Below are 144,179 nucleotides of genomic sequence, written 5' to 3'. Positions count from 1 at the left end.
TTGACTATAACAGTCTACCATAATACTGCTGTTTGCTTCTGATTGTGAAAATTCATGTTAAATGCATGTAAATCATCCCTTACACCACTGATAGCTGATGAGACACACACTGGACTAACTGAGAGCCATTAGGCATAGATCCCCTAGTGAGAATGGGCAAGTGATAAATGCGGTGACTTCTAAAGTCCTACTTTCTGTTGTTAAAGACAGCTGAACAAAGTGAATAGATTTGGTTGCATGCACATGCTCTGCAAAAAGGTCTTGTGCATTTTTTCCCCCTTCTGGGGCTAGTTTTTCCTGTGGTACTGTAATGGATTCTTTTGCTTGACTTGGCCTGTGTTTTTGTCATACATGACAACCTTAATAGTTTACTCAATATTTCTGTTCATCTGAGGATTCGTGTAGAATATATTTGGCCCTTTTTCTGGGTCTACAAATAACCTCTGTATCCTTTATAACATGTTCCTCTGTAACATCTAAGGAGTCGACATTCCTTTGGCATTAAACAAAATCCTCTCTTGTCCCCAGAACTGCTTTTTAAATTGATAATACTGCCGAGGTATTTTCTTCCCTGACCACCCTATGCTTACAGAAGGAATTAGATTCCTCAGACTCTGCTTTTCAGCAAGGACTCTGGCAATCGTAATTCACACACTCTTTGAGACCAGACATTCGTCTGCTGGTTTCCTTTAATACAGCAGAAGGTGTATTGATCACATTTATTGAATGCTTCAGAGAATGTGTGCATGTAATCATTTAAATTCTCTCTGTTTGGGTTTTCCTATTACAGATTTGTAACTGAAAATGCAATTCCTTTGTTCTCGGGGCAGGGCGGAGTGTTTGCTCTGCCCTTGTATCTCTGAGTGCTTTCATGTGTCTGGTGGGGTACTTAACTGCTCTGCCCTTCCTCTAAGGATAGTCCAGTCTGGTTAAATCCAGGTCTCCAGCATTCTTCAATAATCACTTGGAGCCAAGCTGCCTGGAAGAGTTTGAGCTCATTGAGTGCCTGACTGTCCAGTACTGCATGGTGCAAACTGCTGCAGAGCAGTGTCCAATTACAAACTGCTTTCATCCTGGAGCTGCCCATATCCATGGCTCCTTTTCTGAAGGTGATATATTTTAGCTTAATATTTCTTCTGTCAAAACACAGAGGAACAGAGATTCTCTCTGCTTTTCTGAAAATTAGGTCAGTCAGCCTTGCTGGTAGGAAATCTACTCATATTCCTCAATCAGGCAAAGTAAGGCTGATGAGATGATGAGATAAGCATCAACAGAGACACCAGAATATATTTTGGGAGAATAATATGTCCCTGCATAGAAATTTTTCTTCTTAACTGTATTTTCCTTCCTATAATATTATTCTGTTTGGTGTCCTTAACTAAATGCATTCTTAGTTAAGTGCCTGTGTTTTAGCTATCTTTATGCTTGCATTGGTAGCACTTTGTGTCCTCTCTCTTATGCAGACATAAAAGCTTGCTGTCGTTTAGTTAAAACCTTGAACATATATGTGTACATTTCAGTACTTACCCTTTGAACATTTTTAACTTTTGCCTAAGTTGGTCACATAAATGCAGATCCAGGAAACATATCAAACTGAAAAATGTGTAGTACTACAACAAGAACTTTAAAAAAGGCCTTTATTATGGTAAGTAGAACAAAAGATTATTGTCTCTAAGGACATAAAACACACTGATAAGCAGCAACTGCAGAACAATATATTTTGGTAAGAAAATGAGAGCTCTCTATAATGTTCACTTTCGACAGCCTCAAGAGAGTAAAATCTAGTATAACACAATGATAAATTTCTGAGAGTTTCCTAGCCCAGCTTTTGGCTTGCTAAAGAAGGAATGTAATATGCAGTGTGTTGTATAGATTTATCATAATGAAATAAAATGTTTTCTCTGTTTTCTGGTAAAAAACTCAAAACATTTTTTAACTGACGAGTTTTAAAGGATGACTTTTCGGTTTTGTTGTCAGCATTCCTGATATTTGCAATATTTCCTTGAATGTATGGTTGATTTCTTTGGCAACCTAGTTTCTTGTTTTGTGTGTGAAAATCTTAACTGTCATAAGAAATGTTAAAAGGAAATATTTTTTAAAAAACCCAAACACTAATCAAATAAAAACAAAAGCCACTCGGGCCAGTCATTACTGTTGTGACATCAAAGGTCACTTATCAAGCTTTTGAAAAAACTTGGGTCACTGGTCTTTTGGAAAATGTTCATAGCAGCAGTTCATCAAAGTTGTTTTAGTCTTGGGACATATATTCCTAGAATTTCCACTTCTGTGAATTTTACAAAGAAATGCACCTTTAATGCTGCTTAGTGTTATCATCAAATCAGTGTTCACAGGAGACAAATATTGTTTATCTGGCACTGAAAACTGAAGAAATCTCAGGGAAACTAATGAAAATATCTGGCCTTAGTGGTATCTCAGGATAGTAGTCAACAAAACATACTTCAGATGAAGGTGTTTAAAAGTTTAAATTCTACTATGCAAAATAATGAAGTAATTTTCTCAACAGGAGAGAATGTTATTTCATAGCTTCAGAATGTTTTGATCTTGATATTTATAAGCCTTTCTACATTTTTTCCCTATAAAGAATGCCTTATGTTATAAAATACTTTGTGTAAATATTCATTATTATTAAGTTTTTAATTTTATGCAGAGTTACCTTTCTGTATTCTGACAAGGTGTATGGATGACTGCATTTAAATTGTTCTGAAAGTCTCCTCATCCTGCCCCCTGCATGCAGTTTATATAGGCCTTTATTTCATTTTTCCCTTTGCTGGAAATCTTTCCATTTTTTTTTTCCTTTCTTTTTACGTATTTTGGGATTATCTCCTTTTTAAAACAGGCCTGACAAATTATATGAAGTAGTCAGTGTGCAGTGCTGGCTTCTTACTAGCAAGAAAGACTGGAATCGGTGCCAGTAGCCACTGTTAGTTCAAGTTCCATTTCCACAGGTGAACATCTTTCTTTGTTCTTGCTGCCACTTTGTGCTGACAGCATGGTCTTGCTTCACTGCCCACTGTGGAACTTGGGTCTTCTTGAGTGGATACAGATGACAGATGAATCACACGTGAGCAGCACAAATTGCTGTTTCCCCATGTTCTCAGTCTGAGTTCCTAAAGCAGAAATTTGTCTTCTGTCATGCTGTTCGGTGTAAGAGTCCTTTCCATCATCCATGTATGAAGTTAAATGTCTCTGTGCAGATCATGTGTTCTTTATTCCTCAGATGGTTTTGAACTCTGATATAGTCCTGCCTGTTATTCTGTTCCCCTGAAAAATTTTGTTCATACAGCACCTTGTCTCATCAATTCCCTTGACAAAGAACTGGGCCAAAACCTGAAACAAAAATGAACTAAACAAATGAAGAAAACTTTGGGGATGAACTTAGTTTAATCTCTGCTTTCCAAGTTTCAGAATACTTTTCCAAATATAGTTTTCCATTTAAGGAGTGAAAGGAAGAGAATTTCTCAGACATTTAGATCACGAGGATAGTAATTTTGCTGCAGATAACATTTGTCAGAAAGAAGAGGAGGTAATGGAAAACAAGATAAAATATCAGAGAAAAACAGGAATAAATCAAGAAAAAAACTGTGGAAAATGATGAAAAATTACAGAGATTGCGTATTATACCATCCTGTTTGTCAAGAGAATGTACATACTCAAAGGGCACAAGATTTATAATTTTTGAAGCATCTGATGCTATTTAAAAATATTGAGCTATAGTATTGTCTCTACACAGAAATGGATTGTTTAACCTTCATCAGCTCATGTGAGATAAGCATGTGTTTAAGTGTACTTCTGAATTAAATACTTCAGTTGATGTTTCTACAGCTCTTCTGGTATTATTCTGAACAGGACTTGATGCTATCCTGTTCCATGACCCTCTCTGGTCCCTCTTGAGCCCATTTTTACACATGCAGAGACTGCTGTGCACAGAACTGAACCCACATTTCCTGGCAGAAATGAGACTTCTTGTTGTGGATTGCTGCAATCCTTGGGTCAGAGGTGCCTCTGCACACTTTGCTGATGTGAGACAGAAGGGAGGGTAATCCAGTGAAGAGTACAGGATGGTGTTTCAGGCTGAGTCTTGGCCACCATGTTTTTAATAAAAGTCTTGCCTAGGAAATCCATCAGTTCACACTGCTGAGTGAGCACACAGCACTGTGACTTTAATGTGTTTGTTTTGGGCTGTGTTTACAGTGCCATGGTGAATACTCTGTGCCTCAAATCTCTACCACTAACATGCAGAATAATTTTTGATGTACATAAGGTACTCTAGTTCAAACAGCCTATGGAGGGAGTGCCCAATGACAGCTATTGAGAAGTGTGCCCTTTTTAAAATCTGACCCCATAGGAGACTGAGCTGGGGACTGTGCCATGTGTGGGTAAAACAGATTGCTCAGTGCAAACACAGAGGATGATGGTTCAGTGAGAATCTGAAGGCAATTGTTGATACGGGAGCCTGATCTGGCACATTTCACTTCCATTACAAGGAATTAATCCTCTGTTCAACTGAACCAAAATAAATCAAAGCTCTTTTGCCTGTCTGATAATTTACCTCTTGCATATTTGCATCTCATTGTTTTTTTTTAATCTACACTTAATGGCACAGCTGCCTTTCGCACAGGATAAAGGAGAATGGGTACCAGCAAAACACGTCAATTTGAAGGCAATGGAATGTCTAATAAACTTGTTACTTCTTGTTTGTATTGGTAAACTCCTATTAGTTCCAGGAATGCTCTGCTTCTTTCCTTCCTCCTTGTCTTCCCTATTAGTTGAAATAGAAGTTTGTTATATCAAATTTCGACATCAGCCTTCTTCAACTGAAATATCACCTCTTATTGAAAAGTTCCTACATCCCATGAGACATTTGGAATTGGTGTCTACACAAATCATTAAACATTAGGAAGGGGAAAGACAAGCAAGGTAGGGAGCAAATAGCTAGTACAATTTAGCAAGAAACATTTTTTGCTCCATTGCTGTTCACCTAAAATCTTCCTAACACCAAATTAATAATTTCAAGATCTGTTGCTTCCATGCAATGACCATAAACTTTCCTTTCACATTGTGATTTGTATGTCCTGAAAATCCTGCTTTAGCCAACAGGAAAACCAGGCAGACCCTGCTACTTAAAAATGTGCTGTTTCTCTCAGCCTTCAATGAAAATAATTAGTACAGTGGGAGAACTAATATAAACAAATTACTAACTCTTTCATTTGGATAGCTGATAAAAATTAAAGATCTTAATTAGGAAGAAATATCAGTGTTAGTGCATTGATTCACAGCAGAACTCTGTTGACTTACTCTGCCCTCAATGAAGTTGCTTCATTGAGGGCAGAGAGCCAAATACCTGGAGACAGGTTTCTTGGTCATAAAGCAAAGGAAAATTAAGCCAACTTGAGCTGTATAAAATTTGAATTAAAGGATGGAATCCAAACTTGTTCTGCACTGGATTGTGTTGTGAGAAAACACTGCAGGAGAGCAGGGCCTGCAAGAACAGCTCTCTCACTGAAGCATTACCAAGGAATATCAGGGTTGTTTTTTCTCTGTAGTATTCCTGGGCAGCCTCAGTAGGCTCAGTATCAACACTGGACTCACTGGAACTTAGTGGTAAATGGAAGTTTTTCTTAGGTAGATTATCTTGAAGTTTATATTTTCTATATTGATTTTTTCTCTAGATTCAAAGTATTCATGTGCCCAGTTTTGGTTTTAATATCAATGTTTCTCGTATTCTGTTCCAGTTTTCTCCTCTGACACGAAACTACTTTTTGTGACTACTTTGCTCTTATCAGATTGTAGCCTTTGTGATCAATTTCTTTGCAGAAACAGTAAACTGAACTGCATGTTTTGATCCCTGTTTTTTCCAGCCTTAAAATTACATTACTAGTTCTTTTACTCACACCAGTCAAGAAGTATTGAAAATGTCTTGACATTTCTGCTTTTTTGCTTTGACATTCATTAATCTAAATCAAATGACAAATATGTGGGTACAACCAGTGGCTTAATTAATTTAACCTTTCACCTTCTCAGAATTTGTTACCATAAAAAAAAAAAATTATATGCTGTAGATGGTGAGTTTGTTATAAAACCTGAAAACCATTAAAGCCAAATTAACAATTTGTTGTTTATTAATGGAAATAAAAAGGAAGCATAGAAAGGTGGTGGTGTAGAAAGGAAGAGTAATCCAGCCCAAATTCTCACTGTTGTCACTGGTGCATTGAAGTCTCTGAAGTCTCCATAGCTCATGAGCAGAAGAACTGAAAAAAGGCCAACCATAAATACCTAAAAGCACAGAGATAACATAGCCAGAAGCTGTGTTGAGGGGGAAAACGAAACCTGGAGGCAGTCATGAGAAAAACTGTTGCAAATTTAGGTGAAGAGCTAACTAGTTGAACATATGTACACAATTGGAATGGGTTTTAATATGAGTTTAGGATGAGATTTTTATGTGCTATGAAAATTTTAAAGTGACTTTTTCTTTCCAAGCCTTCTAAGGTTGCTGAGCACCTTTCCTGGATAAAAAGGCAGAGGAAAGGGATGACTCTGGAAAAAAAACAAAAGAAAAAAAAAACACCTTGACAAATCTGCAGACACCACTGAATTTTAAAAATGCAAGAGATGTGGAGAAGCCATAAATAAATTGTTTAGATTCACTGGTTTTGTTAGCCAATAGCTGTTTGCCCTTACTTCAGAAAAGATATCCACCAGGATTTAGCTGGAAGGGATCATGTAGTCCAAGAAAGAGCAAAAGAGAACTGCAGTGTCGAAGATGCCCTGGGCTTTCTCTGGCAGGTACTTGTAACATTTATCATTGGTGTGAAAATGATAAGAGTCAGTTGCTTGCTTGCTTCTAAATTATAAAGATTAGTCTTTCGATGTTGGTGAACAGTGGTTTGAAATAATAATATATTTCATGTGCAACTCTTATTTCTCTACTGAAAAGGAGGAAATTTCTTGTGTCAGAAGAGAGAAGGAAAGAGATCAGATCTCAGCAGATCTCTCCCTCCTCTTGCTAATTGCCAGAAGAGGAAGATCTTCATTCCTACTGCCTTCATCTCAAGTAACCCTGTGCTGTGGGCTCCACCCATGTTATGTCATAGACATTTGCATATTTTTCAAATTCCTGACTTTAGAAAAACGTGGGAACAAAGTCTGGTGGACACATAAGTAGTATTTTGTTGTTTTGGGATTGTGTCTTTGCTAATTTTCAGGTGGCTCCTTGTGGTTGGGCAAAGGGAATTTTTTTTCTCATTGCACACTGGGAGCATAAATAAGGATGATTTTCTTTGAAGGCCAGGTAAGAAATTAAGAACATAGATAAAAGGGATGCAAAGGATGATAGTGCACAGTGGGTGAGATAAATGTTTCTCAAATACATCAATTGATCCACCTCACTAGCTATTAATATACCTCTTGTAGAACTATTGCAAAACTAGAAAATTCCCCCTGCTGTAACAACCATGAGAAACCTCTTCTATTCAAAGATCCCAGTTTAAGAGACACTAAGAAGTTTTGGCTAAAATAGTGTGGGTTCTTCTCCTATAAAGTTTGTCATCTTGTTTAAAAAAAAAAACTTAAAAAAATAAAAAAGGAGGGGCAGGAGGGGTTAGAAAGTGATGTCTTGCCTAGTGAGGCTGTGGAAACTCCATATATGGAGGTTTGCAAAACCTGATGGGACAAGGCCATGGGCAACCTGCTCTAGCAGATGCTGCTTTGAGCAGGGAAGGTTAGCTATAAATCTTGAGAGGTCCTGTTCAGCCTTATCTATTCTGTGATTCCTTCGTGACATTTGCTGCTATGTGAATGCACCAGTTGTGCTGGATAAAAGGAAGCCCCATGGAGAAGACTGTTCTAGATTAAACCAATAGAGATGATGTCAGCCTACATTACTTGCCACCAGACCTTATCTCTGAGAACTCACATAATTTGTTGTAATAAAGTGGCTGCTCTAAGTGCATTTGCAACTCTAAAAATAGCATTTCTTTTCAAAATTAGCATATTTTCAATAAAGGCTCTCTTGCCTAATAAGAAACAGGAAACATGTACAAAACTACTATTGTTCTGAAATGGAGCAATATATTAATTAACCTGAGAAAGGCAGGAATAGATCTCTCTGTAAGTATAGGAGTTTTGTGTGTGAAAGCTGTGAAACAAAACATGAAGAAGATCAAAAATTGGTTAAACATAAGCTGGAGGAAGGTGGAAAAATGAAGGAGGTGAGATGTAGTCCTCAAGGAGCAATACTGCCTATGGTGTTGGTTATCTTTCCAAATGTTAAGAAATTCTGAAGATTTCTGAAGGTAATCTGTGGAGAAATCATCTCTGTCACTGTTCAAAGATGCAGAAGCTGCTTGGAAATAGATGAAGTTGTGCTGTACATGAATTGATGATGTGCATACAGCTGGTGTACAAAATGACCAAATTTATTATGAGGGGAGGAGTACTATGTTCCTTCTCCCTAAATACGGATTTATTAATTCTAATCACTTTTCTTAAGCTACAGCAAACCACTTTGGGCTATTCTTATTCATGTAGATACTGTTCTTTTTTGCAGGGGATGCTCAATGCCAGCCTGCCTGGTTGAGCCCTGAGACAATCTGTGCAGAACACCAGACCCTCAGGAGGTGACAACTCCCCAGGCCGGGCCAAGCTTGGACCCCCAATTCCATTACCCATCTCCAGGCACAGAGAAGAGTGATGAGGATGCTGGTAATTTACTAAGCCATGCTGTCACTTGCAGCTGTGCCTCGAAATTTCCAGCTTGAAAATTGCTAGAAATAAATAAACGCTTGCAAGACCTGACTTGCAGCTTGTAAAGGAATTTTATCTGTGGAACAGTGTGAAAAATGAACCCACTAGTAAACAAGTTATGCATCTTATCTTGACAAGTGGAACCAAGCAAACATCAATTATGGATGAATTTTGTAAAACAGGAAAAATAGACACTTTGGGAGGGAAAAAGATAATCTAATAATTATTTATATCTTTAGATTTGCAATTCTACAGGTTATAGCTGTTATTTGAAGAGAAACAAACACAGACGAGTTTTTTATTTAATATTTTTGTTTAGGGTGTTTTATTTTTGCTTGATAGTTTCTGGACTTTGAGATGCTGTCTGTTAGTATTTATTCAACCTGTTACACAGTTGCCTTGATCACTGTGTGGTGGGCTGGGTGTGGTTGGGAGGTTTTTTTGGTTTTTTTTTTGTCTGAAATGTTGCATATCTCCAAGAAACAAAGCCTCAATGTTTGGAACTAAGCTTTCAAAGCTGGAGATAAGATTACAGGAGCTTCTTCAACTTCTTAGGCTTAGCAGCACTGTATACTTTATTTGTTGCAAATTATTTGCTCAGTTGTCATAATGAAAAAAACCTTCCTGATCTCCTTCTATGCAGATCTGATCAGGACAGATGGTGACATCACCAAGAAACTTTTCTGTGAAAGATTAATCAGTTTCATAACTAGGAAACCTCATTAGCCAAGGGTTGTCATTCTACTTCCAAAGCTTGCACCTGTAGCAGGGCAGATGCTAAGTTGCACCCAGACTTACAGACTTTAATCACGTTTCAGCAATATTACTTCTTTCCAATAGGTTCTTGCATTGCCTTTCCCTATCTGCTCCTAAGAACTCATATTTTAATGTTCTCTCTTTGCAACAAAACTAATTAATCTAAATTAACTTTAACACATTTAGACAAAGTCTGGGCTCTGAAATTTGATCTACCTGTGCAAATAGTTATTTTTCTGCAGCTAAATTGAGACACACAGAAGCACACATACTATTCCACTGAGAGACCAGCAAATTAAACTGCAGTGGCGTAGGAAGATATGAGTGACCCTTACTGGGACTTGCTTTATTTAAGCAACTTTAGTACCATAGATAATGTTACATAATGCATTCAGGCTGGGTGATACATTGCACTGATGCTTGTGTCAAAATCCCAGATGTACATTTTGCAAGAATTTGGATCTAATGGTTGTCTGTTGTTGTTTGTTTACTCTGATAGATAAATCTATAACAGTTTCTCCTTTCTCATTTAGCTTTCAGACTGTTCAAAAGATGATACCCTCACCACCATTTCTTTTATTACAGGAGGCATGTTCACAGGTAGTGTCAAGATAGAAGAACTGTAGAAACCAGGTGGGTGGATGGGCTGCCAGCCAGCCTAATCAAGCTGAGATCATAGGCACAAGACACTGCCCTCCTCCAGTGTTCTCTCACCACGCTATCCCTCACAAAGAACTTCTCAAAATACACCGCATTATGGCAAAGAGCTCTGAACTCTCAGAGGCCAGCTTTAACTTGCTTGATGAGCAAGTAAAATCATCAGTGAAGGCTATTTCTAGGGGTGAAATATCTGCACCTAAATAGGTTGATGAAGTGCCAAATTTATGGGTACACACACACACACACACACACACACACACATACACACACATATATATATATACATATATATATATAAAACGGTAACCCTATTGATCCATTCCAGTTTTAGTCTTTAATGAAAACTGGATACACAACTTCATGTTTGCACTATCAGGTTATTTGCGGGGAAGTTTATCCATCATCTTTTTACTCTTTGCCTGATAGCAATCTCTGTGTTAGCCCATCCATCAACCCAATGTGTATTTGAATTATTAGCCCAGCTCTACAGTAACCTTTTTTTTAAAGAGGGTTTTATAAGATACTTTAATTATCATTTGAGACTATTAATTCCTGTCTTCTCTTTAGAAATCCACCTTAAGAGAATGCTCCAGTTTCAAAACTACTTTTCTTATTTTAAATTTATTTGATATTTCCAGCCAAACTCTCCATAAGAAAAGCTCCCTGATCTGAACATGAACATTCAAGGTGAATTATCACAAAGTGTATGTCTCGTACTTTAAATGTTGCTGCTGAAAATATTCTTGCTATTGCTTTAATTAGTAGCAGTTTATTTAATTGCCTTAAAGGATTGAATGTTTCAAGGTGGGTTGGCCCTCTGAGTGGTACTGCTTTTTCCTCCCACCACTTTCCAGGTAAGAGGCAGGGCTCCAGCCCAGCTGTTATATGAGTGATCTACTAAAATGGGAATGGCAAAGGCCAGGATTGCTTCCAAGTGGAGCAGAAAGCAAGTAAAGTTTGGCTGGTTGGACTGGGTTTTGTTTTCCTCATCTTCTTAAGACAAAATCCAGAAAGACCTGATGAGAAAACAGAGTTGAGAGGAGTTGAAGCAAGTGTGTGAATTTAAAACAAAATAGATAAGAAAAATCCCTTTTTCATGAAAAGCAGGGCTTCTGCTGGCTGTTCTTTTTCTTCCTAGCAGAGATTGGGAGATTCTGGTTTTTTGTCTAAATGTTATTTTCTGTTACTAAATTGAATCACAAGAAAGGAAGACCAGAGGAAATTATCTTCTGTTGTGGTCTGATGGATGCAATATGAAAATGTCAGCTATTGCTCTTTTAAGAAATTTCAGTTGGGAAAAGATTGTGAGGAATGGTTTTCTTTCACACAACACACAAAGGAGGTAGACTCAAGCATACTTCAACGTAGTAGGAGGGCTGTTTATGAAGGTTGGTAGACAGGTGGCATGACTATTATGAGTCAATGTAGGCAAATAAACTTCTGGATTGATCAAGAAGAAAAGAAAGATTTTATTAGGTAAATAATGTAAACTTGGCTATTTGTAAAGGGAGATTTTTTTTTTAAAAAACAGGGGTTATTGGAGAGGGTTTTAGTGGAATGAGGGATGCATCTTTTTTTGGTTCTTTGCCACACGAGATTGAATCAAGTTCTCACGTACCACTTGGCCTCATTTTTCTGCTTATGAAAACTCCTAGTAAACCTTGCCCTATACTCTAATTGCCAAGCTGCAACTAAAACAACATGATTTCTCCTCAGAACTAGGAGATCACATTGAATTGTGCTAGAATTGTGAATATTTAAGCTTTCTAAACATTGTCATTTGTTTCCAGCTTGAGATTGCATGGCACAACATAATAATCAGTGGGTTTGTGTATGTTTGTGGTTGGTTTTTCTGAATGGTTACCTTGATCCTGATTGAATGTCCATGAATGTTAGTGGAAAGCTGTTTTTCCCTTCTGTGACTCTTTCTTTCCTTCCTTCCTTCCTTCCTTCCTTCCTTCCTTCCTTCCTTTCTTTCTTTCTTCTTTCTTTCTTTCTTTCTTTCTTTCTTTCTTTCTTTTCTTTCTTTCTTTCTTTCTTTCTTTCTTTCTTTCTTTCTTTCTTTCTTTCTTTCTTTCTTTCTTTCTTTCTTTCTTTCTTTCTTTCTTTCTTTCTTTCTTTCTTTCTTTCTTTCTTTCTCTTTCTTCTTTCTTTCTTTCTTTCTCTTTCTTTCTTTCTTTCTTCTCTTTCTTCTTTCTTTCTTTCTTTCTTTCTTTCTTTCTTTCTTTCTTTCTTTCTCTCTTTCTTTCTCTTTCTTTCTTTCTTTCTTTCTTTCTTCTTTCTTTCTTTCTTTCTTTCTTTCTTTCTCTTTCTTTCTTTTCTTTCTTTCTTTCTTTCTTTCTTTCTTCTTTCTTTCTTTCTTTCTTTCTTTCTTTCTTTCTTTCTTCTTCTTCTTCTTTCTTCTCTTCCTTCTTCCTTTCTTCCTTCCGTTCTTCTTGCCACTTCCTTCCTTCCGCCACTTCCTTCCTTCCGCCACTTCCTTCCGCCACTTCCTTCCGCCACTTCCTTCCGCCACTTCCTTCCTTCCTTCCGCCACTTCCTTCCTTCCGCCACTTCCTTCCTTTCCTTCCGCCACTTCCTTCCGCCACTTCCTTCCTTCCGCCACTTCCTTCCTTCCTTCCTTCCGCCACTTCCTTCCGCCACTTCCTTCCTTCCTTTCTCTCCTTCTCTCTTTCTCTCTCTCTCTCTCTCTCTCTCTCTCCCTCCCTCTCTCTCCAGGCTGCCTCACTTAAAAATACTTATTTAAAATAAAGAATTTTCCCCACTGGTTCATCAGGAGAGGTAAGTGTCTCAAGCAACATTGTTTTGGCTAAATGTCTTACATTTTCTTTTGATTAGAATTGATTATAATTTTGGATATGCTTAAAATCTTACATCCTGATACTTAGGATTATGGCAGAAGTTTATCTGTTCTCCAGCCCCAGCACTGAAGTAAGCAATTGTCATAGAAGCAAATCATTTGCTGAGAGGAGTAACAGGTTGACCCTAAAAGATTTTTAAGAATACTGGACTGATTTTTTAACTACTAATTCTTAAAGAAAACAAGTCTTCCACACCTTCCCGTTGCCCAAAAAATAATTTTTGCTTTATGGACGCTTTAGTTTCACAGTGATTTCTTAGTGCTTGGATGATGCAGACATGTAATCCTCACACACTGCTCTCTCATTGTAATTTTCTTTATAACATATCCCTTTTTTTACTGCCATTTATGATAATCTTGAAAACCACATTTTGCATTATTTCAAAATTGCTAATTTCTCAAAATGGTGACTACTATCTAACCCTGCTCATTTAGGGAGCCATGTTCATGTGATCAATTTGGACAGCCTCATACTAGCTCTGTCCAGGTCCAAAATCAATTCTCACCCTAGTCTTGCCCATGCTGTTATCTCCAAGTGGACTTCTCATAGATGGAGGCTGATAAAGTTGCAGAGTCTAAACATGAAACTGGAAAAGGGTCAGGGGTGTTATTTTTTGCCTTACGTCAAGTTGTGAATAACACAGACTTGTTGCAATCTAAGTTTCTGCAGCTACAGTCAATGTAAGTATTTTGGGTTGGTTAGAGGGAATTGACAATTATACACCAATATTTGCATTTCAGTTCAGTGACTGATAGCACTTTTCTTTAGTTCTGCATGTCATTAGCTGTCCAAGTGAATGGAAACCTGAGCCTAAATAACTATGAATGGATAAAGTCAAGTAGAGAGACACAAATATCATCATTTATAGAGCTGCAGAGCATAAGAGCTAGAGTTACCTATAGCATGTGGCAAAAAGTTGTTAAAGCTGGTAAGAATTTCACTAGATAGAAAATCCTAGTTCTCTCATAACCTTAAACCATAGGTAAAAGCAGAAATGTTTTCATTAGGATGTTATAGACCACCTGTGCAGTGATATTTTGTCATGATGCAGTGCCATGTGGAGCATTCAAGGATGTCTTATACAGCAAGGAAAATAATTTTTAACAACCTTTAACATCTTTGATTCATGGAAGTACTATTGCTATAAGGAGTCCTCAGAGAGGAGGGTTTGCCTTGTACCAATGATTTCTCAGTATTATTGATCATTAAAATAATTTTAGGTCCTGAAACCTCTAAATCCATTACAGGAAAATTTAACTTTTCTCTGTGTGTTGTGTGCTTGATGTGTTCCACATCTTCCTTGCCCTTGTTCCTTTGAAAAAAAATGTCACAGTTGGACAGTAGGATTTCGTGGCTAGTAAAAATTATGTTAAGAAACAGTCACTGCACTGCAGTGTAAGATGCCTCATTTCTGAATAGGTGTTACAAAAAAATAGCTTAAAATAGTGTTACATCTAGGGGTCTGAACACCACTGCAGGCATATTTTCCCCCATCCCAGAAAAAAACATTTGCCAAAAGATGAAATAGCACACAGTACCAAGTAGACTTAGTGGTGCTGAAAGAAAAATGAGATGGGCAGTAGGCTTGACATCTCTGAGTTTACAGATCATCTTTGTCAGGAAAATGAGCCACAATGATACATATAGGTTGTCCAATTTGTGAAGCAGGCAATTTGAGCAGCTGCCCAGACAAGAACCTATTCTGTGGTGCTGATCAGGTATCATGACATCAAGAGAGATGATTGAAGGACTGGGCCTGACACCACTGATTAAACTCAGGCATGTCCAGAGGGGATTGATTACATATTGCCCAGCAGTCTGATGCAGTGAGAGAAAAGGGCAAGGCTGCTCTGTAAGGCCTTGTAGCACTCCAGTAACACCTATGAGTAAGAGACACAGAATTGTCTGAAATGTTCTAGCCTCACATTGAAGTGGGCCTTATTTTCCAGGAGAAACTAGTCACTGTCACAGGCCATTTCTACCCTGGGACCAAAACAAGATGGTATTTGAGGTGCTGTATGTACAATATATTTATTTTGCATACGCAGCTTTATCATCTCTCTTGAGGTCTTCTGGGCTGTGCTAGTGAGGGTTGTGCTAATGTTTCCTTGGCTTCTCACTTGTTTTCTTCACAAGCTGAACTATTTGACTCCCTGGACAGAAAAGTGCAGAATTTGTGCAAGCCATGTGCTTTACCCTATCCCTACTTTCTTTGTCTACAACATTGATTAGAAAATGAATCAGCACATTGAGTTGTCCCTTTTGCATGACCTCTTCCTCTTAATATAAGGAAAGAATTCCCAAAACAAAGGTGGCACTTGGATTTCTTGCAGATCTGGATGATACTGCAGATCTAATGGGACCAAGTGAGATAAGATACTCTGAATATAAATGTGGATTCCTGCCTTCTCATTTCTTGCTGTGCTGAACTTTGTCTAAAGCAATGTGCTTTAAAATATTTGAATTGCATCTCAGAAACCTCCTGTGAAGCCTGAAATAATACAGTGCAGTGTGTGTGTAGCAAGATCCATATACATAATATAGTTCAGCAATACATGGGACAGGTTCAGCATGAATTTTCTGCCCCATGGAGTGATCTCTGCCTTTTTCTACTTTATACCTTTCAGTATGCATATAAGGTGCATGAAATGTCATTTTGTTTTCCTTGTTTCCTTTTATTTTTCACTTGAAAACCTGAGGTACCTGGGGTTACAGCAGTAGGCACAAAATGGCACTTAATTTGTATTCTGCAAGGGCTAGAAGAGATTTAATCTTGTAATTCATAATTAGATATAAGACATTTACAAAACTATGCTCATATTGATGGAATAATTTTTATTTTAACTCTTCACACTGCTTTTACTTTGAATTCTCCTGCTTCAATCTGGGCTGTGGATCTCATACTGTTTTCCCACAAACCATTGGGCAGTTTAGGGCCCTAATAAAGCTGTGCTCTCCTCTTTGTAGGAGGATTTGCAAAAGCCCATATTCAAGAGCTGGTTAAGAAAGCACATCTTACTCCACATTCCAGTGGTCTGGGAATGTATGTTGGCTGTTAGACTTCAGTATTTTAGTAAATTCTTAACAGCATAAGGAGACACTACAATGTATTATACAAAATTGTGCTCTTTCTATCAGTGGGAATTCCTGTGTTTATTAGACCTGTGAGTTGTTAAGCTGCTTTATTTTTGCCTTGGTTTTGCCTGTTGTTTCTTTGCCTTATACCGATCAGTCAGTCCCAAGCACACTTGTAGCTGTATCTGCATAAAAATTTTGTAACCCTGCATCCTATGCTACAGATATGGTATTGATAAACAGACTTAGAACAATATGGTATATGGGCAAGACTTGTATTTTACTTCCAATGACAAGTAGAGAGAAGCAGATTTTAAAGTGTTTCCTCAGAATCTTACTGCTATTCTCTCATTTGTATCACCTTACGCAACCAGATAAAACAATCAGATTACCTTCCAGGAGAGCTAGGTTCTTCCTCCATCCAGGGCTTGTGAATACATGGTAAAACATGAAATTATCTTCTTGAATAACTCTCTATTCTAATCACAATATGAAGAAGAAATTGTTGGGTGACTTATTTTGTTTTTCAATTAACCAAGAAGCTTAACATTCTGCTTTGTATTTTGCAGCATACTTTCTATTATACCTGCCAGATGGGCTCAGATGTCTGTAGGGAGCTTTGGGCAAACTAAAACACTTGGCAATGTGGAGACATCCAGGGAACAATGTAATGAATTCCTATCTTCTATGTTTATTTAGACTTGTGAGGTTTTTTCCAGAATTTTCTCTTGGTTTTTGATATTCCAGCACACAAAAATTTCCATTGTATTTTTCAGAAAGCACTCTGAGTCATGTTCTGTAAATGCTGCTTGCGTAAATCCTGTATTTCAATTGATTAACAGTTTACAGCCTTCTTACCTTCAAGCAGTTGCTAAAATTAGTAACACCACATAAAGACTCTGTCTGTAAGCTAGGGTATGTGTTTGAAATAAAAGATTAGGTTATTCACTTGGAGATAAAGTTTATGCAAGCTCTTCTGGTTTTGTTCGGAGTACATTCTCAAGAAGATGAGATTGATTTAGTCTGTAATTAATGAACATATGGTGCTTTGAGACCTATCAAGGAAAAATAGCTGTAACAACCTCTCACTATTACATTTGTTGACAATTAGAAAATCCAGCATCTTAGAATTACGCTGGATGATTTCATTAGCTCTAATCTTGATGTGGAACATTATGAATGAGAGCTCCAATATTAACACTTTCAGAGTACCTACTATAGAAACTATTAAGGAAAGCCTGTTTTGTAAGGACACTTAAAAAGCATTTCTCCTTGGTTATTTTGCAGGCATCAGTATGAAACACTTCTTAAAATTATGTAAAAAGTCTTCTGATATCTGGTGTTTCTCTTGTTTTTTCCTCCTTCCTCTTCCCATCACTGCATATACTAAAAATTAAGATAATAAAATAAACCCCAAAAGCAAACAACTAAAATTGCAAACTGTCTGAAACGGTACAAATTTTGAAAATTATTAAGAAAGTAATAAAAATTATGTCATGGTTGGTAGTAAGAAGAGAGAATTATTTGTATTCATAATGCAGTTCTTTTTCTCTGCCACAGTTCCTGGTCACATTTCATCTTTGGAGAACTTTTTTCTCTTCAGTAACTTCTAACATTTTCTATCATGTTTAGTTCTGTATTGATAGGAGGAAATTCCTTTTCCTCTAGAACACAATTAGACTTTCCAAACACTTGCCAATTCTTCTTTGAGTTAAATACCAGGTGGTCACACGGCTTATGGTTATTTTAGCTAGTCACGCATTTTAATGATTCTGAACTTCCAGGAAAGAACTCCAGTTTCACGTAATGCCCATCAGGTCTATGTAGCTAGAGAAAAAAAAAAAAAAAAACCACACTTTGGCATACAAAAATATGCCAAGAATGTTCCTCAAGTTTCCAATGTCTTCTTGACTCTATCAATCCATATAACCCATGGTCAGTATCTTCACTGCTTCTTCATGTGGATGAGTATGTCAGATAATGTCTTCCTTGTCTTTACCTCAGAGATACTGATTTTTCATTATGTTTATTTCACAGCTTTATTAGAAGGTGTCAGGCACAGATGAACCAATGTAGGGAAAAAAGAGAATGGGAATGGGAACATGTTACTTCTTATGTCCTTCTGGGATTGAAAACGCTGGTCATGCAGAAGTCAAGATTTCATCCTCTTGAGAAAAACTCTAAAATTCTTAATAGAATTATTTCTGAGTCTTCCATTGGTCTAAGTCAGTACAGTTTTCTTTTTTCCTTCTAATACCTTTTGAAAAGAGTGGAAGGAAATGGCTGTCTCTGGTACTTTTCATTATATAGTTTATATCACTGGGCTATGTACCATGGTTTCCAGATCTGTATATGCTGAAGTGTTTGGAGCTCTAAATGTTATAAATATTTAATTAGGAAACAAAAGACTCACAGCCACTGCATGCATATTTATGGAATTTTTCATCCTGTGAACTCATCTCAGAAGACTTTGAAGAACAAAGATGGACTTTAGTATTGTGACAACAAACTGTAATACGGTTTATAAAATGGAGGGTGATTTTTACTAGTTCAAAGCCTCTGTTAAACAAATGTGCCTCTTAAGTTTCAAAGTAGAGTAGGAAATGCTTTTCTCCTTTCTATAAAGGTAGACTGAGTTAATACAGTGAAGATGAAAACAGACCTGTTCTAATCAAACCAGAGGAAACTTAATACACATTTTCTGTTCTTTTATTCATCATTCTTGTCAATTCAAATTGAGTGTAGCCCAAATATCCTGAACCTTAAATATTAATTAATTAATTAATTGATAAAAGGCTCTACTTTTTATTGGCCTTTGAGTTTCAAGAGAGAAGATAAAACATGTAGTCTAGGTTTTCCCTGTGCATTATGCATAAACCCCTTTTGTTCTGAGTCAAGCTTTTTGCAAACCACGTATATCTGAAATCTGGACCTCTGAAGATGATTTAGCAATAAAGGATCTTCCCAACCGTTTTGTTGCAGAGCAGAAAAGGGAAAGGGTGTCGACGAACATTTCCCTTCTCTGATATGGATTAGATATCTTTAGAATATACTGTAAATATACTGAAGATGAGCAGTTGAAGTTGCAGTGCAACACCCATTCAGAATTTTCAAAATTAATCTGCATCTTTAAGCAGAAATGCCTTTATAAAATGTGTAAGTTCTCCATTTCTTAAATGATTTTGATTTCTCTACAGTAAAACAGTCTTTCTTCAGAGGTTAAACAAGAAGTTTAGAGTGCCACAACACCAGTTTTCATTAGGTCCTAGAATGACCAGCCCTGTGGTACATTGAACTTTGTCAGTGGAACTTCAGCCTATCATTAAAGTCATTCTCCCTTGCAATTCAGCAAGACAGGTAACTGTTCACTCAGAGACTTGTGCCATGCAAGCCACAGTTAATCCCTGTTTAGCCTACTGTCCTGAAGGACATTCCAGTAGAAGCATGCAGCCATTTTGTGCCCTTGGCTCTTGGGAACTGTAGGTACCTTCACCAAGGACAAAGTTCATTTCTGTTTAAACCAGAGACTTGAAATATCAGCATGGATTTCTTTTGCTCTCTTTTTAACTCTACCGTCTATGCAATTTACTGAATGATTTCATCGGGTCATTGGAATATGGCCTTTTCTCCCAGGGCATCTGTGACATCCATAGTAAATGCTGGCTTACAAGCTTTGTAATTTCTCTCATTTCCACCATTCCACAGACTGGATACAGCACGGCAAATTATTCCTAGGTGGGGATAAGCATAAAAGTGGGAACTTTAGGAAGTCCAAGGAATTAACATAAATATATGCTGTGATTCTGCAGTGTAGCAGCCAGTTTGCATTAGCATTGCAGTTGTCCTATGTTACCAATAAGTAAGGCTTTATAAAAGAGAGGCCTTGTAAAATCATGTCTCAGACTGTTACTTCAGCTAAGAAAAGGACTATGAGAAAGAGACTTAGCTGAGTTAAGGATAGAAAAATGTTGCACAACCATTGTGTGTTCACATCGTGGTATATGGTGGTTGGTTAAATTATGTTTGATATGATTTAGAAGTATGTAACTGATAAGCAGCTAATGGCTTTAAAAGGCCAAGTTTTTTGAATAAAGGGGCTCTCCTTTTCACCTGCTTAGGGACCCTGCATCCCTTTGGACCCTCACCTCACAGTCCTGTAATGTTCCAGTACTCTAAAATGCCATTAGTAATCAGTAAGTGGCATTCAGGCTTCTACGCAATTGTAAAGCTGCAATACAAAACATCTTCATTTGAAAAGGAGGGCCAAATATGCCTTTACAGTTACACTGGTGGTCAGTCTCTTCTTTCCTATCAGAGTCATTTTCCTAGAACGTGTCCAGGAAAGCAGTCCCCGAAGCAAAGATTCAGCTAGATCTTTGGCAATGCTGAGAAGCTGTTCCTTAGGGAGGTATGGTTGATGAGCGGAAACATATCATGCTGTTTCTCTCAAAGATTCTCTCAGATTTCAAATAATCTGGGCCTCTGCCACAAAGCTGTTTGGTTTTTTAGTGAAGATGGTATCTTTTTAATTGCTTCAAATTGGTTCTAGTTTCATGAACATATTCAATCAATCCTTGAGACTGTGCCAGCTTTCAGTACCTACAATATGATGCAGCAAGAAATGTCATTCTTGTGATCTGAGGAATTAATTTTTTCTTTGTCTTCTGCCTGATGCCTGTTAGTATTAGTCAGTGTCTCTGCTTTTGAGAACACTTGATGATCACTCACGTTTTCTCTTCCAGTCCATCTCATTTGGCCAGAAGAGCTTGGTGGCAGTCTCTTCCTTCCCTACCTTTGCCCACGTCCCTGCAGTGATTTCCCAGGTTGAGAAAATCAGCTTCAGAAAAATAGTAATGTTTAGTCCTGTAACTAAAATACTCACTCTGTCACAATCAATACTTTTTTTCAGGTAGAATGTTCATCATAAATGTACATAGGGTGTAGAGGTTTAAGAGTGTTAATTAGGAAAGGTGGCTTGGGACCCCTAACTCATCATCACCTTCTTAAATTTTCACATCAACCGCTCCGTGTTTGTCATCTAATGTCACATTATGTGTGACAGAGTGTCACTTTGCATGATCATCACTGTACAAAACAAGCCTCTATCCTTCACTTTTCATATTCCATACACTGAATCAAATGTCTCCCAAGGTTTTCTGCATAGTCTTACTCTTTGGACTGTTTTGGTAATGAAGCTGGGTCATAGTATTTGATCAGAGTGACTGGTGTCTTATGGTTTATGACTGGAAGGAGGGAAATGAATCAAATAAAGAGAGAATTCAGAAGAAATACCTTGGGCAGGGGGAGGGGGGCAGCTCGATTCCTCGTCCATTTAGAGATGAGCTCTGTCTCCCATGCAGGAGCTGTGGAATAGCTCCTTTATCAAAGGGACAGCAGCATCCATTATCATTGCATTAGAGGGTACCTTTCTGATTGTCCCCTATGGTTTATGGTCCTGCTGAGTTTGAGCGTACAGAGAAACTCCTTTGGTAATGAATTTTGCAATTACCCAATTGTTGTCATTCTAGAGACCTCCTGTTCCTTTACAAATCTTAAGGGAACTAATTTGGCAGCAAAGAAGAGGGGGAAGAGAGTGAGGAGGGACAAAGAGTCACATTATTGCATGGCCAAGCAAAGGCTGAATAACTTGTTAGTTGTAGATATTTTCTTATTCCAGTTAATTTTCTTTCTGACACTATTCTGGCAAAAAAATTTCATTTATATTGCAATATACCTAAGAGAGAGATCTCCATGGACAGGGAGCATGCTGCTAGGAGCAGAGAGCTGATACACTGCTAATAGGCTGTGTGTCAAGAAGAGGATCTTAGTAGTATTGTGTTAAAATCTTTATAGTTTTGTGGGAGGGGAAGGCAGGAGTGAGAGAGAGATTAAGCAAAAGATACCACCACCACATGGATCCCTGCAGTGTCTTGCTAGTCCTTCGTCACCCTGGTCTTCTTATTGTTGGGGGCCTCAGAGTTGTTCTTTGGAGCTATCACTTTTATACAGTCCAAGTCTCAAGTATCCACAGGGTATAGAGGCCATGGTGGGAATTTTTGTTTAGATAGTAACCAAATCTTCACCTCTATTAGGCCTGGAGTTAGCTCCTTCCTGCTGTGCCCTCTGCACTTATCTCAAGCTCCTGTTGTGGTGGCTTATCTTATGGGAAATTCCTTCTTGTGGCTTTGACAGTGTTTTGAAACAGTTCAGCTGTATTCCTTAAGTCCTTACAACTAGGAAGAAGCTTCTTTGCAAACCACTTCCATATTTTATTTTCCAGAGTTGCTTTGCAATGCCACGTTCTTTCTCCAAATTCCTTTCAGCATAGAGTGTACAAGCTTTGAGGAAGAAAGACACATTTCATAAGGTTTTGCATTCTTTAATTGGCTGGATTTCCACTATGCAATCAGTAATATCTTTCTTCCTGAGATAAAGAGTAAGATGAAAGGCAAGGAAAGCTCTTGCTCTGATTTTATATCTCAATTGATAACAAATTTTATTTACTCTTTATTGATATCAAATTTTTTTTTCCTCTTTATTGGTATCTCAATAAAGACTTAAAATATAGAGAAATACCCTCAGCACTACAATGCCATTCCCTCCTTCATTTTATGTTTCCCACTTTTAATTAATAAGTCTCTGTGCAACCCAATGTCACTTTGACATTGACCAAGACTGTACAGTGGGTTTGAACCAGATTACCTCCAAAGGTTCCTATCAATCTAAATTGTTCCAATATTCTAAAAACAAACAAAAATATTCTATTACTCTAAAAATAAATAAAGAAAACTCAACCCAAATGGCCTAGTCTTAATCCTGTGTAGTAGTGTAAAACAGATACTTTTTGCTTTATGTCACTATGAAAAATTAATGCTAAGCCTAAAATTCTGTGTAATTTTAGAGTGTTTCCAAGGACCAAGAGGAACCAGATATTAATCACAGAATCATAGAATAATCTGAGTTGTAAGGGACCCATAAGGATTATTGAGTCTGATGCCTGGCCCTGCACAGGACACCCCAAGGGTCTGCCCACGAGCACGTGCCCAAGAGCATTGTCCATATGGTTCTCGGACTATGTCAGTCTTTGTGCTGTGACCACTTCCCTGGGAAGCCTGTTCCAGTGCCTGACCACCCTGTGGCGGAGAACCTTTTACTAATATCCAATCCAAACCTCCCCTGACACAGGGGAATTACCTCAAGTCATTCCCTCAGGTCCTGCCACTGTTCACCACAGAGCAGATGCCCTTCCCTCCTCTTCCCTCACAAGGAAGTTGCAGACTGCCATGAGGTGTCTCCTCAGTCTCCTCTTCTCCAGGCTGAACAGACCAAGAGACCTCAGCCACTCCTCATACTGCTTGCTCTCCAGAGTCTTCAGCCTCTCTGTTGCCCCACCCTGGGAGCTATATGATAGTTTAATAACTTTCTTGTATTGTGGTGCCCAAAACTGCACCCAATATTCAAGACGAGGCTGTACCAGGGATTCTGCAAAACAATCTAAATCCAGAGTTAGGGTCTCTTGAAATCTGGTATTGCCATGTGGTATCTCGTCAAGGACAAGATTCTAGGAAAAGTAGATTGTTGTTTGTAACGTATAAAAGCTGTTTATCCTAGCTCCTCATGAAATACCCATACTCTGCAAAGGGTTGGCAAGCAAACAGGCAACTTGAATTGCAAGCCTGCTACATCTTCTCAATGACCATTTTGTGAGCTGATATGAGTGTCAGAGGAAGAGGTGAATCTGTATGTGTATCTTTCAGTGTGGGGGGCCTGAATCACAAGCAGACTTTAGAGTACATTTCTCTAGAGTGTACTATTAGTTTATCTGACAGATGGAGAGCAGCTGGATTAAAACACTGGGGATGTTCCAGTGGATATAATTAGATTTAATGGGCCATAATGAAGACAAAGGAAATATGGGGAAAATACTGGGGAAGGCTAATTCTTTATTTAGTACTTTGTGGCCTCCTAGAGAACTTCAAACTTACATTGGTACTTGAAGAAACTACAAGACAGAGAGGTGAGGACTGAAGCAGAATGACAGCCAATCATTGAGAAACATGCAAGTTAGAAAGGTGGGTGAAAAGTGCACATAATAAATTAAAACTGCCTTGGTTGAGTCACTCTTTTGTTGGCTACTAGTAAGAAGTGGGACTTTAGAGGTGTTTGAAATCCTGCTCAGAAGTACTGGAATTCAGTCTTCCAAATAACTCCAAGTTATCATCTGCCTAACACTTCCCAAGTTAAACCTACTTCTACATCAACATCTTACCTGAAATGAGCTGCAATACACAGCAACAGAAGAGCAGTGTTAAAAACTAGGTGATTCTTAACCAGATTGTAGTTTGAAACAGATGAAAAGGAAAGTGTTCATCAAGCTTTCCAATGGCTGCTTTCATTACCAATTTCACCACTGTGTCTTCTGCTTGCTTCTCAGCAGAATAAATGCAACCTAAGTATGTACTTTTTAATGAAAGTCTTACAAACTCCTGGTATACTTTCCTTACTTTATTTCCTGCAGAGGTTAGGCAGCACAGTGTACCTCTGGCATCTACTATATTTGCTGTGAAATCGGTTTTTGAAAATATTTTTAAAACTGTTCATCTGGAGTAAGTTGCAGAAGAAGAGAGGAATGGGGAAAAGCAGAACTTAAATGTGTTTCTAACACCATAAATTACTTACCTACAATTGTCCATTGCTAGGACCTGGTGCCCTAATTTCAGAAGGCAAACATGACAATGCCACTCTGCAAGAACAATAGTACTTAAATCCACTTTGCAGAAAGGTGACTGAATGTGTGAGATGAAGCCAAATATAGCCAGAGCCTCTGAATGTACAGATTTTCTTTTTACCCTACCAAAGAAAATCTAATCTGGCAGTGAATAGACCAGTGCTTTGTGTTTCTAATTCCTTAGTTTACTTTCCTGTAATGTATACTTCTTTTGGAAGTTTGTCTGAACTTCTCTTCTGCTTGTGATCCTCATGATGATGGATGATGACAAAACCATATAAAATATTGCCCAAACTTTTTAATACATAGTACATCATCTATCATCTAGGGTTTATATGTTCTAAAGTCATCATTGCCCTTCTTTATTTAACCATAATGTGAAATCATAGCTTTTTGAAAGCTACAAAATACTACCCATGCCTTTTTCAATATCAAAGATGTAGTATGAGTCACTGTTTCATTTAATTCAGCCAGTGACAGCTGTATTCGTGCAGCCTTAAAGCAGGCAGAGCAATGTTATGCAGCCCTCCAAAAAAGCACATTGTGAGAAGAATGACAAAGCCTCCACAGAATGACCAGTCAGTTGCCTTGGAGGGCTTTGCTTAGGAAAATAAGCATCACTTGAAGGAGAGGGCTTGCTCAGCTTTGCTATTGCAGCCTGTTGATTTGGTGGAGTAATCAGAGATTAAATTCTGAAAAGGAATTACAAAAATGAAGTTGTAGGGAGATGTTCTGTTTAAATCCACTTTGCCTTGAAAGTTTTGTAGCACAACACTTTCCCAGAACCACTTGTATTTCGTTTCAGTCATTACTACTGGATGAGAGTGGACATGGCGACATTACAAAGACATCTGGAAAATAAGGAAAAGCAGGGACTGCTTTTTGTTCCTTTGTAATTTGGTGAGTCAGTGCTGCTCACAAGCAGGTAGTGCTTGAGCATGTTGTTCTGTCTCACACTCTCCTCCTGCTGTAACCAAGATGCTTAAAAATATTAACTTCAAACTCAGAGAAATTCATTCATCACATGTGAAAGCTCTGGGACTAAGACTGAAGAGACTGAGGAAGAAGAGACCAAGTGTATCTCTATGCATGGGACTCTGAGGCAGCTGCAGATTTATCCCAAATGTGTAGTCTTGAGCAAGTGTGAGGACACATGTGCACTTGTAGCCTCAGCAGACAAGAGCAGTGAAAATATCCTGTGTTACTGACCAGGCCCCCAAAAGAGAGAATTGAAAAAGAGGGATGCAGATGTAACCTTTGCCAGCAGGAATGAGGCTGCTCAAACACAGCCCACCAGACTCGCTGTGCTGACAAGCCATGGGGTGGTCAGGGAACACAGGATTAAACCTGAACTACCTTCAGGAAATACAGCTGTCACAAACCTTTCAGCAATGCAGGACATGGGAAGCCATAACTGTGGCTATCCTAGACTGTGCCATGCATCCATTTCTCTAAACAACCCTTCTCCTAGAAAATGAGGGTCTCCTGGGAAAAAATTTTCCTGGAGAAGAGATACCAGCATTTGGGAGGGGGAAAACTTCAGATAGCACAGGTAACCAGCCGTACAACAACTTTTTTCTTGTTTAATTTTTCTTTTTTTAATTTGTTCAGTTAAGGAAGGGGTGGAGGGGAAGGTATGTGTTGTCACCCATCGGTAGGGGCCATGATGTTTGTTATAAATTCTCATCACTGAGCAAAGACACCAGACCACAGGTCAGGGAATTCCTGTGCCTGCAATATACAGTTGCCTTTACTCTGGCAACCAGCCCACTATTTAGACTCAGAAGGTGTTGGCTAACAAGCTCTCAGATTTGTACAATAGACCTCCACGAGTGACTGGTAACAAGCCCTTAATTCTGTACAGTACCCTTCAGTAAGCTCTCAGCTCCTCACAATAAATTTCTCGAAGATGCTGGCTCAGAAGCAGAAACACTCTTCCACAAGCTCCCTAGTCCCACAATAAGCTTCAGCACAGAGTATGGAGTAGAATATGAGAGCTGTGCTTTGCCCAGGCAAAGCAAGGGAGGGGAAAAATAAACGTGGAGAAGAGAGAGAAAGAGAACAGAGAATACAGTCTATAATCCATAGGTCCCATGTTGCTCCTGCTGAGTCAATGATGGCTGAAATTCCTTGGAATGTGCACGTGTTATTTATACCCAAGACTTTTTAAACCCCACAAACTGACATATTTGGCTGCATTAAGGATGATTCTGCTGAAAACACAGATTGTGTGATACAAAGATTTGCCTCATCGAATTTATGAATACCAAGTGTAGGAAAATCTGCTTTGCTCAGAATTTTTTAATAAATCAGCATATGTTATTTTGTCACAGACTTTCATTTGAGAAAAGGAAATTGCTCTTAAACTGTTAGCATGGAGGCCTTATATATAAGTGGATATCTGTTTGAGAGGGATTTTCTCTTCTTGTATGAAATTTCTTTTGGCAATATCTAGGCTTATCTCTTTGGGGTTTCTATTTCTACTACAGAGAATTCTGAAAGAATATAATTCTATTATAGCTGAATGTATTACACCTTTCTTGTCAACTTTTTTTTTTTTCAGTGAAACAAATGGCTGAAGTTAAGCCTGTTTCATTTTATTCTTTTTTAAGGGAAGCTGAATGTCAGCTGCCCTTACACTGTCTAAGTGTTCACCTACTGGTTTTAAGATTGTGTGGCCAATCAAGATTAAGAAACACTCCAGATGAACTTTCCTGAATGACCTAACATAGATTAACTCTGATGTCTAAGATATTTTTTTTCCCCATTTTGCAGTTTGTGCTAATTGTTTGCTTTTGCTGGCTGAGCCCGTAGCTGTTGGTTGTGTACCTCAGAGTCCTGCTGCCTGAGCTCTCCATGTAGTTGCTTTCTGGTCTCTTCCAATTCTAAGTTCTCACAGGCCTACTAACTCTGTCTCACCAGGCTGTCTGTATTCTCACCAGGCTGTCTGTCTCAAGAGGATATATCTGCAAAGGCCTATGGCACAAGAATTACAGAATTATATTGATGATGTGTGGCACACAGCATTGTGTGTATAGACTGGCAGACTCTCACAAAGCTGCATATGGACCAGAACTGGATTAATTGTGGTTTCTTCTTCCAGCACTTTTTGCAGAGCTTTTATATAAATCTTTCCTCCTCTTTTCTCACCCCCCAAAAATTCAGAATTTTTTCACTCCACAAATATTCCTTCCCACCTCCACTTTCCTCCCCTCCCCAGCTCCCAGTGCTGTGGATGGAGCTGAAATTATCTCTGCTATTTTTATTTGATAACTTGAATCTGCAGTACATAGCACCTTACTTGACAAAACATCACATTTGTGCACAAGCATCCAGTGATACCAGCAGGGAGCTGCACACAGTGTTTGCTCACTGATGTTTCTATTAATTGTTAAAAATTTTCCCATTACTTTCTCCCAACACCCATGGTATTTGTTGAGAAAAAATCTTCTTAAGTCAGAAACTCAGAAGTAATCCCTTAATAATTTTACTGCTGGCTTCTTGTGCCAGTTTTAAATGGAGGACAAAGAAAAAAAATAGAAAAGAGTGCTTTATTACAGGTCAAGGTAGCAGCCTAACTTTAGACCTCAGTCACTTTGTTTTTCTCTCCTTACTTAGATGTAGAAAGTTCTGAGTTCTGGCTCGTGTGCAATTTGACAGATCCTTTTTGTGGTGCAGCTTTGTCATTCAGAATGTCTTGCACCCCCTACTCATCCCAGCTTAAACTTTGGCACTGCCTAATTAAACCAGCAGCCCAAGAAGGGGTTGCACTGCTCCATCCCTGGCTCAGGGAAGAGGAGAAAGAGAGAGAAATTTTAGAAAGTTATGTCAAGGCCAGCCCTGGCTCATAGAGGACTCAAAGCTGCTCCTAGTTTGTATTAATTCCTGCTGTAGAGACACAGACCCAGCTGATCTTGGTGCAGGTGAAGATGGGATGAAATCCTCTGCAACAGTGAGCCTGATGCAGGTCATCCAGTGGGAAGAGCAGAGGGAGTCTCTGATACAGGTTTCCTTTGTTCCTCGTGTTTTCCCTGCTAGCTGTTTCTTGAATGCTTACAGACCTCTTCTGAAAATGTATTCTGCCTCAGCAGCATGCTTTGAATCCCAAATGAAAACTGGAAAATATTGTGCAGTTTGATTGAATGATAAGAAATTGAGAACTAGGTCCAAATAGCCCTGATTTTTTTAGGGTCTTGTTTACAGAAAGCTGAGCCATTTGCAATGGCTTTAATGTCAAAAGTCTTTTCAATTTCCAGACTACTCTGCAGCCTGTTGATTAATTCATGGGGAAAGAAATGAAAGTGAAAACACAATAAACCTGTTGAGTTTTTTATAAGTATTCAAATAAAAAAGAGCATCCAAAATCTTGTGCTTGGCATTGCAACAATCCATTTCTTGACTCACAGTGACAAAATCCAGCCCTAATAAAGTACTGCCAAGCAATTAGAGTAATCTCATGAAGATTAAACTCTTCTTCCCCCTGAAAAACACTGCATTTATCTCATCAAGGGTTCTTACCACTTTAAAAATATTAAAAGGCAAAAGCTTCACCTCTCTTGCTGGTGGAAAATGAAATGAAAGGAACATATGCAGTTGTGTTGGGAGACAAATGCTCACCTGCATTCACAGCATTGCTAGTTGCACTGAGCTAGACACAAGGAATTATGTCAGTGTGCCTTCCAACAGAGAATTTTAAATATTTTGGCAGGACTGAAATGACAGCAACTATAAAAAAAAGAGTTTGTTCTTTTCTATCAAGAGTTGTAATTTAGAAATGTATTTTGTGGCTATTTTATTTAAAGCACTCCCTATCTTCTTTTCATATTTTAACTTGCTTTGTGAATGAAAAACTTTTTTCTTTTAAAAGATAGAACATGAAAACTAAAATGCTCCAGAAACTTTCAGGAGTGAATATGAACTCTGAGACTATGTTCCTTTACTCAGTCAACTGCTGATATTTCTCCCTTTTCTTCCTTGGATGCTGTAACACAAAGCAAGTCTTCACTCATGGGGATTTCACCACTGGTTTTTGCTGCACTTTGGTAATGAGTTGCAGCAAAATGTTGGACTTGACCTCTGCTACTGAATCTACAGAAAGTTGGACCAAGACACTAAATCTTGTCTTCAGCTTATTTGCTAATGAAGGGAAGAAAATCAACCCAAATACAGAGTGGTGAAAAACCACTTTTGAACTGGTAGCACCTGTTACAAAACAAGAGCTTACTCATGTTAGATGCAGAAAGATGCCTCTGAGGCTGAGGATGTTGTGGTGCAATATGTGGTGTGTAGTAAACCCTGGGAAGAAAGGAGAAAATTAGGTCTAGAATTGAAAATCCATGTGGTTTACATAGGCTGCTCTGATCTAGAACTCATTAATGCAATTGATGTACAGATGAGAATTCAACTATACACTAGATAGCTTTTGAATTATTTAAACTAAAAAGGTAGCCTTAAAATTAATATTAGTGTATCTGTGTCTCATAGTATTGTAGTTTTGCAAGAGACTTACCCTATTGTTCAAACGCTCTTAAAAATTTGGTAAAGAGCACATGCATCACACAGCAGATAATATTGTACAAAAATTTTTATTAGCTCTTATTTAATTCTTTGCAACTACACATTGAACAACAGTCAAGTGTCTGAATATTTGTCAACTGGTATAAAGACCTAGGAGCAAACACAGGGATAAAATTTTTATGTTTTAATATGATTTCAAGTATGTATAGTTCCCTTCTTGTTCCATTTGACCTATCATGCTGGTCCTTTCTTAATTTGTTACTAAAACTTGAATTAGACCACAGGGACAATTTCTTGAAGTTTTAAAAATGGAAATGAATGATGCAAACAGGGCAATGCTGTCCCTAGATGTCCTTGTAAATATGTATCTTCTTTCTGGAGATGAGATGTGAAATGTTGCCTGACACCATCAGTGTGTGTGTGTGTTTGTGTCTGTGTACACTGCAAAGAAGGAGAAATTATCATCCATCCTCCATGAGGGAATTTGAGGTGTTTTAACAGGGTTTAGTTATAATAATTGCAAAAAGAACCTGAACAAACAAACAAATTCCCACTGAACTGGTGATTTGTTGTGGTTCTAAATCCTGATTTATTTATTTTAATAAAGCCAAAGAATTTTGCAAAAAAATACTGAAATGTCCTCTGAGAAATACATTCATTAGAAAAATTAATGATATGACAAATACTTGAAAGAAGAAATGCTTATGTTTGCAACCTTTCATTGTTTGTCAATTCACATGTATCCTTATCTTAGAGGTCTCATTTCATTACAGTACTAAAGGTATAAAAACAATTAGCATTTTTGCAAAGGCTCTTAGGCCTTGTGGTTACATACTGACTTAGAGGCTGGTTTGTTTTCATGGCCATCATGCTGCTATCTTTACATGAAGAAATATGGTTATTTTTAAGTGAAAAGTGGGACTTTCTAAGGAAAATAGTTCCATATTTTTCACCATATGCATGGTTAAAACATGCTCTAGCCTTTGATTTTGAAGCCGTAGCAATGCTTATTCTCAAGTACCAAGTCTGTGGAAGAGCCATGGCTGACAATCAACACGGTTTTGCATAGTGCCAAGGAACAATTAGATCAGCTACCTTGGGCGTTCCTCTGGGCTGAGCTACTCTGCAATCTGTTTCCCTCAGTTCTATTCCAGGTATGGGAGAGGTGGTTCTTTCTCTTGAATACCATCTTCTCTGACCTTTCTGCAAGTCTGGATCCCACAGGAAACTTTCATAGTTTCATCACAGCTACATAAGAAAACTCATATTGTAGCTGTGGTGAAAACATAAAATGTTTCACTGTTGTTATACTTGTCTGTGAAGATGGATGTAAGTAAAAAGCTGACCCTTTAATTGCTCTTTTGCTTCCCTTAAGATAAGTAAAGTCAATGACTGAAGGATTTTGACAATTTTGCTTCCAAATTTGCTCTCCATAGAAGCAGAAATTTTTAGAAGTTCCTATTCCTGGGTTGATTATTTCAGTGCATTCTTACAGCAGCTTCAAGGAGAGTTTTAGCTCATAAAAACAGAGTTTTATGATTTTAAAGTTACTTTGTGCCTCCTTCTTTTTTTAATCTTAACCACTTCTGCTAATTGCTGGAAGTAGTTATTTTAAAGAAAACTCATGTCTTGTGTTTGATCCTTTAATGATGATGTAATAATGTTGTAACATCATTATGGATGACAATAACCATTGAGAAAGAACAGTTTTTATGTCCTCTCTGTGTATTTGCTACTTTTTCACTATTCTGCTACTCCTATACTCATTCTGTATCAGTCTGGGCTAGCTGCAGCAACCTTGTACCATAGCCTCAGTTTTTGAGAACTTGTGAATGCCCCCATCTTAAATGTAAACTGTTCTAAAGTGTTCACAGCAAGCTTTTCAAAAGAATTTTTTATTCACATCTATAAATAAGGGCTATGCTTCTAGGCTGATTCAGTATCCACCATGATAAACTCACTTGAAAAGCTTGCCATCTTTTCTGCCATCTAAATGAACACTAAAACCTTGAAGAAATTCATCCCCAGTTATTTCTACTAAAATATTTCCAATTCAGGTGATCAATTTTGCAAAGTATCATAAAGAATTAACAAAATCTGCATGTGTTTCACTTCAGTATTGAAATTAAAATGGGAAATCTTTAAATGAGAGAAGATGCATGGCTGAGTTCTGTTCATAAAGAGTATCTCCCAGAGGTATCCATGAGTTAGTGTGGGAGCAAGCTGAAGGAGTTAACAGCAAGTTGTCACCAAAAATGTGTACACCCTACGGTATAATCTCATACTTTATCACTTTTGCTATAACAGGTACACTTATTAGCTTTTGTGTTTTGCCATTTTTTCATTATGTAGGATGCTGTTGAATACCTGTGAAATACATGGAAAGCCCAGATTTCAAATGCTTTAAGCACTGTGTAAAAGAGGTTGTTGCAGTTGTTGCTATTTTAAGTGTGGGAAGAGATTTCATGGTCAGAGGACATTACGTATAACTCAGTGGTTAGAATCTCAAGGCATGGTTTAGGATCACCTTATTTTGTATGCTATATAAATAGTTAGAAAGATTTTTTTCCCCCCTGGAATTTAGAATAGAAAAGCAAGACAGATAAAGACAATTTTAAAGATGCAAAGAAATACTTGGATGATGATGGGTGCATTTAACATATCTGTGGTCTAATTGTCAAGATTAGTTGTGAATTTGTAGGAAACAGGAGAGGAATCGATGCCTTTTTGTAACCTTTGAAGTAAGAGTTTTAGGGAAGTCAGTTGATGTAGATAAGAATGTAATACTGCAGTTATTAATAGGTTGCTCTTCCCCAACCCTCAGATGTAGAATAGCAGAAAGCACACAGTAAGATCATTTTCATATTTACCAGGGGAGCAGTGAAAAGCAGCAATGCAGGCTAAGTTAAATCTTTCCTCTTGTATAAAATTTGAGATAAAGGCTTGTGCAGGCATAAGCTGGGAAAGAGCTGACTGAAAATAGGAGAAATTATATTTCCAGTTGTCACAAGACAAACCATAATGGAGTATCACAAAGACATAGAAGATGACAAAGTAAAATAAATAAGCTAGGAAAAAAAATAAAGGCATTATTTGGGTATTCTCACTAGGAACACATCAAGATTGTTCTTCTCTGGGCAAGCAATGTGGATATTTGAATTGCCAACTTAACTGATCATGATTTTGGGGCTTTGTTCTGGCAGCAGGAATTTCATTTCCTAACAGTCTATTACTCTAAGTAGAGTTAATTTGAAGTAGAATAAATGTGTGTCTCTACCCTATAATAAAACTTTGTTTTTATTTTATTATTTCCTAAAAATAAGCTCTCTTGCTTACACACAAAATTTTCAGTTCAGCCCACTTAGAAAATGTCATGGAAACTAGGTAGCAGCTAGGTCATCTTGATAATAAATCTCGTATCTCAGTAGACTTGAAACTCCAGCAAAATCTCATTAGCGTGCAAAATAACATTTATATTCCATATTTCCCCAGAAAACATAATGATTTCCAGTATACAGATGCCCATTCAGAGCTCTTTTGCTGTAGTTTCTCCAGTGCATATATTGTATTAACATGCAGGAACAAACTGCAGTCTTTAAGAGTGGCACTTACTGTGGGCAGTAAGAGTTTGAGAGACAATTAAAGGAATTACATAAGGCACTATGTGTGACCCTAGGGAAGAGTATCTCAGGATAAGGTTTAGGGATTGTATCAGCTACATCAGGACAATTACTTTTAAAAAAATCAATAGTGTTCTCCTTGACTGCTATGGCTTATTCTACATTGATGGCATAAGCCTGAAATATTTTTGTTTATCTATTACTTTACACCATTATTTAAGTAACCTGTGCAGTCTGATTTGTATTACAGTTTTATGTATTATGTATTACAGATACTGTTAAAGTATCTGATGCATAATAGATTTTTAATCTGTAAACTATTTTAAATAATGAAATCAGCCTCCAGGTACATTTCTGCCCTCTTTCTTCATTTTCTCACCACAACTTCCCCTCTACAATTGTTTGGTGGTTTGGGTTTATTTGGGGTTTTTTTTTTGTTTTTTAGTTACTCGAGTCAGTTCCTCTGGCATGACCCAAATATCCTCTGTCAACAAATACAAAAGCAACAGAGGAGCTGCTGACAGCTCTGTAATTCTCTTCTTGGCTAGAGACTGACCCTGCCACAGCATAGGCCAACTTCAAGACTTTTCTAAAACTTTTTGTCCAAAATCTGCAATAAAAAATTTGACAGGGATGCAGGGACGGATACAGTGTTCCTCTTATATCCATCTGCCCATGCTCAGCGTATTCAAAGTCCAGACACACAGTAAATCAGTCCCAAAGAACCTATACAATCAAACCACCAAACCCTGGGAAAACCAGGAGAAATATTCTGATCATATTTCAGTCACTGCTTTATGGACACTTTACGTTTTATGGGGTTTTTTAACATTTCTGGCAATATTTCTTTTTGTCTTTTTTTTTAATCTCTAAGCTACATTGTAAATGACTAGTGAAATAGCTATCTTTGGGAAATTTCTTGGTTTAATAATTAAGAAAAATGTCATTTCTTAATAACTTATTCAATAATTATTAAGTATATCTTCCTGCAAGTGCCCTCTACGCTTTATCATTTAATTTATATTAATTTCTGCTAACTTTTTGAGCCACCTATTCAGTGAGACACCACAACTTGATGACAAGCATGCATGGTAGTTTTTCATGTATTGAGGCCATCAGGAGGGGCAGTTCAATGGCTAAAAGCATAGTATTGAAATTAGACACAAAGACCACTTTCCAGAAATGTTCTTTGAGATTTTGAACAAGTCTTCTCACCTTTTTCTCATGAACACTCAAGTGAAAAAAAAAAGATAACATTGAGAGATTTATTGCTCCCTTCTTTCAATTTATGTCAAGTGCAATTTCGATGTATGGTTATTTATAAAGAGTGAGATTTTTGTTGACTTGGGTATCTAGCAGGAGACCATAGAGAGCAGTAGGTTTTGGAAAAGCTGTATGTCCAAGCTTTTTATAAAGTGTTGCAAATTAGGTGTGAAAAATGGCTCATTTTAAAAATTTTTTTACCAAGTCTGAGCTGGTTCTGTGAAGGCTGTTAAAGAGTAATTGCAAAGTATCATTATTTACATACCCAGACTGGCTTTGTACAGACTATTTGTATTATATCCATGCTCATGTCTGGCTTATATTTCCTTTAATAGAAGGACATAGGTCCTCAGGATGTAGAAATGGAAACCCCTACATTATGCTCAATACACATATTTTAGAGCCATTATGTTATACAATGAAATTGCATAGCATATAAGACCTCAAGCAGAGAAGGGATTTCTCAGGAGTATTGGTAGCAAATGGCACTGGTTTAATGTGGGGTATAGAGGAAATATGGTGCTTCACAGAAGCTCCCTGTTCAGTGTTTTACTAACAGTCCCCAAGCAATCCTAGCTTTGGGATCCTGTCCCCTAAATGCCCTATCTTAATTGGATTGTGCTTTAGGTAATTAGTTTTCCTAATGCAATATAGTCAGTTCTCTCTGAAATTTTCTTTTAATGCCTAGGGACACACCATGTCAAAACCTGATGAGCTTATATATGCAAAGGATGATTTATAGTCAAGCTTACTCCTCCTCTATACCAACATAGTGAAGAAAGGAAGGACTAGAAGTATAATCCTTTCGACATCCCCAGCAGGAATCTAAACTTATTCCTCTGCCATTATAAGATTAATGTCTTGCCATAGTATGAACTAGGGACAATTATCCAGCATCCCTGAGTATGGCAAGTGTTTTCCATTTCTATCTTTCATTTTTGCTGGTGAATCATCAACATCTGTCTTTGGGACTGGATGCATCAGCCATGTGCACTGATGGCCAAATAGTAGCTGGAGTAGAAAAGGGGAAAAAAAGCCCTAAATTATGTTACACCCCAAAAAATTTATACTTTTGACTTGACCAAATTCATTTTCCAAATGAAAACCTGTTTATTTTGCTGTACTGCTAAGAAAAGCAAAATGAGATTTAAATCTTTCGTTTGAGGCTTCTTGGAGTGACATTTTCCAAACTGATAGTGCCTCACATTAAATATATTTTTCTGTGACTAACATTTTGAAAACAATTAACTTTGATGAAATCTGAGATTATTTTTTAATGTCTTTGCTTGCTAGAGATCTTTCTATACCCCCTAAAACGTTGGAAAGGTCTAAATAATCAAAATAGAACTGAAGTGTTGAGTCCAACCCTTGAATACGATAAACTGCTTTAAATTATTTCAGTTGCAGCTTATATTGTTATACTCCTTGAGTATTTATCTAACTTTAAAAAAAATACACAAAGGTTTATAAGGTATTTCTCTATATGACATCTGATGATACTGAAATGAACATCCAAAGGTTTCCTGTCTCATAGAAAAGTATAGGATATTTTGTCAGTTGGTGAAAGTGGTAAAATCAGAATAGCTTTCAAAAGTCATTCAATTTAGGAATGTTTCAGCTGTTCCAATTAAAATTCTCAAAGGATGATTCCTTTGAAATCATATAATACTTTGGAGTAACTTATCACAGTACATTTTCCTCATCAGTGTGAATTTTAAAAAAGAGGGGAAAAAAAACCCTTTGAATTTTTCATCTTTCAGCATCTCCCTCCAAACAGAGCATCCTTCCCATGGGATGCATCTCCTACAACCCCACCTTCTGATTCATGACCCTTATGTTTATGAATCAGGAGCTAGATGGATGGCTGCAGGGGCATTGCACAGGAATAGCCTGAGGGTGTGCTGCACTTAGGACTAAAGCCAGACTGAGATGTTCTGGCACTCATCTCCTCTTCCCACACCTCTGTGTTTGGGAAGGTTTTGGGGGCCACAGTGTAAATCAGATTAAGAACAGGGCTCCAGTACAAAATCTTACCCAGTCCAATGACCAAGGTTAGAGTGTAATCTCTGAGTGAATGGCATTGGAGGTGGAGGACAGAAACAGGCAGATGTGGAATATCTTCTATCATTTTTGCTGTAGAAGGAAAAGTACAATATAACCTTTCCCTGAAAGAATTACACTTCCCGGAAATGCACCACCATGGGGAAAAAGTCAGACCTTACACTCATTTTTCTCAAGTCTGTGCTGTAGTGTGAGGAACAGCATAATGTTTTATCAAATATTATATGTGCTTAATGCTTCTTGATGAACTGGATAAACTGAAATATTCTTAGTTGAACAGCCACAAGCCTCAATAGTTTCTTTTCTGAATGTAAAATGACTTTTTTTCATATTGGAAAACCCTTGATTCCCCTCCTGCTAAAATTCCTGACAAAAATGTATTCAAGTCAAAATTTCCCCACTGGTTCTTATTAAGTAATATAAATAATAAATAAAATGGACACATTAAATGAAGTGGTGTTTGTGGTGTCTTAGCCAGATCCAGAGAGTGTGCTACATTTTAAGAGGAGAGATGGTGCTGCAGCTCATAATACCCCTAAAATGGGAATGAACTAAAATGAACTCATTTCAACATTGTTTGTAGCAGGCTGTAAAGAACAAGCCTCAAGTAAGTCAGTCAAAATGTTGATTTTTCTTATTTTTTCTTTCTCGTGACACATTAAGGAAAAGGCAGACAAAGAAGAAAAGACCAGCTGTTTTTTCACTTGTGGACAACATATAACACTGAGCCTGAAAAACAAAAACCCAAGCAGCACATTTCCTGAAACTGGGAAAATGAGACCTCAGTACTTAAAAGAGCCCATGAAAAGGGAATATTAAAGCAATTTCTCATTTGATTTGCATAGCACACTGCTGCAGCTGTAGCTCAGCTCTTTTAGGCTGGGGTGAATGTGATACAGAAAAGGAAGGCTCAGCACTTGGGCTATGGCTATTTGACAAGGGAGGGACTGGTGCTCTGCAGTCTGGCTGTGACCCACATGCCCAGCTCCCATTTCTGTGAAAAGCTCAGCAAGGGGATGGAAGACAGAAAAATATCTTCTTCTTGTCTAAAGTTAAAATGCCACCAGGTTGAGTTCTCAGCTTTGGGAAGTGACTCACACAGTTTATCTGCAAGTTTCTAGCCTCAGCATGCATTCTACACAGAAGCAGGGCAAACCCTTGGCACCCTCTCCATGCAGTATGTGGATGTATGCTGAGGATTTTAAGGCAATCTTCCTTATCTTCATAGCACACAACAAGGTTTCTCGAGTCTATGTGGGTACTTTAAGTTGGCATTTTTGTCGTGGGTGGTGTTCTCCCACATATTTTATATTCATTGGCTCTCCTGCTTAGGGATATTTTCTCATGCAGATTTCAAAGGCGAGGCAGCCTGGGAATGGGACATTTAGTCTGAGAGGCTGATGAGATGTTTAGTTTAACTTACTGCATTCAAGTAGCCAATAGAGCCCTTGAGCACATTAGTATGGCATTTAAAGACTGTTACACAACATGGCAGAAACCCCTGCTATAATTTTCACCTTCATTCTGTAGGAAAAAGTATGGGTTTGGAACATCTCCACACAGGTCTAAGTGATCCTTTGTGCCCTGTGTAGTGGTAAACAAGGGGTGACCATTTTGCATTGCAAAAATCTTCTGTCTTTATTCAGGACCAAAGTTCGAAATCAAAGCTCTCTACCTGGGCACAAAAAGGGGGAGGTTTCCTTAGGCAGCTTTTCAATGCTTAAGCAACAAATAAATTGCCAGGTTTTGGGCAGAGCTAAAAGAACCAAAGTTTCACACCAAAGATAAAGCACATAAAAGGTTCACTTAAACCTTCGGCTGGAAATAATGGTTATTATAACTCATATTAATTGTTAACTGAACTAATTAAAACTTTTGCATTTATAGCATTTTAGGCTTAGGGGAAAAAAAGAGCTTTTCCTCTTATTTCCTAGCGCTTAAAAATTTGCTCAAAACTTGGAAAAAAAATATGAACAGCTTAACCTCCTAAATTAATAAGGGCTCTGAGAGGAACACTTTGATGTAAACCCATTCAGCCCTCTCACTACCAACACTGTGATCTCTTTAATTACAGGAACAGTATGTTTTATAAATATTAGTTTACAGCCTCCTACATGACAGCAAGGGGAAAATATTGAAAGAAATTTTTATAATTACAGTTCAAGGATCTGCATTTTAATTGAGATTTTTTTTTACCAAATAATTTCATAGGAAGACAGGAATGTTCCAATAAAACTGATTCATGGTTAGTCATTTAGGATTTAAATTGTCCTACTTTGTTATATTTGGACCTAAAATGACACGGAGACAGAGACACCAAAATATTTCTAAGGGTTAGGGGGTTTTTTCCTCACTTCTATTTGCAAAATTCTAGAAAAACATATAGAAATATAGAAAAATATTCTTATGTCTGCCTACTTCTGAACAGTCAAATGCATTATACAGTGTTTTGAAGAAGCACTGTAATTAAAGTTGATAGTGGGGTCTCAAACATACTTGCAAAACACTTGACTCTGCTGCTGTTATTCTCTGAGATGCCCTCTCTGTAATTCCACTTTGCTGAAAAACCATACTTTCTTTATTTTGCATTTGCCAACTTATCCAGTTTCTACCCTATTTTCTCATCTAATGCTTACTTGACAGGTATTGTTACTTACCAAACAGAGAGTTAATAATGAGATAGTAGAGCTGACAGAACTTCTTCCAAAACAATTTCTCTTGGTGTGAGAGCTCCTGTGTTGGCTAAGCAAGCAGAATAGGATCAAGATGTCTAATGGCCTGTGATACTGCTATTGAATCCTTATTTGGAGCTGTAGCAAACTCCTTTCTGCCGTCACTCTGGTCCAAAGGATAAACACAGCCCCAGTAATGCTAAACTTAATGCTTAACTCCATTAAATAGTGTTGGAGAACAATTTCTCAGAGTTCTTTTTTGTTTTGTTTTTTTTTTTTTTTTCTGTATTTCCTAGGTCAAGAAAGTGTTGAAAAAAAATTCTGACTACCAATCCTCTCCTTCACTTATCTGTGATACCATTAGCCAGTCTTAAGCAAACTTGCCAGAAACCCGGAACTTCTTTTCATGCCAACAAGCTGTGTGAGAGAGGGAGGCTCAAGATTGTGTCACTCTGGTAGAGGTGGTGAACTTGCACTCTGTTACCCCATTTAACACACTTCAGATGCAGATCTGCTAGAAATCAGGTCTCAACAGGTGAGGTATGGCAGAGCAATTACCAGTCCATTTTTTGCTCACTTTTATTGTAACTTTTTGTGTGTGTGTGTTCATATTTCAGATTAAACTCAGAGTAAAATACCAGATGAATGCAGCTCACTGTTTTCAAAGTAGTCTAATAATTCTTGTTTCCCTACTGCTGTGTTCAGAGTTCTCAGCTTAAATGTATTTATTTTCTTTGTGATTTTTCCTTGCTGTCAACTGCTTAGGGACTTAACACTTCCTTCAAACATGTTTTGTGATTGTTCATTTACCACAGGTGTGGGAATTTTTTTTTTCTTAGTATAGACATAGCAAATCCAAATGTTCTTGGTAAGTGCATCAAATAAAAATGCAGTTCTACCTTCATGTATGAAACCATTCAAATACATCTCTCTGGGTATGGTCCTTTTCCAGATGTGCAAAGGGATTAGTACTCTTTTGGATTGAAAAGATCACAACTGGGACAGACACATTGAGAATGCATTGGAAATTGTGTTTCAGTTTGGTTCTTGTAGAGATAAGGTTTTAATGTTGTATCTTTTTATGTTCCACTTTCAGTTTTCCCAGAAATCTTTTGAATATTTCACCTTCAATATCTAGCCTTGCCTTTTCTCTTGTGAGCTTTCATCCATTTAAATTAGTAATCTTGGTCTACAGTGACATAAACAGGAAATCAGAGTATTGTCCTTTCTGGGCATGGAGATTTGCAATTTGTGAATATTAACTGATTTCTGCCAAGCCTCCTAAGTTATAGAAGACTCTTTATTTGAGTGCACACTTGAGTTTCCAGCATGCACTCTTCCCATGAAAAGTTAGATTTGGAAGAACCACCTGAGTCACATGAAGTACGTGATGAGCAGAAAGCTCTTGCTCATTTTACTTCAGGTACTTTTCCAGCTGTGTGCATGTGTAAAAATAGGTTATGTGCATACACTATGCATAAAAGTTATCAATAAATAACCTTCTCATTTGGCTAAGAAAGAACCCTCATATAACACATCTCTCTCTCTTTTGCATGTAGCTTTTGTAATCCATGCCTTGGATATTATCCTAGATCTGATTTTAATGAGTATCTTTCAAATTAAATATCTCTTTTCCTTGATCATCTTCCTCCTTTCTTTTTGTAAGATAAGTTTTCTCTTCCAGGCATGATGTATAGCTGTCTCAAGTTATATTACAGCTGAGTGTCTCTGACTTTCATTTCCTGTGATTATCTTTGGTATCTGTGTTTAGAGAGTATATTACATGCTTTGTCCTATGCTAAGCAGCCAATCTGGTGAAAAAACATGAAATCACCAAATAAACTGATACTTAAAACCAGGAAAATAAATATTGCACTTAATTATCTGTACTCTCATTTAACCCTAGGTGATACTCTGTTAGGTTCTGATTGAAGCTTCCAGCAAGTGCGTATGCACCCCAGGAAACAATTAGTGGAGAGTAATGCTGCAACTCTTCTCCAGAATGAAAACACAATCTCATCACTGCAAATTAATGCTATTTATTATTGATGTTCCATCTCAGCTGATAACAAGAATGCTCAGTTGGATTAGATAAATATCAATATGCCATGAAGGCTCTAAAATTCAGTACCTTAGAAAGACATTTTTCAAAAGCCATAATAATAATTTTTGTCTTTTCTTACATCAAACTACTGACCAGTGGTGGAAAAAAAGATAATGGCATAAAGTTAATATCACTGTGGTATCACTGTGGTATCCTAAAGATAATTCATGTTTGATCAAATTTAGATGTAACAAGTTGAAATGTTCTTCCTGTACTAAAATCAGCAGCAGAATTTCCAGTGGGATTGGGGCAAAGCAGCTGAGTCACTTACTGAAAGCTGTAATTTTTAGGAAAAAAAAGACAGCTCAGACTATGATATTGTCCCATGACTAAATATAGGGGAAAACCAAGCCTTTCTGTCTTTTTTTTTTGTATGATTGCAGCGTGGTGAAATTCTCAGAGGATGAAAGGACAGATCTGAATGTGATATTTCCTGAGAGAAGAATATTAGTTTTATGAGTCTAAATATAGAGAGGGGACAGACTGCATGAGAGTTACAAACTCCTAAACTCAGTGTGAGAGAATTATAATCACCAGAAATATAAAACTGCTATTTGTGTAACGTCAAAAGAGTCCTGACCCATGCCAGAAAGAAAGAAACCAGAAAGAATCCATTTTCAGAAAGACACGTTATTCACTTACAGGAGCTCCTAATGTAGGCAGAAGGATGTGCCCTTCCACGTGAGAATGGATGTCCTACACAAAAGGTAGATATGCATAGAAAATGAGATTATGAGAAAATGCAACTTTTTGAGAATCCAAGATTCAAAAGATTAACTGCAGAAACTGAATCTAAACAAAAACCACTCCACTTCAAAACTGTTTTTATAAAGAGAGCCAGATTGTATTCATGAGCCTTTCAAACTTTTCTCACTTGACATGTGTTTGCTTATTACCAGGAAACATAGAGCAAATTCATCTTATTTTATTCTTCCTCCTCTTCAGAGCAAGAATTAGTCTTCATGAGGTTTTTCTGGTTTGAGCTGTCTCCTGCATGTCCTTAGTTGGTGTTGGCTCACACTCAGAGTTACAGTAATGCTCAGGTAGGTTACTTGAGGAGAGTTTTGTGGGGAGGCATTGTCCTTTTGATTGCAAAGCAGCCTGTGAAGAAAGTACTGTAACTTTGCACAGCTTTATCCCAGGGGTAAAAAAACCTATCAAGAGGGCTCTAAAACCAAGTTATGAGGGTGAGACACTTCCTTTCAGTCTAGAGAGAGGGTGGTTGCTTCACAAACTGGTGTTCTTCCCTTTTCTGCTGCCAATAGCTATTTCTCTTCTAATGACAAGACAGAGAAACCAGGACTACTCCTACACTTACTGCTGTCCCCATTCATTTTTTCATACTGTGGGGATTTGGGCAAGAAGCTCGTGCCCCTCGTTAAATGCAGAATTTGTCTGCCTGAGGCTGAGTGGAGTGGTGTTGCATTGAACATACTCCACTGCACTGATCCACTGCACCCAGGGAGGGCTGTTGAGTTGTACCCCTTTGAAATAAAAAGGTTGCTCCCTCTCCACTGACAGGGCTTTTTCCCTCTCTACTGACAGGGCTTTTCTTCCAAGTCCAACAGCATGGATCACTAGTGGGTTTTATGTGAGTTGCTAGTTAGGGAACAGTTCGAAAGAATTATTTACCTTGAGGGAAACACAATCAAAAATCCTTTCAAATCAAAAAGCCATGTCTCTTCTCTAACGTTCTTTATTTTTTTCTTTAAACTTTAGTCACAAAATAAAAAAAAAAAAGTTGAAAATATAATGGGGAAATATTGAGGTGGTGAAGAAAACAATTTGGTGGCCTTAATGACTCATGTCACTGCTTTGCTTACCACCTTATTCAGTTTCTTATTAGCAGATAAATGGACATACAAACAGGAGCACTTCCTCCTACTGGCTGCTTATGATCCCTCAGCCAGCCATCTCCTCTGCCTTTGGATAAGTAACTCCTCAGGAAGCTACTGCAATGCTTGGATATTTGGCCATTTCCAAAAATAATTCCTTGTGCATGTCCCTGAGTTTGTAAATGAATCATTTCAAACGATGAATCACTGAGATGTGCTACAATGGGAAAACAATAGCCCCAGTCACAGTTAAATTTACGGCTCAAAAGCTATAAACCCAAGGCTTGTAGAAACAGAATTCTAATTTGAGTAAATACTCCAAACTCAAGACGGAGAGCGAGGACAAGAGCTGCCCCTGAGCAGCTTCTCTTCAAGCAGCTGAAGCTGTTGGCTGTGGATTGGGGTGCTGAGCTGCAAAGCTCCCCTGTGCTGCTCCCAGGAAAGGCAAGCCCTCAGCCTGCTCTGCCTCCCAGGGTATAGCAGAGCAAAGATGGGACATTCACACCTCCTGGGAAGCATTCAGATCTTCCTTCATTCCCAGCAGATGCAACCAGCCCTGCTGCTGATGACCACGACCTGGGTGTGTGTTTCAGGCATGGTCTCATTGGCATCTTCTCTTGCATTGCCTGATATATCTGCAGCATGCAAGTTGTCATAATTAGGGCAAATAAGAAATTGCCTCTCCAAACAAGATTCTTCTGCACTGCCTCCATGAGCTGGTAATATCAGCCACAACCTTGTCAGTTTTAATGAGATTGTTGACACCTTCAAATGGACAAATAGAACAAAATAGCTCTCCTGGCTACAGAAACTGCTGTGATTTACATCAAAAAAGCTCAATAGGCCCCAAGACTATGGTAGAGCATTTGAATTTCTGCTACACACCATTGTTCTTCAGCTTCATCAGTGAGTTTCAGGTAAAGGCAAGGAAATGTCATCCTATTTAATTATCTGTTTATATGTGTAGGTGTTTTTCTCAGGAGAAACATATTATGGTGTACCTACCATAGAGCTCAGAGCCAGGACATAAAGTTTTATAATCCTTTTATCCTCTCTTCTTTAGACCCCCCAAAATATATTCTTACAAATTACTTCTCCATTTTGTCTTCCTAATGTGTTTTCCTTCTCGCCCAGCCATAGTGGGACTATCTACCTAATTTTTTCATTAACCAGCTGCATTTTTGTACATTGTTGCATACAGGTAGTTTTTAATCTTTTCCAGCACTGCACTTTTGTAGATGCAAATATTTTTTTGCGTCCTGGTATTCTTCTTAAAATGTCCCTAACTGACATCACCACACGTTTAAAGTGCACAGAATGCTAAGTGTGGGCATCAGTCTGTAAGCATATTTTATAAATACATTACTGTGCATGGAGAAATGTTTTTTTCTTCCATGATTGTACATTTTTCATATATGAAAATATATGAAATGTAATATGATTACATTTAGAGGGACCCAGTGTGTTAACTCCTTGGGGATGATAGGGAATTCTAGGGAATGTGCAATAAGAAAAGACCAAAGCTTTTAATATACTTCATAAAAATGTGTGGTTACTGAAAAACATATGATTTAGTTGAATGTGCAATTACTACTTGATTGAATGGCATACCTGATTTTATCTATCTTTAAGTAAATGTTAGGGGATCTGCAAAGTAACCTATGAAATGAGGTTAGGATTGCTGAACTGTTTGAGATAAAACTGGATGGAATATTAGATTAAAGCAAAACTTTTCAGTCACATTGTTCACTAGATGGAAAATCAATTTTTGCATGACCTAAACAATCTCCCAGTGGGGAACTAAGTTCAGAAAAAAATAATTCCTTCAGGAAAAATGAGGATCTTATAATATTCTTTTTCATATTTCTTGCAGGATTTTCAAAGTGAAAACATTTCTTCTTCAAATCCTCATTTTAGATCATGATAAACAAAATTAAAATTTAAGAAAGGGATACCAGCACTAATAGAAAAGTGTAGCTTTAAATTCTAAAACAAAAATGGTTATGCTTTTTCTTTAATTTAGTGATGAGTTGGAGGAGGATAGCACCTTATGCAAACTACATTTTATTTGTTGCTGGTTAGTTTATGGTTTTAGTTACTAGCCCAAAATAATAAATTATTTCTGAAATTCCATCTTTCCAAGAGCTGTGATGAAAAATACTTAACATATTTAAGACTTTCATTAATTATTCGTGCAACTATGGACTCCAGTGTTCAGTGTTCATACAGAATTTGGAAAACAGCAGGAGAAAAGCCTACTGTCTTGCTTTTAAGTATGGAATTAGAAGGATGTGTCTAAGAAACTCATGTGAGATGACCTGTTTTTACTGGACACAGAGGAGAACTTGTCAAAATTGACGAAAATTTAAAAAAACCAAAACCAACCCCTCCCCCCCCCAAAAATACATAAAAACCCCACCCCCCCAACCCCAAAATATTGCAAGACCTTCAGAGTAGTATTCAAAAGGCTCATCCTGCTATAACTGATTCCTGAGTTTCCCAACCACAAAGATTCTGCCACCTTTGATGAACCTGTTCATTTAAGTCAAAAGAATCTCCTCCTGTCTACCTCTTCCAAGAAGAATGAACTGTAGGAATAATATAAAGTGTTAGGTTGTTTTATGTTGGGTTTTTTTTTGCAGGATGTCCAGGATGTTAATTATTCTATGTGTTTTATCACATACCTCAGGAAAAGAGAAGCCATTTTAAAAAGTTTTCTTGATTCTGAAGTGATAAAAAAATGCTATAATAGGAAGTCTGTTTCTTTAATCTTCTTTTCCTGTTTTTCTCTAAATATGTTGTTTTGGCTACTGAAAAGAAGAGAGAGAAAAAAATCAATAACAGGAGTTCATCATATAATTTCCTTGTCAGCCTATTCAGAAATTAGCTGTCAGATTAAAAACAAAAGAAACTAACAAAACAAAACCATAGAAAACAAAAACAAACCACAAACAAACAAATTCCAACCGACCAACAGATAAAACCCAATGTGCTGTTAAAAAAAAAAAAAAAAAAAGAAAAAGAGTTTAGAAAAGAGTTCTGGGAGTTATAAAAGAGTAGAAAAGAGAAAAGAGTAGAAAAGAGTATCTGGGACTTAGCTGTTTAATCTTGTGGTAGTGAACTGCAGAAGTGAAAATTGCTTTGACATTTCATGGTAGTGACAGTGTCTACATAGCCCTGAGAAGACGTCCCCAGCAGCAAGTTCAAGGCCAAGGGCCTCACCTGTCTGCCTGCTGTGAAATTCTGGCAATTCTGTCATGCAAGCACATCACCATGTGGCATGCTGGCAGTCCTCAGAGGACATTTTTGGTGTATCTGCCCCTGTTGTGCTGGCAATAGGATCTGGTGAGATCAGCATGGCTGAAGACAGAAGTCAGAAGTCCCGTTTCCATTCTTGTGGGTCCCTTCCAGCACAGATTATTCCATGATTTGTGATCCTCCTCCCTCCCGGGGCCGTGCACTCCTGGAGCGCAGCCATGAAGCACCAACTATGTCCCTGGACCACCCTTTGCCTTACTGGGCAGCCCTGGGGCTGTGACAGCACCAGCCACTTTCTGCTGGAGCTGAGCCTTCTGCAGGCACCTTTCCTGCTGCCCTCCCCACAAAAGGAACATGACACATCCACATGGGATGCCGGAACCTGCCCTTCTCATCCTCATCAGCAGACCCCAAACCACAGAGCTGTAATAGTTTCAAACAGCTTTGCTTCTGGCAAAGAGCTACAGAAATATTTAATCATTGTGGTCTTCCCTGATACGCAAGCAGCCTCTCTTTGGCTAAACTGTTTTTGGGGTTTTTTTTCCTTTTATTGGTTTAATGACAGATTAATTGGTTTTTAGAGTGCTTGTGTCTCTTGCCTGCTTTAGTGGTTCTTTAGATGTTTGTGAATCTAATCTGAACACAAGTTAGGTGGTCCTCATATTCAGGCCAGATTCTGCAAATTAGTTTAATTCACAGTAAGTATTTAGGCACCGGGCTAAGAGGATGGGTATTCAAAAGAGCTCAAGAAGCTGGACTGTGTAGACACTTAAAATTCCACCATGAATTTTACATTTAAGATTCCCATTCTTAAATGTTCTGGCAGTACCTGAAATGACTCAAAGTTCAGTGTAAATGTAAAATTTTTAAAATAACACCATGAATCCAGCAGCAAGATGTTGAGAGTTTTCTAGTTTTCAAAACAACATACCAAAAACAAAGTTATTTTTCTCAATAAGAGAAGAGAGAATTTGAAATATCATCCTATATTTGCAGACACTAATTCCTGGAAATAGCACTGCAAATATTCCTGGATTGATCGTTCAATATATTTGGTGAAAACCCAATTCTTCCTATCACTAATAGAGAATTGTGAGTCTTGTGTATTCTGCCAGCAGAGAAAATTCATCTACCTTTGTTACCAAGTTTTCTAGATTTTACTTTTCAGAATTTGAGTAAAACTTGTTTTTCAATCCAAAACAATGTTCAGGCAAGTACATTTTCACTTCTAGCTTAATTGGAGGCCAGCATGTCTGGTTGGAGTTGTTTGATGGCTTTTTCAATTCCTTGAGGTTCCAGTGATTTGTGATGTCTTTTATTTGTAAGTAAAGGCACAGACAGCTTTTTCCAGGGCTTGTTATTCCATTATAAAGCTACATAAAGGAGCTGTATAACCTATTGGTAATGAGCAACCATCAATACTGTTGTGTAACCAAGCCACCCCCTTCTGCTTCCTGTCTTTTCATTTACTCTTCAAAGTCCCCTTCTCTCTGCAAATACTCTGCTTTGTGCCAAATAGTTGCTGGTTCTCAGGGGATACAGAAAAAGTGAGGCTGGCCTAAAAGGTGGTGTGGATCTCTAACTCATCCCTTTAAAGGCAGGGCTTTAGCATAAGCCATGCCCAAGGTACTGGATTAAGTTTGCACTTGGGATCATAGGCCAAAAGGGTCCTGGTAGTGGGCTACAGGGGCAAGGGAAACTGTGCAGGTACTGATGCTGGCTGGAGATAATGACTCACTTCTTCCCAAGCATGATGCATCACAGTCCAATGTGGTTTGCAGCAGTTCCTGAGAGACCCGTGGGTATTATGCCAACTTTAAGATAAAAATTGAGAGAATGGTTCCTCAATTCCGCTTACAGAGGGGAAGGTTTCAGTTGTGTATTGAGGAAATGTATTATTTCCACAAAGTGGGAGCATTAAGCAAAGGTCTCCATCAAGCATCTAAAACATCCTGTATGCAGCTGGGAAAGAATGAGGACTGGAAAAATGGAGAAGAAATGTACAAAAATTGAATTAGGAGATTTAAGAACAGAACTGAGCACCATTTTTTCTCTTTTCAGCAAATTAAAGAGGTAATTTTGAAATCCCGAATTCCTTTCCATCTTTCCCCTTTTCCCCCATAAGAATCAGTTTGTATTACGTGCCCTGTTAGAAACTCTGTTCTGTTTCTCTGTAGGCTCTGGCACATTCAGGACCCCTGCCTTTCATTCTTTTAGGTGACATTAACAGCCATTTGTCAGGAGTGCTTCTGTAGTGACATCCTCACTGAGTCTGCTGCTCAGGAGACAATTATCAAGCAGTGAGAACAGCATGGAAGGCAAGCATTTCAAAATGGAGTCAAAGCTGTAGTGAAGCATTTGCCTCAAGCCAAAATAAGCCAGGTAGGCTAGAGCTGAAACAATAGCATGGTGCAGAGACACATGCTGAGTAGATGTAGCATTCTTATTTTATAATAAAATCTTCCACACTTCATAGTGTAATGTTAAAAAGAAAAAAAAAAAAAAAAAAGGAGCATGTTATACTCAGCACTACCATTGTGTACTATCTCACTATCTCATGGCTGATTGACACCCTGCACTGACTCAGGGCTCCCCAAGTATCATCCAGGTCCACGTAATAGAAAGCCACTCAGAATGACTCACCATTCAATATGCTCACATTCTATAGACTCACTATCTTTCTGACTTCAATAAGGTTTTTTTTCTTTTTAATTTCTTTTAAAGTCACACTGTTTTCTTTCTGTCCCCTCTTTGTTTTTAACCCAAACTATTGCCTATAGAAGTTTTGTCCAGAGTACCCAGCAAGGTAGCACAGGTAAAACATGCTGTGCTCCAGCTGAAATTAATAAGAGGACTTTTCATAACAACAGGAATCCTGGCATGCACTTAGGAGCCTGTGAACTGGATGGTGGCTTTTAAGCCAGTGCCCTGGTGTCTAATTCCTCACAGGCAGTGGGAGAGCAAGCTTTTAATCTCCGTCAGAAGCATCTTCTTGTCCTGTGTGTGGACCTGTTGTGTGGGTGGGGAAAAGGGAAGAAAGCCCTGTCACTTCTCCAGACTTCTTGTAAGATTTCTGCTTTCCCTTCGTGACAGTAACAGTGAAAGAATAGTTTCTGAATGACCTACAATATAGGGATTTCTCTTCTCTGACCTCCCCAGCTGGCTGGTTGCAGAGAGGAAAACTGTGCAATTAGAGATGTCAGAAAGGTAGATGAGGTGTTTTTTCTTCTTTTAGTTGGTAGTACAGAAGGATTATAGCACTTGAGCTGTTATCCTTCTGATTGATGTTAGCCCTGGGGCTTTTGACTTGTACAGTCTTACTGTAATGTGTGTATACATTGTTTTAATTGTGCAGCAAAGGAGGAAAAGAAAAACATATATATATATATATACACCTACCTTTATCACCCTTAACCCTGCTGACCATATATAAGGAGATCCTAGCATTTGAGAGCAATTGAACTTGTTCTGGTCATTCTCTAAATATATTACAGTAGTAGCTGTTTCTAAGATTCCCATTCTTAAATGTTCTGGCAGTACCTGAAATGACTCAAAGTTCAGTGTAAATGTTATGTGCTGTCTGCTCTATGTTGATATTAGGGTGGCATGTTTTCCAGTAGCAAAGTAAATAATTAGCACACAAGAAGCAATTATTTCTGTTAATAAACAGCCTACAGTGCCAGTTTGCCCAACATAAACCTATTGGATCTGTATGCAGAGGCAGCACAAATAGTCCATGGGGCCATGGCCTCAAAAAATTCTATAAATACAGATAGGGTAAGGGTGGGTGTTAAGTGGTTAGAAATCTGGAACCTTGGAGGAAGAGATGATTCTGTATGTGTGCTTCTACCTCAAATTCACCAATGATCAAATTAGCTGTAGGGGACTCTCTCCCTCTGGATGCACTGGCAGATTAATAACACGCAAGCAAGGGCTCTGAAAAACAGCAGGCAGAGCATGTTCTCATATATCGTGCCATGAGAGTGGAGTTTCCTATCCATTATAGTAAGGATGATTGCAGTAATGTCTGTCTCAAGTTCTTCTTCTATCCAGACTGAACACGATCCAGTGAACCTGGCTGTGTTGACAAACTGGTACAGACCAGCTTGTCATACAGCAAAAGGCAGTCTAGTTAGGCAGAGGAGGCAGTGCAGCACCCTTAGGAAAGGTTTCCGATAAACCCTGTACCACAGCTCAATTTGGCTGAACAGCTGGTTTCTAGCCCTCCTCGAGAAGAGGTGAGGGTCTGGCTTTTCATACAGGTGTCACTGAGACGAGGGAATGGAGAATGAAGCCAACCTGCCTGGCAGGACACCAATCGAGTTCACTTTGTGAGTGCAAGGAGGGAGAGCTGAGTGTCAAGAGTAGGATGATGATCCCTTTTAATTAATTTACAGCAGTCCAGATAAGTTTAACATAGATGTTTCAGCCCCTGAACTTCTTGCGACGTAATTATGAAAGGAACAAAAGCACTGGAAAATTTAAAGAACATCCAGAGTCCAAAGAGTCATCCTCACTAAGCTGGCACTTGCCCAAAAATGAGCCATGAGGAGGGAGGAAGAGTATTATGGGATAGCAGTGAAGTTCAAAAGAAATACATTAACTGAGTCCTTTCCTAATAGGAACAATAGGTGTGAATTTCCTTTTTCTTAAAGATGCAGCTTTCCAGAATCTGTAACACACTCTGAATGATTGCACTAGATGATCTTAGGGGTCTTTCCCAACCTAGAAAATTTTGTTATTCTTAGACTCTTTCCATCCATCTGTCATACAGCTGTCAGATGAAAGGGTAGTTGGTTTGAGCTTGAAAGTGAAGCCTTCTTTACCTTGGAAGTACTATTTCTCACTCTTCCTTGTCATTTTTTGAACCACTGCAACATGCAAAACTGCTAACCTTAGCTCTCCTCCAGCTAATTAGGCAACAGCATTAAAACTCTTTATTAAGGCACCCCTCCTGGGTGGCTGCAGATATATATACTTTCACAGAGTAATTGCTTTCTGGCCCTCATTTTAATTGGAGTCCGTGGGGGGCCTGTGGAATTCCGCTGCCTTCATCTCCCACTGGCTCATTGTGCCTGTGACACAAATTTAGAAACGGGACTGCTTTCCAGATCTGCATCTGAAAGAAAATGTAAGTGAGGGGGGAAAAATAACAATAGTTAGTAGATGACATGTAAGAGGAATTACACTGGAAGAACACAGTCTTCCACTTTGATTCCTTCTTTTACCAGGAGAAAAAAAAAAAAATTGTGAACATTTTTCTGGCATTTCTGTTTTCTGTCTTTTGTCTAAGATGGTGCAGCTTGTAACTAGGTTAACCAGATCCTGGAGGAACTTAAAGGCCATTTAAAGCAAAGCTTAAATAAAACCTATTTTGACCCACAGCTTTCTAGGTCCTTGGAGTCTCAGGCAAGGAATGTAACCCAAATATGAAAGGAACTGCCTCTTTAAATTCAGGCTTTGTCAACTTTAGCTCCAGAAAAAATGTTTCAGCTTTATTCGAAGTTCATATTTTGTTTAAAATGGACCCTTTAAAGGCACTGAAATGAACTATTTGCCTAACAAAACATTTCTGTCAGAAGAACTCCAAAAAACCAACAGGTTGGAAGAAAAGCATGTGTTCATGCTTGATTACACAGAATATAGTCAGGAGGGTTTTATGCATAGAGAAAATTCTTGGGTTTATGCTTTGAGTTTTTGAGATATGTGCTTTAGCTAGGTATTTCAAATTAAATGAATAGTAGTAAAATGGTAATTGTATTGTTCGTATATGTCTTCAGAGTTAATATATTCTAAGATGAGCTAATTCATATCCACCAAGCTATTGTTTCAGGCAGTAACTGCAGACACTTCTACTCTGTATAGTGCTCCAATTAATGTTTTCTAAATTATAATCATAATCATAAGGACTGGAAACTGTAATTTTTCAAAAAAGTGTGCAGATACAACAGCATGAAAAGAAATTCTGTCTCATTTCAACATTTTAAAATAAGTTTTTTTCAATTTTTTTTGTATCAACACAGAAATAACTTCACAAAACTGCAGGTATATAATTGCCTCTTTTGGAGGTTTTTTTTTTTTCAACATCTCACAGTTTTTAAAGTTTTCAATTATTTCCACTAGAACTTAATATACATCCTTCATTCTTCTAACTCTTTTTTTTCTCTGTAAGTCTAGGTACTGGGGCAAAGTTTTGCCACAACCTAAAAATGCCCCAGTGCCACACACAGAGAGGTTTTGCACCTGAGTGTCCGTGCATGGTGCTAGTGTTTTGTTTCTTCCAACACGGCTGATTACTGTTGCCATTTCTGTGCACAGCTGGGTCTTTCTAGAAAGGTCTGTAGCCCCTCATCACATCTATCCAATTAGGCTGATTGGTTCACAGCGCTGAGCCAACCTGATTGAGAGGTGTGCTTGGCTCCGTGTCCTTATTTCTAACTGCTTTTTTGTGTGTTAAATGAACCTTGCTGAGGCCCTTTGTGAGCCACTCTGCCAGCTTGAAGGCAAAGATGCGTGACTGGTGTAATGCTGAAGAAATAAAACCTATCCTTCTCACTTGCTGTGGGCGAGCTACACTACAAATACACTGAGGTCTTAGTTTTGAAGTTTTAAAGTTGTGGCTACATAGAGAGACAAAAAAAACAGCCTTGGAGTTCAAAGATTGAGGATTTGAATAGACGTTCATAAAACAGGAATCTAATCTATTGAGATTAGTGCAGGCTGATTAAACTAATTTTCCATTTAAAGGTAGTTTGGCCATGCCAGATGGCTTTAAATCTGTTGTGTAGAAGGTATAAACAAAAAGCCCACTGTACTTGTTTCAGGGGTTGTGAGCTTACAGCTGATATAGTTTCAGGCTGCAATTCTTGCAGCCCTTTCATAACGCAGTGATCCCATTCAATTCTCCTCCAGGGCCTCAGAAACTCAGCTTCCAGTGTTGCAAAAGAAATAGATTTTTCTAGTACAAGTATCATAAAAACACATGAGGAGGTTGATGATGGGTTACACTGGAGCAAGTAGAAGGATGAGACAGGACTGTGCCAGGAATGAGCTGCCTGACTTCTGTGCTGCAAGACCAAGAGGGAAGCGGGGGAGAGAGAAGGAGGCTGCATGGTATGAAGCAGAATTCAGGCATTAGTTCATCTTTTACATCCAAAACTTAGAGATGTTTAGATTAATGAAATTTATTCACTCCATGGTGGTGGCCCAGGAGCTAATTCGCTGTTGGCTGTAATTTTGGTACTCAAAGGAATTATTTCAGCACACCGTGCCTAGAAAAGCACTTGCAGCATTTGCAGAGTATATATATGTATATATATGTCAAATTGGATTTTGAACTCTCCTAAATGTGCAATTGCTCTATTCTCAGAGAAACCAACACTCTTACATTACAGCCTTCAAGTTATCCACTGACTTTGACGAGCAGTCACAGGAATGCTGTGCTGTTTAATATGGGCTGTGAATTTAATATGGGCAAATGTTCCTTTTTGTTGAACCTTGTAATGAAAATGTCTCTAAATATCTCTAAACCTTAAACTATCAAGTGCTCTACTGGCTCTAAGTTCTGCTACGGTTAAGTAACAGTTAATGTCAAGAGCATCAAAATTTGCAGAAATCATTCCTCTAAAAGAGATGAACCACCTGACAGATTTACATCAAAATCAGAGACACTTTTTGCAGTTTCATTTGATTGCATGTGAGAGTGTTTCATAATCTGATGTTCTGCTGTGCAAATTTAGAGTGCTGCCATTAGCTTTGAAAGCACTGCAGTAAATCCACCATCCACGTATCTGACTCAGCAAAACTAAACCCCACATTCCTTTTTAGAAACTGAGTTCTTAATATTCTGCTCTTTTACCTTTGTTTATTCTTAAGGAATCAAAAAAAAAATCTAATTGTTTCATTTTGGAGGAGAAGGAAGATGTTACAGCTTCAGCGCTGTGCAAAATTTGATCCATTTTCCATTAAATATACATTGTTATGTACAGCTGACATCCACAAAGAATTTTGCATTCAGAATTAAAAACTCATTTGCACACAGTATGCACAGTGCATTACCTCCTTTTGTAGAAAGACCACTGCTCATGAGTAGTTGTCTAGAAAAGGTCTTACTTCAGACACATGACAGATAAGAAATCTAAGCATTTCCACAAGCACACTCCCTCCTCCTTTCATGCGCCTACATGGCTTGGACCAGGCTGTATTTACTCACAGGTTTGAAAGGCTTTGTCCACATCATAAATGTTAAACAGTGCAGAGATTTGTCTGAAGAGATGAGATAAACTGTGCACAAGCATTGCAGTCAAAGGCAAAGGCAGAGTGTGGGTGGGAGAGGGCAGTTTGCCCTGGTGTAAGAGTGAGAGAGCTAGGAGCTGTGTTTCGTGTCTCAATAAGTATTATAGGTGTTAGTCTTCATGCCTACATGGCTTAAGGCATTACAGCTGTAAAGCTGAGCTTAGGGAAGGCTCAGCAGTCTTTGATAGGATACTTTACATTGCTGAATTAGAATTTCAAGGAATAAGAGACCACCTCTTTCTCTTCAGTTTGAATAACAGACCTTCATGCTAGCATCAAGCTGAAACAGCCAATGAGTCTATGGTGCAGAGCTGCTCACTTTAAATAAATAGGAAGCAGTTTTTTCCTCTTGCCTCCATCAGCTAACCACTGACCAAACCCTTGTTTTCTCCTAAACTTGTTTTGAAATCTGCTTGCATTCTGTTCTGAGTCCACGTGGTGTGAACACAGGCTCTACCAAACACATTGATAGACAAATCACTCTGTAACTCCATGGTCTTTCCTTCCCCACCTGGGAAAAGAGGGAAAATCTCAAGCAGCAGATCAAATGCTCACATGCCTTTAGAAAAAGTTCCCCAAGAAGGCTTACAGTTCATGGATTTCTTCCAGATCTCCAGTGAGTCTTTAACAAGGGCCAGAACATAGGCCATGCTCTTGCTGAGCAGTAATTCACCTCCTCTGCACTGGGAAAACTTATCCAGCTGGTTACAATGCTACCTAAGCTGGCAACCATGCTTCTTCACATTGGCCAAAAAATCCCAATAGGGATTATAGTGTTGTAGTATAATCTGAGTGAAAAAATAGTAGGTTAAATTTGTTGAAAAGACCTGGCAAGCCATTTGTTAGATAAGACCCCCAGTATCAAAGCTACAGTTGTGGGGAATATATAAAACATTTACATGTCCAGGACAGACAGTGAAATAGGAGCTGATAAGGTGACTAATTAAAGCAGAAAACCTTTGCTTCCTGAATTAACATATAACATTTGAATGGAATTAATAGGAACCCCTGAGGCTGAAATAGGGACATGGCTTTTAAACTGTGCTGAAATGCATTGAAATAGTTACACTTCTTTGTAAGATAGACTATGCAGAAAAATACAGAAAATAGGAATGTGTGTGCTAAAAACAGAGACTGTCCTTTCTCCATTGGAATGTCTGACAGCTAAAACAAATTGGTTTGGCTTTGTCATTTAAAACAGTGAATGATATTTTTTCAAGTTGTTCCCTTGTGGATAGATTCTTACAAAATGAGAGCAGTGATTCCATTAATTTGTGTCTCATCTATGGTCCCAGGTGATGTAGTTAATATAGTTTCTGTAATGTCAAGTTAATACTTGTTCCTCCTTTTGGTGAATTCTTTTACAAACTTGCCCTCAGCTTGTGTTATACCCTCTGCTAGAAGAGGAGTTGAACTTGGGAACAGAGACTTTAGGCTTGAGCTAAAAAAATTATAAGATCTAAAGAAATGAAACTTCCACATATGTCTTCAAAAGCGAGTTGGGTTATGGCTCTCCTCTTTCCTGCAGGGGGGCAACCCAATGCCTGGACAATTCACAGAGTTTTACATCTCCTTCCATTCATTTTTTTCCATTTTCTGTGTGAAAAGCACAGTCCTACATCCTGACTAAAGAGGAGGATGAGGTATTTCAGCTGGAGACAGTGGGACAAAGTTGCCAAATGCAAACGTGCTGTTGACATGGATAGTGCTTCCCAAGGGGGCTGGTCCTTGGCCCAGGGCTCCAGGCAAAAGATGGGAAGAATTAATACTCATCATCAGAATATCTAACTAATTTCACAAAACAAGCTGGATATCTATTCAGAGAAAACTTATGCTTTCAAGAAGAAATTTCACCTAAATTTTAATTTCTATTTAAAATATTAATCAAAATTGATGACCTTAACTTTTCACAGAGCAGTTATTTGTATTCTTCCATGCCTTTGGGAATTTTTGAGTGGTCTTCTCAGAGACAAAATGAACACTGGTGTAAAACTGTTTCACAAAATAAATTTGTATGTTTCAGGAAATGCTTCTCTCACAATGATAGAAAGAAAAAAGTAATTGGTTTAATTTGGTACAATCAGATGGTACAAAAGGCACTAAGAAGAAGTAAGCACTAGAGAGTGATAAATCCAAGGGGTTTTTTTTCCTATTTTTCGTTCCATTTGGAAAAAACCCGCATCATGGTTAAAGCATTATCAGAATTGATGTTGATCTCTCTGGCTAACATTTCAATGAGTTAAAACTTAAGGGATGTTTGGCTGTATTCCAGTTTTTTTCAGTTCTGTGCTCTTTTAGGAATTTTAATTTTTCTTGGATAATTAGATCTCTGACATTAGACACATATAATTAACAGGGAAAATGGCTTGCATGCTGGCTATAATAGCACTGTTTGATCTGTTTGCCAGATAACTGTTATGACCTTTTTTTTTGGAGCCAATTTGTTCCCACAGATAGCAGCAGACATGCCTAACTGGAACCACTTCAATTTGTTTGAAAGGATGAAATCCTGGGACCTTTTACTGATTTCAGTGGCCTCAGGATTTTGCATGCATCCTTAACATTTCCTTTTAAGATAATAGTTTTTCAACATTTTTTTATATATATAGTTGTATCTGAATGACTCCCCCATGTCAATAGAATATAAGGGCTGAAACTTCATGTGCAAAGCTGTATTGCTCAGAGATGCTTCTTAGAACTGTCACAGATGCTTTTACGGTAATTTTCAAAATGTGCCTCTCTGGGTGGGAGAGAGATGTGTTCTCTTTAAACTAAAATATTAGCGTTATCTGTCTGTTGTTAACCAGAGTTCAGGACTTGAGTGTCATTCACGTCTTTTGCAAAATTGTCCCCAAGACTTTTTAATAGCCTATTTACCAACTGCTAAATAAACACCACCTGACAATAAAGGACTGGAAAAAATGTTTTCAGCTGCTTGTTACCATGTCTTTTATGCTACTTACAATTTTCTGCATTTAGATCAAGTTTTGGTTCACTAACATAAAACTTTTTCTCCTCATTTTTTAAGGAGTAAAAAAAATATGGCTATGAGGTGAGTGGAGCCAGCAGGATATTACTTTTTTATTTTTGTTTCTGAGCATGGGGTTCAGGGAGAATTTTTAGGTGACTAATAATTGTAATTAAAAAAACAAAAAAAAACCCAAGAAAAACCAAACAAACAAACAAAAAACAAAAACAAATAAAACTATATCATAATAATAAAAGCCTGAAAAATAGGCTGAAAGTGTTTTGGACCAAAGTGGTGTTAGGATTTTCAACTAAGTGCTTGACTATGGTCCAGCTTTTCGGTCTAGGCCAAAGGAAGCAGGTTTCACTTCTGTGGCATAAGAGAAAGGTCCATTAAGCATTTTTGAAAAATCCCAGGATGATCTTACAACAGTGTATTACAGTTCATGGAGAAATGACTGTTAAGACACATTCCAAGTATCCTTATATTCCACTGGGTGCAGATCACAGAGAACTCAAAACCTTTACCAACTCTGCAGTTAAAGCATATCATTCACATTACCCCATATTCTTTTCTTTTCTATGTGGAAGATAAAAACAGATTTCCTACACGAATCTCACATTAGAGGGTCAAAAAATACAGAGCAGAATTTTTTTTCTAAATCAGATAATCCTCTACAGTACTTCTTTTGATGTATGGAGTTCCTAGTGCAGTGAGTTTTTCCCCCACCTCTCCTGAGCATAATTCCTTATCTTTCAACATGTCTACAATATATGAAGCCACTACTGTGCTAAGTATGCAGCATGTGGACATATGTGGAAGTGTGTGTCTATATAGTTACTGTTTAAATTCCACCTTTTTTATTTCAATGTCTTTGCTTAAGGTATCAGGTTTGAAAACAGCACTGCTTTTTTTCTAAAAAGAAAAATGGTTTTATATTTCTTCCTCCAGTTTCTAGTAGTCAGTGCAGAACAGCACTCTGTTCATCATAACAAACTGAGAGGAGGGGAGCAGCAAAAGGAAAATTTTTGGTGATAAAATTTTTGAACACAATCATTTTATTGCACAATTTAGATTTACAGTGCCACTGGGATTGAACATATCCATTTTTAAAAGATCCATTTTTCCTGCAATATTTAAGACCAGACAGAATCCCCAACTATCTGCTAGTTTCTGTACATGCTCAAATTAGAACAATACCTATCTTGAAGAGCTCACAATTTACATACAAATTTTCTATGTTTGCAGAAGTTCATATTGGAGGGCTGATCACATCCCTTTGTGAAGAGATCCTCCTTTCTATCCCAGTTTGATCGCTAGAACTTTTCATATTTTCCTGTGAATCCAAGTCTCTTTCTGACAGAAATTATCTTTTCCTAATGTCTTATCTCTTGAATGTTGAACGTGGAGTTCAGAGTTACCTGGATTTCCTTGTATCTGGCATTCCAGAGGAATGCCCTAGTTTGAAACAATCCCTTACACTAGGAGATGATGAGTATCCCTTCTGCTATTAACTTCTGCTTTCTTTAATTTTTGGACTACTGTGTTTACATATGTCCAACCACCAGCACTCAGTTCTGCTTGTTCTGCTTTTGGCTAAATTTCAAACATCCTGATGCTCATTGCTCAGTAAGCTTTTCTTTCCTCATGGTCCAGGTAAAGAGGCTAATAAGACACATAAGTGTTATGGACTACAAAATGAAAACAGAATTTTGTAATTATAGAGATATATTACCTGAATCATTATTAATTAACTTTAGCTATCTCAGTTATCTTAAAAAAATCATTTTGACCAATTATATGGATAAATCTCCAGCATACTTTAGTACCCAGCTTATTCAAAGTCTGAAATCATAGACCTCAGTGATTAGCCATGTGAATTTGAGACACCCCTTTCCATGGAAACAGCAGGAAAGATCCAGCTCTTACTGTGTCCAGCGTGCAGTCCCATTCTGCCTGAACAATTCAGACAGATTCTGAGACATCAGAATGACAATTATTGAGTGGTTTTACAGCAGGTGGTATGACTAACCTGTTTATAAGGAAACCTTATGTTTATAAGGAAACTTTATAAGGAAACCTTGAGTGATTCTTTCTTGATTCCAAAGAAAAAAAAATTAGTTATGAATGAGGAAGGTAAAGGCACTCATACTTTGGACAATTTCCCCCTCATTTTTCTTTTATTTCTCCTCCTTTATGACATTTGCACTCTGAAAATCTTGAATATCTTTGCTAGTAAAATCATTTGCTCTTGTAGCTGAGCTTAACCCCTTTGAATAAGAGGCTGTGATCTGTAACTCTCAAAAGAAGCAGTGAGTCCAGGCTGCTCTGTGTTGAGATTTCAAATGGACATCCGTCATCACAGATTAAACAAGTGTATGAAATGAAGCACAATAAAAGTAAGTGTTATTTCTATGAAGAAACCAGGTTTTAAAGGTTCTCAGCTGCAATGCTTAGTGGTTTAAATATTGCTTGTATTCTTAATAGTAAGATCTGTTTTTTTCTATGTAAATTAACCTGAATACTCTAAAATGGTATACCTCATAGGCTCATAGGATTGTGATAGTCTTGTCTTTATTAAGAAGACAAACTTACCTTCTTATTATAATTTTTCAATGAGCTCTAAGACTTTTTATTGTTTCAAAACAATACAAATCATTATAGATAACTTCTTGCTGTGTTTTTTAAGTTTACTTTTTGCTCAATTAAAATTTTATTTCCATTTCTCTTTTGAATTGGTAAATATGTGGAGACCTAACAACCCAGCTGCCAGCAATATCTTTTAAATTTTACATCTTATCAATGATCAAGGAATAAACTGAATATATTTGGTCTTCAAGATGTTCACTGTTTCATCCAATTTATAAAAGGCTGAACAATTACTTTCTTGATTCTTGTTTGAGAGCTGTGATAGATCTTTATACTGAATTACATAATTGCAGGCAACCCTCATCATACACACTTCTATTCCAGTTGACACATGCACTAATCTGATAGAGCGAAATGTTAATCTTGATAATAATTTCTTCTATTTCTACAAAGCTTTTCATTCTTTAATGTCCAAAGGCATTTAAAAGATTTGCTGTGCACTACTGAGTTCTACAAACCCTGTAGAAAAGCCCCCTTCCATGACCAAGGTCATTAGAACAATGAAAAATATTTTTTTCTTCCAAAGCAAAATACATTAGTACAGCAGTTGCAGGTTTGCAGTCAACAGTGAGGTTCATTTTGCATTCAGCATGCATGTTTGCACCTAAATATTACAGTGACAAGCGTGCTGTAACTACCTAAGACAGGAAATACTGTGCATGCACAGCCTGTTAAAAATTGGTGCATACCCGTAAGATATCTAAAAAAAAAAAAAAAAAAAGCAAACCATATATATGGAACACATCCTTGTGTTCAGCATGGGTTATGCTGGGAATGTTTGCCAGATCTTATTTTGGATTCTATTTACAGTCTAAGCAAAACATTGCTCTCAATGCATTTTCACTGACATTAGTTAAGAAATAGCTCATGATGACAGTATTCAGCACCACAGTAAATGGAAAGAACAGGAACCTGAAACAAATCCAGTAAAGCTCTGCAAGCTGTAATACCCAGCTCATGCCTGGAAAAGCTAACCAGACAAAGGAATTTAAGGAGCAATTCAGGTCAAGAAAGGTCAAGGGAAGAAAGAAGTGATTGAAGCCCCATTCTATCAAAAACCTTTGTAAAAAGAAAAAAAAAAAAGATTGAGATCCAGCATGGTTACCCTGTTGATCCTTCCTCCCACCATACCCTGGAAAATGCTGAGGATAAAAGAGACACAGACCTGGCTGAGATGGTATAATTATGTCAGGCCATTATGACTGCTACTGAGAGTCACCTGGAAGAGTCTTAATGACTATCCAAGGAAGTAGAAGTGAAGCACAGTCTCAAAAGAATAGAGGAGATTATGTTATTTATCATAATTCTTTTTCCCTTAATTTTTTTTTTTTTTTTTTTTGTGATGTACCCTGAAAGGATTTAGTACATGGCTAAATCAGCACTTCAGCAACCCATTGAATTGGTTCAGATCATTCCTGTTAACAGTCATATTGGACCAAATCAGTAAGTGGCTATTAAAAGGCAGGAATTTCTAGGAGCATCTGTGCGTTGCAGGAAATGTTGCTACTGATTCTTCTTTTTATATCGCATTCCTATAAAAAGTGAGAAGGAATCTTATTGCCAGCGAGATGTAAAATCAGGTCGGGACTGTCGCTGGTTATTTAAAGGTATTGCCATGCTTTTTGTAAGACTGAACATATTACATGCTGTATCTTGGCTAAATTCCACCTTTTATAATTACATCCTCTTCTCCCCTTCTCAAACATTTCTCGCTGTCACAAGAGGATGCAGCACTCTTCGTTGTCCTGGTCTAGATATCTGTGTAGCAGTGTTTCAATCTCATCATGACCACCCTGAAAGAAATATTCATGTTGCCCAAGATGCAGCATGATCTCTTCATCACTCCCTGTGGCATTGTTGTGGATGGAGAGAAAGAGGGCTTTGGAATTAATACTCAGGCAGAGGTTCTGGGTTTTTTCCCGCTTAAGTACAAGCACAAATCTGTTGGTTTGGCTTCCTCCACAGTTACTCATTTGCTACACTCCCTGGAGCAGTGGGAGGCTTAATACTTTACCTCTAAAATATACTTTGAGATTATTTAGTCAAAATGCAGGCCACCAGTGTTCCATTAGTACTGGGAATGCTTTCAGAGCATTGACCAGCTTTTGCTTCCAGCTTGATGAGCTGATGATTGTAACCCTCAGATGGCATTTAGATAAGCAGAATCCACAGGGATTTTTTAGTATGTTAGCTGCTCAATGAACTGCCAAGATTGTATAGTAAGCAAACAAGGGATGAGTGATTATAAACAAAAATCCCAGCCATGTGATACTATTTTAATCTTGTTTTCTTTGCAGATCCAGTGTTTGCTGGAGAGGAGAGCCCGCTAGCCTGACACTTGGAAACACAGAAGGATACTCTGAGCAATGGTCCTTGCAGTTTAGTAGCCAGCTGTGGGTGAAGCAGATGTTTGAGAGAAGGGTCCAGTAAATATCAACCAGTACACCTGGCCAAAAGCACCATGCCAAAAGTAAAATTCTCATCAGAGATGGCACAGAGTATCCTGTTGTCAGTTTCTATTTGACAAAGAAAAACAACTACTTCTCACCTGGAATATTCAAGAAAGAAAACTATTTCTCACCTGGAATGCTCACAAATTGGACTGAGGGGCTTGAGGTGAGGCTGATCAAGTTTCACTTCAAGTGCTACTAGGACAACATTTCTTTTTGTGTCTGATGGTTTCTGCGGCTCTCAGTCTGCATCCTCTTGGAAGTTGGAATCTGTGGACTTGATTCTGCTTTCTTTCAAGAGTCTGCTTTAGAGGAATCCAGACTGCAGCAACCAGACTGATTCCTCACTTGTAAAGCTTTGTAAACTTCTAGAGAGTGGTACATAGTAATTTGAACCAGTGCCACCTACAAGCAATATCATCTCTATGTGGTCCCTTAGACCCTCTTAGCTCAGAGGCATGGGATGGTTCATGCATCAAGCTCTGAATACTGACAATTATATCTCCCTCTTCCCTTTTTCCTTGTCATCTTTTCTCTACTAACATGGGAGCCTAAACAGAAATAAATAAAATATTTGGTAAGTACTGATTTCTTATCATTCCCTTAGTGAAATACAGCACTGTGCATGTATATCATTGGCAGAGAGGTGTTTAAATATTTCAAAGGAATGTCCATACCAAAAAAGAAAAAAAAAAAAAAAAAAAAAAAAAAAAAAAAAAAAAAAAAAAAAAAGGGAGGCAAAAACCATGGCATGGGCCAGATCCCACCAGCCTAATCTTGCCACTTTGGAGGTCTCCAGCAGGTAGGACTTGGCAGAACAGGAAGTGTGTATGTATTCCTGGAGTCAGGAATCTTAGGGATGCTCTTATCAGGCTGGCTTCAGCCAGAGCTTAGGAAGAACTGCTGCCCAGCACAGAGGGCTGTGCCACACCACACCCTGTCACCTTTGTGTGTGGGACCAGAGAGTGAAGGCAGACAAGACATGGCACCCATGCAGCCAACGTCAGACCATGGCACCCATGCAGCCAGCATCAGGAATGCTTGGCAGGGACTCCAGGCAACACACAGCAGCCTTTACACAGCCAAACTTCAGCTGGGGGCTGGGAACTGGCGCTCATGTTTTATTCATCCAAATTGCTTTTCCCCACTCCAGAAATCTACACTCCTCTCTACACTAGAGAAGCTGTTCAATTTCCTCTTGTTTTAGCACAGAGCTGCAGTGCTCCCATTTCCTCTGAGCCCCTCCACGTAGAGACTGATTACTCGGCAGTAATCACAAGTCCAGCTTCTCAGGAGTGAAATGTGGGTGAGAGATGCTGGTTCCTCTAACTTGATCAGTCTGTTTTGTTATACTGTATATTAGATCTTCCATAGCCAGCTCCTGTGGAAGGAAATAAAAATGTAACAAATCCAGTTTCCTTTCCTTTTTGCATTTTTGGTAAAATTTTAGGTTTGACTCATCTTTCCCAAGCTAATTGTCAAGAAACTGACAAATCCATCGTGGTTGACAAGTGAGTAATTGGGGAAAGAGAAGGAGTGCAGCAGGTGTTAGTACTAATTTGGTAAAACAATTAAAGTAAAGAGTGGTATGACAGTCACTTACACAATCATGACGTTACAAGCTCTTCATACAAAATGTGTGCAGGATTTTACAACACTCAGAGAATTAACTATTAACCAGCCACTCCACACCCGTTTCAAAGGCAACCTGCAAGTTCACCATAAGATGTTTTTGAGCCTCTTAGGAAAGAGCAGATCACAACACTTGTTGGGAACCAGGCAGAATTCAGTTTTATGATTCTCACCTGTCAGGTTGCTGGGCACTCAGAACAGTCCTTGCAAGGGGCAGACCCCATGTGCTGGCCATGGCTGGGCTGTTCTAGGCTGGACCATCAGGGAAGGATGTACTGCCAGGGCTGGAGCCTTCAATTGCTGTTGCCCTGCCAAGATCTCTGTTGCCCACAGCTACCCCAATTCTCCAAAACTGTGGCTCTAATGAGTCACTGCTCATTGCTAAGAGGATGATTTTACAGCAAAGCCCAAATCTTATTTGCTGAGTGAAGAAATTACCTTTGCACCTGGAGAATTCCTCCAGCACTGAAGGGGATGGTCTGAGACACTGCTGCATTTTAGAAAGCAAGCCCTTGGAAATAAATTCTTCTTCTTACCTGCCAAATCTGCCCCTCTGAGCTGTGTATTTCCTTGCTTCAATCTCTGTTGTTACTGCCACTGCCTCAAGAGCAAACAGTGTTCTCTTTTTGATCCCTGTAATCGTGTTAGTGACTACAGGCCAAATAATGGCTTCTACTGGCAGACCCTTAAGACACTCTTTTGCTCTGAAGCAGCTGTACAAATAGCATTGCAGCATTTCATCTTTATTGTCTGCTAAGGATTTTGATATCTTATATGCTCTGTTTCAAAAACATAAAGACCTTTTCCCCATCTAAGTTCTAGTCCTGAAGATTCACTGGGGATTCAAAGAGAAGCTGATTTTTTTTTTTTTCTGACTTCTGCATAGTTATTAAGAATACAGAGGCTGCAGGGCAATTTCTGCTCTGGCTTTCATCTGTAAAACCCCTACTATCTTGTAAACTTGCTTTAACTTTCACACACTGATTATTTGAGATGAAGGGGGCCTGCAAGGCAGCTCCAAGTAGCAATTGTGTTTCTAAGGGATGGGTCCAGAGGGGAATCTGGTGTCCTCTCCCAGAGCTACAAGGCACATCTCTGACTTAGACCCCATCAAATCATCTCCAAACACCTGTACTGATCCACTGAACAACTGTTTTTTTTCTCACTTTCCAGGATGTAAGTATTGCTATTGGAAACATATTTGGGTTGCTTTTTTCTGTTTTCTTTAAATGAAGGAGTCATCTCCACCAGCCATATGGAGTGGCACCCGCTCAGCAAAGCGTATCTGGTGGGAAGCAGATCCATTCAACCCTTCACAATACAGACCTCAATCCAGCAGGGAAGAGAGCTGACAAGCACCTTTGCAGCAGATTTAAATCAGAGGCCAAACCCCAAGCAATATTAAGCAATCTGAGGCAGACAGCAAAGTCACACTGACCTTCTGCCAGCAGTACTGCAGACCCAAGCATGACTTCAGGTGCTGCATCCTCAGGAGTGATGGCATGGGGGAAGCCAACAGGCTCTTCCCAATGGCTGCCTCTGCTCTGCTGCTGCCTGATGGAGTGTTGTCACTATGACAACCTACAGGTATAGTATGTGCATGATAGTGGGAGCTCCAGATGACCCAGATTGCGTGTGCATGCCTCAGAGCGGGGCTTCCCTGCCTGGGAGGGGAGTGAGGAACACGTGGATCCACAGGTAACTCTCCCCTGACTCTGTCTTGTCATTTGCTAGCAAGTTTGGGATGTGGGCAAGGTGGGAGCCTTAGAGACACTGAATAGCTAGGATTTAAAATAATCTTCTCTGGGACAAGGAAAAAGATTAATTTTCCTCCTCTTTTTCTAGAACCCTTTTGCTGGGCTTCTTTTTCTTCAGTAAAAGACATGAAAGAATATAAGGGTACCCTTCAACTCTGTCCTCACCAGTCTGTTAAAAGGTAAAATATTTCCAAATTTCATACACACTGCCGGCCTCTGTGTGTGTGTGTGTGTGTGTGTGCATGTGCATGCACGCGTTACTTTCTTTCACTACTATGACAGCACATGTTCCTCCAGTGCTATTCACAGCATTAGAAACACAGCTCCTCCCTCCAGTGCCGTGCGTGTGTGTGTGTGTGTCTGTGTGTGTGTGTCTGCGTGTCTGTCTGTGTGTGCGTGGCTCGGGCTCGCTGCTTCAGCTCACTGCCCTCTGATTGTGGGGCTGGCGGTCACGACGCTGCTCCACACCTCCAGGCTTCCTATGGAGGGGAGGAGTGCCGGGGGAAAGCAGGCACACAACTGACCTACAGAACCATCGATAACTTACTCCCTCGCAGCACAATCGCATAGGAAAGGGGAGGGAGGAAGGAGGAGAAGGAGGAGGAGGAGAAGGGGGGGAAAAAAAGAAAATCCAGAGAATTCTAGTCTGGCAAATATAGTGAAACCAAGCGGTCGGAGTTCATTTGCTCTAGAAGAGCAGAGAAGAAAGAGGACGCTAAATGAAAAAAAGCAAGAACCATCTGTAGCTTTTTTTTTTCTCCGATAGTAGCGGTGTTTTAGAGGTAAAATGATTCCTCCGAGCAGCACGGCTGAAGTCAGCGTGGACAGTGTGGAGAAAGAGAATGAAGTGGAGAGCACGGAGCAGCCCCCCTCTCCAGCATCAACTACCAGCCAGGAATCAAAGGTACTCAGAGAATGAGATTTATTTTTCCCCTCTTTCTTTGTTTTGAAAAGAGATGTATTGCTTTGATTTTCATTCGGAGCCCTGTGCCAGGAGCAGCGGCAGAGTGCAATGAGCCACCTCTGACTGCGGTGCCTGCTCCGACACTCCTGCTTCTGAATTCTGCCTGTCACCTCAGGAGTCTGAGCTGGGAAAATACCTGCCTTCTGACATGTTTGGGTTGGTGGATTTTTGCCTGTTTTCTTCTCCTTGTTACAGTGACATCCTGGGCTAGTGACGGGGCTCAGGGAGGGGATCGTTGTCAACGGGCATTGTTAGCTATTTTCACACCAAGTATCAGATCACTTAAAGGGTTTTTGTTGGAAAATTTATTTTCCTCAAAGGTTCATAGAAAATAATTTTGTCTGGAGGCTTGGGGTATTTCACCTGGCTTTACTTCTCTGGCAGACTCATCAGTGAACTTTCACTGTTTAATGAGTCTCTTAAAGCAGGAGATAAGTCACAGCTTTATCACAACGCGTGTACATCACAAAGAAAAGGATTTTTGTTTTCACAGCCTTTTTTCTGTTTGTGAGTTTTTCAATGTGGTTCAATTTACCTTACTGAAAATCAGCTTTCAGCTCAAATGGCATGGCCTCTGAATTTTTAATTGACTTGCATGTGAAAAGTTTTTCTGACTGCCAGGCTGTTACTTGGAAGACAGAGAGGCAAAAGGCAAAGTAGTAAGCTTACATAATCAAAGTTCCTTGCAGCTGAGTTGGATAATATGCTTTCACTGATCCTCTGTTACTTATGATTGATACCATGATAGCACCTGACAGATCTTTCTGTGAGCTTCATAGTGATGCTGTGTACGCATGTAAAAATAGGGAGGTTCTTGTCACTAGGAGCTTACAGGTGGGTAAAGCCTCAGGAGGTGGGAGCAAAACAGCTGCTTGACAGGGAAGCTCTTGTGCTGGCCTGTGTTTAAAGGCAGTGGCTGCCTGGGTCTAATATAGAAAGATTGCTATGTTATTCTGCAGTTACAGCTTTCCACTTTCCGGAGGGTTCAAATTATCTGTCTGTGTGGGTAGAGTTTTGACGCGGGCTTTGGGCTTTTTTATTTTATATGTTTTTTCAGAAGCTGTACTCCAAGGAGGAGAGCTGAGGTATTCCCTGTGTGATACTACAACCTCTTTAAAAGAGAGGAGCTTTTCCAGTAATAAAGCGTACAATATTCACTGTACCCATTTAGTGCTACTGGAGTCTCCCTGGTTCATGGGAAATGAAAAGTAAATGGATTATTGGTATAAGCCTGGGCTCTAAAAGGATACGGTACCTAAATCCCACCCCCCTGAGTCCCCTTCTCTGGAATTACTGAAGTGTTATATGGGCAGTGGAAAGCTTTGCCCCTAGTGAGGTCCCAGAAGTAGCTGCAGGCTTCACTGCCCTGCCAGCACCAGCTGCTCGAGTGCTGTGGGCTGTGCACGGTGGGCTGTGTGCTCCCCGTGATCCCGGCTGGGATCCTCACCCTGTGCCAGAGTGGCTCAGGAGCTCCATGTGCCCCTTGGTGACAACGGTGCTTGAGGGACTCTCCCGCTGGGTTGCAGAGTGCTCTTCCCAAAACAGGCTGGCATGGATCCAAAACTCTGAGAAAGTGGAGACCTGCTCAGAGGGTTCCCTCTTGCTGTTTGTGCACCCGTGTGCTTCCAAGGATGACAACAGGAATTGGGCACATCTGGCAGGAGAACAAATAGGCTGCAAACTAGTTTATGATCAAACATTATCATCATCAATTTTTTTCAGTCTTTTGAGCATCTGAAGAAATACACTGGAATATGCAAAAGCTATGACCATGAAGTTGATTCCATTGCTTGGATAGAGATATTCTTAGCAAACAAATAATCTGTGTATTCACATTTTAGAATTGCAAATACGATCAGATAGCATGATGTATTGTCATTGCAATAGATAGAGTCAAAAGAGCCTTCTGATTACTGGGGTAATAAGCTTTCTTTTTTTGGTCCAAGAAAACAGGAGGATGGAAAAAATTCTGTGATTTCATAAAGATACTGTTTATGCTTGGTTTTTTTTTTTTTTATTTTCTAAGATAACTCCTAAGGTACTTCAGAAACTAGAGTCTGACAGAAGCATAGGTCAGTGCTTTCATCCTGTGATGTCCCATGCTGAGGGAGCTATCCTGTCATTCGGTGGAAACTAGGCTTTCTTCAGGAACTCTCTGTGCCCATGTTAACAAGTTCATGTCTACTGCATTTACTGCAAAACTGTTTGTGCAGTATCTAATTAGCCCACAACAACTTTTTTCTGTGGCAAAACACTTCAAACTTGACATATTTTCTCTGGCAAAATTCTCCACCTATTATGAACTCCAAATATACAAACAGAACCAACATGGAGGATAGCAACCTTCAAAATGCCTTTGAAAACACTTCAGCAGATTAGCAATTTTGAAAAAAATGATGTAGAACTAATAGCTGCAAGCTTCATCCAGTCCAGTGTAATCCTAGACATTGGTGGCACATAATCCCTGCTCATATTAAAGTCCAGAAATGAGTTTCATCTCTCACCCTCCAGAGTGCACTCAGAAGATGACAGAGAGCAGGTGCAGCAACTTCTGACTAGAGCTGAGTTTGAGAGGCAGAACTTCAGGCTGCCACCAAGTAGCTGAAATTTGGAAGGATGACTCTCGTGTTAGTCACACACCTCTGTTGCAGGAAAGCAGCTCACTCTTAAACACATGCTAAATCCTCCCACCACCTTTTCCTGTGGATTTGGAGCATAGCTGCAGGTGAGCACGCCCTGGCTGTTCAAAGAACCATCCTGTGGTACTTTATGTACTGCTACTGTGCTAAAAACCCTAGAGCCTGAGTGGCTAAGAATCTTGCAGAACTAATAATTAATTTATTAAACTAATTTATTGGCTCCTGAAAGCATTTACTTCACACCTCAGTATGACTCAAGTGGATACTTCAAAGTTTACCAGGAGAATGACTTTAGGAGGGTACCACAAAATTGCAATTGCTAAATTTTTTACATTTATGTAGTTGTAGTTCTGGCTCCCACCTGTTTGGGACATTTACCTCTGGTTTCCAAGAGAGCAAATTACTAGTTTGCCAAAGCCTTTTGTAAATTTACAACTCAGCAAGGGAGGAAGTCATTAGTTAATGAATCCTTAGGGAAAATTTCTTCTGGAGGGTAGCAATTAAAGACATATTGCATATTTATTTAACCACTAACTTAGCAATATAAGCAGAAATCTAGTGGAAGTAGCGATCATGTTCCTGATGTGTTTTATCTAAATGTACCTTGGAATTTTGTAAAGAAAACTAAAATTTGAATAAATATGTGTCCAAAGAAAGGAATCCTACACATGGCATGATTTCTTTGTGTTTTAGTGTAGCTGGCACATAATTCTTTATTATTAACTTTATTCTTGTTTTATCTTACTGGCATTTGTATACGAAGAGGAAAGAACCCACTTCTGCTCATTTCTTTAGTTATGAATCAAGTTGTTATCCATCTTCTGTGAGCAATGGCTGGGGTATTCCTAGGAAATGGGGTTATCTTTGAAAATTCCTTTAGCATTTTTAAGTTTTAGGGGATACCTGAGCATGTACAATGTTTGAGCTAGTGCCACTAAGGTAGATTAGCACTGCTGATCTTCAAGATATTAGAGTTCCATGTCAATATGTTAAAAGTCTTTCAGGCTTTCTCATATACTTCAGAAGGGTTTATCAAGTCCTACCTCTACCACAGCAGGCCATCTGTCATGTAAAAGTTACTTGTTTGAAAATATTGATGGATTTCTGTGAAGATCAATTTTTTTCCCCACAGTTTTCCCATTTCTGTCTACTGTATTTGCTAAAATACAGCTATAATTGTGTTGTTCTGTAATCACACATGTTTGGAAGGATTCAAAATTTTCCTCTGAACCACTAATTCATGGGTCAAAGAAATTGCTCACACTCAGGTCAGCTTGGTAATTTGAGCAGCTAAAAAAATTGAAGGAAAAAGATAAATTAAATCTCCAAATATATATGGTATCTGGAGTATGTATTTAAAAAAATAAATGAGTCAGCCTCAATCTGACACTTTTGCACACTGACTACCTAGTGGACAATATTCAGGGAAATGCAGCCCATTATCTTCAAATTCAGGTGTGGCAATTCAGGAGATGCAACAATTGTTCCAACATGAGCTAACCTAATAAGCAGTACATAAAATGGAAGCTGAAAAGAGTAGGAAGCCAATAAAAGGATTAAGCATTGAAGTTCAAGGTGTGAACTTCATTTATGAATATCCCCACATCGATCACAAAGACTGAGCTTACATACCTGTCCTGCTGGATCAATAGAGCAATATTGCTTACTTGAGGTTCAAAACCAGGTGTAATTTTGGATATTGAACTAACATAAACAGCTTGAAACTCTTTGGGTTGTGTGGCATTTAAATCACATAGAGCTTGTGCCATGCTGTTAAGCAGAGATCTTCCCCACTTAAAGAGTTAATACTTTATGAGGCTGCATAGATGGTTACTCATCAATATTTTAAAAGGGCAGGGAGTATGGTGTGCAGTTAGTGTTTCACCCTCCACACCAGTGATAAATACACAGCATGTAAACTGGTGCTCTAGTCTTCAAAGCAATACCAAACAGCTTAAAAACATCCCATGAAAGAGGAAGAAAGAACAGTTTTCCTCCTCAGTGTTACTTCCATGCCTCTGTTTCAAATGGTGAGTACATGCTGTGAAGGTAAGACTAAGGGAAAGAAATTAGTTTAAGTATTTTTACATGTTTTGCAACAAACTATGAAAAGGAAAGTTTCATTAAAGCAGGAAAGTAATACTCTAACCAGTCAACGTCTCCTCAGCAGACTCATTCTTGTGTTTACACTTATTTTGACTTTCTTCTTCTTGTTCTGATTGAAACTCTCTGGTATTGTTTTTACTTTGATATATATGTCAGATAAGTTTCTAGGTACTTTGAGATATCTAAGACAAAGTAGAAATGTGATCAGTTCATTCTATTCACACTTTAAATGGTGTCAAAATGGATAAGACATCTATTACATTTCTACAACTGAAAATGACTTGACTGAAATCTGGTGTGGTAAGAAAAAAACAAATGAATTTTTAAAATAGTGAAAATTTTCACTGAAACAAAACAAATTATTTACACAGCTGGAAGAGAGTTCAGTCCACTGTCCAGTCTCTTACACTGTATTCCTCTTCATAAAGTAATTCTGTTGAATTCAGCTTTTATCACTACTTGTAAAAAGCTCTGCCAACACCTGTATGGTCTAAAAATGGCTAAGGGATGTCCTCTATGCTTCATCCTCTTCTAATTCCAGCATACATTTATTTTTTTGACAGCTTGTGTGCCATTGTAATTTTAATAATATTGCTTTAGCTTAAACATCTCCTTTCCATTCTTGGTGCAGGTTTCCATCACATAATAGACTTTCATATCTCTTACCAACCTTTAATTTTTTATGCTAAATAATCTGGGCTGACATAAAATAAACTCACCATTCTTCATCTCATTCTGGTAGCAGAGCAGTGCCTCCATTTCAGTATTGAATAATATTTCTTGAAAAAGAGTGACTGAGTTTGTGCATGGTATTTTCTGAGAGCTTGCACAGTATCATTAATTCCCAGAAACCTTGCTTCTAACCTTTGTGTCTCCTAGTCACCCCTTGGTGAACCAGAGGTCTCCATTCTATTTTTCTGGAATTTCCAGGGGATCCAGGCAGGATACATTTGTCTGTCCTCGTCTGCAGCGGTTTGAATCAGGTCTCAGGCACCGAAGTTGGCGTTTCCAGGGCTGAACTTCATCACATTTTCCTGACTCCATCCCTCAAGATCCAGGCCTCCTCATATGTGACAATGCTTCCCACCTCATGTTAAAGAAGCTTCACTGTCTGACCATCCAGGAGTCGCTCTGGCACAGTCCCTCTTGGACCTCCCAAGATGGGACCAAGGCTTCTTCCCAGCTTCACGACCCACACTCACACAGTCACACCAGGTTTCCTTACCCACCTGACCCCAGATTTCCCATGCCACATTTTCAGATGTTTCGATCCTTAAAAAAATGTAATCACGGTGCAATAGCAAAATAACAGCTTGAGGTGGTTGCCTCCAAGATGGGACCCCAAACCAAGGAAACCCTGGGGGTTCACACCTTCACAGGTAAGCGTGGGAAAGCCTGGAGTCCTCAGCCCTGCCGTGTCTCTGTGTCTGGTCACCAGGCCGTGCCACAGGTCCCCATACCCTTTGTTATGCAAGGGGTCATCAGTTCACAGTCTTGCCTGGGGTCCTGCCACCCAGAGCTCAATCTGCAGCTGCACACACAGAGCTGTCTGTGCTTAATGCATTCCTCAACAATGCCAGAGGGAAATGGCCTTATGACCTGCGTAATCTTTGCAAAAAATCCAGTAATAAAAGTAGAGAGCGCAATATTGACGCTAAAAGTATGTCAGTGCTGTTCTTGAAGAACTCCACCAATGACCAGCCCTCAACCTCTCCTTTCAACAGAATCCATCTCCCACTGAACTTTCCACAAAACTTAGTTACAACTTTCCTCCTTTTTTGTCTTGGCTAATAGATTCCCTTTCAGGAACATATTCAATAATTTAAATGAAATCCAAGTAGACACAGTCTACCTTTGACCTAATACATTTTCTAGAAAATTGTCTATAGAATTGTTCATCTTGTTCATTACAACTGATCTAGGAAGATTTCTCTTTTTTTATTGTTTCATTTTGATTTGGTTTTGTCAAATTCTGTTGAGGTCAGATCTACAAATCTGTATTTGCTGTGATCACATTTCCTGCCTCTCAACAGAGACCTCCATTTCACTTTACATCATTTCTGTCTTGATAAAACATGTTAAGGAAACTTGTTTCTAGACTTTCAAAGTAAAATTTAATAACAGAGCTTAACTAGTTTCTTTTCTCCCTTTCACCTCAACAGACACATTGAACTGCTTTTTTAATGGCGTGCCATAAATTTCTGTAATCTCTTTCCTATTGTTCCAGTTGTTTTTCCCCAGGATCATGGTTCTGGGAAGAAGGTAAGCTGAAGTGCTTGCTGAAGCTCCAAACCAGCCTTTTATCCTTACAATCCTTACTGTACCACAGCCTTTTTCTTCTTTTTCTTTCTCTAGCCCAAAGCTGTCCATTGACATCTCCTAAAATACATTTTCAAAGGAATCAGCTTTTCTTGACAATTAATATCTTTTGACCTAAGCAGCTGTGCTTGAAAGATCCAGTTTTATTTCCACAGCATTTGTTTTACTTTTTTTGTTTTCTTGTTCCCTTCCCCACCTTCTTTGTAGACTTTTTCTTAGTCCAAAATTCCTTTTTGAGATAACTATTTTCATGCAGTTTTCCAAGAGCACACATTCACAGAGTCTTTCTATTTATCTTCATTTCATAGCATTAGTATTAGTAGTAACAGCTTTGGAGAAATTATATGTATCTTACACATCCAAGCACATTCAAGGCAGCTCTGCTGTTAAAAGTTTGAGTCCTTCTGTGTCACACTCCAAAGAGTGATACTGTCTAAAATATGCCTCTAAGTATCTGAGAGTGCTGAAGGCCTGAAATTTCTTCAGTATAATGGAGCACATCAGTTTTGGATTTTTGAAATCCAAAACATGGCTTAGAGGTTCATTTTTCCTGTGCACTTTATTTAATTTAAATTCAAGTAAGTCCTAACCATTTGATACAAAACTGCAATTCTTTGTAGGACAAGGATTTTGCCTACTGCCTAGGACCCATTGCTGCATACTCCTGATGGGTATAAGATTCCATATTTGATAAATTTATACTCATGTTTGTCAGGCAGAGGACTAGGCTTATGGATGTGAGCGTGAGTTGAATATTCTTAACACAGTACTCAGTCCTGCACAACTTCCAGTTGCACAGGCAAGCAGTCATTCAGTGTTAAATAAGCACTTCCCAGGAAAGTGCTGAAGCATAAGCAAACCTTGCATGTTCATTAGCAAAGAGAACCAGCTGTGAAAATGAGAAATCTATGTGTGAGTGACTGAAATAATTTAAATTTGTTTTCCTTTGACATATGCCTCTGTTGGAGGAAACTCCCTTTGATTCAGTAAACCAATTGAGAGAGTAAATGCTCCTTGTCAGGGAATTTAACTCAGGAACCCTGTAAAATCTATTTACAACGGATGTCTGAAAAACAGATTTCTTGTGTCTCTGACATCAGCAGTTAAATGTGACAAATGGCTTGCCCATCTTCTTATTTATTAAATAAAATGAGTTTCATGTCTGAAGTCTCACATTACTAGAGGCTCATGGAATTTTTCTCCCTGACAGGTCAGCATTTCTTAGCTTACCAGTTTTTAAGTGATGAGAGTGGTTTGCTAAGTACTGTCAAATGGAAGTGTTACTGTTTAGGGGCTGCAGTGGTGTTGAAAATACCATAGCATGAATAATTGTGAGACAGAGGCATTTCCCAGCCACAGGAGGCTGCAAGTTCAATATGGAATTGCAATCCTTTAGGCAAGTAACAGCAACAATTTTAATGCTTTACTTTTTTGTAGACACAATATGCTCCATCTCTGAGTGCCATTTAAAAGCTTTATTAAAATGCCACACATGTAATGCTTTATTAATGAAGATCATTTTAGCAGTCTAGGATTCTGAACAGAAAAGGAAAATGAAGCTGACCTACAGTAACTGATGATTAGGCTTAACTAAGAAAGGAGAAAAATTACTATAAACTGGTGTTCACAGAGCTATTAAAATATGGATTTAGAATTTTTTTTCACTTATTCATCAGAGTAAGACAAAGAAATGTATGCTTTGGAGGCACAGGTGCAGGTGAGAGGGCAGAGTCAACCTGACAGATTGGTATAGCAAATACTGTTAAATATGGTCTTACAGACAAATGCCCACTACCTCAGTATTCAACTTCTTCATCTTCTCTTCTTTTTTTTTTCTTTCTTTTTTTTTTCTTTTTTTTTTTTTTCCAAAAATTACTCATTCATAGTGAAGTAGTGAAGGGAGACATCAGCTTTTTTCAGCCAAGGGAAGGGTCAGATTTCTGGCACAATGCAAACAAGTCACCTTCTAAACTGTCACTTATATAGGTGTACTATTTGTCATTGATTTGCCAGTGTTTTCCCTGTCAGTTTAAATTCTGTGGTTCCCAAAATCAAAATATCTTGTGACTGAAATGAGAGTCTAAAAGTCCTGACCCAGCCTCTCTTGCCTCTGTGCATACAGTGAGAAACAGCCCTGGACTGGGCATCTCTATGCTCATGAGTGAACAAAACATTCATAAAGGTAAACTTGTCAGAGTCCCTGACTGCTGTGCAGTTCAATTGAGAATCCAGTTATTAAGGAGTTTCAGGCTCAAATCCATTTTAAAAAAGCACTTGCTCTTATCAGCTAGTATTAGTCAACTCAACGACCTGGCATATAAAATTTTTGTTGTATCTGTTTGTGTACTTATTTATATTATTTATAAGTGGTATTAGATAATTTCTCACTTATGTTCACACAACATCTTTTAATTTAAATTATCTAATTAAGGAATAATTTACAAATAAACATAAGGTGACTTGTAATGATTTGCCAAATATTTCTGATAATGAGCATTCCAGTGAAATGCATGCTTCTGGAGTGCTTTAAAAAAAAAAAAGCACTTACTGCTTATTTTTCAATGTCAAAACATCTGGTCCTGAGGATTTTTTCAGTTTCTTAATTGTGTAAACTTTTGCTAAGGTGCTTTCCCTGATTGCAAGTGAAATTTCCAGACAAAAGAGGAGGGAAAAATGCATCCCAGGTTACATTGTACAACCTCACCTGTAATTAGAGACCAACTACAGGCAGGTAAGTTAGTAGTTCAGTCCTCCTCTATTATAAATGGAGCACAGACCAAAACTGTTTTATCAAAGGTGACTTAGAGGAAGAGCCTGCTTTGTGTGATCTAAATTAGCCTCTCTGAGCAGAAATCTTTTTTCCATTGACCAGAGCAAGCAGCTACAGCTGAGTTAAAAGCTCAGTTTTAAGTGAGGTGAGCACCACTGAGATTCTGTCAGAGTGAGGTCTTGAACCTTGCCTACAAAGACTGGTCAGCTGTCTGTCCCCCTGCATGGCTAGTCTGTCTGACTTTCCCCTCCCCTGCCCACAGGTCTCTCAAAGACATTCTGAAAAGCTGCAGTTGGTTTGTTTTTTTTTTATGCCAAAGCAGAATAAAATCATTCAAACTTTGAAAATGTTTGCTAAGCAAAACAGCTGTTTGCAGACAGCCCTATAATGGAAAGTTATGAACCTGTGAGAAAAAGAGAGCAAAGTATGAGTCTGTCCAGGCTTCAGAGTGTGAAGTGCTGCTGTTGAGCTGTAGCCACGAGATGAATCATGTACCAGTTTCACGAACTATGGGCACACAGGAATCTTTGGCAGGTTCACAGCAGTTAGATCTACCTCCTGGAGCTGGTTATAATGACAAATGGATTTCATCCTCCTGACCATTAAAGATCCAGTTAACTTTTGTGCTACCTCGCCCACTCACACTCTGCCTTTCAATGATTCTTTCTTCCCTCTCTGCTCCTATTCTCACACTAATGCTTTAAACCATGACCAGTCTCTCTGATACAATGAGTCTTTACAGGAAAAACTTCCACATTCCCAGGCTTAGTCAAGTTTAGATATTTCTGTTAAGAAAACGGATGGTGGTTCTTCTGTTAGGGGAAAAGACCTTTCATAAGCACTGTGTGGATGCTGACACTCAGGCCAGAAGTACTCTTGGAAAAAAAGCAAACCTCACAGTTTGTACTTGCCCTTTCACCCATACTCAAGCTGTATTTCCATTACTCACAGAGGAATGCCTTCAGTTGCATTTAACTTCCTCACATATTCTAGTTTTACATGGCCTGTTCCTCATGTGTGGATACCTATTTATCCCTTGATGTAAACTCATTGTGGTTTTATGTGTCCATACAGGAAACTATACACACATTTAAACCCTGAACAATGAGGTAGTACAAAACATTCCTTATGGAGAAGAAATAAAGCCCTCTTCTTAGTTTCCCCATCTTTTCCCCTCCTTTTGGGGTAGGTAACTGAGGACCAGTGCTACTCAAAACAGCCCTTTTCAAGTGCCCTGCTGCTGAAAAATCTTTTGAGCTCCTGCCTTCCCCAGAAGCTAAGGTTCCCACAGACTTCTTCAGGCTGCAATTCTGCCCTTAAACAGCACTGGCTTTTTTTAACAGTACCTGCCTGGCATCCAAGAAAAATGCTCTGGCCATCTTCCTTAGAGATTATCAAAGCTAACATGAATGCCAACAGCTGTAATAGACCTACCTAGCATCCTGCTAGAAGGTAGAAAAATTAAAAACATTTCATAAAGGTCCAAAAAATGACATTCAAACCTTAAATGAAAAAATATCTGAATAGAGTGATTTTCTTCAGAGGAGAATGCACTAGACTATGACTAGATGCTGCCATAAGAAGTAGCCACTCAGTCCAGTCAAAAAAGCATCAGTTCTTTTTTAAACAAGATGAGAAAGCTAGCCTATTTATTTTTCTGGCATTGTAGAGAACATACTGTAATAAATACAATATTCCCAAAGTAGCAATAGAGGTAATGTCATTTTGTCTTTACTACCAGCTGCTGAATTCTAGAAAAGGAAAAATCTCCTTTCCATGAGTTAATATCTCACCAGTACAGTCCCACACATAGCCTCTGCTGCATATTAAAAAAAGGAACTGATGGGACAAAATTGATATAAATCTCAGAATTTAGCACTGCACTTGCTCTTTAGTTCAGCAGTAGACAGTAGCTGTATTTCTGCTGTAATATTTCACATGCCTTATAACTCAGTGTTACTCAGATAATATCAAGAATTCAAGAACTGCACCTACTCTAACAGTAGAATAGATGAGACAAAGGGAATCTTTTCATGGAAATCCCCCCCACTTTTATAGGCTTCATATTCACATTCTTTAAAACTCTTTCTATTAACGTGACTTTCCTTTCTTCTTCCTTTTATGTCCCTTCTTTCCTGCCTGTCTGAATCCCTCAAGCAGCCCCATGCAATATGCTGCTCCTCTTGAAGTCACAGATAGTATTTTTGTCAGACAAGGCTTCACAGTTTTAAGATCCCTGACTTTCCTGTCAAAGCAGTAACTCTTATTAAATTAAACAATTGATAACTTATGTCAATGACAACAGCTCTTTTCTCTTGCAATACCAAAATTATGAAGCTTCATTTATTAGGTGAACACAACATCATGACAGTATTACAAACTTTTTTCAAAAACATTATTACAATTATTAGATGTTTTTGTGCAGGATTTCATTAGCAACAGTTTAAATTTAGAGAGTTTTGAAGAACTTAAAAAAAGAAGTCTTCATAGTCAGAAAAAAAGGTAGTACTTCAGAAAGAGTTATATTCTCTACTTTTCTACATATGGTATCCTGTATATAACCATCTTTTTACACAAAACCAGCTATCTCAGTATGAAACCACATTTTTAGAGTTCAGTCATTATAATCTTGAAATTTTGATAGAGGTAATTTGAGAAGGAAAATTGTGCAGCTGGTGAGGATAAAAATAAAATGGTTTTGTTTTGCCGGGTTGATCTTGAAACAGTAGCTGGCTGAAGATTTGTTCAGCAGCTTGGAGGTTTAGGAAAAAATATAAAAGAAATGGATTAGCCTGAGGCAAAAGGAGTCAAAGATAGATCATAAATCTCATACTTAACAACTCTTGCTAACTAACATCTCCAAATATACGTGTTTACATTGTCAACTTCTTCGAGCAGTGTTTAGGCCTTCAGATGTCTCCAAGAAGCGCCAAGTAACTGTGTGTCATCTGCATGACAATATCATCACCGAATTAAACAGATTTTCCATGTGGAGAATTGGCCTATTCTTTATGTAGGACATTGAATGCAGTTTTTGCTTGGCATGACTAAAAAGTCATAACAAAAAGACAAAAGACAGAGTTAGACAGAAACTTTCTGTAGCAGTAAAAGACTCATTGGAAACTGGTACTACAAGCATAATTTTACCTTAAAAATTTTTGAAGTGCTTTTTGAAAATTAGAGAGTAGATTTGTTTAAAGGAATAAGTGCATACTGTAAGTTGCACTTTGAGAAGAGCTTTAATGGAAAATGTACCAAATCTGGACTGGATCTGAAAATAAACATATTTTTGTCCTGGTGGACAGTAAGGTAACTGGATGCAGAACAAATGACAAGGAAAATGTTATCAAGGTAGAAAAAATTTTAGTTGACACAGCATTTGTTATGTATGTGGTAGCTGCTGTCGGACTTAATAACTGAAAATATGAGATGGAGGACACCCTGTGGGTTCCCAGGTAAAGCATGAGGAAACCCAGAGGACTAACTAGCTTTGCTCTTTGTGTGCTACCAGCTCTGCCCCCAGATCCAGGACTTCATGCCAGAGCGGTTTCAGGGCAGCAATGTGCACCAGGACCATATGGATCCTGTCAGATTTGTGGTGCCTGAACCAGCACTGCCAGGGTGGCCAAATGCCCTGGCTGGCAAGAAGCAGTGTTCACACAAGGAGACATTATTAGCCTTCAGGAGGGGCAAAAGGAAGATAGAAGGCAGGAAATTTGGCACCAGATTGCAAAACTATGTGCAAGAAGAGGAAGGGAACCATGAAAAAGAAAAATCAGAAGGGAACCAACAAACTGTGCTAATATTCTGTAAGGTGTAAGTTCCTATGCCATCTCTCATGGAGTTGTGTTTGAAATGGAAACATGAAAACAAATTGTAAAATTTGGATTTGAATCCCTATTTGTGAACAGGCAGCAAAGAAATGAGTGAAGAAACCTGTGGGATCGTGCAAGACAAAATAATGGCCTGTGGGCTTCTTTTAAGCCAATAGTCTATACAGCACCCACATTCTTGCATTTCTCATGTTCTATCTCTTTCTTTGACTGAAAAACAAAATAATATAATCTCAAAGTTAAAGCACAGTAGCTAGGCAAGAATTGGGCAGAATGTATTCACACAAAGTACGAATTGATACAATTGTCCAGGAAGGACAGGAGAAGCAGAAGCATAATATCACCTGGGTCTAGCTATAATTGGTTTCAGAGCAGCACAGTTTAGAAAAGAGTAGTTTAAGAAAAAGAGGATGGAACTTAAAAGGTAGATAAAGTCAGCCAGGTAACAGAATGCCAAATGTGGCCAGGTTTTTCATGCTACTTGCAGAAATCCTTTATTTTAAAGTATAAAACACAGTATAAAACCTTAAAAAATATTTTTTTTTCAAAACATACAAACAACAAAAAAACCTCCAATAACCCATCCAAACCCTGAGCCTTTACTGAGGATACATGCTCAGTGAAGTCAGTGGGAGTTAGCAGTAAGCAAAGACCTTTAGGATTTGGCCCAGTGACAATTATTTTGTCGTAGAGCTGAGAACTTGAATGTTTTCATTGCAAAGCAATTTTAACAGTGTAAGTTTTGAGCCCCAGAAGTAAGAGTGGAAACACTGACAGAGTATTAACTGTAACAACTCCCAGCAGGTCTTGGACTCCTTTTTGTTTTAAGATGACACAAATGTGATAATTCAGTATGTGGGTTGTGGTGTTCGTGTTAAGTTGCCCTTAGTTAGTATCAGCATCTCTGCAAGATGTATTTCCATATTTGCTTCAAGAGATAAACTGTTATTTAAAGTATTATAAAACATCTCTGTTAACAAAAAAGAAAAGAAAAAAAAAAAAGAAAATAAAATTGATTTATAAAACATATAAACATATTAGTGGAAACTATTGCTGTAGGTAGCCCAGCATTTTTTAGCAGAACACTGTTGTGTTTTGGGTTGGATTTTTTTGAGGTCTAAGGGTGTCATACTGAGACAGAAGATCAGCAGGGAAAATGCACATTTCATAGAGGTAATGCACATTTCATAGAGGTGCAGACATGAGATACAGTCAAGGATGATTAATCTTACATTCACAATCACATTTGTCCCAGATTATTCATGAGAAGGAAAAGAAACAAAACTCAGATCCTATTATTATCAATCTGGAAGACTCTCAGCAGGTTGTTACCAGTGTAGCTTCTTTCACCTCAGCAGGGCTGCCTGGATTTACATCACTCTGAAACCCAGCCTTTTAATCTCCTAAATTTCATTGTGCCACATCCGCCACAGCAAAGATTAATAAATGACTGAATCAGAAGTTACCAAAGGGTTCTAAATGTTCCATTTAGAAGCTGAAATGGAAGAGAGCTATCCAAAAAGAGATACAAAATATGGGATTCCCAGAAGAGACTCAGAGATAACACTCCAAATGCCTTCTACATCCAGAGGCAAGAGATAACAACATCCTGAGATCCTGAGAGACAAAGTATGGAGATGACTGGCTGCTTAGCAACCAGGTGCCTGAGGTGGACCCCAAAGTATAAAACAAGATGTTGTAAACACTTACCTTTCTTGAAATTGAAAGTACAGGCTGATTTTTTTATTATTATTATTTTTATGGAAGGACTATTCCTAACCATCTCTTGCTTTCTTCATGAGCTTTTACTTTGGTTTCAGGAGGAAAAAACTGAGACAGTTATATTGTCAGACTGTGAAAGGGAGCTACATAAAAGTCTGCACCAGACACCTTTCGTAAACTGAATTATAAAGGATGTCCTGCAGCTGTTGCCACCTATGTGGAAACAGTTATTTAGCAGCAGGGAGAATAGAATCCTGGATGTAGCTGCAGGATTTGTAGTCTTTGCTCCTGAGAGAAGCAGCCTGTCTTTTGTTAGGTGAGGCAGCAGGGGAGATCAAAGAGACAAAATATTTTGCAGCCCTGATATTTGATAATGACTGAAGTGTTCTTTAGTTTGATTTGCAAAGTGTTTTGTTTTATGCACATGTTGACAAAGGAGGGAGAACTGATGATCAGTGAGCTCAGTAGATCTTACTTGGGGACTGATAATCTGATTTCTATCAATTGGATTACAAACTTTGGAAAGCTACAGTACAGATTCTCTGAAAGGTACTGTGACTTGTTATCTTGAAATACTGCAAATTTGAGAAAGATTCTCTGCTAGAAGCAGGCTGAATGCAAACCATGGCTGAGGGTTATTACAAGCATTTTCCCCACAAAAAATAAACTTGAATAAAACCTGTTAGGAAGTTTGAAGAAATACTGATAGACACTAGACCTCATTGAGATAATGTAATATGCACTCCTTTCTTTCTAGATTACTCTATCTAATACAGTTGGTTAAAAGAAATCCAAGGAATACATCAAAATAGAGCTGTTGAAAAACATAAAAGCAAAAATTATGTCAGATATAAAATTTGAGAGTTTGGGTGTGGATTTTACTCAGTTTTTAATTAAAGAAAAGCCTTGCATTTTTCTTCATTTTCATTCATACAAGTATTTATTTTACATATGTTTCCTCCTTTTTATAAACTATTTTAAACTTTTTAAATGACTGTGAGTCTGTTGAAGTTACAATGAAAATATAATTTAGCAGGGAAGGTATTGTGATCTCAGGGTAAGTCACAATTACAGACAATCTAATAAAGTGTCTACCCTTTTTATGTCTTAGGACTAAGTAGACCGTTCTGAACATAATAGAGAAAAGAATTTCCCTGAGATTTGAAGTCAATTGATACACTGAATAAATTGTGTTTCCTCAAATCTATCACTCACTGGACTGCATTACCTTATTCTGTCATATGTGAAGCTGAATTTTGAAGACATATAAAGGAAATCAGATCACATAGGAGACTTTTCATATTTTCAGGCCTTAAAACTTCATGTACTTTATCTCATGTTTACCTCACATATTTGCCAATCCTGGTTCCTTGAAGAGTTGGAAGACGACACACATTAAAATGTAGGATAAGTTCAAACCAAATGCAGTTCTTGGTTGAGGAGCAGTTGTTGAGAACCAGGTGAATTTTTAGCTTGGTTTAAACCAAACCAGAGTCACAGAGAATGAACAGCTCTGCTAAGCAATGTGCCTGTGTGGCTACATGTGCAGGCTGACCTCTGGATAATTCAGAGGTCTGCTAACTAGGGATGCAAATGCCCAGCTGGCAAGGATGCAGTACATCAGGAGAGGGCTGAGGACATGGGATTCACACAGACATTTGTGAAGGTAGTGACACCTGGGCATCCCTTCAGATTTCATGCTTTCAAACCCTGAGGCTCTTTCAAGGATTTTTGCCGCTACGCTCTGTCATGCCAATCAGAGCATTTCATTGTAGTTTAGGACTCTATGTGTGAAACAAAATCACAAAAAGAGGCCTGCCTAGAAAGGTTTATATTCTTAATAGGTCTGGGAATCCGTGAGCAGATTTAAAAAGTAATATAAGACAGGGAGGAGAATCTGAGGACGATGATCAGAGCTGCAAGAGCCAAACAGAGTAGCTGAAGGTACACAATGAATTGCTAATAATATTATTGGTAGGTATTATGAAAAATGGCTCCTCTTTGACTATTTCAATACAATATTCAAGCAGAAAGATTGAATTATTTACTTTTTAGAACACCAACAAACATATTTGTTCTAACAAGAGCTAAGCAACCTGTTTGGGAAAATACACAAATATAATACGTAGCAGATTCTGCAATAATGAACACTCCCTCTTTGTCTGTAGTGGATTAAAAGGATACAGCTTCCAAGAAAGCTGGCTAGAGCAAGCACATCTGCATGATAGGGCCAGATTCTCAGACTGTATAAATCATCTGCAATTGAAGTCAGTTTAGCTAATTGTACTAGCAGAGTACTTTGACTATTTATTATTTAGAAAGAAGATGGTAGAAAAGAAATCAGCTTTGCTTACAAGTTTTATCATGAGTGCTTTGCCAATAAACAATACAGCCCCTTAAGTATTAGAAATACCCTTTTATCTTGTTAATGTTATAAGACACGATACTCCTCTCATCAGCAGGCAAACACACATATTGTTTATGAAATTGCATACTGCCTTTAGGCATGTTATAATCTTATTTTTGCTCATTAAAATGTCAAGGCAGAGCATTTTCAACTCAAAATCTGTAAAAAACCCGCTCTTGTCCTCAAAAATCACTTGCTTTTGTATCTCTCAGTATTAAGAAGAAAATCATTAGCCTTCCTGCTCACAAAAAGTAAGCACTCCTATTTGAGCTGGTTCCCTGATGGCTCCAGATCAGCACAGCTAGCTGGGGCCCAGAAATGCCGCCAGGGTAGCTCAGACCCTGGTAACATCCAGTCCTTCAACAATGCAAGTAAACAACTGAAGTATGTCCTGAGAGTTGCTAATACAAATTGAATGTTCGTTGACCCAGAAAATGGACTGTACTCAGTAGAGGAGATGCCATTCATCAAGGCTTTGTTCTCTCCCTTATTTGAAACACTTTTGGTCTGAGTCCCTTTTGGTCATAGCCCCTGTACCTGACATTGTCTCTAGCAAATCTACACAACATCATCTGAACCATGTGCGTTGAAGTCCTTCTTTTAAACCAGTATGAGAGTCAAATAATTTGGAAATCTGCTCTAAGAAGCTGCAAGGAAGAAAAAATGGCTCCTTACAGAAGGTGGATGTTTATCTCACAGCAGAGTGAAATCTGTTGACAGAGCATTTTTAGTCTGCGTACTAAACAAAATAGCCACATTTTATAAGGCTTGCAGGATTCAAGCTGGCTTGATGGCTCATTCCAGCTCTGTTAATACCCTGAATTACTTGTAGTGGATCTAATGATATTGTTACACCAGTGTAAAGAAAGGGATAGAGAACAGCAAGCAATATTTTTTTTTTTTATTTATTGGTAGTCCAGTAGCAATATAGCAAACAGCTGATGTCTGGAAACAAGGGCTGGGTTATATGGTGAGTCAGTGAATTCGGGTTGATAAATAGGACTCATTTATTAATTTATGCTGGAAAGTAGTTAAGAGTGGAAATGTACAAACAATCTCCCCATAGGCCCACATTGCCCAGGAGCCTCTGCTGCTGCCAGGGATGGCTGGCAGTGACACAGAGGGCAACAAGACCAAGCGTGTTGGGAAATCACCTGATGTGTGCACGCTGGGTGCTCAGCAGCCCCTGCTCCATCCCTCCCAGCCTCTTCTACTGAGCTAGGTGCTAATGTAGGCAAGCTGGAGAATCAAGGGGAAAATTGTTCCTAGATGTCAGGGAGCACTTAGGAGCCTGAATAAAGTACTCTGCGGGGTGGATGCGTATCTTTGTAATTGCAAAGCTGGGGATTGTGAAACAGCTCAAATCACATCTTTACGATTTTCGATTTTCGTGGGAACTTCTTAAATGAAAATTGTAGAAAAGCATTGGGTGCTTCCAACAATTACATCAAATAGAGTCCTGGTGAGGGCAGGTGCAATTCCCATTCACAGCAAAAGCAGTGGCATGTAGCTAACACTAGCAATGAATTTGAATAGCTGTTCTTTTACTGCCTTCTGTTTTCTGCTTACAGCAGCTAAAGAGTTGTAGTATAGGGGAATTAGGAACGGAGGAGTGCTGATAACAGAGCTTCCTGATCCCTTGAAGCTTGAACATTCATTGACTTGGAGGAAAATTGAGATTGTGCTACAAGATACAGGAAAAAAAAAGGTTAATCAAGCTCTGAGGTTGAGCTATTGCACTTATCTCTACCTTGCCTGTGGGGTTAGTATGTGCAGTCACTGTGAATCTGTGTGGCTGATAAAAAGCTTTTAACCAGAAACAAAGATTTTTCCCTTACTCTAGTTTCAAACCACAGGAACATCCTGGCTTTGATATCAAGGGCTCATGTTCCTGAAGTGTCAACATTGTGGAGTCTCGTGATGCTACCACAAGTCTAGAAAACCTCCTGTGCTTTTGAGAATGTTACTTTTATTTAAATGAAAGCAAATTGCAGCCTTGCTCACAATGGAGAAAATGTGAAAGTCTTAGGAGATTTATTTCAAATATGTTTCTTTAGGCCTTCTTGTGCTTGGTTTAGGGGTTGTTTCAGTATCAATACATGATTTTTCACTGAAAAGTTGAAGTATTGAGTGTAGAACAAACCCAGCTGCAGGGCTTTTTCACAAAGTTTTGTGATGTGTCTTCATAAGGTTTAACTTTGGACTCATTCACTCTGCAGAAATAAAGTGTAAATATTAAAATTTGCATACATTCCTCTCTATTGAAAGATTTTATTCCCACCTCAGGGGAATGTTATAGCAGCTGTAGCATCACAAGTGCTTTAACTCAGTTTACAGCAGACCAAAACCAGACATATATTACATACCTGTATTTAATTGCATTTGAAATCTGGCAATAAAAGAATGGGGATAATCCACAGCAAATTTCAAAATGAGAAGATGGTGATATTTAAGTAAGGGAAGCAATGCTTACTCAAGTGTAGTCTAATAATTACTTAAGCTTTTATGGTTTTATAGTTTATACAACATGTATAACAACCAGCCCTTGCCCTTGCCTGGGCCAACTTTTCCTAAGTAAACAATCACATACCATTGCCCTATTTCAAATTCTCTCATGAGCCTAATATGAGAAAGGAAAGTTGGATCTGATCTGAAAACCTGATGCCAGTCTTCTGTGGCCCTGTGTATGAAGAGAATATGCATGAAGAGAATAAAACCTGATCTGAGAGGTATTCTTAACAGTAGAGGTGTGTAATTAGCTGTGCAAAATGCTACATTTTGCCAATATTCTTCATTTTCTCCAAGTCACTTCTCCACACATATAACCTATTTGGGATGTAATAGTCCCAGACTTCCACTGGTGTTTTAGGTATGCAACGGAAGCCACACCTGCAGCTGTCTTCCAGTCTGAGTGCAAATGGGCATGAAATCTGTATTTTGGCTAATGAAATGGATGCTCATCTTGTCTGGGAATTATTTAACCACAGGAAGCCAGGATGGTTCTCAGTGAGTTTCAGAAGGGGCTATCAGCTTGCAGAACTGCAGAGGTGCCTCCCAAATATGTGAAGGTAACTTGCTCGACTCATTCTTGGGGATGTGTCCTCTGAATATTCTGGGAGGGAATGCACAGAATCCACAGTTTCATGCCCTTTAGTGTTTATCCATAAATTTGGGCAGGTATAGCCTGAATGCTGGATTATTGTTTTTTTGAAAACTTGGCTTCTCTGCTTGGGGGAGGAAAAGCTGCTGGTAGATCCCTCAACTGGTAAATGGCTGTGCACAGGAGAATGGGATAAGGATAGTAAATGCAAAGCTTCTTAAAATGTACTGCATTCAGTATCCAAAGTAGCAGGACTGTTGTTTCATGATAAAACAAATACTGTATTGCACAGCTTAGGTTTCCTTCTCTGGCAGGAACAGCATTTTGAAATTTAATTAGCTTCATGTGGCACTGTAGAAATGGATGGCAAATCAATAACGTATGCCATTTCAGTCACCTTGTGGTGTTGTAATTCTCTGTGTTTTGCTACTCTAATTAGGTCTGCCTTCAGTGAGAAATGTTTCAGGAGCAAGGAGGTGAATTATTGTTGAGTTCCTGGCTGTCACTGGGGAGATGAAGTAATCTCAGAACTGACTAACCTCAGTGACTTCAGGAGCTAGTAATTTAACATCCAAGAGAAGATCTCACATTCTCATGGTGCAGTTTACAGTGAGTTTTAGGTTCAGACAGTCCATGGCTTAAGCTTCAGATGAAAAAGCATCAGAAACCATAAACAGCACTTAACTCATTGTTGGCATTTAATTACTTAATTGCTCTTATTTTCACATTCCCCTACAGAGTGAGAGTTTCTTGCAAATAGGTATTTTCTTCCTTTGGATCCAGGGCTCCTCCTCTGAACCCTGAGTGAATTGTGGGTGCAGAGAGGTGCATGTGAGATGGGCCCCGGTTCTGATGCCTCCCCACTCCCAAAACCATTGTGAAGGAACAGCTCAGGAAGTAGAATGCAGTTTGCAGTTTGCTCCCATGTAGCAAACCCAAACACTGTTAACTGGAGCCAACAGCAGCTCCTTGTCCATTTATTTGACTCTGGGGTTTTATTGGGAAACACTGGGTAGAGAGCTGGTGTTTCCCTCTCCAGGAGCAAGCTGCTTGCTTCTGAAGGTGGAAGAGATGCTTTCCCCCAGTGTCTTGACTCTCCTCTCCAACAGTGTACTGTCAGCCACATCATAAAGAAAATGGATGGATAAGGAACAGAATCTAGGGAGAGCAAGCACTCTGAGGCCGCTATGTCAGTGTGACGTACCAGCTCCATGCTTTTTTTGGGAAAGCATGTAAACTCCCTCCCTTTATATTAGTGTGAATTATGCTTCCAAATAATCATTGCTTCCAACATAAACAGTTTCTAATATAAACCATTCCTGCTGGTTACCACAGACAGCCCGAGCAGCATGGAAAATTTCAGTTGTTACATCACAGTCACCCAGAGAATAGCAGCGGTGATTGAAATTATTTTGCAGTGGTTTGAATAATGCTGTGTGAAAGGTGATACAGAATTATTGCACTTCACAGAGGGCAAACACAAAGCAGACTCAGAGCTGCCTTTCCTTTTACCTGGCCCCTCCTTGTGGGATGTTGGAGCTGACAAAACCACAAATTCGTGTGGGTAATTTCCTAGTCATGTCAGTGACTCATCCAGAACCCCTCTCAGCCTTATACAAAACTGGGGAAGAGCATGAAAAATGAGACTATGGCTGATATGGCACAAGAGAATTTACAGATAAAGAATTTGAGTTAACAACTCCAATTAAGTAATGCCTTATTGTGGTGCTTGATAATCTGACAATCAATACAATACAACATACAAGAACATATGTGAATGTGTGTTTACTAGTGTTAATTAATGCATTAACTATCAATTGGCCAACTAATTACACTCTTACTGCTGTTAAGACTTCTGTCCTTAAAAAAATAAAGTAGAATTTCTTAGTCAATAATAATCAAATGCATATAATCTTAAATATATATGATAAAAAATGCATATAATCTTTGTTTCTGCCAAATTCAAGAATTTTAAGTATATCAAATATATTCACTGAATTCACTTGTCATGTACCACCATTTAGCAGCTATTCCTGTAATGGCTTTACAGACTGATTAAGTACTCTTAGAGGATGAATAATACTCTAAGTTCCCTCACGCTTGAATACAAAGGGTGTATTCTCCCATGCCCACAACTTTCAGCAATACTTCTTTGCTGCTGTACCTGCAAATAAAGACCAAAAGGAACATTTTTTAAGACTATCAAGTTTATTGTCCATCAGAAAACATATGTAGGGTAGGTTGTTTCTGATCAGGATCTGCTTTCTTTGCTCAGAAATTGCTGGTTAAATTTTAAGGTCAGTTTTATTGTTTAGGTAGTTTAAGGTCTAACAGCATCTCCCAAGTTCACTTGGTAACAACACACCCCAAAACCAGGAGCCTTGCATTGGTTTTAGAGTAGAAAAGATAGTAATTATAATTGGTCTATTTGTTGCAGCTGCAGAAACTGAAGCGATCCCTCTCCTTCAAGACTAAAAGCTTGCGGAGTAAAAGTGCAGACAATTTCTTCCAGAGGACTAATAGTGATGTGAAGCTGCAAGTAGACTTGATGCCTGAGGTGAGCACAAGCACTGGGCAGCTCCCCAACTCAGACAGCCAGGCATCTTCACCCACCAGAGCCCAACAGCTGCCAGAAAACAGCAAGACTCACATCTTCCAGGAGCACATCTTCAAAAAACCAACCTTCTGTGATGTCTGCAACCATATGATTGTTGGTAAGAAACAGTTTATTTAAAATCTCATGTGTGTCCCTGCTAGAAATTGCAAGTTGACCTTTCTCTGATTTCTGTGAGCCCAGAAGTCTCCTTGAGAATATTCATGCAGGGAGGTTCTGGATTTGTGTCATATCTGCCACAGGCTAACATTTACTGACAGATGTCTTGCCTTGTAGACACATACTGTAATCACAAATTACAGGTGAGGGATTCAGCTGGAATCAAACTCTTCTGTCATCCAGGTTATACTGAGCACCAAGCACAAGTTGTATGCTGCACTAGAAGCAGCAGAAATCCATATTGCGAGTGTGTACACTATCCTCACTTTTTCCTACAGCAGTAATTTTAACTTTCTTCCTCCTCACGTCTGCCCTCACGCACTGCATCACCCCCAGTTCCCTTTCACTGTGGTGACCATACCTACCTCCCCCAGCTGTCCTACATGTCACTTAAGGGACAAGAAGTAGCATCTGCTGGGTGGCAGGCTCTTATCTGCTTGTGTGGGTGTGTGGGTGTTGGCTGTCTAGGATGAATATTTTGGGAGACCAGGTCAAAAACCAAATATAACAACTGAATTTACACTGCAGACTTTCTTGGGATTATTCTACCTGATCCCTCCTATGCACAAAACCTCACACTAACTTTATACCTTTGAAAGGTAGGCCTATCTGCTCTCTGAAGCAGTCCATGAGTACGTAAGTTCCAGCCAGGTACTGACTGATGGACAGACAGGAGAAAATTTTGCTATTGTCTCTAGTGTGCAGAAAAAACCTCCCTGCTGAGCCCTGCTTGTAAGGTAATTTTCAGTGCAGTGTGAAGACCTAAAAAGCCAGCCTTCATGCTGATCATCCATGGGGCTGTGCAAGGAGAGGTCAAAAGAGAAGTGCAAGTGCCTGGAGGTGTAGAAGCTGCATGGCTACCGCAGTGGGAAGCTGCAGGAGCTGCTATTCAGCAATCTGATCCTGGAAATTCACATCCTCGTGGCTTGTGTTGTGCACATGATTTGGTCTTCCTGCTTACTTACCATCTCCTTGTCCCAGCACAGTAAAGCAGGAGTAAATTCAGTGGCAATTTACCAATGTGAAAGTGAGTGACGCAACTTCCAAGCTTTTAGGCAGGACAGGGAGCTAAATGTGCTAATGATTTAGCTTCATGTAGAAGTAGTACAGGTCTTTGAGTACAAAATATTGTCTGTAAAACTTGTTATACAAAATTTGTATAACTTACAGTCAGAAGCTTACATCCCCTGGCATGGAAGTCACTGCTTTTTAGGTAACAGTATGGTAAGCTTTTGAAAGATGCTGATAGGACTGATCAACATTTTTCAAATGAGGGTGCTCAGCGTTCCCCACTTCTGTGAGGAATTTGTGGTCTTTGGAAAAGGCAGCTGTCTACAGAACATTAAAATTGATGCAAGACAATCTTGCTTCCACAAATTAACTTATATTCTCACTTCACCACAGCTGTACTGAATCCAAGGAAGCTAAGGAATTTTAATCACTTTTTTTTGTGTCATTTTTCCAATCTTTTAAGGTTGTTTTCTACTTGAAGTGGTAAAATAAATTAAAGAGAGAAGCAGTAAAGTATCAGGGAAGTTCACGGTCCAGAATTTGACAGGAAGTCTGGAAAAGTAGTTAATTGAAATAACTTTATATATGGGAAAGGCCCAGGAGTTGTCTCCTTCAGTAATGTGGATGGATGTTCTATCAAAGCTTATTTTCACAAATATATATTGCAAATATAAGTTCCTTGAATTTCTGGCAGCTTCTTGTGAAGTTGTATGGAGATAAATATCATCACAAATCTGCATGACTCAGCACTAGTGTTTCAAAATAGTGCTGCTCATGACGGATTATTGCTGGCAGCAAACTTTGCAGAGAGTAAATCCAGTTCATAAACACTCCTGCCCTTCTCCTTTGCTGGGCAATCTGTGTCCGCCTGGAATGGGAAAGTCCTGAAGCACAGCTCTAGGCTTCAAAACATCAGCTTAAACCCCCTGTGCTTTCTGAAGTTTTTTCTGTTCTCTCTGCTGAGGGCTTTGTTTTTCTGTTCTGTGTCTTAGCCACTTCATTAGCTGAAGAAGCCTCTTATAATTGCTGAAGAAACTAATGTGACCTATTTTGTCTGGTAGCAGTCTGAGTCAGGTGAATTGCTCTGACCTCCTCCAGCTCATCTTTGCTTGGAGGTAAGGCAGAGAAGATGTTGGGAGTGTTACCTTAAGATGCCTTAGACTGTAGATGCCCTGATTTTCATAGACAAACGTCTTCTCTATTCCTGCCGTCTTCTCTTTTTGAGAAGTGCAAATCCTTAGTGCATTTGTGCCTGATTTTGCTGTATTGTTATTTAAATAGCATGGTAAATCTCGATGTTAACTGTTTGCTGTTCAATTAATCCATATAGGTTGTGCAACTGTGGGTTATAGGAATAGAAAAGCAAAACAGGCCGCTTTCAGAGAACCCTGTCAAGCCTGCTCCCAAAGACAGACTGAAAAAGCCTCATTTCTGTTCAGGGACTCTGACTGCTTGAAACATGGAGCCGATTTGTTCTCTCTATTTGCGTTTTTCACAGGCAGTGACATTTAAGAGTAATGAGTCTATGACTTTAAATTCCTCATTGATGAGAATAAAGGCAAAGACAGATACATGTTTTGAAGGCTGGAGGAAAGACTCCAGGAAAATTGTGTCTTGACTTTAGATGGCTTTAATTTTGCCACCAAGAATGATTCCAGGCTCACCTTAAATGGCACTCTGATCCATGAACTAAGCAGCTCTGTTTGGTACATGGCAGCGTAAAAAACAGTGCACAGCATGAATGTGCAGCGACTGCTTCGGTGTCACTCATGTGGCAGAATCCATCTGTAGCTTCAGAGTGAGCAGGACACATGGAGCAGAGGCAGCAGGTTCCCTGTGCTGCTCTTTTCACAGCAAAATTAAAGAACTTGAAACATTATCTTACTAGAAAAAAATACACGCATCATCTCTCTTTGATCCCTGGGCACTAGGAGCCAAATACTGCCTTTGGGATGCAGTGCAATCAGTATATATATATATATATATGTGTGTGTGTATAATATATATATATATATATATATATGTGTGTGTATATATATATATATATATGAATGAGTAAACTTACTCTTTCAAATGTTTTTCATGCAGCCCAGAGTACAATGCAGCAACATATTCAAAAGCAAATCTGTTTATTGATGTGATTTCAAAAAAGAAAAAAGAGTATTAATAGTGTGCTTCATACCGCGCTTTGAAGGCAGGAGTTGGACTGTTCCTATTAATTGTACTAGACTGAGACTCAAGTTCCACCTCAGTAAACAGAAGAAAAATTTGATACAGAAGCAGCAATTTTCTGTCAAATGAAATAATGGAGGAAATTTCACATTTGAGGGAGCTTTGAAGAGTGCATGCAGAATCCATTTTACATTAATGGGGCCTTCTTATAGCATCCAATTCTCCAATAAAATCATCATTCCTAATAATGAATTCAACAGTAATAATTCACATAATTTCAGAGCAAATCAATAGTGTGTTGGAGCAGACTCTGCACTCCTTTCTCCCACTCACTGTTTTGCTGCTGTGAGTGCCTGGCATCGGTTAGTTTAGGACTGGGGTTTCAGCTGCATTGAGGGCTACATATTTTCCTAAACATATCCACCCTTGAACATCCTCTCACAGTATGTCTTTTAGAAAACCATTAATTTGCTGGTTTTAGTAGTAGTATTTATTACTACTTTAATATCTAACTCCAGCAAGGGAAAATTTTGAAAATCAAAGTGTCTTGTAGAATGTATTACTAGATCATCATTTAGGAGACACTGGTTTTATGGGGTTTTTATTTTACATCACAGTGAAAAGAAAACCATGTCAGATACTCAGATACCTTCTTATCTACCATTTTCTGTGATTAGCAAGAATGTGGTAAGCTTTGGCAATGGCAAATTAAGGGAGGCAAAACCACCTAGCTGCAGCGAAGATAGGTACTGTTAAATTAATGTTGCTTCAGATTATGGTCCTATGTCTTATCTTATTATATCTTATGTTCTTATGATCAGAAGGAAGTTCTTGCTTTTCTTCAGTCTCTGGTGTGTCATCAATCATCTCTGTGACAATTTGCTGTTGAAGAAAACATGATGTCAGTACTCTGGAGTTGTAAAACATTGTGCATTTTTCAGAAAAAACTCCATCTGTAGAATTCTCAACGTTTTATTCATTTGCAGATCATTTCCTGTGCTGATTCACATGGAAAAAATGTTCTTTTCCACATATTCCAAGCATATTACATGCAATTAATGTATTCCCATCAAAGTCAAATATAAGTAATGAAGCAAAAAAAGTGCTTTGCTTTTAAAAATATATTACTTTGTAGTCAATCTTTCAAAGCTGTGTTTTAAAGAAATATATCTCTGTTTTTATTGTATCTTTCTTTGTGTTTCCAAAGTATGTGTAACTGTTTCACTCCATTCTTAACCTTAACTATGGCACAAAATTTTAATCAAACACCTGGGTTTTTTTGGCATACCTGTTGGAGCATGTTTGCCTGGAACAAACTTGCAGGAAGAGCAGAAAAAATTGTGGTTCGCAATGTCCAGTAAGTCAAAACCAGGTCCTTCTGGGTCATGCCACCCCTGAAATATATGCATTTATAGGTGTTCTCAAGGCAGCTGGGTTTCTGGTTTGTATGCAGATTCTCTGAGCCTTTGCAGCTCTGGAGGTAAATAACTCAGTACCTGTCCTCTTGGGGAGCTAACCAGATTGCAGTTAGAGAAACCTGTGGAAAACAAATAAGCAAGTAAAAAAGATAAAACCAAGACGTGGCTGTAGCATAGCTTCCTTTCAGTCTATTAATCAGTAGTGCTTAAGCAGTGAAGTTGTGTTATCCCTTCAGAATTTACTCACTCCTACCACCGTCTGTTCTGGTTTAGCCAGTCATTCTGGAGGTTCAGACAGCCAAAAAATTACCATGAATAATTCTTTCTCACTTCATCTTTTAGAAACAACCCCTATTTCTTTATTTCACTGTGCAGTTGTGGCCACTAGAAATTTCAACCACTTTTATCCCCAAAGCTGTATTGTAAAATCCTCCAGAAAGTTAGGGTCAAAGTTGATAAATTGGGCAAGCTTTTCAAATGCAGGAAAAAGGGAAGGGAAGAGGTCTAGGTTGAAGCAATGAAGCCTTTTTCTGTTAGATTCTGCATTTGAAATTCTTCTCTTAGACTATCTGTAACTGCGACTAATAAGTACTGGAAAAACTCCATGGTTAGAGGAAGTGTTTATATAACTGTAATTTATGTGGATGTTTATTAAATATAGAAAAATTTCACAGGAACTATGACACAGTGCTTTCTGCCTCCAGTCTGATCAGCTCTCTCCTAAAAAATATGCTTGACTTTTTTTAGGCTTGCTGCCTCATTTCATGAAGTAGGAATTCTGGTTTGGTCCAAACCTGCCTATATCCAGCAGTATTATCCAGGTAGACAAAGGTGCAGTAAATGGTCACAGATTGATCACCACTTTTTGGCAGCAAGACAAAGTAGAAGTACTCCTGGAAGCATGACTGTAACTGGCTTTTTCCAAGGCTATGGTAGTTTGGAAGGCTCTTTGGACAGAGATCTTGGAAAAAACAAAAAAAGACATTTCTATTTATCTTGCAGGATGAAGAATAAAAATAATGTTATTCATTCAGTCCTGCCCTCCACTCTTCCTAGTCTCTCTAGCATCTCTCAACACAGATGACCTTGAGGGAAGAAATTTGTGTTGCCACTTCATCAGAACAGAGTTGTGCCTTATAGAGAAGGGTAAAGATCTTCCACCAAGGGGGACATACCCTTGGAGCAGGGCTTGTGTAGTCACAGTCAAGCCTTCCCACATCTATCCTCCAGAGACATTATTACTACTACAGCATAAATTTGTTTTGTTTATTATTAAGAGTTTCCCTATTGAAAGAAACTTTCAAAAGCTGCTGAATCTTTTTTTTTTTTTTTTTGTGAGGAAAAGTCATAAAATGCTGCCTGACCAATCTGACAGCCTTCTATTGATGCCATGACTGTCTGGGTAGGTGAGGGGAGAGTGGTGGATATTGACTACCTTGACTTCAGCAAGGCTTTTGGCACTGTCTCACCTAACATCCTTGTAGGCAAACTCAGGAAGTGTTGGATGAGTGGACGTTAATATGGATTGGGAACTGGTTGAATGGTAGAGACAGAGTCCAGTTGGAGGCTCATTGCTAGTGATGTTCCCCAGGGGTTGGGATCAGGTCCAGTCTTGTACAACACATTCATCCATGATTTGGATGAAGGGATGGATGCATCCTCAGCAAATTCACTGATGTTACAAAACCAGGAGGAGCAGCCAATACCCCAGAGTCCTGTGCTGACACCCAGTGAGACCTGGACAGCTTGGAGGGCTGTATGGATGGAAAGATCCAGAAATTCAACAGAGGCAAACACAGGGTCCTGCACCTGGGGAGGAATAATCCCAGGCATCAATGCAGGCTGGGAGCTGACCTGCTGGAAAGCAGCTCTGCAGATCCCTGTGGATAACAGTCCCAAGCTGTCCAAGAGCCAGCAGTGTCCTTGTGACCAAGAAGGCCAATTGTATCCTGGAGTGCACTAGGAAGAGCTTTACCAGCAGGCTGAGGGAGGTGATCCTGCCCTGGTGAGGCCTCCTCTGGACTGCTGTGTCCAGTTCTGGGCTCCCTGGGCAGGAGGTACATGGAACTCCTGGAGCAGGTCCAACGGATGGCTACAAAGATGATTGGGGGCCTGGAGCATCTCACTTAGAGGACAGGCTAAGGGAGCTGTGGTTGTTCAGCCTGGACTAAAGACAGCTGAGAGGGGATCTCATCAATGTCCATAAGTACCTGAAGGGAGGTTTGAAAGAGGATGAAGCCAGGCTCAGCAGTGCTCTGGGAGTGACAAGGGACAACAGGCCCAAACTGAAGCAGGAAGATTCATCTGAAAATGAGGAAGAACTTATTTACTGTGAGAGTTACAGAGCACTGGACCAGGATGTCCAGAGAAGTTGTGAGGTTTCATGTTACAGAGATATTCAAGGCCCACTGGGCCATTTTCCTGTGCAACCTGCTCTAGTAGAACCTGATTCAGCAGGAAATTGGACTAAATGATCTTCAGATGACATTTCCAAACCCAGTCACTCTGTGATTCATTGAAAAAGGGCCATTGTGTAACCTTTTCAATTACTGGTACCAGGTGCCATCCCATATATTACTAGGTGATCTACAATCCCTGCCTCTACCTCCTCCTTCCTTCCACTGAATTTACTCCTGGATTTAGGACACTCCATTTCAGTTGATGACAATGAATGGCTGTGGGCACTTTTGAGAGTCAGTGTGTGAGTATTAAGTGATCTCCCTCTGCTGTGCTAAGGTTTAGGGGAAATAAAAACATTGTATTTTTTTAACACACATCTGCTAAAAATTGGTGTAAAATAATTATTTTACCCTATTAGAGTGAAATTGAACCTGGCTTATCCTACAATCTCTTTCTTGAGTTAATATGTCTCCATAAGCATAGACCTCTCCACTTCTGAGTGGAGCCCTGTAAGAAGGGCCAAACAAAAGCCTTCTGGAAATATGAAGTACTAATTTACCCAAACTGTACAGCATGCATTTAACCGTTAGTTATGGACCAGTCAAGTATAGGTAATATCATCTGGACTCTCCAAAATTTCCCAACAGTGGATATTCTGTCTGTTGGAATAAATAAAGTGGGAATAAACAGAAGTGAAGACATAGAAACAAAATGGTATGTGCAGTATAGATGTGCTCCATTTCTATTTTTTGATAAACATGGGGAAAAGTATCCAATTCATGCAGTCCCACATTTGTAGAAATGCTACAGGCAGCCACACATTATCCCTGCATCAAATCATTACTTTTCTTTGTTAACAAAGAGTTAAAACATGCTCTCAAGCAAATATTGAAAAGAAAATATTTAGTTTGTTTATCCTCTGGGAGGGCTTCCTCCTCTGAGATGAGGCAAGTAAATTGGATAATCAGGAACTGCTTAGCTGAGAAAAGAGGGTGGAAATATATTATAAATTCTAATTTGTCCTTGAACAGCATCAGACATGTTTCACATTTGTTACAAGATAGTTTTCAAGCTCACTTTAATTTGGGGGAAATTGCTATTAATATGAAACTAACTGCAGTTAATCCCTCAGTCAAAACAGACTTTAAAAAATGCTGACCAACATTTGCTGTTTAATTAGATGGAGAACAACAAGCATTTCTAGCACATCTACAATTAATATTTTGTTAGCCATGGTGATTTTTAACCAAAAAATACATTAAAACCACCAAACATCCTATTCAGTAGTGAGTAGGCTCCTGGTACCATTGCTCCTGGTATCAGCTCTAGTGAAGAACATAATGGCAAGCTCAAGGTTTTTTAAAGGCCAAGGGATGAAGCAAAATGCAAGTGCAGTTTTTATGTCCTGCTATGTACTTTTCCAGAGCTCACATGGGATGTTGGGTGTTTACAGATAAGCAAATTAAGTGCATCTTCTTTCAAGCTGACCTTCTTGTAAAAACGTAATTTTTCTCTTTAGAGTCCTTATCTACCAGAGTGTGACTGTTATGTGGATAATTACAATGCTGTATAGCTGACAAAAGCATTATCCAGAAGCAAAATTATTAGAAGCTTTACCTTACTCTGAGTTGCAGAAATCTTAAAAGGAGGCACTTAACAGAAATGCTTCTGCAAGAAATAGCACACTGCCATCATGTAGAGTAAAATGCCTACCCACATGTGCTTGTTGCTGTCCTTAATATAGAAGGATGTCTCAGAGAGCAGTGATCCTTGCAGCTCACATGGATCATTGCATGTTTTCCTGCTTTGGTAATAGGAGTGAAAGTTACTGCAACTTCACCAATGCTCTTATCTGATCTGCTGAAATTTCATTTCTCCAGGTATACACAATACGGAGCAGTTTTCCCCCTTGACATAAGTTTATCTTGTACACTGAAGGATGCTGCAAACACATGAGTCCTGGCTTTTGATTCTGAAGACAGGCTCAGTTAAAAATGACATGTAGTTGAAAATTGTGGCTTCACTGGAGGTTACTTTAGAGCATGCATGAAGTTAGCTATGTCCATCATTTGAGAGAGGTTTTTCTTATTCGTTTAAATAGTAATTGGTGCCACATGTAGGTGTGCTCTGAGCCAGTACTGCTGTGTGTCAAATAATGAATTCTCTCAGGTTATAATATCTGTTTACAGCAGCAAGGTGAGATATTGCCTTTCTTGCAGTCTTTAATACACTGTTAAAAATTCTAATGTGGAGAGCATCTGGGTACCAGGTTTTATTGAAGAAACAATGACATTACAGATTTTACTCTATTTATTTTTTCTTACACTAACTTCCTCCCTCCCCACCAGCCTTTCATTCCCTAAGTCTCCCCTTCCCTGCATGGAGGGGTCACTACTAGTGAGATTGGGGCAGAAAGTAATTTTTTATTCCTGCTCTGATGCTGCTTGAAGTTGCCCATCTCAGGCGCAGTTCCCGGGCATCCCCTGGCTTTGATGTCCGTCACTGATGTACAACATTGATGTCCATGGCTTCTTCATCTACAAGATCTTCCTGCATTTCCCAGATCCCACCCCAGGCCAGGATCTTCACCTTTGGCCCCCTTCTTTTTTCTGAGAACACTTCTTTCTTTCAGGAACTTTTGGCACCAAATATTCTTTCTGGAAACCAAGCTTACAGTTCCTCCAGTCTAAATAATGTATGTGCATAAGAACAGGACATAATCAGCCTTCTAACTAGTGCTCTGGTCTCCTGTCTCTTTATTAATTGCAGGATTTGGGATACACTGTTTTTGTTTAGTCAGAGTGTTACCAACATTTCCAGCGGCTAATAGTGGTTGCATCTTGCAAGTAGCAACCTCTTGTCTGAGAGTTCAGGGGTTCAGTTTCATGCACTTACACAACAGTTACCTGCTGCCTGTTCTGTTCACAATTTCACCTGTTCTTTGCCAGTGACAGCTCCTAAATCTCAATACCTGTATTGACATTCAGTTCTGTGCCAGTACCTTCTGACACATTGATGTGCTCTTTGCTGGACTTTAGCTATATGTTACAGCTTTGTACACTGTACAATTGTACAACAGACATAATGCCTGCCAAGCCTTTTGCTGTCCCTCTGGGTTTCACTACCCTGATAGTGGTAGCCCAGTTATGGTCAACATTAATTAAGGTTTTTGGACAACAAACCACATAGCCATGCTGGTCCAAATCATATGTAGATGATAAGATTTATGGCTTGTGTTGGCTTGGCTTGTTCCTGCTAGAAGCCAGGGTGAATTCTGGTAAGGTAAATACTGTCTAAATATGGACATCTTATGAGTGATGCATTGAATTATTCATGTTGATTGACAAAATCTTAAAAAGCAGATCTTTGGTGATTTTGATTAATGATTTAATTATTTAGCAATAGAGTGAAAATTCAGCTTAATGTCCCCATTTTTTTTCACTGTCCAGATTGACCCTTGGGCAGGTAATGTTCTTTTTTGCTGAGCTACATAAACTTCTGTAAAATCACTTGACAGAAGTTTTTCTTATTTATTTAATTATTAATTGGTGCCTTATGGAAGTGTACCTGTAGGTGTGCTTTAGGCCAGTACGGCTATGTGTCAAGTAATGAATTCTTTCAGGTTATAAGAGTAGAAGGCTGAGATTGCCTCTTTGACAGTTGTAAATGAAGTTTTTGTACTTCCCAGCCTGTGTGATCTCACTGAAATCAGTAGCTATTTCTGGAAAAAAATTACCAACACCCTGCCCCACCTCACTCTCCCCCAGCCTGCACTTGGTGTGAAAGGTTTCACTTGAATGTTTTTCCATTGCTTGGAAATCAGAAAGAATTCACAGAAAACAGGAACAGATATTGGAAGGGGCTGCTGGGGCAAGTGGTGGAGTCACTGTTCCTGGAAGTGTTTAAGGGAAGACTGGATGTAGCTTTCAGTGCCATGGTCTGGTTGACAGGGTGGTGTTAGGTCATAGGTTGGATTGCTGACCTCAGAGGTCTTTCCCAAGCTAGTTGATTCTGTGATTGTATATCCCTCACACGGAAAAGAAACTGAAACACATTTTGCTATAAAATGTGGTGGTAAAATTCTGAAAGGTAGAAGCACATTATGACTAACTGTAGAAATAAATTCCTTGAAAACTGATCCCACCAAAATGGTGTAACTAGCCAGTTACTTATGGTCGTGCCCTGAATTCCCTCTAGTCCAAGCAAATCATGCTGTCAATGCATCTGTAGCTTCTGATGAGATCCTCCTTAGCTATGTGTGATCCAAGGGAAGAAACAGCTTTGGAACAGAAGTCTGTGCATGTGGCCAAATCCTGACCAAGCGCTAGATTTTAGCCATATGGTGTCACATCTTACCTTATCTTCTGTTATCTTCTCTTACTCCATTTCCCATCTCTATCACTAGCTACTGTGAAATGGAAAAGAGAGGGAGGAAGAGGAATTGTTGTCCTGGTAAGTCACACTTCAGCACTTTGCATGCAAGGCCCATTGCTGCAGCAGGCACTGCCAGTCGGTTTGTGCCAACACAGACTTGCAACAGCACTGGGAGCTTGCACTGGTGAGGGAATGGTTTTAGTGCAGGAGGAAAGGGCCCAACCCCTCAGTAAGTCTGAAACAGCAGAAGGCCAGTGAACAACCACACACATTATATATATATGTATATATATATAGTGGGAACTAACTGTCCTATAGTTCTAATTGATTTTTCTGATCTTCTGGCAAATAGCAGTCTCTCATTTTCACTGATGACGATGGAGCCACATAAGCAGCAGGCTTATGTCAAAAATCCGTTAGCAGAGAAGAGAGGACATCAAATCCCTTTGCTGAGGACACACTGTTCTTTTGTTCTGTAATTCTTTTCCCACATTTTCAGCAAGCTCATGGTCCTGGTCTTCATTTCACATCATAGTTTTTTGTTCAGATTTCTGGTTTCTGTTTTCCAGCTCCTCTGTAATGATACAATATCCTTGGAAGATAAAGGTTTTGGCACATGTGAGCAGTCTTACAAAATTCAACTGCTTTTTCAAAGCATTCAAAACACAGGAAAAAAAAAGGCTGCAACTAATGACTTTTCATTTCAACACAGGTGTAAATAACCTGAGCCTGTCAAAGTGGAAATCTTGTTTGAAATCTGACTTTCATCATCTTCACCTCAGGAAGAGTTACTTCGGATGCTATGTTTACTAATACTACTGGGACCAAGATCAGCCATTCATCTCTGCTTGTCCTCATTTGAAATAACACACCAAGCTTAATTTTTCCATGTTCCCTTCTCCTGTTTAGTTCTGCCACCATCTCCTCACATAGCCAAGTTTATGCCTGTCCTCTCTGGAATGTTTTCCTTTTCAGCAAAGCAGCCCAGTTCAAGGACCTATAAGCACAGGTTCATCAATCTTGAAAATTATCCAGAAGAGTAGGTAACAATAAATCAGTGCCAGTTTTTTCAAAGCACGGAATGTTAGACATGATTTAGCATGTTTAGTGTTTAGGGGACAGGGACTTTTTCTTTCAATAATAGCTGTTGGTTTATTTACCATGGTGTTCCAGCATCCTAATTAACATTTAGATGATCAAAAACCTGAGATGATATTTTAAGAAGTGCGGAGGTGGATATTTCCTTTCAGGGATAGACTTTTATAGCAAAGCTGCTGAATATGTGAAAAATGCATTTTGAAAAAAATTCTTATGGCCAAATTTTTAAAAGGCTTTATTTTAGCAGGGATATTTTTCATCTCTATAACCGTCTTGCAGAAAAACCTGCCTATTACTGCCTCATTTTTTTCTCAGCATGTCATTTCTAAAGAAAACTATGCCACTAGGAAGTCAATTCTAATTTTATGCACTGTTATGTAGCCTGCCTACACATAAGGCAACTTTTCTTGCTATTTAAACATTGGATATTGTTATGGAGAAACTGGGGTAGGCACTCAAATGGACCCACACCTCTCAATGAGATATAATCTAAAATTTATTTATTTGAAAGGATAGGTACCATGATTGGATATCAAGTCCTACTCTACAGAACAGAAATATACAAGCTCCAGCTTCTCTACACACCCTGTTTGGTTTAGAGTGGCACAAGGTAAACTCATGGGAACAGGACACTTTGTACACTTTGTACAATGTGCCTCATCCCAAGAAATTATAAATTTAACATGCCCAAAGCTCTGTACTTTTTGAAGTGGCGAATTTAACTGTAAAAAAATCCAACCCACCGCTTAATAAAGAAAAAAATGTCATTACTAAAGAATAACTCTCAATTTAAATTCTCAATCAGGTATCTGGCAGCAATGACTTCAGTGTTCAGGCCTCTAGGGTGGCTGGGGAAATCTGTGTTCAGGCTTTGATCTATGGCTCACCTGATGAACAGGTGAGGATCTGAGCCTCTGTACTCTCCAAAATGCCGGCGTGGGAAAGTGATGGGGCAGCATCAGTTAAAAAAATATAATTAGAAGGGTGCCAGGCATTAGGAGAGAGTGTAGTTCCCTAGGTGGCAGGAGGCACTCAGGGAAGCTGAGGCTGAGGAAGGGTAAGAAAAGGACTTCCCAGCTCATTCTTACAAACCAACCTGGTGGTTTGGATGAATTAGGCTCAAGGTTTTTAACTTTAAAGATCTGGATGTCTCATGTAGAAAATGCCATTTTCTGATCTCCTCACAGCTCTTGATTGGGATAGAGCAGGAGAAGGAGAAGTGCTTGTCCAGCAGCAGCCAGCCACAGGGGCAGGAAGCTGCTACAGAGGAATTTTTAAAAACAGTTGTCTCTTTCAGCATCAGAGCTTTTATGCAAAATCAATTAATTAAAATCTAAGAAGGGGGCATGACAGTAGAGTACACAAAGGCTTAGAGATAACTGCAGAGGCATCAGTCCCATTTCGGGCATTTCCTCTTTTTAAGGTGACATCCTAAACCCTTCTCTGCTGCAATACTGGCCCAGCTTGCTTAAAATTCTCCATTTCCCATAAACTTTGGCATGGATGAAGCTTTCTGGTGACAACTCTAAATGCATTTAGGGAGAAAGGGGCAAGACACTCATTATTTTTATCATCCTCCCACAGCAGAAGTTGAAGTTCTATGGAAATTATGTAATTTTAAATATATTTCTTTTTGAAAGTTTTAAATCAAAACAATTTCTGAGTGGTATGTTCCTCTCACCTGGAATAATAAAAAAATAGTGGTTGGGCCATAGGTAGATTAGCTGGAGGTGACAGCCTATCTGTGTCTCTTTCCCTTCCTCATTCTGTCTTTTATAGACCTGAACGTTTTTATCCTCTCCTTTCTGTTTTTTTCCCCACTTTGGCATAAGTGCCTAATATAGTTATGTTTATACAGCCAGTATAACATCATGTTGTTACCAACATCTGCAGTTTTCTTTGAAATTTCTCCAGGCCGTAGGGCTTGTTCTCCCTCTCTGGTTATTAATCTTATGTTGAGACTTGGAACAACAGGCAAAAAGCATCAGCCAGCAGTGCCGTGGCCGTAAAGGGGATGACACAGGTTCCTCCCTTTGTGTGTCTGTAACCAGCGGATTGTCATTTGCGTTCCTTAGGAAAAATGTGACTTTCCTGAAATGCATAGTAGTTACTAAACTGCTTTTGTAAGGAAACACAGGAAAAAAAGAGTTGGAATCAAATTCTGCCCTGTTCCCTCTGTCTTTCTCTGCCTACAAATATTTCTGTTCACCTATATTGAGGTGTTCTGTTTCCATTTAGGCTTCCTCCAAAAAAGATTTAAATTTATAAAAGTGATGCAGTGTGTCCTTTTAGACGTATTTAAGGTCATATTATCAGAACAGTTTAAGATTCAATTTTCCATGACTGTTCTGGAAAACCTAGCCTCTGGTTTAGATATTCAAATGGGAGCTGACCCAGTCACAGAGTATTTCTAGTGAGGTGTTATTAAACATGACCTGCTTCTCAAAACAATGCATCCTTCCAGACCTAGGTGCCTGGATACATTAGCTGATATCTGAAGAAAATTACTGGACAGAACCTCATTTGTAAGTTTATTTAAGACCTACTCAGTATTCTGGCCTGAAATGTCCTCTTTTTTTCCAGTGAAATACTGTTTCTTTTGTCAGTTTTGCCTTTTTTACTGTTTGAAAAAGGAATACCAGCCTCTACAGACTTGGAGATAGTTGATACATTAATGACTATGACACAGGACATTTATTCTAATGTCTGTGTGTTTTTTTCTCTGTATGAATTTCATAACCACATAGACACTACTTCATTGACCAAAGAGGACACGTTAAGGGTTCATGAACACTATAAGTCAGTTCAACATGTCTAGTAATTTCCATTCTAAATCCCCACTTTTAGAATTTTCAATTTTTATAACTTAAACACCAGCATCTGGGCCAAAATAACATTAGTGCAACCTCTGACGGTTTTACCCCTTACTCCCCTAAATGAGAGCCATCTCATACAAGTTTTGGCAAGGGACAAAGACAGTGAGCCCATAAGAAAACTCATGAGGCCGTTAATCACTTTGTATTTGGAATAAGGTAACATGGGACTCAAGAGATAATGCTTAAAGACACACACTGACTGAGGAAAGTAAAAAATAGATGTTGAATAGAACTGTCCATTCATCAAACATTGTCTGCTCTTTTTGGTGAATGAAGAAGTAGTGTGCCTTGAATAAAAATAGTGAAAATCACATCCCCAGACAGCAACCAAAAAGCAACTGAGCAGAATTTTGTTCTGTCCTGCTCAGTATTTACCAACCAGCTTAAGTAACCTTAGTAAGGGGTTTTGGAGAAGAAGGTAGGAGGGATGATTACTTTTTGAAGGTAATAGCAAAGCTATCAAAGCTGTTAGTTTACTCCCCCTTTGAATGAAAACCAGAGAAAAAAGTAGTTAGGTTACTCCAAGTGAAGCTTAATTGTAAAGCCTTCAGTTCCTATATTTCTGATCCACCACTGACTGAAATTATTCCAGGTGAGCTAAGATAAGCAGTGACTACTGCATGTGAGCATCAGCAGCTTCCAGCTTTGCTTTAAGGTTGGTATAGGGGAATATCTGCTGGTGGGAATACACAGTGGGCTGCAATCAAACCATCAGCTATTTAAGGGAACAGAAATCAACCTAGACAGCGATGGTCAGGCTTGCAGATCATCAGTGTGTGCTCAGCACATGTCCCTGAGGAGACTGTGTTAGTGTCTGAGACTTCATTAATTGGAACACTGCACCTTCCAGACAGTGCTTTAACCAGCTCATGTGTGAACCCTCTCCTTACCCTTCCCCTGCCCTATGCTTCAATCCACAGAAAGATTAACCCAGTGGGAGTAACCACGCCACAGAGAGGCTTTCAGCTTCAAACAAGGCCTGGTACCCTCTGGCAACAAAGGAAAATTATCCTCAAATAGTCTCTATTGTGTTGTTGTAGCTATTGCTATTATTGTTACTATCTTTGTCACTGTAATTTATTTTTTTTTTACTTTTATGAGTCATTAATACCACTTATTTTCTAGTATTTAATGTACATTCAGACCAAATTCCTAACTTTCTTATGTTTTCCAGGGGAATTTATTGGGAAATAATGTTTCAACACATTACTATATCCTGTGCCACTACTTTAGGCATAATGAAATAACTGTCTTCTACCAATGCATGACTGTGGAACTGTCACTGTACTCATTCAGCTTTAAATAACATCCTTTCAAGATCTGTGTTCTGCCTGCTTTTTTCACTATTTTAATCTACCAGATATCTCCTAAAACCTGCCCCATTCAGGCATCTGCATGGTCAATAAGTGTGCATAAATAGGAGGCCAGAAATTGATGCAATGAGTCAAACCCTGGTCTCATTTACACCTGTACTGAATGCAATCTCTTATCTGTGATGTGAGCTGTGATTGTGCCTCATTTCTGAATCTCAGAAACTTTTGGGTCAGGTACATTGCCAGTATGTAGTTATCTGATTCCTGGCATGCACTAGTTTTGAAACAGCTTAGCCATAGTTCTCTGAGTGATTAGTGTAATGGGGAAGAGAAACTGAAGAAAGAATTGTTATGTGGGAAAAAAAAAAAGATGTTTCTTGTAGAAAAGCCATTTTCAGAGCTTGAGATATGGTGGTTTAGCATAAATACAGCATAAATGATTCTTCTCCAAGCTCCGTAGTTATTCCTCAGTGGGAGGCAGGGAGACGCAGGGAAGTTTTTTCCAAGCTAGCCCCACTGTAAACCAAGTAGTTAGAACTGAAAATGGGTTGAAGATTGGAGCTTTTGGTAGTTACAGGGGTTTCATTTTGATTTGATTTAGCCTTCTTGTAGACTCAAGTGTGTGACAGAAATACTTTTCCTCTCTTTGAAGCCACTACTTAGCTACTCAGATATAAAAATATGGTACTCGGCAATGGAAATACAGAGTTGCTCTTTTGTAATTGTCTTACTCATTTTCACATGACCACAGACTCCTATTCTGAAAGAGTTGGGGGTTTGATTTTTGAAAGCAACTCAGATGCTTCACATTCATTTTGCACATCATTTTTGCGCACAATTGTTTTGACAAATGTGTATCTTCTGTGATCACATGGTTATAACATGTAAGGACCAACATCCACCTTGTAAAGTTAGCATTAAAATGGCTGGAAAAGCATAACATAGTCAGCAGGAAGGACTGTGAGCCTGTCTGCCTCTCCACAGCTAAATCTTAGGAGTACCTTGGTACAGAGCAGCATGAGAGGAGAATTAGACCTGGTGTAAGCACTGACGTGTTGCATAGTCCAACTGTGATGTCATTTTCCTTTACTCATTCTGCCCTATAAATATAATGAAAAACTGTGAGGGAAATACTCTTTTTTCAGTGCCAGTTGTTGATCACCAGGAAGGGTGATTCAGCATTTCATCATCAGTAATAAAAGCACAAAGCCACAGAAGTCAATATTGGTTTGGGCATGTGTAATTGGAAAGAAACTATAACTGAAAAAAATCCTCTCAGCACACTAATCCAAGTGCAATCATGCAGGAAAAAGAAACAAATAAACAGGCATGTGTTCTTCTAAGAAATCCTGTGTTTGCTAGGAAAAAAGACCTCAGAAAAAGAGGATAGAAAGCATGTCTGCACTCACTGTTGCTAAAAGGGGCAACAAGTGGGGAGCAGACACTGACTCCACTCCCTTGAAGTCCCTGGGGCACACCCCATACTCGACCCCATTCAGTCCCTATCACTCCAGCAGTCTATAGAGGGAGGTGGGGAACATCTTGGTTCCCTGTCCTAAAGGAAGCACACAGGTAAAACATCTGAGCCTGGCTCACTGCAACAACCCACGGCTACCTCAGCCTGCCTTACCTGGCTTGCAAGTGGCCACTTCAGACACCTCTTCCTCTGAAAGTGGAACACAAGGCCTGGGTTTTAGCAAGAGCTTAATGAAACCTTCCCTGCAGTGCTTCTTTCTGAGGTAGCACTTCACTGAATGAAACTGGCAGCATGTACATAACCAATAAGCTCAATGAGTGCTTTCAGATGCAGGATCCTTCTGACTAATATTTATCACGTCTGACTAATGAGGGCTGGTTAAAATGTCAAGAGTTTTTAGGGTTTTTTATTAACCTCATTTCATACTAATTCTCACAGTAGATATAATGAACAGATATGTTGTTTACTCATTCCATTTACACAGTCCTGTAGGGGATAAAAGAGTTGCTGCAGCATCGCTGCTTCTTCATAGTTTAGGAAGTGTTATGGTTGTATGAATAAAAGTGACTGTTCCTGCCTGGAAGCAAGCAGACTTGGGTCTGTCATTTAAGAGTAGGTCCTGACTGAAGCTAATACAGAACTACATTTGGCCTAGTGGGATAATTCTGCTTCTTTAAAGCCAAATTTCTGCTGTAGCTCCCCTACCTGTGACACGTAACTTTTCTACTGACAAGGGAGGAGAGTATGGTCAAACTTGTGGCACCCTCACTGCCCCACTCAGGGACATGCAAGGAGCCCTTCCTGCACCCTCTGAGCACTGGCCCAGGATGGTGAGAGCAGCAGTCCCTGGGAGCAATTGTCAGTATTGTTTTGAGCATGTGTAATTGAAAAGAAACTATAACTGAAAAAATCCTCACAGCACACAAATCCAGAGCAACCATGCAGGAAAAAGAAACCACACAAACAGGGATGTGTTTGCCTGTGAGTGGGAAATGGCAAAGGAGATGGGTTAACCCTCTCACATATGGCTGGAGCTAACTTCATCCACAAAACCTGGGCCTCCACTGATGGCCCAGCTCCCCAGAGCTGCTCCAGAGCCTGGGTGCTCCTTCAGTGGCTCCCTCAGCCATGCACAGCCACGCCAAGACCTTTCAAAATAACAGAGGGGTTTTGCTTGGTGTTCATGAGGCAGAGACGCTATTGGTCAGATTATCATATAGCAGAGCATAATCCAGTATAAATCTAAAGGCAACAACAGCCTGGGAAAGAGCCTGGGGGACAAATGCCTAAAATGGAGAGGCTGTAAAGAAAATGGGTGTACGAATGTGCGTTTTTAAAAGCAGGTAAGGCAATGAATGCTGCCAGTATTTGCTCTACGGCAACTGACCCCTTCAGCTCTTTCAGGTCACTTGTTTAAATGGATGGAAACTATTGATTTTGTCTAATTCAATCTTTGCTGTGTGTTTCCTAGGGACGAACGCTAAGCACGGACTGCGCTGTAAGGCGTGCAAGATGAGCATCCACCACAAGTGTGCCGACAGTATCGGGCAGCAGCGGTGCATGGGCAAGCTGGTAAGTGAGCAGCCCAGGGCAGCTTGTGCTGGAGCTGTTTTTGTGTGCCTGAACACACAAAATGCACACACAGGTGTGCATTTAGCTGCTGCATTAACAGAACCCGCACCAGGTCGCTTTACTGAGGCGGGAAAAGCGAAGCCAGGTGGTGCCCTGCTGTCAGTTTGGGCGATTGCTGCTGCACAAGGATGCAAACAAAAACAAGGCACAAATCCAGTCTGCTTTGTGGATGTGAAAATACAGTTACGGAATACAAATTTAGCTAGCTAACAAAATTAATTACTTTGATTTCAACAGTGCTTGCTGTAGTGTAAACCTCTCAAAGAATGCTATAAATTAATCATAGTATTTCAGTAGGGTTTAACAAATGAAAAATCCTTCAAATTATGTTTTATTGTTTTCTCCACAGTTAGGGCTTGAATAAAAAAACATAATTCACCTTAAAAAGAAAATCAAGGGATATTTTGCAGTAAGACACAGCAGAGTTTGAAGCAATCTCTCTGCAGGAGGGGCTGGGAGGAGCCTGTCCCTGTAAGGGCACAGCACTTTAGTGCCTGGATTGCCTTCCAAGCAGCAAAATCTTGTGGTTGGCAATGGCAGTAGACTATGTCTGAGACAATTCTAACCCACCTTGTTGACTATTATGGGACTATGGTTCCTTCTGGTTACTTTTGGTAAAAGAACTTGGAATAATACCAATTGGAATATGAAAATTGAATAATACATAGATTCGTGTTTCAGATGTTCTCGGATTTGTTGTGACTTGTAGACACTTGAGACTACTGAGCTAAAACCAAACAGTTTTACTGTGTTAAGTGATGGGAAAATGCAAGCACTGACTTCAGAAGTGCTACAAACCTCACCTTTCACTGGAAAGATCTTTTCTGTCCAAGAGGGCTCACTGAAAGCTATTGTTGTTTACATCCCCAAGTCTTCATGTATCTAAACCATAATCATAATTCTAGTATGAGGCATTCTGGTATAGGAAGTTGGTCTGTGAAAAGCTGAATGACAAGCCCTGGACAAGGCAAATACTGTCTCATGTTAATTGATTCGTGCATGACTTGATTCCAGCCTCAGCTCTTGTGGTTACTAGTTTACAAAAACAAAAAAAGAGAGACCATATTTACATCAGGAAGTTGTCAGCAAAGTCGCAGGAGTTTTGTGAGCTCATGCTGATGCTCTGAATTTAGCTTGGGTACGGACAAAGGCTGAGGAATCTGAAATTTATTCCTCTAAGACTCCAAGACTATCAGTCACCTCAGTCTTTTTCAGTCCTTTCTGCAGCTCATTACCTGAAGAACTGGTTGTCTATCAGGTTTTGATGTACACTGAATAGAGGATATGGAAAATATGCATATCTCTTCAAATCTTCCTCACTTCTCAGTGTGACTAGAAGTTCTCACAGCCTGCAGACATTAGAAATTGGAGAGACCATTTGTGAAATTCCAATGTCTTGAAGGCATTCATTTTGAATGGATGCCTAAAATTTTGCCTGACTGAGATACATTTTTTAGAGTGGTATAGGCACCATTATTTGCCATATTATGGTACTCTTTAATGCTATAGCTTGAGCTTTTATGGAGCATTTTTCTACACATCAGCACTATGGGAATATCTGATAACAGCTTAGAGAGCTTCTGGACCTTACAAGACCAAAAAAAAAAAAAAAAAGCAGTGGAAGCTGCAGTCAGTCAGCAGAAAACCTTAGAAAAACCTGTAGGAAGGTTCTAAATTTCTTGGGTTTCACATATGTGTATGTGGGAGCATGAGGATTTGGAGTTAGGGTGGGGAAGGATAGTCACATGTTTAACAAATACAAGACAATGCAAATTCACATTATATATACATAAGAAGATAGGGAAACTTCCCAGAACCTCTAATGATTCAGCACTTCTGCTGCAATTAATTAGTTTTGCTTTTGTGTAAGACAAAAGAAAAAAGAGAGCTGAAAATGAGCCCATCCTTCCACACAAATATAGGAAATTGGTTTTTTTCTAGGCAAAAAAATCAAATAAACATCTGATCTCTAAACCTCACAGTGACTGAACAACAGGAGGCAAATTTCCAGCCTCACCACAATGTTCCACCATTAACCAAAGAGCTGAGGCTATTTCTATTTCATCAGTCAAGGCAAGCAATGCACTTCACTCATTTTTGCTTTTTCTCCCTCCAGCCAAAGGGGTTTCGACGGTACTACAGCTCGCCACTACTCATTCACGAACAGTTTGGCTGCATCAAAGAAGTGATGCCTATTGGTAGGTTTTGACTGCTTTTCCATTCAGTCTTCCCTTGGCAATGGGAAGACTCCGTCCAGCTCCTTTCAGTGACTGGATGCCCTTCTGCCATCTCAGGAAAGGATCACTTCAAAGATACAAAGCTGGAAGAGGACAGGGTGTGTTCATTGTGTGTTTCACTCAAAACCCTGTGTGCATACCTCTTAGCAATTACCCTGCTTATCAGAACAACTACCTGAGATCAGGGTAGGAACTTAGAAGTGAAGGAGCGCTGAAATATTGAAATGAGGGTCTGAGCTGGGAAAAAATGGATAAAAGACAGGGAGATCAAAATAACAGGGGGCATTCAAATCACTGGTCCAGCTTTTGAGAGATGCTGCTAGGTTCCTGTCCTTTTTCATCCATATTTCTTACTTCCCTCATATTTTTCCTTATTGATCATGTCTGCACATTGTCTGAGTACTTGAAAGACTACTTGCTCCTCACTGTAATAACAAATTTGGGAAAAGAAACATTTTGAAATGGAGAAGTTAAGTTTGTTCTGGAAAATATTTTTCCGCACCAGTACTCTAGCCAGGCAATCCTGGAAGTGCAAAAAAATCAAAGCTAAAACTAAGCAATCTGCTTGAAACTACTTGTCTGAGGACATTTGCATTCTTATTGTTATCAGTTAAAAAAAAATAATTACAATGATTTCATCTAAGTTTCTCTTTCTCAAAAACACCCATCATTTTTATCAGAAGTAATGGAAACATTTCAAATAAACTCTGGCTAAAAAATGACGTGTGCTTTCCTCCAATCAAAATCCAAAATCTGTTGCGCTTTCCCGGTACTTTGGCTAAAATTTTCCTCTTTGTGCATAGCTCTACAAATGTACCATTTTCTACATGCCCACAGCCTTGTGTCACAAGGGAAGCTGAGGTCTAAGAATGCATGATGTAGAAGAGAGCTTGAACTGGATTTTCTTGTTTCCATCAAAGACATCCATTTCTCTTCCATGGGAGATTATTTTTGTGGCTAGCTACGAGGGAAAGCCACTGTTGAGAGCAATTCAAGAAGTCACTGGGAGAGACAAACATGGATTAGAACCTCCTGGTAATCTGTCTTCTTTATCACCACATAGGTGGCACCAGTGATGATTAGGGGAGGAGAACGGCGGGTGAAGAGAGACAAGGCGATGGCCGAGAATGGAAGAGCCAGGATGAGAGGAGGATGATCTTTATGGGAGTAGGGAGGCAGCAGAAAATTGATAGCAATTCCATTAAGTTCAACACTCACTTTTTATCAGCATGGTCTCTCAAATTGTTTCTAAGTATACAGCTCAACCTCTTGGTAGAGGCATGCGTTGCTCCAAGTTAAGCAGGAAGATATCCTCAAGGTACTGATTGACTGATGCATGTTTTGCTCCTTCTGTTGCAGCCTGTGGAAATAAGGTTGACCCTGTGTATGAAACTCTTCGCTTTGGGACTTCCTTAGCCCAGAAAACCAAAAAGGGAAGTTCTGGAAGTGGGTCTGACTCTCCCAACAGAAACTCTGTAAGTATCCCACATCTTTCTTCCGTTTTCTTTCTGGAGGAGCAACAGATAATCATTCACATGAGATTGTGTCAGAGTTCACAAAACTTGTATTTTAAACCGTAAAAAAAAACTAAAATCTTACTCTCAGCTTCATATAGGGACCAGAAAATTTGTTAGTTTTGCAAATTCAAGTTTTATGTATCTTTTAGATGACTTTTGAGAAAAAGAGAAAAATACTAATTAAATTAGTAAACTGTTTTTATCAGATTGGAAAAGGAAATATTAATCTTTTTATTTTGCATATCCATTTAGAAGGGTAACTGAGATATTGAACTGTCAGGCTGGAGCAGATGCATAGTGCCCGTTGTTGATGGTGGCCATTTTCCCTTCATACAAATGATAACGATGAGTTGAAGTTCTCAGAACCTAGATTTAAAAGTACATTATCCCAATAAAAGCCCAGAAAATATTAAGACACTGCTACTGCAGCAAAGCAAGGGACTGGGACCTCCACCCCTTCCCAGTGCAGAATCATGAGGGAGGCATTACAGACTGGGGCTTCTCTCTCCAAACCCCAAATAAAAATAGACAGGTGTGATAAGGCTGTTCTATCCAGATAGGGAGGTTTTAGCCTTAATGTTTGTCATTCACTCCCTCCAATCATAAAAGTCACTGTCCTAAGGACTATGGCAGAAGAGGTAGAGAACAAGGGAAGTGACAGTTCCCATGGCCATGCCTTTGCTATATCCATACCTTGTTCAACAGTAAAAATTGCCAGTTTCTTCCTTATCCTAGTATTGGGATCCACAAGATCAGAAGCTCCTTCATGGTGTTGAAAGAACATTTCCTACCTTCTCAGCCTCTCATAAACAGGCACTCACACCTATGTTTGAGGTTCTCTTCTATTCCCAAGAGATCCTCCCCATGCCATCCCTCCCCCCCTCAAAAAAAATAACCATAAAAAGAAAACCACGCCTGAATCCGCTGGAGGCTAAAGCTGATTGTCATCTCTAAAAATCTGGCCCACATTATCTGACAACCTCTTCTGCTCACACTCATAAGAAAAATCACTGGACATAGAGACATGATGAGAGTTGGTCTCCAGGTCTCAAAGCAAATATTTATATGCTTAATATCAAGTCATGCTAATATCTGTATATATTTGTTACAACATTTCCCTGGCATTTAAATGCATGCTCATTCACATGGCTCACCTGTAATCTCAGGTGGTATAGGTGGACTCTAAACAGGCACCAATTCATGTCAGATGGGAAAGAAAACAAACTCAAGCAAGAACTAAATGAAGTCTGCAAGAGATTTATTAAAGGACATGTCCTCTACCCACCCCCATTTGTGCCTTAAAAGGAATTTGCTAATTCCCTTTTTTTTTTTTTAAACCCAAAGTGACTCAACCTTCTGTCGCATTATTACATTTCTTTCTTTCAATTATTTAATTTCCTTTGAAACAAAATTTCTACAAATGTAATTATTGCTTTCTAAATCAATAAAATTTATGTTGAATTATAAATGAAAACTCGAGCACAGAAGTCACTAATGCTGTGTCAGCTTACTCTAGGGAGCAGATCATAACTAGGTGGGGTGTGGGCGTAGAATTGGGAACGCAAGCTCATTACAGGAATTTCTCCAGGGTATTGAAGCTGAGAGAGAATGTAACATGTGTCAGCATACAGGAAATAGAGCACATCAGAGAATTGAATAAGCAGACCTGAGAAACCATAAATTTTGCCAGCACAAGCTTGTGGATCAAGACAAGGATAAAAAAACAGGGTACACACAACCCTGAACAAAATGATGGAGCTGAAGACCTTTAAAACTGGTGTGTGACTTGGGAGTAGGTACTGACCAGTGGCTGTGCAAGGATGTGGCACAGAGCCCTTAGAAACATGTGTAGTTAATAGGGGTCAGAGGGACTACGACCTTTCCCCAGTGATCCTCACTTCTGGGCTGCTTTGCTCCTCTCCAAGCAGAAGCAGCAATGCAGCTTTGAGGCTGTGCTGACTCCCAGCCCTGGGAGATGGAACGTGCTTCAAGGTTCTGCCATGTCGCCAAACTAGGGACACCAGGGACGTGGGGACACCTGGGATACTACTTCACCTTGCAGGTGGTGTCCAAGCTGTCCAAGGCCTTGCTGTGGGTCAGCACAACAGAGGTGCTCCTGTTGAAGGTGATGAAAAGCAAAGGTGACTGGCTTAGGAGCTGTACCTTACTCCTACAGCCATGAAACTGCCATACTGCATGCAGTTCATGTAGACAGCCTCTACTCTCTGCAGAGACAACCACCTTCCTCTAAACTAGCCAAAGTATTTTTAACATGACTGAGCTGTGTGGACGTACTCATTGATTTTTCCGCCCGGATTCTGCATTTCCCATAAAAGAAAGTGGCCATATGCTCCAGATTTACTACCTACTGCTTGCTTCAAAACTGTGCTTCTGCAACCCACATTTATACAAAAAGGCACTTGAGGTGATGCAAATGTGAATCTAGTTCTTGTTAGTTTTTTGTGGAGCAGGTCGTCTCAAAAGCAGCTTTGCACCTATCATTTCTATTAGACCATTTGTCACGTAGTCATTCAGTGAAAAATCATTAAGGGTAAATGAGGTTGCCTCAGAAGGTTTTGGATGAAGTAAATACTGAAGAGACAGTCACTACACATCCCATATGCACTAGAACTTAACAAAATAATATTAATTGCTAATCAGCAATAATGAAGCTAATGTGAAAACTGAGGAACATATTGTAGCAATGAGCTGAAAATTAGCTGGGACTTAGTCTTTCAACAAAGCCGGTCTTTCTCTTCTCCACCCAGCAACCAGAATCCATAGATATGCTCTGCACTGGATCTGTGTAAACTTTGCTATTGCAATGCCTCCTCATCCTCGGGTGGCCTATTTGGGCAAGATGCAAGATAAACATGACCTGCTGCAAAAGGCTGAGTCTAAAAACAAGGAGCAACAGAGCAGCAAAGTATATATTCTTAAAACAGCAAGGGAAACAAGATAGCCACAAGACACCTGTGGCACAAATCTACTTTCAACCCCTTTGTTCATTCGTTTCCTTTGTGGAAAAATAGCTAGGAAAGTACTAGATAGGAGAAATAAAATTGTGAAAGCCCTTTCTAAAAAAAGCTTTGCTGTCAACACTAGTAAAAGGGGAACAAAACAACATGTAAAATCTATAAAACAAGTCAGATTCTGCTCCATGAACAAAAACAGAAATGTTCCTGTGATACAGGACTGCAAAGCAAAAGAGAAAACTGTGTGTACAGTACAATTGTAAAGTGTCGTACAATAACATTAAATCCTTCTTGTGTCTTGAAATTTGTGAGCTGGAAAAAAAATAAATCTTGGGAAAGATGATTTGCAATAAATTTACATTTATTCAGATTAGAGAAAGCACCTGACTCAAGTTCAATCTTTGGGGTTTTTCTAGTTTTCAAAGATGTAGAGAGTTCAACGACTGAAGTTTTGTTAAGGTCAGACTTGCACAGAGTTGTTTGGAGCAGCTCCTAATTCCAGTTGGGCTATACAAGGAGAAGCTGACTACCCAACCAAGGAATCTGTTTGCAGAGTATACTTCTGAGGCTTGAGATTATGTCATCCCACGTTTTCCTATGCCCTGGAACACTGGGTCCCTAATCATGACTGACATTAATATGGTACAGAAAAGAAATCATAGTAATTCTAAAAGCAACACTTAGGTTTCAATTTCCCTAACCATACTGGCCAGATGACTGTTTAAAAAGAAAGTGAGGGCAGATATTTAAAGACTGACTTCATCCACTTCATTAAACTCTAAGCTCTTTCTTTTACAGCATTTTAAAAGAATTAAAATGACCCTTACATTACAGTTATTTTACTGAATAATGTATTTGGGACTGGCATATTAAAATTCAGTAGTTTCAACTAGTGTTCAGTCTCCCTGGATTATAGCTATTTAGTACACCTGCAGAATCTGCAAATCCCCTCGTGCCCCTTCTGTTTTGTTCAGAGAAGCACATTGCTCAACATAATCCTTTGTTCCTTAACTTTCACTTTATTTTATACTGCAGAAATCTTTTGTGCTCCAGACTCCAAACTTGGTTTGGAATTTTTTGTCAGGGCTTCCACTGCTCCCTGTGCAGTAGGTATGCGCTGTGCATCATCAGATCCAATGTTTCCTCCCATCCCGCTAGCCTGACTCTGCTCTGCTCTCTCACCACTCACGTACTGCGTTTCCCAAAGGTCCTTGCTGTGGTTTTATTTCACTTCATTGGTCCCTTTTTCTGATTTATCCTGTCTCATGTGCTGTTTCTGTCCCTGCAGACAGCTGACTTGGTAGAAGTTCCTGAGGAAGGCAACAGCTCTGCAGGCACCCTCGACCTAAGCAGAAAACGCAGCAACAGCGGTGAGTGCCCCCAGGCCAGGACAGCCCCCCCGGTGAAAAGGCCCATGTGCAGCCTGTTTCAGAGCAGGGGTTATGGCATGGACAGGTTTTAGCAGTGTTCTGGTTTCCAAAGCAGGGGGTGAGTTGGTGCAAAAAATTTGGGGAATGCTTTTTTGCCATTCAGATGAAATGGGAGCCAACACCTTCCTTAATGTGGTGTGTCCAAAAGTGCAACTGGACAAGGTTCAGGTCTATTCCCTATCTCCTATATTTACTTCATGATCATGACTGTAGACGTAACATGCTTCACTTCCACATTGGCAAAGTGGAACCAAAAAAATACTTTCTTTTCCATATGTTTGATTTTTCCACATGATTTTGTATATCATAATCTCTTTGGGACAAAAAACTAATCATAAAAGATCTTTGTGTCTGTAAAATACACAACACAGTGAATTTTGATTATAATTGCATCTTCTCAGTACAACTGTAGTATGTACCGGTAATATTAATGGCCCAATTCCTTTGTTTGATTTGCAGTACAAAAGTAATCTTTTTTGCAGCTTTGGTTTGATGGTTTGATAGCATCAAGGGTTTAGTAATGAAATCTCAGCCACCAAGAGTTGGTGTTTGTGACCATGTTCTTGATTTCAGCCATGGCAGTGGAAGTCATGCACAGAAGGAGCTGTTGCTCAGCACAAATTCAGACCCAAACCATCATGGCAACTTCTCTAACAGCACCTGAAATCTGTTTTGCTGAATCTCACAAGATGTACAGAATAAAAACAAACCACACCGAGCATAACTTGTTTTCTTTGTGGTACCCCCAGTACTCCATACATACTGCTACCAATTCATGTAGGTGAAGGGCCAGCTTTAGCTGTCTGTTCCTATATTATGCCACCTCCTTACTCCTTTCCTCCCCTCTTGGTCCTATCATCTCTCCTCACGGTGTTCTGTAATTTCCTTCCTCTTGTTTTGTGAATATCTCATCCATATTACCTGATTTCTCCTGAAATTTTTATTAAGTTTTCTGTCTTGCAAGTGCAAGTTGACCTGACCTGGTTAAAGATAGAGTTCAGTCTGCACTACACTGTTTAATCCTGGCCACTTGAGATTGAATTGACCCTGTTTGAATGTGCAGATAACTTTTTATTTCTTTGCAAGTCAATAGTTTCATTTCTGAAACCCAAAGAAACTTTTTTTCTCTGAAATCTGTATTCACTGAATGCACAGAAAAGCATTCAAGGAACTTACTTAAAGAGATTAGTTTAAAAACTCAGCATGTGTCAAACCTCCAAATAACTTCCTCGGCACATTAACAATTCCTTTGATCAGCACTGGCTTTTTTACAATCCATCCTTTAGGGGCTCAGAGTATAAATTATGCATCAGTCACTCCAAAAATTTCTTCTTGGTAGATTTTTAATAAACTGCCTACACTGTTTGCACAAGCTATGGAAATGGTAAAATCTTTTTCAGAATGTAAAAATCCCTGGTTTTTTCCTTTCTTTTTTTTTTTTTTTAATAGATGGATTTCTGTTGTATGGAGATATGAACAACATACCTCTATGACTTTCAGATTCGAGTGCCTCCTATTAACATCCAGACACCACAAACTAAACATAGATTAAAAATATAAGTACATTCAAAATATTTTTACAAAGTGACTCATGGCTCCTTTTTCTTCAGTTGTCTACTGCTTCTTTATCAGGAAGTTGCACATTAATGCCTCAATGACTCAGGTCCATTCCAGTTGAGTTTGTGTTGTTATTTTTTTTGCTATTAAAATACTGTTCTACAAATAAGTATTTGGGAAAATGTACATTTGATGCTCTTTGGTAAAGGGAATCAGCAGAAAAGACAACCTCCAGATGGGTAAAAGGACCCAGCACATGCATGGCCATGTAATTTTCCCTATAGAACTCCTATGACAACAACTTCAAGGGGAGATTCTTTCATTCAGGCCCTGGCATAAATCCCATGAAGCAAAGCTTCCCAGTTTACAACTGTGAGATGGCATACTTAATTTCCAGCCCTTCAGCCTCCTCTAAGCCAGTTAGACTCTTTCATGCTGTGACCTACTATCTGTCCCAATAGCCAAAATGTACTTAAGGTGACATCTGTGAGCCTGTTATCAACAGTGATTTGAGCACTTTCCCCTTGAATCAAATATGGGATATCCTCCCTGCAAGCCCAGTTTTGAAGAGCGCTTCTCAGCCAACACAAGGACACAAGGACACATTTCAGCCACTTCCCCATGTGCTGGGTCAGCTCCACAGTTCACGAGGCTGTACATTAGTAACTTGCTTTATTTTCTGTCACCAAACAGGAATTACTCCAGACAGGAGGCTGAAATACTTTTAGTTATTAGTTTAGTTTAGTGAATGACTTTTTGCAAGTCCAAAAGGCTCCTGGTTACCCAACTCAATTCTCACCAGAACATCTTCAATTTGCCTCCTAACTCCTGTTCCTCTGAGCATAAAAAGCAAAGCATAGTGATTTGAGTAGGACTTAAACCCTGCCAATCTGTAATAGCAGCACTTTAAACCCCTTCATACAGATGCCAGACGTGTATATACTCCTATATTAATGATGCAGTAAATTGGGTTTATTTCTTAGCTTTTCATTCTCATATCTATGATAGTCTGCAGGGTCAGAGTCCTTTGCAGCAGGACTTGTTGAGGAGCATATTGAGGCCTCAGCCAGACACAACTTGTGTTGACATTTTCACCCTAAGCGTGGCAGGTATCAGCTCACATGCTCCCTTCACGTTCACAGATTGAACTTTATGACTACAACATTGTCTTACATTTTGTCAGAGAAGATGTGTGTGCTCATGAATGTCTGTCACTTTGTACCAAATCTTTCATGTTGTGGCTGCCGTGTGCTTGTCTTTTATCTGTTGCAAGAACACTGTCATGTTTTTCAATATCCAAGCACAACTCTCTTCTATCAAAGAACCTTACTATTTCCTTCATAAAGCTTCTCCACAGACTCTGTTATGTTGTCAACTACCATGTAGACTAGTCCAAGAAATATGTGTAAATGAAGTAAAGGACAAGCAAGTGAAAAAACAGGAGAAAAATTCAGAGGATTGGTGTTCTCTGTTCCTTTTTTCCCCTAAATCATGTAACTGTATGCCAGAGAAACAAAAAGAAAATGCCCCCAAGTCACCTGATACTACCACTTTGGAGACTGCCAAATTGTTAGAGGCTATAAAGTCCAGCTTCTCCTCAAAACACTTACAGAAGTAAATGGTAGCAGAAGACATTGATGGTTCTAACTGCTCAAAGATTCCAGCTGTTAAAAAAATCACATTCTTACCGAGAAGCAAGAAACACTGGGCAATTCTTAAAAATGTGAAGGGGAAATTCAGTCAAAAGGATAAAGCCACAGTGTTTTTTCTAGGGAGATAACTGAGAACACGTATCAGTCAGCTCATTAATTAATTGCAACAGAGGGTAACTGATTACTTAGCAAGTATGTTAGGTGCTGTGACTGTTGTCTTATTCTATGAGTTTCTGATTTAGTAACTTAAAAGCAAATTTTTACATCTACAGGCCTGTGTCTGAGTTTACCTACCCTGATTTGAAAACAATTCAGTTACCTCCTGTAAATTCAGAGAGAGAAGTAGTGTATCCAGTGTACTCCATGGACTAGTGGAGAGAGGGGCCAAAGAAGGCTATCAAATGCTTGGAGTTAGAGGTCAAAGAGGGGAAGGAAGAGGTTTTGCGCACAAACTTTCCCAATATTTCTCATATATGATCATCAGCTTTTGCAGGTGCTTTAAAATGGTAATACTGCTTATCCTCCACATGACAATCCAGTACTGAACGTGAGAAAAAGCCTGCTGGGCTTTAAATAGTAATGCACTTACAGTACCTGGGTTCTGTTTGTAGTGCTGTACTTGTGTGCGTTCATCTGATCAAAATGGTTCGTTTGTTACACTTGTAAATTCTGGAGGACAGAGAATGTGTCATGTGCCAGTGACATCTGAGGTTTTGTTGGGAGTGTAGAAGGGCTCAGAGGAGACCACAAGGACTCAAAGAAAATAAGGGAGAAAGGGAAGAGATTAACAAATCCAGGTGATCCTGTTTAGGTGAAGAGTCTTAAACTACTCCTAAAATGTCATGTGTTTTCTTTATTTCAGTGTTTACATACTCTGAAAACGGCACAGAACACTTTGGAGAAGAACCAAAAAGTATACATTCCCCGGTATGAACATAAATTTTGTGATGATGCAATGGTAATGGGAAGTCATGTAAAACTCTTGTTTTTATGGCTGTCTGAGGACGTTGACTAGGTCTGATAGGTCACTGATATCTGACAGTCATGTTCTTACACCATTTCTGGGCCACTGGCCACAGCTGGAAGCAATACATGTTACTGGATGGCTTTTTGGTTTATCCTTTGTCATCACCTTATGTTTTTCTGCTTATTGCAAATTGATTTGGGAATGCAAAAGATCCAGTGTGCAGGCCATGTAATTACAATAGGACTCCCATAATGTAAAAATCACAGATTTGATTTTGAAAATTATTTAGTGTTTGCTTTAGCTGCCTTTTTTTCTTTCTTTTCCCCCAGATTAACAGTGGAAAAAGTGAGAAGAGAGAGTAGCCAGTCTTCTCTGTTGAAAACCAAGCACAAAAAGATTTCAGATAATTAAATCACTTTTAAAAAGTGATTTTCGTGCTCTAAATTTGGGCCTGTGCACTGTACAATTCTAGCCCCATCCATAATGAGAACTGTAGACTAGACACCTTACATAATGCCAATACTACACTATTGGGCTCGTAAGAGCTACCATATGTACTACTGAGAGACAAAATACACACTCATTTTTGAGATCTTGTCTCAAAGAGCAGCCAGTGCAAATTTTTGCTTGTGTTCTTTGGAAGCCTGGAATTTGATCTTCGAGTTCAAATAATCTTCGTTCTAAATTGAGATAGTTACTGCCTTAATGGCTTGCAATGTACCTGGGCCATAGTCCTCCAAGCTGTGAGAGCAGAGAGATGATTCTGGGTAATTTATTGTAAGGTCAGATTCTGGTTCCTCTGTCTGTAACAAAGTGAACCAAATTCCTTTACAGAGCTGATATTTAAATTTTCTCTTTCTCTTTTTTTTTAAAGGGACCATTTTATAAAAGCACGTTACAAATGAACACCTATGTTGCCTTGTACAAATTTGTACCACAAGAAAATGAAGACTTGGAGATGAGGTAAACTCCAAAATATTAGTTGATTTTACACATTTGCACTAATGATCATATATGACTTTAAGGAAGGGAGAGTTTCTTCTGACATTTTTAATATACACTTTTATAGATGAAGCCATCAAGATACAAAGATGTTCTTACAGTTAAAAAGAGCAGATGACCAATTCCTTTGGCAAGGATACAATAGATTAAAAGTTTCAAAAACACTTATATCACTTTAGGAGCAAGATGGCTTTCAGCTATAAAATGTTCTCAGCTGCTTTGTTTTTCAATCAGAAGTTTTCAGCTAGGAATTCTCCACCACTTCTCATGTTAATGCTAAAAACTTTACCAGTCCTCTTTGATCCTCCCTCTTATTCAGTTGTGTCTGAAAAAAGAGAATGGTGTCCAGCTGCTGGATGGCAGTGTTTTCAGTGAGAATTTTGCAAAATAACCTTGTTAATTGCTATTTTTAGCACTTACTTCCTCAGTTCTGCATCAGTTGCTTGCATTAATAGGTCCAATCCAAGCCCAGTGAAGCAAAAGGACATCTTTTCTTTCACTGAAATTATTTTGTTCATGCCGCTCACATTTTGCATGGTCTTGCTGGAGTTCTTACTTTGAAACATGTCACCTGTCTTCAAGGCATCCCTGTATCAAAATAATCTTGCATGTGCCACAGAATTTAGGGAATTGGTAGAGAAATGTCCCTCTCCTCAGCATCTCCAACACTGAAAACCTTTTTCCTGTTCCCAGCTGTGCCTTCTCACTGCTCTGGAACTAAAGGGGGGGGATGTAATGCAGAAATTACAAGTTTTCCTATCATTCTGCTTTAATGGCATTTCCTGATCATTAATTTAGGAATGTCTCTTCAGGAAATAACCACAGTACATGGCAAACTTCAGTGCAACTTGCCAGCTATTCTGCTTGAAAGATTCCACTTTGCATCCTGCTCTTTAGCAGTGTATTCAATCTTGTGCATTTCTTCCATGACATAGAAAATCTCTCAGGCAAGCCTGCACTGGACTACCATCCTCATCCAGACACAGAAATCCAGAAAAGAAAACACATCAACCTTCAAAATCTTCCTCTTCCACATTTTAGGAGAAAAAGCAGCCTGTGGTCTGAAACGTTCTCTTTCATGGAACACCAGGCTCTTTCCAGTTGTTTTGTTACTGCAGAGCCAGGCAGGATCCAACTCTGTTGCAGGAATTCCCATTTAGCTGGAGGTGGGTTCAGTAGAGCAATGTTGTCAAGCTCTGTCCTGGGAACCCAAGCTGGGAACCAGCCAGGCACTGATCAGCTCCATCATACCAAAGGCAAGTAGCTGGGGAAGGACCTGAGCTGAAAGGAAGAGTTAGGGCAGATTTCTCAGCTCATCTCTGAGAGGATACAGTGAATGGCAGATTACTGCAGTGAAGATGTGTAGCCCTGATTTCAGCTGAAATTTGAATTTATCACAACCTGGATTGCTTCCCTAACAGCAGGAGCAGTCAGATGGATTTTCCAGTGCTCTGGCATAATTAAAGTAGGACATTGGAGTACTACACTTGTTCTAAGAGATGGCCTTACATTACCAGAGAGAATCCTGAAGACAGGCAACACCGTGTTTCAGACACTGAAGAGAATAGAATAGAATAGAATAGAATAGAATAGAATAGAATAGAATAGAATAGAATAGAATAGTTGGAAGGGACCTACAGGAGTCCCTGTAGGGACTTGCCACCTTGCCACCTCCTATCACTGAGGTAGAGCAGACAACTTATCCAAAGCTGTGATTTACGGAAGAAAAAATGAGATCTCACTTATTTCAACTAGTAGTAAGAACCAAGTGGGTTAGCCCCTATCAGAGATTAGCAGCCTAAATCTAGGGTGCAAGAATAACAGGTCCAGATGGGATTTCTATTTTGAGTCCTTTTTGGAGATTAAAGACATTTATATTAGCTCTCTTCTAGGAAAAAGAAAAATCAACAAAATCAACAGGCTTTCAACCTAAAATTCTCTGTGCTCAGGCAAGTGACAGGGAGAGACTTTAGGTTCTGTTGCCATCTTTCTCTGACAGCCAAATAAATTTATATTTTCTGGGTTATTTTCTAACAACCAGGCTGAGAAGTATGGGTTGGACAAGACTCTCTAAATCCTTCTTGTTGAAATTGTTTTTCCTTTAAGTGTAACAGCTCCAATGGCTGTTACCTATTTGAGTGTTTATACCAAATATTAACTGCAGCAAAGGATTAATATATTCTTTCCCATTGAAAAAAAAAAATCTTTTTCCATTGGGATACCAAATTGTCCATTTTCTCTAGCTTCCTTCCTCACCTCAGTAACATTTAATTATTCCAAACACATTGAAGCAGGTTCTTGAGGAGGGCTTGAAAAAAATCCTGTTTCAGATTGCACAGTTAGAAGACTAAATGCCTGTTTCTCCAGTTGTCAGCAGCAATGATAGCCACTTGTAAAGTGGACCAAGGATGCCCACCACTGACCACACCTCCAGCTGCATGCTGGACAGATCCACATTTTCTAAGCATGCTCTGAAAAAGCCTGTTAAATTGGACCTGTTATCCACCATAACAGATGCTCCAGATGTGTTTACAGGCTCTTGTGATGATACCTCAACAATACACTGAGCCTAGCAGGGAAGGTTGAATAATTAGAGGTCAACAATTAATTTTATTAAGATCACAAAATGTCTCTTATCCAGCAGACAGAGCTTTCTGGAGTTAATCCCTTTGGAAATAGTCTCCCACTTAATTTCTACAACATACCACTATTATAAGTATGTAGGAATGTTGATGAAGTGCCACCAGTGGGGGAGAAAAGGTCAAATAACTGTTCAACTACCTGCACAAAATCATCTTAGCAAATTTTGCTATTAGTGTTTCCAGCCAAATTATTCTCCTAGTTCTGCTTTGGAACTAGTCAGCTGGATGCTGATACTTAGCAATTACAACTCAGCACCACACATTAGAAAGGTAAATATGTCCCATTCAAATCAAAAAGACATTCTTGGGCAGAATTATATCCCTGCTGACTAATTGCCTTTGTCAGTAAAATAGAACTATTTTCCTGTTGCCTTCCTTCTGCAATCACAGCTTGAAAACACAGATGATGAAGTAGTGTGTCCCAACAGTGTGAAATGTCTTAAAATAAAGCAATAATGTGTTTAATAAAGAGGGACTGTATTTTAAACAGTTCCTTAAAAAACAGGAAGCAAAACTTCCAGTCCATAGATGTTGTCTCAAAATATAGATCTAGCCCCAAGATACAGAGACTGCCTTTCTACATTAACATGTGTGACTGAAGAAAGCCTTGCCACCTTATTGGGTCTACCTTCAGTGAACACTCAAACAAAATAACCATGTGAGGACCACCTTCCTATTAGAAGGGAATTGTGAAAGCTGATTCAACATGACAATTATGTAAGTCATCTTACATCCTATTCCTCTTCTAATCACAGGCCAGGAGATATGATCACACTTCTGGAAGACTCTAATGAAGACTGGTGGAAGGTATGTGATAATCACTTTATATCTGTTTTCTTTCCAAAAGGAAAAATATCTTGTTTTCAATACTGAAATTGTATTAGAGCTTCTACTGTTAACAATCTTCTTCTATCAATATGCTTCCTTCATAGGGGAGAATTGATGACAGAACTGGATATTTTCCTGCTAACTTTGTTCAGAGAGTGCAACAAAATGAGAAGATTTACAGGTGTATCAGGACATTCATTGGCTGCAAGGAACAGGGACAGATAACTCTGAAAGAGAACCAGGTAAGATCCTCTGTGCTGAACACTCACTGGACTCACTAGAGCATCCAGCAGTCTTACCAATGACTGAAGGGAAAATTATGCAACATGAGGACAGGCAGATGTTTTTACTGCAATTTTAGAAGGTTTATTATTTTAATGGTAACAGTGTCTAGTAGCCAGTTAAGTGCAGTGTTTGCCTTGTGCAAACACATACTTGATGCCTAGCATAGCCTGAATTTTCAGTTTCACAGACATTCATAGTGTTACTTTATATATTTCTCATTCTCTTACTGACTTCAGAGAGATGAACACAGAGTCTTAGCAGTAGACCTTGAGTGCCAGAAAAATGATCTGGTTTTCTCCCCACTAGTAGAGCTAATCTAATAAAAGATAGTGCCTCCCTCTCCAGATCCTAACTTACCTAAAGATCTAAACACAGCCCATTGTCTTTGCTTCAACAGGAAGAGAGTTAAGACAGCATGATACAAAGCTGTAAATCCTAAATGTGACACTTGTTATCCAGTTGCAAGGTGTATTTAATCCTTTTTTTGTGTCTGTCACCACTTAAATACCCTTTCTACAGGCTGTAATTTATTTTAAGTTTTAAGTGCTCCTGTGAGCTTAGGTACTACATACATACAGTGAAGACTTGCAGGGTCCATTCACCCAGGTGTATTTTCAGCAACTCCTTCTATTTTGTGTCCTTCAGATAGGTTCACTAGGCACAAGCCATGACCCAAAACCTGCATTAAGGGACAGGTTTGTGGCATATGCTCATCTGATTAGGATGATGACATACTAAGGGTACACACAGCTTGAGTTCTCTGAAATCTGGATGCAATAGAAAGGTAGATTTTCTCACTGCACCTTGCAAAGCCCTTTCCTGTGGCAACTGTGTCACATCACCAGAAATAGTTTGCCTCATAACCTGAACAGCCACTGATTTTAATAAAGCAGAGAAGAAGTCAGAACCAGTGTGGACTTGAGGGCTGTAGATTTTTCCATACAGAACTTCTTTTATGCTTCACTGCACTGGTGGATAAGATTAACTTACAGCTTGGCTGCTGCTGATTTGTGGGCATAGCAAAACATAAAAGTGCTAACAATCCTTGGGTGCACACAGCTTTTTAAGGAAGGCACAGAAATACAGTGCCCAGAGTATATTTTAGCTGCCCCTGTACACATAGTACATTGGGCAGCTCTGCAGTTTCTAGAAAGAAAGTTCTTACGTTCTTTTTACCCAACATCTCTTTTAATTTTTTTCTCTCTGTACACAGAAAAAAAAAGAAATATTACCAGAGCAGAACAAGAGCTTTTGGAGGCTTTATTTTCTAAAATAAGCAATACACAAGGGCAAAGGTAGGAAATGGTAGTGTTGGAACATGGCATGCCAGCATGAGGGAATGGTCAAGATCTGTGTCACTTCTCATTATCGGGTGTACCAGATCATCTCTGTCAGCATGGCTGCTGCTGCAAGCAGTGAGAGCCCAGTTGCTTCCCTCAGTTCTCACAAAACCTCAGTTTCCAGGTGGGCAGCTCTGGCAGCTTCATCTAAACACAAGGACCATCCTATTGTCCCTATTTCATAATAGCATCACAAAGGGAGCTCGGAGTCAGGGTGCCTCATCCTCTCTGGCAAGGCAGGAGGTAAAGAAAGGGATGAATAGATCCTGTACCCCTACTGCCTCCTTTCCTTAAAAAACTTTGGAGCTCTATCTCAAGCCCACACAAATGCTGAGGCTGAATATCAATGCTGTCTGCTGCTTGCTCCATGTGGGAGAGGCTTCAGAGGAAGAAATAAATAAATATTTGTTGTGAAAGCACAAACACATGAATGCAGAGACATGAGAGGAAAGGAGCATAGCAAACAGATCCTGCTCCTCTCTCACACGAATTATGCAAAAGGGGGACATTTAAGTAGCTTGAAGGTCATTTTGAGTAATTTCCAAGTGGGACAGCTCCAGTGAGGCCATGGACACTTATCTGCTTCCTGCTTCCCTCCAAACTGGGCACAATTTTTTATATTTTTTTATAAAAAACAACTCTGCCTTCACTGTGGAAAAACTCTTACTGTAAAAAAAAGATTAATTGTTATTGAGAATTTTTTACTTTAAAAATTTATTTTATATTTCCAAAGTCAAATTTCCTTTCTTCTTTCTTCAGCCATTTCTCTTATTTTCTGGCCTTTATTTCTCCACTGTTTTACACATGAAGCAGAGAGAGGGGTGCAGTAGGGGAAGGCATGGCAAAAACAAAGTTATCTGAATGGGACTTCTGGGAAAACTTAGGCACAATTTTTTTTGTCTTTTGGTCTGTTGGGAATTTCTGTGGAATGTCATCAGCCATGTTACCTGTCTCCAGGCACAGTGTTCAGACTGCTGTGAATGCAGTACATGTACTATGTGCAAAGCACTGACTTCTTCCAGATTAGCAAGCAGGGGAGATTATTCATCCCTACTTATTCCTGTCAAGTCTCACTTTAGCTAGAAAAACTCATTAACTGGTCTGATAAATCCCTGTGACTATAGGACGGCAAAGTTACTTCACTGAGTCACTTTCCATGTGGTCTAAAGAGAGCACAGAACCATTCTGACAATGAAAGCAAGGATGATACACTAAGAGAAAAACTGATCCAATATAATTTTCTTTATATTGCTTGATACCTCCCATGGTTTATTCCTCAGGTCTCTGTCCTCTCATGCCCTGTATGAATTTTTCTGGGTAAAGAGTCTACTCTTGTAAGGCAAAAGGAAATAAATTCATATCAACAAACCTACATGGCTATCCTAGAAAAAGCCACTTTAAGATACAAGCAGAGATACTTTCAAAGTTTGAGGCACAGTGAGTGATACTTTTTCTACAATCATTTGGTTTCATGCCATGGAAATAACATTTGAAGTTTAAGCTTCATGCACCCTTTCTGGCAAAATCAATATTCAGGGAGAGGGCTGAAGAATAACCACAGTTTGTTCACCCATCTTGAGCAGTATGCACAATCTAATCTTCACAAAGGATCCCTTGAAAATTTCACTACACAATACGAAACCCGGACTGGAGGATAAAAAGTGTACTGCTTCAGAGATGGCAGCATCTTGGAATTTAAGGTTCACTGGCTGATTTTTGAGTTTCAAACCAGTTCAGAAAATGACTGGGCACCACCAGGCTCGATCAGGGATCTGTAGGATGTAGGCAGGCATAGCCCCTGTCATCAGTAAATCAAGATGATCAATAATGAAACCAAATCTGACCAATTTCAGTGGGATTCCACACTTTCCAGCTCTTCTCACAAATAATATGAACTGCATCATTTTCAACTCTGATTGTATCATCACTTGTATATATATAATATTTTCCCCAGCCTGTAACTTCTGCCCTAGACTACCCAAATTCATTACCACACATTATACAAATACTTCTTTGCATGACAACAGGCTCTGATTTGACCTCTATTTACAAAAGAAAAAAAAATTACAATATCTAATATATGATCAATATTTGGAAAAGCATCTCTTAAAATGCCTTTAAGGTGTTTGATCATCCTTATTTTTAAAGAATTCAAAATAATCTGCTGTTTGAATGTCTGTTTTTACATTGAAAAAGATGCTACTCACACCTGGCTGCCTCTGACACCTACAGTCACACTAACACAAATTAGTTTAGAGCTGGGCTTTTTGTATTTAAATAACAACAATCGATTTTAAATTGTGGAAGTGATCTTGAGCAACAGAAATTACCCTAAACCATGGCATTTGTAGCAAACTGGGAATCAGAAGCTCTTTACCTCATCCAGAGTGCACTGTGAATTTACATAGAAGTCAGTGCAACTTTTTGTGGTGGGTGTTTTACAAATGTCTCATATCCACAAGGCTGGGCATAACAAGGCGGGATTGGAGGACAGATCTACAAAGCCAGGAAATCCACCTCTCTCAGATCTTCTGATTAGTTAGCCCGGTTGCTTTGTTCTACCTGGCTTTTCACCTCATTTGCTAGGAGTTACTTTATCTCCCCATATTTTTGTGATCCTGTAAAAGAAGCTGAGCTTCTAAGAGCATGACTCAGCTGCCTTTGAAAACCAGCTTCATCACAGTGACTTATGCATTCAAATTAGAACACTTAAAAGGCAAACTCATCACTGAAAGTGATGTTGCAGATCTTCGTGTGCTCCCCATCTCTAAGTGCTGCACCTCACAGCTAGGCTGAAAGGGAACAGGGTCGTTTTCCAGCTCTCTCTGGTTTTCATGGACATCAGTCAATGAGAAGGGATGGGTGTCCCCATTCATTCAGGGATGCTGAGTGGCACAAAATATTTGCAAGAGTCCAAAACAAGGGCACAGATCATCCAGTCTAGTCCAGGTCTTCTTTGAAACCTTAGGTGATATGGGTAAAACAAGACCGTGTTCCCTGTCCAAAAGTTAGTAAAACAACTGATACAAAACCCTTCATCATCATTTGCACTATGACTCTATGGGTATGGAAAGTGAACTGCTCAGCATTTCCATCCCAAGGCTCACACAGGCGAGGACCTTGGTGCACTGGCAGCAGCAGATACAGAAGCTCACAGTGTCCCTGTGCTGTCACTCTTGCAAACAGAAGACTTGAACTTGTAGGCCTCTTGACCTGGCACTCTCTATGGGCTCCAAGATAGCTTTTGAAACTGTACTGCCCTCATAACCAAAGTTCTACTTCATCAGAACCAGTCTGTGGCTGTCACATGGGTTAATTATGTGGAAGAAAGAAGAGCTGCAAAAAGCTACAGCAATTTCAAAATTACTCCCAAAGAGAACTGGCCATTTAAGCCCAAATTCAAAGCACAGGATTTAGAACAGGAATGACCATGTAGGTCAAAGGACAGTTTCCTAATTGCTCATCTCCCCCACCTGCTCAGGGCTGACTGACAGATAAAAAATTCCCAGGGTAGCTGTTGACAAGTTCAGACAACAGTCACAATCTGAATGTTTGGGGGGTTTTTTTACTAACTTTTTAAAGCTAATGAGATGAAAGAATGGGGAAGTAACTTTTTAGATCCCACTTTCAGAGAATTCTGAAGATAACTTTTTGAGTGAGAAACAGCCTGAGATGTGGTTTCTTGCCCTGTGGCTTACTCCACTACTAATCTCTTGAGCCAGAGTGCAGGGGAAAATCCCAACCATCCCCCTTTGTGTTCCAAGCAAATTCACTGAAGAGTGGTTTCTGTGGCTCACTTTTGTGGTCAGGCCAGCAGCTTGCCACCCAAAACATGCCAGCCTGAGTAGCTGCCATTTGAAGCAGTTTCCAATTTCATTCAGAAAACCATCACCACTTGTTGGTACCTGTGGTAGCTCATTCCTTCACAACCATCATCTTTGCCATCTCTCATCAAGGCTAATCCTCAACAACAGCTGGTCCATCAGGTGAAATCCAAAACTCTGGATGCTACCATGTCCTCATCGGGATTACTCTGAATTTACACTTATGTAAGAAAATCAAGAGCCAAATCTCCAGGATACAACTTGTGAGTGAAATCCGTGGCAGCATACATAAAGGGATGAGAGCAAAAGTGGCCATAGATGGTATTTTATTCAGTCTTCTCTGAAAAGTGCAGAATTTGGAGCAGCTCCAGGGCTTTGCAAAGTTCCAGCAGCTGTCACAGACCCAGGAGACCTCCTGAGTGGCACGGGATTATGAAAGTGTGACATTTTGTGGCCAAGTTTACTCTGCCCCTGAACTCTAACCTTCCTTGGAAAGTAGTGAGAAAAAACTCTGCCATCTGGGGTCTGGCACATGCAAGGCTTAGTGTCTTAGCATGAGAGAATTTTAGCTGGAATTTGGGAGAATTCAGATATTGGAATGTAGAGTTCTCACATAAAGGCATTGTACACCTCATGCCCAGTGAAGATCTGAAGTTACCACTGTAGCACAGGACGCATTGATGTTAAGGAGCACTCAAATGAGCAAAAACAAAAAAAAATAATACCTCATCCCACTGAAAATAGAAGAAATCTGCCATATTTTTCACTCCAAAAACAAAGAAAAACAGTGTTCAGAAAACTCAGTGTTTTTCTTTTGTCCACAAATCATTCTGCTGACAATACAAGACAACAGGGGAAACCACTCTGTTCTTGCAATATGTTCTGCACAGCACCAGAGAGGTTAAGCAAAAAAATGCACCAGGTTTAGTGAGCAATGTAGACCTGCTGGAGATGTGATAATTTTGGGGATTCTATCAAAAAGCTAGAAGTCTTGCAGACATCTTCAGTTAGGAGAAAAATGCAGTGATGTAGTGAATCACTCCTTTTAAACATTCAACTTTAGTTGTGGAGAAGGTGCAAAGGCTCATGGCAGTAGGCATCAACTGAAAAGGGGAACTTTGCAACTAATGCTCCTTCCCACACTTGGATAGTCTTCCATACTTAGCCACCCTTAGTCTTGTGCTTCATTGCAGGCTTTTTCTCTCATCATTTCTTTCTCAGGGACAAAGACCAACAGAAAGCAGTAGTTAGAAACATCTTTCACTGTCCATGTGCTTTGCATTCTCTGTTTTGAATGGTGATGGGACTGCAGAGGAAGCAGATGCTGTGCTGGGAATTCACGACATAAATGAGCTTGGCTGTTTTGCAACAGAACCTAAACTAGACAGCATCAATTCTAGACCTCTCCCACGCTTTCCATATGATTTGGCCCAAACAACAATACATTATTCTTTCTAATTGCATGTCAGCCCTGTTGGTGTGCGCAGTCATTCTGCCCCAGGGATCCAATTCCATTAGTGTTGAGTAGGCAGGATAAGTAAGAAAATTAATGAGTCCATTTTCTTTCCAAAACTTTGTCTGCAGGTACAGAGATCCACCTACCTATTTACAAATACTAGAAGTGGTAAATGTGAAGCAGCTTCACCACCTTCTTATAACTTTTCATTTCCTTCTGGCAGCATCAGTGCTGCTAGTAAATTTTATGCAGCAACAGGACAAGCTGGGCTAGAATTCAGACATGGTATTTAGGTGTCACCCATAATAGTAATGCTGAAATGGATTTATCCAGGAATACATTAGAGCTATTTTTGTTCATTTCATATCCTGTGAATTATTGTAAATAAACATTGTAAATACTTATCAGACAGAGATGAGTGTTAGTCCAGATAGAGGGCTGGCGCTGACATCATGAGAAATCAGTGTGTGGAGTGGTCTCAATAGGACTGTCAGTTTTCCAGCTATATTTTATCCTTGTTTGACTAGTAGGAAATATATAGTTCTTTGGCACAGACGTTTGAAAACAAGTCTTTATTTGGTGTGGTGCTGTGCCCAGTCTAATGTGCCTGTGCCACTAGGCTTTCAAATGGCTCAGCCATTACCAGATGTTTCAAGAAGGGCCTTAAAGTGGAAATGCCTGAGATGAGAGAGGTCAGGAAGAAATTAAAGTCTTTACCACAGTGTAATATTTGTGCTGTTATAAAGACCACATGGTTTCATGACTGCTTCCCTGTGGAGCAGGTGTTATGGAAACACTCTCAAAGAGCTGGATTTGGGTCACACACTTTGGTATCCAAAACAGGCAGGTGCGAGGGCTGAGTAAATATCATAATCCGCTGCTTGTCTCAGAAGTACTGAGGCTCCTTTAACATGCAAAAGAGAATATGCTTGCATTCAGATCAGCTGCTACCAGGACCCCTGATTACTTTTCACCATTAGGTGCTGAGGGAGTCAGATAGCTCACGATCTGAAATACCCATTTTTCTCATACACAGACAGCTTCAGCATGATCATTGCAGTAGGCTGAAGTCAACATTAAGTTTCAAAATCTTTTATCCACCACAAAGTCCTTAACAATTTTGATATCTCTCATGCTTATGTGGCACTTCAGGGAGATAGGGGAAAGGTAAGTCTCTAAATATGTGAGTCTGAGATTCTTATCAAAGCAATGAGAGTCCTACAGGGATTGTTCTACTTATAGACGTAACTAGCAGGATATCTAGCCTGCCTGATATATACCCTGGAATAATTTGTGTCTTTGGTCATGGCAAAGAGTTTAACATTTTGATACCTTTTTTGTATTCAGATTTGTGTGACTTCTGAAAAGGAACACGATGGCTTTATCAAGGTATACAGTGGGAAGAAGAAAGGCTTTGTCCCCATAGATGTCTTGGAAAACATCTGATTCCAACAGCCCACTCCCTGCAGTGGGAGCCCTTTGTTGGCAATGCCTGTCTGCCTCATCTCACACTGTGTCAACCCAGATGGGCTGTCTTGCAGATGTTCAGGGAAATTGTGAGAAAACTGCAACAAGACGAAGAAAAAGACATTTAGACTGCCACAGCAACACAAAAAATATGAAAAGTTGAATGTTTGAAAGAAAATGTAGTCAGAAACCACCAGGGAAATAAGAGGCCCTTGAATTGTAACAGGAATAAGGTAAGGGAGGGAGAAGAGCAAAGCCTGGGCTGATTTCTGGTGCAAGATGGCTGCTACAACCCTGACGGAGACAGACAGCTTGTTCTGAAGGACTAAACTAGCGTCCTGTTCTTGTGTCTTAGAAAACTGTTGGACTGCTTTCTTGTTTGAAGTGTGTATTTTGGGGGATGGGGGAAAATACCGTTCAAACTGTCCTCGTACTACAGTCCAATGCTTGTAGTAGAGTGTGGCTGTGGTTCTACAGATTTGTCCCCAATACCACCCGAGTTTCAGCATTTAGTCCTGGTGTTTAGTCTCACAACAAATCAGTTTGGAGACACCGTGTGAATGTCAGTTCGAGAAATGCACTGTGCCCTGGAAGCTGGCAACTTTCTCTTTCTGTGCAATCTTCCCATAGGAAAGAGTAGCGAATTTGTGTGTCCTTTGTTTTCTCTGTATATGAACAAAAGCTCTCAGCGTATGTTGGGTGTGTGTTGGCTGCTCTCATAGGTCACAAAAATAGCTGATCCTTGGATTCACAAGCCTGCGTGGAAGCATCGCTCTGTGTTTCCTTCACCCTGATCTGGTGATACAGAAAATGGGTAAAACGCTGGGAGACAGCCACAGGCTTGAAACATTTTATATTTTTCTGTGTTTATTGCACTTAAAATATTTTATATATTAATTCTATTTATAAAAAAATAAAACAGTTATATAACCCACTGGAAGGCTGAAAATGTTAGGAAAGGACAGGCTGCACACATGACTGAAGTCTGTAATTATCAAAATGCAGAATTCGTGACAGAAAGGCACTGAGTGTCTTGGTGGTGTGCTCGCACACCAAAGCTCTCTTCTCCATTTGCTAAATAGAAGTTTTGCAGATTCAGCAGTAAATACACCAACATAAATTTTTCCTTGGTGTAAACCACCGTGATCATCCCTTGAGTCTTTTCCATGCTGGTGAGACTGTGCAGACATCCCTCTTTTGTCCATCTTCAAATGTGTTCTGGGCACAGGAACCTTTCAGGGAGCGGTCTGTGGGACCTGGGAGTCTTGACTAAATTACACAAGTCAGTCGGTGCCAATTCTGTTGTAAAGCAGGGGCCTATGATATTTGAAGACAGGGAACCTAATTTCCAAGTATTTAATTGGATGTAATTGCACCAAATACACTTAAACAGCTTAGCATGTATTATGACATAGAGATTAAGCCCTATCCTAAAGCTCCCTGCTGAATTCATGCCTTCTTTGACTAGCTTGAAACTAAATGCCTGTCTTTTCTGTGACTAACCACAAATTGGTGTCCTAAATCCTGCTGCTGCATGCCAGGCTAGTATAGGCCTTTGCAAAGTTGATGCTCTTTCTAAAAACAGCAGCTGCTGATCCTGTTCCCATGTGTTGAGTCAGGTTGAAGCTGGGTTGCATAGCCCAGGTCTCAGTAGCTGAGTTGCCCTATTTGAATTGCTGAATTTGCTCAAAGCCTTAGAAAATCCAGGTGAACTCTACAGTTGACCAGAAGTTCTCAGAGCAGATTGGTCTTCAGTCTCTTAGAGACACATTTTGCTGCTGCTATGCACCCCTTATTGCAGAAGAAGTTGCAGGGCTGCCAGCTGCTGAAACACGGCCCTTTATAATGCAACCAGTCCATACTGATTATCAACAAACTCCTGGCTGATCAAAGGTATCTGATACCTTCTATGGGAATATCAGCAGGGGTTTCTTTTCCACTTCAAACAACATTTGCTCAGCATATTTTCTTAAACAACTAATAAACTCAGTGGGAGAGGATTCTGATAATCCTTAAGGATCAAGAGGAAAAGCAGTAGAGACATATTAATCCAGTCTGCTTTATAAGATTATTTTTTATATATATATTCACCCATTCAAAGGAAAAACTCAAATGTTTGTTACAACTGAAATATTTGCTACTTTTGATCAGGCCTGTCAAGTGGAGAAAAGGAAATCTGTATTAATCTATACATACGTGCTGTTGTTTACATGATTGCGTCATACTGTGATTCCCCCTTTTTCAGTCTTCTATGACTCTGATTTATCCCTACAATGTGCATCATACTATTCAAAGAATTATATGAATATTACCTACAATTCACAATGGCCTTTAATCAATGTCAGTTTTATTCCTTTTGATACTGAGCAATAAATAATAAAGTGACTGAGTAAAAACAAAACAGGCCTTATGTGGACTGCATTACATCTGAGAAACTATTGCTTCTGAACCAAAGCTTTCATGTTTATGTTTTCTTTGTGATTTTGGTTGCTTGCTTGCTTGCTTTTGTCTTTTTACTGGGCTTTTGCTGCCATTCAATATGTAGATGTAATTTATGCCTAATTTAGCAAGAAGCACATATCATACATGAGTCTTACTTTAAGCATGTGATTCATTGGCTATTTCCATGCTTAAAGCTGAAGTACTTTGCTAAATTAGGGTCATTTTACTCAAATTTATTTTGGATGCCTTACTCTTAATCCAGAGAAGTATCTCATCACTTCTTTTACTACCATATGCAGTTTGCAATAGGTACTGTGTTAGCAAGCAGTTAAAAATCAGACAGAAGATGGAATGGATTTTATACGACATATGTTAAGAAAAACTGAATTTTAGGAGATAAATGCTGCTCAGATTTAATTTAATATTCTGCTTAATAAAGACTATGTGACGGTTGGAAGGAGAGTAGAAGTGTGTGTGTCTTGGCTTTTTTGCATCAGACTGTGGAATTTTCGTTACCCAGCTTGAAGCACAGTCACTAAACCCATCAGCAACAGATGTTACTGAGCATTTCCATTTAAAATTTACAACACTTGCACTTGCCACATTTAGCAAACCATTTCTAACATATTTCTGCAATGTATGTAACGTGTGGATTCAGAAGGAAGTTTTGTGGTGGGGCCACCCTGAACACTTGTTTGTGGCATATCAGAAAGTAGTTTTAGCCATACAACATCTCAACACAGCATAAAACTGCCTATAGAATATTTTCCTATGTGCTGAGAACAGCTGAACAACATGAATTGAGTTTGAGCTGCCCAAATCGTGATCTTGTCCCTTCAGCAAATAACACATTATCACAGTTTACTGTGACCTCTTCCTGCACTTGGACTCAGTGACTCCATCTGGAGATGAGTGCTGCAGCACAACACCATTCAGCTGTGGGTTCATTGTCCCAGTGGAACTACCACATTATGCCTACAAACTTTGGATACCTTAGAAATGCTTACAGCCCTTTTTTCTAGTTGTTTGTTGAGATTCGATTGACTAAATACAGCACTCAGTGCCATCAGAGGAGCACGCACAGGGTTGGCAGAAAGTGTCATGGGAGAATTGGAAGAGCTGCAACCTTCTAAAGAAGCCACTGGAGACCATGTAGGTTTTCTAAAATGGAACTAGACAGATGTCTTTGTAAAATTAACCCAACTCATTTATTTTAAATATGTGCAGACAAGTCTGATTTATTGAGAATTTAAAAGACATCTTTCTTTCCGTAAAGGATGCTGAATAAATGCAGTATGCCATATCAATCTTATCCTATTTAAATCCAGAGTAAAAAAGAACCCTTGAATGCCATAGGGACTAAAGTTCATTATTTTGCAAAAGGCTCATCAGTGTTACTTTTCTCCCAAAAACCAATGATGTCATTCATCTGATCTGTTTATATCTGTACCAGATGACACCTGACTACCACATATCTTGTACTTTTTACAGTAACTCTGAAGGTACTGCTCATGATTATTGTTAGAAATGAGGAAAGAGATGCATTTTTCCCCTTTTTCTTTTTATAGAATTTCTTTTGCTGGCTGGTGGGTAAGGGTCGCTTCCTAAATAGAACACATAAAATATAAGGAGGGAGGAGTGTGAATGATATTCCCATGCATACTCCTGTACTTTGCTCTACTACAAATAGGATCAGACCAACACAAGTGTTTCATTTCATATTTGAGGCATTTCATAATAAATGCGGTCCCAAATTATCATCCAGATTTTGCACACTGCATTTTGCAACGCAAGGAGAATAAATATTTTCCCCAGTGGGAATATATGTCATCACAATGTTGAGTTTTCCATAGCTAAAAAGAGCATCTGGATCTAAGAGGTACATGGGAGTTATTTTTAAAACCATCCTTTATATAGAAAACTGCTATGTGCCTGGAGAATGAACACTTGGCAGGGTTGGTACAAAAGAGGCCCAGAAAAATTTTAGTAGGACTGCTGCAGGTCAGCATGTACATCCATCTCCTGAGTGCCCCAAGAAACTCTGCACAGCACTTGCCTACGTTAATGTAATTTTTTCAATCAAATGAGTCTAAATTAATTTCTTATTTTATTCGTGTACCTACAAGCAACACATGCATAAATATGTATGTATATCTCATATACATTACCGTCAATCCAATTGCAAGAGTACATACCCTTAAATAATCTGTCATGACTGAATTTTTCCTTATCTTACTGTGCTCAGCACCAAGTTACAGTAGTGGATGGTGCCCAGTAAGTACTGAGACAGGAAGGTAGATGGGCAAAGTCTGGAAGTTTTATGTGTATCAGACAATGTGTATAATATATAAAGCCAGAGTTGCAGCAGTTGAACTGGAAATAATGCAATACATTGAGCAGAGTCTAGATGCTCACTGCTCTGAAGTGCACATCGTTCATGAGGCAAAGACAGAGGACTGCATGCCATGTACAAATTGGCAGCCTGAAAACATTGTCAGAACATCATGTAGATCATACTGCTTTGACCCAGTGACTCACAATAATGAGATATCGAAAACAAAGAATTACTTCTCCTGGGACACCTGAAGGAGAGGAAGCCAGGAGGCTTTAAAATGTGCTAATCAGTCACACACGCACACCATGAGAAGCACACCTAAGTATACCTTCATTAGAATGAAGTAAATCAATGTCTGGATAATTACTATGCTACCAGCAGTTTTCCAGCTGACAGGGTCAGAGGCTGACAACACAAAACTGAGAGACCATTAGAGTTATTTCAGCTTTGCATCACAAACAGGAAAAAATGAGACATAGCTGTGAGTAAAATTCAACGTTTAACAGAAGCAGGGCAGCAGTGGTACTTAACCAAAACCTTCAATTTGTGTTGTCTGTTCCATGTAACCCTCTCTCCCTGGCAGGCCCAGGCAGCAGATCCCACCCCTTGCTCTCTTCCAAGGGCAGCACTACAGGAATATGGGCACAATTGCAAAGCAGAGCTCTGGGTTCTTTCGAGACTGCCCAGCCCTGCCAACACAGCCAGCCACTCTTCATTTCAGCCACTGTCTTTCCAGCCATTCTTCATTTCAAGGGTCATGCCAGTTCAGCTTCTGGCTGCCAACTGCTTGCCCTTGTGTCTAGGAGAGGAAAACAACAACAACAACAACAACAATAATAAGAATAAGAATAATAGTAACAATGATGATAATGATCCCAAGGAAAACAGCAGCCAAACAAAGCAGCAGTCCCCAAAACCTTGGAGTGTGGCCTTCCTGCAAAAAATGGTGGTTCTTTTTGCCTTCCTGAGAGGTGTCACTCACCTCTTCTGCTCCTGGTCCTTCTTTGTCTGGGCAGGTTGCAGCATCTTTCTCACAAGCTATCCTCATTTTACACCCACTAAGTTTCACTCTGTTCTGCCAGGAGAAACCTTTCAGGCTTATCCAAAGCATCTGCTCTGCTAAATGTTTGCTGTTGACCTAGTTGTCCCAAAAAAGGGAAATCTGGCGTTGGCCCTGGCTCAGCAGCCTTCCCACATGGACATTTATGAACTGCTTGAAAAAGCCTCTTTCAGAGGGGTGTGGGTCTGCTGTGAGCCCCATCCCCACCAGCGCAGGGTCCACTTCAATGTGATGAAGTATGGAAGGGGGAAACTATCTTATTTTAAGCCTTTGGAACAAATCTGTGTCTCCAAGCCCAAGTGTTGCATGAGTCATACTAAACATGGGAGACCAGCTTCTGGTTTTAGCCAGTCCGCATTCTTTAATACTTTGTATCATCACATTTGGGCTCAAGAAATGAAAAGTGAATGCAAACCTTTCTTGCTTTCTCTTTCATTCACTCCACATCCCAATCAGCTGTTGCCTTGTGTCTTTCAGCTCAGTCTTGCAAAGGTCTCCCCTCCCTGGCTTTTCCCTTCCTGTCACAGGTGATGCTTTCTGTGTATATTATCCAACATCATACACCTTTATCTCAGCCAGGGCTGAATATGGCCAGCACAGCCGCCTGGTTTGCAATTCATCCTGCTGCAAGGCCACACAGGGTCATGTGGGTTCTTTAAAATTCCAAGGTGGACCACTTAAACATAAGTAGACCCTAGATGAGTACTGAGAAGCTGAATTATTTGACTTGTGGAATTGAGTGTGATCAGACCTCCATTAGTGTTTTTGGTATTTATATGGTTTGTAGCCTTTTACCATGTAAATAAAATGGTAAATACACAAAAATAGTCAAGACAAAATTAATAGTGAGTAAGCTATTATTACCCCTCATCTTATACCTGCAGCTTTTAAACTGCCTGCTGTACTTTTTTCTGTAGAGATGCATACAGTCCTGTGGCTTCTGGAGGTTATTGTAAGTACAGTATTATTAGTACAACTGGCAGGCAAATCTGCTTTACTGACGTCCTGAAACTAACTCACAGGTGCTTTATGGAAAGAACATAAAATCTGTTTAATTCCTTTACATAAATCTTCATTGGATGCTAAGGCATTTTTTGCCATTTTCCTTAGGAGTGCAAAAGCTCCCATATACCCAGACTGGAAGAAAGACATTTCTTCCTGAAGAATACAGCACCAAGAGCAGTGCTATCCTCCACATCACTTGCAAGGGTCAGCTCTCTAAAGACCCCAGAGACATCACAAAGAACCTGTGATGATCCTCCACTCAAGCATCAGGAGTACAATGGGACCTGCTAGCCTAAATGAAACGTTGATGGGCACAACTTCTATATCCTGCACATTTGCATGCATTTTGATCAAATAAAAGGTGTCAGCCTGGGCACACCTGTATCTATGAAGATACAGACTTTTTTCTTAGGTTAGGTCTCAGCTGCCCTGTGGCAGGGCTGGAGTGCAGGGTCAATGTTAGCTGTGTAGAAAGCACTACTTCCCAGTCTGGGGTCAGGCAGCACCTGCCCAGGGTTCTCCATATTGCTATAGGCCATGATGCTATAGCTTGGTGGTTTCTAAAAAATCCCTGTGGCCTTTATGTTGGCTCATGTGACATTAGTAAAGTTTGTGAAAATACAGTCTGCTTCTCTACATAATGCACCTCCCAGCACACAAACCCAATCACCATAACACATGAGCTGAGAGATCAGATGCTGGAGCAGACACACAGTTCTTCATCTGACTGCACTGTACTCACTCCTCAGACTTCAGTTACATGAGATCTGCTAATTGAGATGGAAGCACCTTAATTTCTTGAGTTTTGAGTGCTCTTTAAGAAGTCTTCC

The 144,179-nt window shown here is 39.2% G+C and overlaps 1 protein-coding gene across 2 annotated transcripts; it reads left to right on the top strand.

The window, feature by feature from the left end:
• Window positions 1-67,711: 67,711 nt before the first annotated feature.
• On the top strand, window positions 67,712-136,996 carry STAC (SH3 and cysteine rich domain). Of its 2 annotated transcripts, XM_058816021.1 has the most exons (11): window positions 67,712-67,828; window positions 91,222-91,498; window positions 111,168-111,268; window positions 113,445-113,526; window positions 114,925-115,040; window positions 119,346-119,427; window positions 123,559-123,623; window positions 124,538-124,626; window positions 128,063-128,114; window positions 128,240-128,377; window positions 136,388-136,996. In XM_058816021.1, exons 1-11 carry the CDS (start codon window positions 67,712-67,714, stop codon window positions 136,484-136,486), a joined length of 1,218 nt encoding a protein of 405 aa, XP_058672004.1. In that variant the 3' UTR covers window positions 136,487-136,996. The 2 variants fall into 2 exon arrangements, with proteins under 2 accessions (XP_058672004.1, XP_058672013.1); XM_058816030.1 differs by lacking the exons at window positions 111,168-111,268; window positions 113,445-113,526.
• Window positions 136,997-144,179: the final 7,183 nt, after the last annotated feature.

This window comes from Ammospiza caudacuta, chromosome 1 (genome assembly GCF_027887145.1).
Source record: "Ammospiza caudacuta isolate bAmmCau1 chromosome 1, bAmmCau1.pri, whole genome shotgun sequence".
Classification (NCBI taxonomy): Eukaryota; Metazoa; Chordata; class Aves; order Passeriformes; family Passerellidae; genus Ammospiza; species Ammospiza caudacuta.
Note: the sequence above shows the minus strand (reverse complement) of the source record. Positions and strands in the feature narration are given on the sequence as shown.

What these genes read in the sequence shown, in the direction of transcription:
- STAC (XM_058816021.1), top strand. Translation starts at nt 67,712, where the DNA reads ATGATTCCTCCGAGCAGCACGGCTGAAGTCAGCGTGGACAGTGTGGAG. An exon ending in CAAAGAAGTGATGCCTATTG is followed by an intron (nt 113,527 to 114,924) that starts GTAGGTTTTGAC and finishes CTTCTGTTGCAG; the next exon opens with CCTGTGGAAATAAGGTTGAC. An exon ending in AATGAAGACTTGGAGATGAG is followed by an intron (nt 124,627 to 128,062) that starts GTAAACTCCAAA and finishes TTCTAATCACAG; the next exon opens with GCCAGGAGATATGATCACAC.